Here is a 144,179-nt window from a genome sequence, read left to right on the forward strand (position 1 = left end):
TTGTCAGCTAGGAACTGGACTGAAGTTCTGTAACTTTTTACTGTATTTCACATAAACCACTGGACAAACTCCGAACCGAAAAACCAGTCAGTCACGATGAAGCTGGTCTGGAGCAGCTTGCCTGTATGTGACTTTACAAACCCACTGGCTAAATCAGAGATCCATACAAAATCTAGCAGTAGGGATTTGTGGATTTCTGATACTCCCTGGGGATATCTGGGTCAAGAACCAATGACTAGATTACCCACAGATTAAAAAAAAAACCACCCTTTTGATAGAAATAAAATGGCTAATATATTTAATCTAGTAATTAATACAGGTATAATTCAATGCAAATTACTGATATAAGTAAGTAGCATGTTTTATTTAACTGTTTCATGTATAAAGAATACAACAAAATAAAAATTGCTCATTCAAAATGTGAGAACGACTGCTGCATTTCCTGACATGTGACATGCCGCTCAATGAAGTGTCACATCATTGTTTTTTCAAAGGAGGCATGCTGCCGTGTAGGTGGCATGTCACAACTGGAAAGGCAGCTATTAATATGCTTGCACTTCTCTGAGAAATATGCCTCATGCAATAAAGATTTCACATCCCTCCCTGCAAAACATGGCAACATTTATTGATCAGTTCTGTAGAATTACTAGGGTATACAGTATGGTCCTGATCCTATAAACATTTACTCACATGCATAACTTTACAGGTATGAAGTAGCACCAATGAAGTACTCAGTGGAACTAGTCACTTACTTAAAGATACACTTGTGGTTTTGGTCATTTGTTAATTCAAGTCACAAAGACATGAGAAATTATGGCAAATACTGTATAGATACAGATAGTGCTATACATCAGTAAGATATTAAAACTGATCAACAAATTAAGGTAAGGAGGGAAAATTGTCAAAACATTCATAAGGCTTTGTTGTTTTCTAACCAGCTCTTACAGAAACTTGTATTTTCCTGATTGTAGGCATGCTGGCTCTGTTGTTTGGATTCTACAGTTTCAGATAAAGATGGCTTAGTCCTCATATAATGCTAATCTACATTCATGCTGTTCTATGTCTTAACAGTAAAGAACTTAGTAGGAAGTCTATTCTGGTTTGGACAGCCAGAATACAGTATATGGTAAGTAGACAAAAATGTAAACACAATTGCATTTATTTGTTTTCAGTTAATACAGTGGGCCTATCACAGTCACACTACACACACACAATAATTTAGATATTGCTGTTTGTATTCCTTAATGTTAACAAGGAAAAGCAAAAGAAAAGATCTCCATCTGACCACAACCTTCCTTCTGAACCCACCTTTTCAAAAATTCCCAAGGCTTGCAATGTGGCTGGAAGGATAACAAATTAAGGCACTATTGAATCAAACAGGGAAGAGAAATCCATAGTCAAGGGCCTTCTACTATGAATGCTGTGTCCCAGCCCTCAAGATATACCAGTCTAGGAACCATCAGCTTGAGCATCCCAACCTAACTCAGCTGTTGGGTCAAAGCACAAAGAGAGGTTTCTAAGATACTTGGGACAAGGACAAATTCATAAAATGTTTCAAAGATCCAAACCTTGAATTGGCCCTGCAAACAATTTGGAAGCCAGTGCAATTTCTGGAGCAATGTATTCCCAGCACAAAACACTACTAAGTGAGCACTAAGGAATAGCAGTTTCTATTATACATAGCCATGGATGTGGGTTAAATGATCATTTTTGCTGAAAATATGGATATGAGAACTCTGCCCACAACCAGATCCACATCCACAGATTGGCCCAATCAGAGCAATATACTGGATATATGTCAGTGCATACACACAAAATGCCTATTTTTAAATATACTATTATTCAAGCTAATATCCAATTAGAACTGAGTTCTGTACATGCCCTTTCCTGCTCTGAGCAGGTAAAAACACCTCATGAACATCAGCTGTATGTGGTAGTTTTGCATTAAGCTCACTACAGACGTAGAAGAGTGGTACAGCATGAGCTGTTTTCTGAATGCACAGCACAGATGATGATATCCAATCCATATCTAAGGCAGCTTTGTAATTATTAGCTCAGGAACTCTTGCAGTTATTTTACATTTAACTCAGTGTGCTGAGTATTGGCACATGGTGGCCATATGAAGGGCAGAAAGTGTTTTTGCCTGAAGCATGAGGACATAATCTAAAGAACAGAATCATTTTCATGTGCCAAACAAAGTGCTGCCCAGTCATTGTGCCTGTGACCCAGGGTGCCTGGGTAGCCTTCACTGAAAATGCCAAGGTCAGGGCAGGCTGCAAAAGTAAAACAGATAACCACCAGTTTTGGAAGTAACAATGAAGTTAAAATAATGAGGAGTCCTTGTAAAAAGAAAAGGAATACTTGTGGCACCTTAGAGACTAACAAATTTATTTGGGCATAAGCTTTCGTGGGTTAGAACCCACTTCATCAGATGCATGGAGTGAAATACATGAGCAGGTATAAATACATGAAAGGATGGGGATTGCTTTACCAAGTGTGAGGTCTGTCTAACGAGATAAATCAATTAACAGCAGGATACCAAGGGAGGAAAAATAACTTTTGAAGTGGTAAGAGAGTGGCCCATTACAGACAGTTGACAGAAGGCGTGAGTAACAGTAGGGAGAAATTAGTATTGAGGAAATTAAGTTTAGGTTTTGTAATGACCCAACCACTCCCAGTCTCTATTCAGGCCTAATCTGATGGTATCCAGTTTGCAAATTAATTCCAGTTCTGCAGCTTCACGTTGGAGTCTGTTTTTGAATTTTTTTTGTTGAAGAATTGCCACTTTTAGGTCTGTTATTGAGTGACCAGAGAGATTGAAGTGTTCTCCTACTGGTTTTTGAATGTTATGATTCCTGATGTCAGATTTGTGTCCATTTATTCTTTTGCGTAGAGACTGTCCGGCTTGGCCAATGTACATGCCAGAGGGGCATTGCTGGCACATGATGGGATATATCACATTGGTAGATGCGCAGGTGAACGAGCCCTTGATGGTGTGGCTGATGTGATTAGGTCCTATGATGGTGTCCCTTGAATAGATATGTGGACAGAGTTGGCACTGGGGTTTGTAGCAGGGTTTGGTTCCTGGGTTGGTGTTTTTGTTGTGTGGTGTGTAGTTGCTGGCGAGTATTTGCTTCAGGTTGGGGGGCTGTTTGTAAGCGAGGACTGGCCTGTCTCCCAAGGTCTGTGAGAGTGAGTCTGTGAAGTTAAACTCACCAACCAGTCACAGACTGTATTTCTGATCTCCCACACTGGTTATCAAGAAGTTAAAAAGAGAAATCACACAGCCCCCTTTATTGCATTCCAGTTCTCTGGCTCCCAATCAGCACCTAGGTCCAGTACAGTGAGAAGTTATTTAAAAAACTTTGCTAAATACACAAAATTTTCTTCTGAACCCCAAAGGGCCAGCCACATTACCAGGTCAATATTAGGTTGGTTCTTACCCAAAATACCACGCTGCCACCAATCCTTTAGTGTCTAAAGCTAAAGATTTCTTATAAAGGAAAAAGAAAGAACAAGAAGAGAGTTGTGAAATGGCAAAGCAGTCAGATACATACAGAGACTTCAAAGTCCATATATCAGGTTCTTAGCAGTTTGCTGGCTTGAAAGTCCCCCTGGAACACATTCACAGCTTGGATGAATCCTTCAGTCCTTTATTCAGAGCTTTGTTTGTAGAAAAGTTACTCTAGAAGTAAGAAGCAGAAATGAAGACAAAATGGAGAAGATGCAACTGCCTTTTATAGTCTTTAGACATGTGGTTTGTACTTCTTTTGACCCAAACACAAGCTGCCCAGCACATGTCCAGGAAAAGTCTCTGTCCCCAGGCATACCACATGCCTTGCTGACTCATAAAAGGTGTATTCCCTGGTTCCTTTCAATGGGTTCATTGTACAGTTGATGACCCTTGATGGGCCATTAAACAGAGTGCTGATTCCAACCTGTCTGGGGGTATCACCCAGAAACACAGCACATGTTTGGAAATACAGATATACCATACATATCTATAACTCATAATACAAAGGTGATACAAACATATAAACAAGATCATCGTACTTAGCAAATTATAACATTTTCGCAGATACCTCACACGGCATATCTGGCACGATTCATTGCAATTTTATAATATTGGTATCAACAATATCATAAAGTGTTCCACATATTCCATACAGCATCACAGTTTCAGAAAATCCCATAAATCTTCATGTAGGCAGTATGCACCTTCAAACAGAGACCCTGTGTTTTGTAGCAGCTTGACACACTGGTGCTTAAAAATAATAAATAATAGCTAGGTAGCTGCTGCCTATACGTCCTCTGATTTAATGCTACTGCACAATCTTGGGGAAGATGTTAAAAGGCACACAAGATAATTTCATGCTATGAAAAGAGTTAATTTAATGGGCCAGATGCTCAGCCAGTGCAAATTGGCATAATTCCATTGTAATCTATAGAGGTATATCCATTTATGCCAGATGAGAATCTGCCATGTTTTTGTTTGTTTTTTAACTAGTGTCTCTTCATCAATTCTTGGAGACCCTTTAAGAAATGGCTGGTAAAATAGCTCCTGCAAAATTTTCATATGCACCCTTTGTGTTGTCAAATCTGCATGTACAAAATAGGTAATTGCTTGGACAAAACAGATTGTTGTGAGTATAAGTCCAACTATATGTGTGTGTGTGTGTGTGTTTTGGCAGTGGGGGTTGTGTCCAATGTGTATTCACAAAATTTTCTGGTTTTACAAATGTTTTTCTTTAAAGGGGATTAAAAAGTAGACAAAACCAGCCAATTGGTTTGAAACAAAGTTAGTTCTGTGGTCTCTTGCTGGTCTTGTACTGCGTATTCATAGATGGCAAGGGAACTCAAACACATGGGAGAGTGGGATTTTGTTTGCATTGGCTAAAACAAATATTTTTTTAGTAGTATAAAAATAGGTGAAACAGGAAGACAGGCAGGACTGATGTAGAAGGAAAGCAGGTTTGTGCCTAATTCACTGGAGAAATTGCTAAAGAACATTTTATCATAATGAAAATATTACCCTTGGAACGACAGGAAGGTCAGCATCAATTTAAGTTGCCTGTCTTTTTAGTTCTAGTCACTCAAGTTAGACCTATCCAAACGCTATTGTAATTGAACTAGCTGATTTTATTTTAGAAAGTGTTGTTTCATTCATGAATCAGTGTGTGCTTGCTGGTGCCAGCTCTACTCCTTGTTCTTTACCATGGGCCCTTCCTAAGGGTGAGCCAGATGACTGTCTTGTATTATACTGAGAAAAAAATACACCATTTTTGTGTGTTGTGCAAATGAGGTTCTTTCCGACCTCTCTCTTGCAATGTATGAAATTAGAGCTTATTGGGATGCACGTGGTTCATGATTAGGACCCCAGTGTACTTTGGGAATTAGAGGGGAGATTCCCAGGTTTGTAAAAATAGCAATTTTATTACTTATTAGCAAAATTATTCCTCTAATGCGCCCCTTAGATCTCTTGCATATTCTCCATGCACCACAGCTTCTGTATAAGGACAGGTGCAGCATATGCAAGAAAGAACTGACGGTAAGAGAGCCACAGTGCAAACTAGAGAGCAAATTTTACCCTACAATATTGGACTCAAGGTGACTGGAAACCTTACAAAGAAACTGGAAACTTTACAAAGAAAGTCCTATTACCAGTGATGTTAATGGAAGTTTTGCCAGAGATTTCACTGGGAGAAGGATCAGTCTCACAAATCATAAATCATTAACTTGAACGCAGTTGACCGCATATTATTTCCATAACTATTTTTCAAGTGAACAAACTACTTGTGTCCCACTGGTTCTAGTGGATTTCTCTATTTTAAAGACTGGGAATATCATTGGAACTGGTAGAATCTTTCAAACTAGTAGAATGTCTTGTGTGGGCCCACCATGTTTTAGTTACTCTTCAAAGTTCATAATTAATCATTTAAAATGCACTGATCAGCTATTGAGATTAAAAAAAATTCAGTTGCATAGCAAGTCACATCTTTCTTTGAAATTAACAACATATATACAAAGAACTGTATGAAAGGCAAAGGTAGTCAGCTAGAAAGGCTATACATAACTAGACTTTTTTAAAAAAAAGGAAGACACACACTTTAATTATGGTTCAAAATTCCTAGAAAGTATCACACCACATTTCTGCCAACATTCCAGAAGATGCTGTTCAAAAGTGACTGATACATTACTCAGGCAGCATCTTTTGTAGAAGGGACATGCAAAACCAAAATCAAAGTCTCTTGTTTGGTCATTCAGGAAAAGTAAAAATTTTTGTGTTGTGCATCTATAACTCGGTGATGCATCTGTTAGTGACATATCTCACCAAAAAATCAACTAGAAATACATCAGCATCTACTGTGGCCCCCAAAAAAGCATTCCCCCCAAAATGCTGAGATATTCATTCAAACTTACCAGGACACATATAACTCATCTTGTTGTTCGGGACACGAATAACTCATTTCTGTAATGTCAATTTACACATGATGGCATTCCCTCCAATACATTAAATGAAATGTATATGAGTACTGTTTTACCAGCTGTTGTACCGTGGTTGCACTTGTGTGATATGCACCATCCATATTCCATGCCTTCCACTTACAATGAACATGGTTGCAGGAGACAAAGATTTTTCTTGTCACATGTATTCAATTCAATCCACGTTTCTTGGGTTATAATGAACGTTCAGTGATATAATTAATGTTTTGATGTGCAAAAGCAGAAATGAAATGAAGACACTTAAAAGGACTTGTTTTTTTTTCCCCACAAAATAAATGTTCCCCTGCTGTGTGACAATTCCTAACTTAGGCAAATATTCTTAAAAATCCCTTTTCTGAGACTTGTTAACTTAAAACCTTTCTGTGATCTTATTGCTGAGGAGCCTTAGCAAACAGGTATCAGTTTGATACTTATTACTCTCAGGAGTAAACAGCCTTTAAAACAACAAATTAAACAAACATATGGAACTAAGAATAGACTTTCCAGGCAGGATTTTGAATAATCTTTAATGTCTACAGTATAATCTCATTCACTTTTTAACTGCTTTTCACATTTCCATTTGCTTCTGCAGATTTACAATTTGGGAGAAGGATGGGAAAGACAGCATTACATAATGTAGTCCTGTTCCACCAGGGTATTCTGCTCTCAGATGTTCACTGGACTACCATATGTATCTGAGGAAAAACTTTGAACAAGACCCAAGTAAAATCCACCACTGAGAAGCTGTCTTTGTTAAAAGGGGATTATTTCTCACACACCTACTTCATTTGAGTTTTGCACATGCCTGTCTGTTTGCGAGAGGCTGCCTTATTAGGAGAAGTGGGGTAAACTTTTTGTCCTGCTCTTTCCTCCCAGGTTATCTTTTCTCTGCTCTACATTACTGACATGTATTCATCAAGTTTTGCCACATGGCATTTTTCAGTCAGTTTGAAGGTCATAAATCCTGATTCACTAGGCTTGAGAAAACAAAACTCCAATCAGCTACTGAGTAACTATCGCCCTTTGCAGTGTTGTTGTAGCTGTGTTGGTCCCAAGGTATTGTTAGGATAAAGATATTCAGGCCTGTCTGCAAAGGCCTGTACTTTAAGAATTTAGGTGTATTCTTATCACTTGGCTAGTTCTAGAGGTATAAAAGAAAGAATCAAAATCACTGTCTGCTGGTGTAAGGGCCTTCTCTTACTGTGACAGTCTGAGGCCCTGTTCTTAGGCTAACGCCTTTGGCTAAGCAGCAGAGGCAGCCATAAGCTAGGAAGCGAACAGTCACATCCTCACATTCCAAACTAGTCACATTGAAATAAGGTGCTATTGGGCTGTTAGGCACTATCAGGACAGGATTGTATTCCTATCACCTCCAGAGAAAGGGAAGTGCCTAGAAAATGTAAAAGGAAACTTAGTTTGATAGCATCCTGTCTGGCAAGAACTCACTTATCAATAGCTGGGATGTGAAATCCTCACTTCTGTATTGTCTTGTCATTATAGTTTCCACTTTGCTATTGTTTGTCTGTATAATCTCTGTCTGGTTCTGTGATTGTTCCTGTCTGCTGTATAATTAATTTTGCTGGGTGTAAACTAATTAAAGTGGTAGGATATAATTGGGTACATAATCATGTTACAATATGTTAGGATTGGTTAGTTAAATTTCAGGAAAATGATTGGTTAAGGTATAGCTAAGCAGAACTCAAGTTTTACTATATAATCTGTAGTCAATGAGGAGGTGGGTGGCTGGGGGAGATGGGAACAGGGAATGGGGGTAAGAAAATTGGAATCATGTTTTGCTAAAGGGGGAAATGGGAACAGAGAATGGGAGTAAGGAAGTTGGAATCATGTTTGGCTAAGGGTAGGAATGGGAACAGGGACACAGGTGTAAGGCTCTGTGGTGTCAGAGCTGGGAAGGAGGATACTAAGGAAGGAAACTGAAATCATGCTTGCTGGAAGTTCACCCCAATAAACATCGAATTGTTTGCACCTTTGGACTTCGGGTATTGTTGCTCTCTGTTCATGCGAGAAGGACCAGGGAAGTAAGTGGGTGAAGGAATAAGCCCCCTAACAGGTATTAGAGAGACAAGGTGGGTGAGGTAATATCTTTTATTGGACCAACTTCTGTTGGTGAGAGAGACAAGCTTTGAAGCTTACATCGAACCTGAAGAAGAGCTCTGTGTAAGCTGGAAAGCTTGTCTCCTTTATTGGACCAACTTCTGTCTCTTTCACCAACAGAAGTTGGTTCAATAAAAGCTATTACCTCACCCACCTTGTCTAACTATTGTTCTGTTTATTTGCTTCCTTTAAAAACTGTTGAAGCAAAAGAAGGGCATTTTTAGGGGAAGGTTGAATTCACTGAGACTCACTCATGTAAGTAACTGCTCAAGTAGGTTGCATAACTGTGGCCTAAGTGCAGCATTGAGCCTTTACTGCACAGTGTGGACTAGATCCATTTGACACTGAAGGCAATCGAAAGACTCACATTGATTTCAATGGGAGATGGATCAGGCCACATGTCCATGTAATTGAGAGGTTAGGTGTGCTATTTAATTCTGCTTTATCGTTTGACATTTTCAACTACCATTAAATATGTGGTTGTATTTTGAAAATTACAACTGTTTAATATCTAAGATTATGGTAAAAGGACTCAGCATTGTTTAGAGTTTAGACCAGGTGATTAGGAGTCCAGAGACTGGGGTTCTATTCTGTACTATGTCACTGACTTGCTCAGTGATCCCATCTATAACATAAAGATAAATATATGGAGCCTTTGTAAAGCACTTTAATATCCTCAGATGCAAGATGTTATAAGTGCTAAGTATTAATATAAAAATATAACATTTTAAAAAATACTACACTGCAGCGTTCTTAACCTTAATTTATTCAATGGCAATTTCAGAACTAGTCTATTATAATGAAGTTCTTTTTAAAAATAATATTATAACAAAGTACAGAATTACAGAAATACAATAAAAATCACATTTGATCCAGAGAAAACAATCTCAAATATGATCCTACTAAGAATTACAATGGTGTGTCACTCAGTTCCTATGTATCATTTTCTTTTATCAGTAAGCAGTGCCACAAATTGTCTTAATATAATTGTTTAAATTCATTTTTAAATGTCCTATAATATTGATTGTCTATGGCTGAGTCTTTATTGACATTAATACCCTAAAAGCCATCTCTCTAATGAGAATTAGTTTCTCATCTTGAATAACTTTGATTTTCGAATTACATTTAAATGTTGCATCTTGTAACATGCTAATTGTTTTAAAATTTTAAAAAATAATGTTCCATCTTGCACAGTCATCAGCTTAATGAAGCTCCTTACACAGAAATTCTTGCCTAGTCAGCTTAACTTTTTAAGGTTACATTTAAACCTCATTTCTTCTTCACTTAATCTTAGCTCATGTGTTTTACCTTACAATTAAAATTTGAATATTTTATGGTAGCATCTCATACTCGTGGTTATATTGTTGAAAGAATTCTATAGTTGAACAAAATTATAATGGAGTTTGCATAGTATATTTTTCCATATATATCAAGGTATCATTATTAGTGACCCTATAGCTATGGTATTTTATGACACATAGACACTGTGCACCAAAATATGTTTTTACACCAGAGATTTCACAGGGTCCTAAAAATAGGTCTATTTCAGAAAATAAAAGGGGTACATATTGTACATATAAACTACTGTAGTTTCTTTGAATCAATTTCTGTACAAAATTCAGATACATTTAACTTATCAGCTTTCTATCAGGAAACAATGTCCATATTTGAAAACAGTGGAAACTGCTTTGTTGTAACTTAATGAGATATATGATTGCCCTTGAAACCAATGTTCAGTGCTTTAAGAAAAATGTCTGGGTTTTCAAGGAATTGCAGGGTGGCAAGCATGCATAGGCAACAATATTTTGCATATGGAAACCTGCTATCTGAATTGGAACCAGATAGTTCTCATTGGAAAGGCAATTGCTGCTCCAGACCTAGTTATCTCCTACACAAAAATTGACAGTTGCACCAAATTAGTTATTTTAATGATAGCATGCTAAGCACCCTCAGCTCTTTGGTAAAGCTTTTATATCAGGTCCCCTGTGTCATTTTTATATCATGTCATTCAGTTCCAGAAACTTAAGGAACTAAAGCTGTTCATTTTTTTCAATGACTATTGTATATTAGACATTATTGATATCTAATGAATAGCAGGAAGAAGTGATTAAGCTCTAAGAAATGGATTTTATGCCCAAGGCTTTATTTATTTTTGTCTATATAGCTTGAAAATGTGTGATATTGTTAGACATGACTTTAAAGTCACTACATGACCTGCTGTAAGTTAAACACTGGAATATAACACCTACATTAAATCTGAAACAGACAATAAAATAAGAAAACACATTTCCATTTTCTGACTGACCTCAATCTCTGAATGAAGACCCCTGCATGTAACATTAGCAGGCTGGGCTCCATTACACTGCTGCATGCTCTGCTCAATCTACTGAAATATTGATTTTTTTTTAACAGAGCACACACACTGTAAAATCAATATTCCTGTACACACAGCAGATCGACAACAGCATAGCTAAGGCTGACTGGCCTCACATAGTGGGTCCATGCCTAGAGACGGGGATAGCCTGGGAACGAGAAGGAAAAAAGAAAGAAAGAGCATGGGGAAAGAAACAGCAAAACTAGGCATGGACAAGGAAAAGCAACATGAAGGCAAATATGAAAAGATAGGGGAGGAAGTGTGCCTTATGGATAAAAGAGACAGATGGAAGGAGATGGGATTTCTGGTTTTGATGACTAAGGAGTGGAAGAAAAGGAAATTAGTTATTTAAAGGTAAGACCCCTTTCCTCCCCCAAAATTCTCAAATATATTGTAAACATAATAAAAACAAGCACTTTTGTTTTATTACATAATATAAACTAAAAATTGGAGCACTTTAATTTTTTTCAATTGAATATTTTTCCTCGTGAGCTTTTACAGGCAGTGACAATTTATGTGGATTAACAGCTATGGCCTTGATTCTACAAGTCTTTAGGGGTACAGGCTGCTACCCCTACAATGATCTAATGCAGGACTGAGGCATGAGTACTCACAGGATTGAGGCCTAAACAACCACAGACTTAACCTTCCATTCCTTAGCCAGACAAAACTCCTATTAACTTCATTAGCAGGGTTACCATTTAGCTACCCTACTATTGTTCAACTGACTGAAATGAATCCAGTGTTTCTTTATAATATAAACACTTTATTTCTGTTCTGTTTATGTATCCTTTGCAAACTTGAACATACATTATTTATAGGCTAACATAGGAACCTTATTCATGTACTGAGTTTTCCATACTTTTAACAATCAACAGCTATAGAAGAAGCCTGAGGGCACATCATGTAGAAGAAAAATGTATTTCTAGAGCTTGCTTGTTGATAGTACAAAGGGAAACAAACAGCAGCTTCTGCTGCAGACAGATCCAACATGATCGTCCAGTAGAATAAAGAACCCCATTGCGCTAAGCACCCCAGCCACACACCACTGCACAAGGGAGAGCTCTCCACACCACCCCAATCATGCACTTAATTGGACTAAGAAAAGCCCTGGTGCAGCACTTCAGCCATGCATACCATTGTGCTAAGGGAAAGCCCCCTTGCAGCACCCCAGCCAGGCAGCCCGCTGCAATAAGGGAGAGACCCCCTGGAGCACCCCAGCCAGGCAGCCCGCTGCAATAAGGGAGAGACCCCCTGGAGCGCCCCAGCCAGGCACCCCGCTGCCCTAAGGGAGAGACCCCCTGGAGAGCCCCAGCCAGGCACCCTGCTGCTCTAAGGGAGAGACCCCCCTGGAGCGCCCCAGCCAGGCACCCTGCTGCACTAAGGGAGAGACCCCTCTGGAGCGCCCCAGCCAGGCACCCCGCTGCACTAAGGGAGAGACCCCCAGTCAGGCACCTCGCTGCACTAAGGGAGAGAGCCCCCCTGGAGCGCCCCAGCCAGGCACCCCATTGCACTAAGGGAGAGACCCCCTGGAGCACCCCAGCCAGGCACCCCGCTGCACTAAGGGAGAGACCCCCCTGGAGCGCCCCAGCCAGGCACCCTGCTGCCCTAAGAGAGAGACCCCCTGGAGTGCCCCCGCCAGGCACCCCGCTGCCATTAGGGAGAGACCCCCTGGAGCGCCCCAGCCAGGCACCCAATGCACTAAGGGAGAGACCCTCTGGAGCGCCCCGGCCAGGCACCCCACTGCACTAAGGGAGAGACCCCCAGCCAGGCACCCCGATGCCCTAAGGGAGAGACCCCTCTGGAGCGCCCCAGCCAGGCACCCTGCTGCCCTAAGGGAGAGACCCCCTGGAGTGCCCCCGCCAGGCACCCTGCTGCCCTAAGGGAGAGACCCCCTGGAGCGCCCCAGCCAGGCACCCCGCTGCACTAAGGGAGAGACCCCCTGGAGCGCCCCCACCAGGCACCCCGCTGCCCTAAGGGAGAGACCCCCAGCCAGGCACCCCGCTGCACTAAGGGAGAGACCCCCTGGAGCGCCCCAGCCAGGCACCCCAATGCACTAAGGGAGAGACCCCCTGGAGCTCCCCTGCCAGGCATCCCGCTGCCCTAAGGGAGAGACCCCCTGGAGCGCCCCCGCCAGGCACCCTGCTGCCCTAAGGGAGAGACCCCCTGGAGCGCCCCGGCCAGGCACCCCGCTGCCCTAAGGGAGAGACCCCCTGGAGCGCCCCCGCCAGGCACCCCGCTGCCCTAAGGGAGAGACCCCCTGGAGCGCCCCAGCCAGGCACCCCGCTGCCCTAAGGGAGAGACCCCCTGGAGCGCCCCAGCCAGGCACCCCGCTGCCCTAAGGGAGAGACCCCCTGGAGCGCCCCAGCCAGGCACCCCGCTGCCCTAAGGGAGAGACCCCCTGGAGCGCCCCCGCCAGGCACCCTGCTGCCCTAAGGGAGAGACCCCCTGGAGCGCCCCCGCCAGGCACCCCGCTGCACTAAGAGAGAGACGCACCCCTGCCAGGCACCCCGCTGCCCTAAGGGAGAGACCCCCTGGAGCGCCCCCGCCAGGCACCCCGCTGCACTAAGAGAGAGACGCACCCCCGCCAGGCACCCCGCTGCCCTAAGGGAGAGACCCCCTGGAGCGCCCCAGCCAGGCACCCCGCTGCCCTAAGGGAGAGACCCCCTGGAGCGCCCCGGCCAGGCACCCCACTGCACTAAGGGAGAGAGCCCCAGCCAGGCACCCCGCTGCCCTAAGGGAGAGACCCCCTGGAGCGCCCCCGCCAGGCACCCCGCTGCACTAAGAGAGAGACCCCCTGGAGCGCCCCAGCCAGGCACCCCGCTGCCCTAAGGGAGAGACCCCCTGGAGAGCCCCAGCCAGGCACCCTGCTGCCCTAAGGGAGAGACCCCTCTGGAGCGCCCCCGCCAGGCACCCCACTGCCCTAAGGGAGAGACCCCCTGGAGCGCCCCAGCCAGGCACCCCGCTGCCCTAAGGGAGAGACCCCCTGGAGCGCCCCCGCCAGGCACCCTGCTGCCCTAAGGGAGAGACCCCCTGGAGCGCCCCAGCCAGGCACCCCACTGCACTAAGGGAGAGACCCCCTGGAGCGCCCCCGCCAGGCACCCCACTGCACTAAGGGAGAGACCCCCAGCCAGGCACCCCGCTGCCCTAAGGGAGAGACCCCCTGGAGCGCCCCCGCCAGGCACTGTCAGCCATCAGCGCCCTCCCCCAGCGCCCGGCCAGCACAGCGGCTCCCAGCCGCCTCTGCCCCGAGATGGGCGGGGCCGCAGGGCGGCCCCTCCTCCCCCTCCGCCTGCGAGGCGGCTTGGCGCGGAGCTGCTACAGCAGCCATGACCTCCGACCCCGGCCGCCGCCAGCCAATAAGAGCGCAGCTCGTCTCCGAACCTAAAATTTCCACGTCGGCAAAAGTCAAGATGGAGCAGCGCGGCGCGGGGCTGGGGGCGGCCGGTGCCGGGGCTGGGGCAGCGTCGGGCCGCGGGGACGCAGCTGGCCGCGCAGCGCGGACACGGGCCGCAGCCTCCGCACCCCCCCCCCCCGCCTCGGGGGGACCGCCGCCGGCGCGGCTCCTTCGGCGGCTGCACTGGGGGCTGCTGCGGCCGGAGCGCGAGGCGCTGCGCGGGACCTGTTGCGTTGGGAGCTGCGGCCGCTCCAGGTGCGGGCGGGCGGGCGGGGGAGGGGAAAAGGGTCCTGCGCGGGGAGGCATCGCTTTGCCTTCGTGCAAGGAGGGGGCAGGGGGCATGTTGGGGGGGGGTGCCTCTGGCCCCCGTGCAAGAGGAGGAGGGTGAATGGCCCCCGTGTAAAGGGAGGGGTGCATGGCTGGCTGGGGGGGTGTCTCTGGCCCCCATGCAAGGGGTGTGTGTGTGTGCATGGCTGGGTGGGGGGGGGGGGTGTCTCTGGCCCCCGTGCAAGGGGTGTGTGTGTGCGCATGGCTGGGTGGGGGGGGGTGTCTCTGGCCCCCGTGCAAGGGGTGTGTGTGTGCGCATGGCTGGGTGGGGGGGGGTGTCTCTGGCCCCCGTGCAAGGGGTGTGTGTGTGCGCATGGCTGGGTGGGGGGGGGGTGTCTCTGGCCCCCGTGCAAGGGGTGTGTGTGTGTGCATGGCTGGGTGGGGGGGGGTGTCTCTGGCCCCCGTGCAAGGGGGGGGGTGTGTGTGCATGGCTGGGTGGGGGGGGTGTCTCTGGCCCCCGTGCAAGGGGTGTGTGTGTGTGTGTGTGCATGGCTGGGTGGGGGGTGTCTCTAGCCCCTGTGCAAGGGGTGTGTGTGTGTGTGCGTGTGGCTGGCTGGGGTGAAGGTCCTCTCCCCCTCGTGCAAGGAGGGGGGTGGTGTGCATGGCTGGCTGGGGAGGAGGTTCTCTGACCCCTGTGTATGGCTGCGGGACTGCCCAGGAATTCTTACTGGTGTTATGGGGAGGATAGCTTGCTTATGTTTGTCAGCGCTGGACAGGGCCCCTGCTGCTTCACCCCCAGCCTTTTGTTGAAGGTGCCAACTTGTCCCAAGTCCCCTGGCACGTTTTGTATCTGTGTGCATTGTGGTGTGCTGGCAGCCCCCCGGGTGGTCACCTTTAATGGGACACTAGAGCAGTGGCTCTCCCTAGCGAGCTTGAAAGCACCAGCAGCTGGACTAGTGTAACTCACTGGTGACACAACCAGCTGTTCCTGAATTATTTCAGTCTGTTGTTCAAACTAGCTGCTGGCGGGGGGGGGGGGGGGGGGCACTGCAACTGGCATAGATTGGAGCAGCCATTTAGCTTTGGGGCTGTTCCTTTCCTTAGTTCTGGTGCTTGGATTCTATGCTGAGTTAATTGATTAATCAAAGGGGCTCCCCTCTAACTGTTTGCATTCTCCATTTCCAGAAAGACAGCCTTTCCACTTGAAGAAACTCTTGGTACCTGTAACTCAGGAGGATTTAGTCTCTTGAAGCAAAGTTCTGTGACACTCAGACTCTGATTATGATAGAAGTCAGTGCACTACAGAACTTTGTCTTTGGGGTCTGTAGCAGCGAAGGGGTTAATGCAGCAGTCCTGAAAGACTCAGGTGGACACGTCACTACAATCTCCTTCCAAAAGGAGGTGGGATCAGAGGAGAGAATGAAATGGGAATGGGAGAGCAGACCAGGGTTCACTTCAGTAACTCTGCTTTGGGCTTGAAATAAAAACTTTGCTTTTATAATCTAGTGGCCTCCTAGTTTCTGAAGATTTTAGATTAAAAATAGCACAACATCTGGGTATCAGAAAGTTATTTAAATGAGGCCAATTTGACTGCAAGTATAAATGTCGAACTAAATGTGGTGCTAAGTGCTACCAATTAGTGGTCATATTAACATGTTAGGCACTATTCCTGTTTGCCTAATCTCTGTAGACATTATATAAAAGTTACAGAACACTTGTGCAAAAACCTTAGTTTTGGTTAAATAATTATGACAATAGTTAACTGAAAGCTGTTTTAACTAGAGTTGAAGAAATGACTTGGTACTCTTCATTAGCAAGATCTAGGAAATGTGCCACTCAAACTATTACCACTGTCTGCAGTTTGCATATATTGTGATGTGCTGCATCATAAAACAATGAGTTATCTTCACTTAAAAATGTGAACTGCTATTGGCTACTTGAATACAAGGCAACTTTGTTCCTGTATTTTTAATGTAGTTGGACTACTGTCAACATTTGTATTTAAGTACTTGCAGAAATCTTCCTTTTGAGGAAAGTTTTTGAAGGACAAGCCTAAATCAATGTTTAATAGTAAGAAAGATGTGCTGAAGACACTATAATCTGACACACAGACTACACTGGTGGGTGTTGCAGGTCACAGCAATGGCTGAGTTGATTTTGAATGTGAACAGATGTCCAGTCAGGTCCAGAATGAGGTGACCAAGCTCATCTTCCTTTGACTTAAGCTGAGATCTGAAGCTAGCAACAGTGTAACGTTCACTTCAGAAGTGCTGCACAATATCAAATACAAATGATAAATGTAAAATTTCTTTAAGGTGGGCTTAATCAAAAGATTATTATTCTTATGATAGTCGAGGGAATTGTTTCAATAGCAATCAAAACAAATGAGGTTGTTTTGGACATTGACTGTTTATTACAAATGAAGTAATGACTTCAGCTAGCCCTTCAACAGCAGTAGCCTCTTCAACAAATAGTTGCACTGTAGTAGGGAATGAATTAATATATATATCAGTATTTTTCTGATAGGGGTTTTGTGTTCATTAGTTTCTTTATGATCTTCCACTACCCTAGAAATTTAAATCAACTCTTCCTATCAGTCCATATCTGAAAGGTAAAGCAAGAGTATCAGCTCACTGTGAGTTAGGCTGCAATGTGAAAAGGTGTTATAAATATATATAGTTTCTTTTGGCCAACCTATTTCATCAAAGGGTAAGTAAAATGAAGAGCATTTAGTGTATGGTAGCCTGTGCGGTCACCATTATGGCTATATTTGCTTTTTCCAGACCAGTTTTTGGCAATTGCCTGCTGTTTTAAATTGTACACTATGCAGTTCTTTTAAGAGAAGGCTTGGCTACTACTCTGTGCAGCTGTTTATCAGTATGGCTATGGGGCAACACCTTTTATTGTCAGGGCTAAAGTCCCACTGCTTATTTAACTTAGGAGTGGTTTCTGCCCCTATATAAAATACACACGGAGTTACTATTTTTCCATGTTTTGTACATGCTCAAAAGCACCAGGCCTTAAGCAAAAAGGGCTCCCTAGTTTTAACACCTAAATGTTAGTAGTTTTTTCAATCTTCATTGCTGTGAAACACTTTTTTATATATTTAACACCATTATAAATGCTGGAGGCAAAGCAGGGTTTGGGGTGGAGGCAGACAGCTCATGATCCCCCCCATAATAACCTCACAACCCCTTGAGGGGTCCTGCCCCCCAATTTGAGAACCCCTGCTGTATTAGGAGTTTAGCTTACACCAATCCTGGGTCTGTGCTAGGACCAGATTCTGATGTTTCAAACTAAACCATGAGTCAGTTAATAGTCTTTCTGGATTTACACCAGTGTAATAGATCAGAATCTGGCTTTTAAGTAAAGGGCTGATTCATTCTCACCTCTAAGTTGAATGTGTAAGTTTTGGGGTGAATTTTTTTATTTTACTTACTCACCTGAGGAGTCCCACTGTAGTAAATGTGACTAGATATGTGAGTAAGTTGAGCAAGCTTTGCCCTTAGAGTATCTGTTGGGAGATTTTTTTCATTTGTCCCTGCGACTTTCTCACAATGTGCATTTTAGCTTGGTAGGGCATGTGACACTCAATACATGCCAATTTTCAGATGGGATGTTTTGATAGCAGGTGGTCAGGTGACCTGAGGCAGCTCTGGGAAAAAATAAAACTAACAGTTCAAGAAGTCTAATACTTGTACTAAAGTATGCGGGTTCTGCTGATCATTTAGTATGATAGCTTTCCAGTTCACTTTTACACTTGGTCATTCAAAACGCTGCTTTTTAAAAAGTACATATAACAATTGGCTTATTGTACATTAGATTTTCATAAGTAACATTTTCTAAATCTTCAGAATAGAGTATAATACATCTGATTTAAGAATAAAATTGTAAAAGATACCTGTAGAGCCATGAGGGCCTACCACTGGGTTCAATCTTGAACAGTTTGAGAATAACATTTGAGCAAATAATGGGGATTAATTTGTCTAATAGCTTTTTATTTATTCTGCTTCTGTTTAAGTAATAAAATCTGACTGCTAAACTATATACTTGCATCAAAATAACTTGTTTTGAGAGTGGCTTCTAGGCAGGGCAGTTTCTGCTTTAGGTTGTTGGACAACATAGATTGTAGCGAGAATATTCTAAACCGATACTATTCTTGCATTTCAAAATCAAGTGCCTTAAAAAAAAAGCAGCCATTTAAATATATGGGACTCGTCCTCATAATGGGGAGAACACCCATTCTGCACATTTGTGTAAGTGTCAAAACGGTGGGTTTTTTGTTTTTTTTTTAAACTAGGCAAAATTTTAGTATAGCAAAAGTGAGGGGAAGGGAAAGAACTAAAAATTCTAATATTCTAGAAGCCACAGAATGACTCACAGTGAAAGTCAGACATTTTCTGTGTTTTATAGAACTTTAATGTTAATTTCAATAAGGGATTTGGCATAGTGATTGCTTGATTCATTTTTAATGGCTGGGATAAATCCCCACAGATTAATCTTCAGAAATAATTGGTAATCAAGTTATAAGTGTAAGCAGAAATGGTGTTTAAAATGAGCAAAATAAGCGTTCAATAAACACAACATACCTGACTTTAGAAGGCTCTGTTTAATTCTTGGCATGTTTATATTGATCTGGCTTTGCTACTCAAGTGCGTGAATTCAGGGCAAGGGGCTATTCCTAGTCTCTTTACTGAGGCAGATATCCCATGACAATCACTTCAGCTCAGACTCAAAAGCTGCAGTTACAGATCAGTGAATTTCTGGATCTCATTTGTTTTTGTGGCTCTTAGTGATTGAAACTGTCTGTCCTTTTCCAAATTCTTGGAGAAAGACAATGAGTTTCTTGCATTACTCTCAAGTCAAGTACACTGGGCATCCATTCTGCTAGGGCAGTTGTAGGCCCCTGAAATTACACAACTCAGTAGTGTTACACAGCTAGTCTAATAGAGTGCAAATCTGGCCCTCAGAGTTTGACTGTGGGAGCCAAGATGGTGAAACACGATTTGAATAAGTGAATTATGGAGAGAGAACTATTTTAAAAGTTGCTTTTAATAGTCTATATTTTTGTTTTGGGAGGGGAATAGAAAAGCTACAAAAGATTGATTACAGATGGCTTTCAAATAAGCTCTACCTACTTCATATCATAGAAGATTAGGGTTGGGAGAGACCTCGGAGGTCATCTAGTCCAACCCCTGCTCAAAGCAGGACCAACCCCAACTAAATCATCCCAGCCAGGGCTTTGTCAAGCCAGGCCTTAAAAACCTCTAAAGATGGAGATTCCACCACCTCCCTAGGTAACCCATTCCAGTGCTTCACCACTTGCCTAGTGAAAGTTTTCCCTAATATCCAACCTAGACTTCCCGCACTGCAACTTGAGACCATTGCTTCTTGTTCTATCATCTGCCACCACTGAGAACAGCTTAGCTTCATCCTCTTTGAACCTCCCTTCAGGTAGCTGAAGGATGCTATTAAATTCCCCCTCACTCTTCTGCAGACTAAAGTTCAGTTTCCCTCAGCCTCTTGTAAATGATGTTCCCCAGCCCCCTAATCATTTTCATTTCCCTCCACTGAACTCTCTCCAATTTGTTCACATCCTTTCTGTAGGGGGTGCAAAAAACTGGACGCAATAGTCCAGATGTGGTCTCACCAGTGCTGAATAGAGGGGAATAGTTACACTCCTCGATCTGCTGGCAATGCTTCTACTAGTGCAGCCCAATATACCATTGGCCTTGGCAACAAGGGCACACTGTTGACTCAGCTCCAGCTTCTCATCCACTGTAATCCCTAGGTCTTTTTCTCCAGAACTGTCACTTAGCCAGTCAGTCCCCAGCCTGTAGCAGTGTATGGGATTCTTCTGTCCTAACTGCACTTGTCCTTGTTGAACTGCATCAGATTTCTTTTGGCCCAATCCTCCAATTTGTCTAGGGCACTCTGAAACCTATCCCTAGCCAATGGCTCTGCAATCACATCAGCCAACTACCCTCAGCACTCCTGGATGTATTAGAACCAGATCCATGGACTTGTGCATGTCGTTTTTCTAAGTCGTCCTTAACCTGTTTCACCACTGAGGGCTGCTCACCTCCTCCCCATAATGTGTTGCCCGGTGCAGCAGTCTGGGAGCTGACCTTATCTTTGAAGACCGAGGCAAAAAAAGCATTGAGTACTTCATTTGTCACAAGGTTGCCTCCCCTGTTCAGTAAGGGTCCCACGCTTTTCCCTGACCACCACCTTGTTGCTAACATACCTGTAGGAAAAACCTTGTTACCCTGAACATCCCTTGCTAGCTGCAACTCCAATTGTGCTTTGGCCTTTCTGATTACACCCCTGTATTCTCGAGCAATATTTTTATACTCCTTCCTAGTCATCTGTCCAAGTTTCCACTTCTTGTAAGCTTCCTTTTTGTGTTTAAGCTTGCCGAAGATTGCTCTGTTAAGCCAAGCTGGTCATCTGCCATATTTACTATTTTCTGCACATTGGGATGATTTGTTCCTGTGCACTAAATAAGGCTTCTTTAAAATACAGCTAATTATTATTCTTCCTGCTCTGTCACCTTTTTAAACCATTTCTTAAGACATTTGTGTTAACTTTGGATAGGCATTAAATCTTCAGCACAATAAGTCTGACCTATAGTTCATATTATAACACTGGAGGTGAAGTATTGAAACTTCTAATTCTAACTAGCTTGAATAACTGCACAGTGAGTAGTTAGTGTAAAGTAGGTGAAATTTAGCCTTGGGATTCAGCATTTATTAAGAACTTGCCCGCTCACTACTGCAATATTCCCTGCTGCTGTAACTGTAGCAGAACAAGTTCTGCATATATGAAAAACCAGACTCAATTATTGAGGAATGTTACCTCCATATGTTACTTTGAACAGAGGAAAGTTGTAGTCTGAAGAAAACAGCATTGAGCATAAGGAAATCATGACTGATTCTTTTTAGATACCAAATATATTTTCATTATTTGGCTGAGATTGGCTTACTGCTGGTTTTCCTTCCCCCCCCATATGTAAAATAAGGGGGACACTGTTTAAAGAAATTGTTCTGCACCATTATTTGGTTCACAGCTGCCATACAGGTGAATGTGTTCTATAATTATAGTGGATGAGTCCTATTTATGTATTTTGTTTCTTAAAGAAACACATCTGACTATGTAGTGTTTATCCATGGGTCCTACACATGCCTATCAACCTGTGGTGTGTATCACCCCGTGCATCAAATGCCCCAGAAACTATTAAGTGGGTGAAACCAGACAAGCATTATGCTTTTGAATGAAGTCATACAGAAAGGACAAAACACCCTAGCAGCTGTAGGCAAGTACTTTTCACAAAGCAATCACTCTATGGCTGACCTCACTCCTCCTCAAATGAAACCTGCAACCAGTCCTTTAAAAGATGAGCTTGGAAACAAATTCATAACTCTGCTGGACTCTAAAAAACATGGACTTAACAGATACTAGTTTTTATGGCTCATTCCAACATTTGTAATACACCCTGCTGCCCACTAACCTTCCTTTGTTCTACAACTGCAGAGGTGTTCATTTTAACTGGTGTCCTACACCATGTGTGAACCCATTATGCTGCTTAATCTGACTTTGTATTTAGGCTTTGTCTACACTACCACTTTTGTTGATCAGGGGTGTGGAAAAAACCACACACCTGACGGACACAAGTTTCACCAGTACAAGTGCTGGTGGGGACAGCACTGTCAGCAGGAGAGGCTCTCCTGCCACCATACCTAACTCTGCTGGGTGGGGGGTTTAATTATGCTGGCAGGCTAACTCTCTCTTGCCAGCAAAGAGGACTACATAGGAGATCTTACAGCAGCACAACTGTAGCGGTACCGCTATGCTGCTGTAAGGTCCCGAGCGTAGACGTAGCCTTAGTGTGAACGCTCTGGTTACCTTCCCTAGACCTGAGGAAGAGCTCTGTGAAGCTTGAAGGCTGGGCATTTCTTTCAATTTCTTTCAGGTGGTCTAATAAAGGGTTACCTCCCCCAGCTTGTTTCTAGGACCAACACAGCTCCATCATCACTGCAAATACCTAATGTTGTCAGTTATACACAGTATTTAAAGTAATCTTGCATGTCATAAAATACTAATTCTGGGGATAAAAAAAATCTTTAAACAGTACACACTAAGAGCGCAGACTTGCAAATTTGTTCATAACCTACATAAGTAGTCCTATTAATGTCACTAGGACAGTGGTCCCCAAACTTTTCAGGGTCATGTCCCCCCAAGCCTGGAGAGGGGCCTCAGCTCCTGGGGATCGGGGAGAGATACTGATGGGTAAGGAGCTGAGGGTGATGCTGGGTGCAGAACTGCGGTCAGGGGCTGGGGGCGGGGGCAGGGCCAGAACAGAGCTTCAGAGCAGGGTTGGGTGGTGCTCCCTACCTGTCCCTTGTCGGGGCTGGCCAAGTTGCTGTGCCCCCCTGAACTTTCCTCTGCACCCCTTTAGGGAGACATGCCCCACAGTTTCGGGACCTCTGCACTAGGAGCTTAGTATTTTGAAAGTCAGACCACTTATTTGAGCACCTAAATATGGATTCAGCATGATAGACACCCATATTTGAAAATAGAAAAGGAGGACTTGTGGCACCTTAGAGACTAACCAATTTATTTGAGCATAAGCTTTCGTGAGCTACAGTCTTTTTGTTGTAATATTGCGACTTTTAGGTCTGTAATCGCGTGACCAGAGACATTGAAGTGTTCTCCGATTGGTTTATGAATGTTATAATTCTTGACATCTGATTTGTGTCCATTTGTTCTTTTACATAGGGACTGTCCAGTTTGGCCAATGTACATGGCAGACGGGCATTGCTGGCACATGATGGCATATATCACGTTGGTAGATGTGCAGGTGAACAATCCTCTGATAGTGTGGCTGATGCTATCAAGCATTCTTACAACTACAATACCCACCTGCGGAAGTGAAGAAACAGATTGATAGAGCCAGAAGAGTTCCCAGAAGTCACCTACTACAGGACAGGCCCAACAAAGAAAACAACAGAATGCCACTAGCCATCACCTTCAGCCCCCAACTAAAACCTCTCCAGTGCATCATCAAGGATCTACAACCTGTCCTGAAGGACGACCCATCACTCTCACAGATCTTGGGAGACAGGCCAGTCCTTGCCTACAGACAGCCCCCCAACCTGAAGCAAATACTCACCAGCAACCACACAACAGAACCACTAACCCAGGAACCTATCCTTGCAACAAAGCCTGTTGCCAACTGTGTCCACATATCTATTCAGGGGACACCATCATAGAGCCTAACCACATCAGCCGCACTAGATGCTGCTGGGTCCATGGAGGAATTCTGTCGACCTAGCTACCGCCTCTTGAGAGGCTGGATTTACTACAGCAACGGAAAAACCCTTTCCATCACTGCAGTGCCTACAATACAGCAGCGTAGGTGCCGCTGTGCCACTGTAGTGCCTGAAGGGTAGAAATAACCAGCTTTAAGGCTACATATGCTGAATATAAATAGCCTCTAAGGCAGTGGTTCGCAAACTTTTGTCCTGGTGACCCCTTTCACGCAGCAAGCCTCTGAGTGTGACCCCACTTTATAAATTAAAAACACTTTTATATTGAACATTATAATAAATGCTGGAGGCAAAGTGGGGTTTGGGAGTGGAGGCTGACAGCTCGTGACCCCCCCATGTAAAAAACTCGTAACCCCCTGAAGGGTCACGACCCCCAGTTTGAGAACTCCTGCTCTAAGGGCTTGTCTACACTTTAAAGACTACAGCTGCACTGCTGTAGCGCTTCAATGTAGATACTCCCTATGCCCAACGGCAGTGTAGGTAATCCACCTCCCCCACAGGCGGTAGCTAGGTCTACACGATGGTTCAGTGGTGCTGCTCGGTGTGTGGATTTTTCACACCTTTGACTGACCGTAAAACTGACCTAATTTTCTTGTGTAGATCAGGACTATTGGCTGGTCCACGCTGCAAAGTTAGGTCGGCTTAACTACATCGCTCAGGGCAATGAAAAATTTCACCCCCTGTGCGATGACGTTAAGCTGCCCTAAGCCCCAGTGTAGAAACTGCTGGGATGATAGAAGATCCCTCAGAAGTTCCTGCCTCTCAGAGAAGTGGATTTACTACAGTAATGGAAGAACCCCTGGCATTGCTGTGATGTCTACAGTACAGTACTACAGCTGTGCTGCTTTAGGGCACGTCTACACTGCCAAAGTTACAGCGCCGCTCAGAGAGCGCAGAAGGGAAACCGCTGTTGTGTGTTCACACTGACAGCTGCCGGCGCAATAGAGTGTTCACACTTGCGGCACTTGCAGCTGTATTCGGAGCAGCGCACTCTGGGCAGCTATCCCCCAGAGCACCTCTTCCGCCGCTAAGACTTATGGGAAGGCGGAGGGGGTCGTGGGGCATCCTGGGTCCTATCTCAATGCCCTGTGATGCATTGTTTTGCATCCCAGCATTCCCTGTGCTTCCGTCCAAATTTGGTGCCGTCTTTCAACGGTTTGTGTACTGCACGCCCTGCCTCTTTCGGGCTGCAGGACTGGATCCTGAGCTGGTGACAAGAATACTGCTCGCGCTGACCAACACATCACAAGTGGCAGTGGAGTTATTCCTTAAACTACAAAGTCAAGAGAAGTGCGACGTTGATCTCACCACGCGTAGTAGCTATGACACGAGATTGCTTGTGGCTTTCATGGAGATGCTGACCACAGTGGCACGCTGCTTTTGGACTCTGGAAACAAGCACTGAGAGGTGGAATCACATTGTCATGCACGTCTGGGATGATGAGCAGTGACTGCAGAACTTTTGCATGAGGAAAGCCACATTCATGGGACTGTGTGATGAGCTCGCCCCAGCCCTGTGGCGCAAGGACACTGCCCTGTCGCTGAAGAAGTGCGTGGCAATTGCACTGTGGAAGCTGGCTACTCCAGACTGCTATCGATCTGTCACTAACTAGATGAGGTCCAGCAGCTTGGCATTGCTCAAAGCGGGGGATCACCTGGTGAGTGGAGCAGGCATGGCCATCTGGAAAGATGCGCTGAAACTACTGCCCGCATCACTGAGCAAACAGGAAGGGGACTTTCCAATTTGCAAAGGAATGTACGGGATGGGGATGACGGCTGGTCACCTGAGGGCAGGGCAGCAGAGTTCCAACCAATGACCAGAGAGGTGAGAACAGGCATTGTGGGACACCTCCCGGACATAGGTGCCAACTTCTCCTGGTGCCGGTGCGTGCTCGTGCCCCCACTGCCCCCAGCACTGCCCCGACTCCACCCTTGCCCCTCCCGCTCCTGCCCCTACTCCGCCCCATTCCAACCCCTTCCCCAAATCCCCGCTCTGGCCCCACTTCCTCCCCTGAGCATGCCGCGTTCCCACTCCTCCCCCCTCCCTCCCTCCCTCCCACAGCTTATTTCGCGGAGGCAAGCACTAGTGTTTCCAGTGTGGACAGACCCTACTACAGTCAAATTGCTTGCCTCATGTCTGAAGTCCCATTGGAAGTAGAGATAAATTGAGCTCTAGTGTAAGTGGGTGGAACTCCCATTAATTTTGTACTGTTATTCATTAACCTGACACCTAGAAAAGCAGTCATCACTCCCACCTTCAGCAGCAGGGTCTTCTGCCTGATTTCAACAGTGGCTGCCTTTGCTTCTTGTTTCCAGACCAGCCTCCCTACCATTGACATTATCAAAGGGATTTGCCTCAAGAGCATTTCTACACTTGCCTTTTTTAATCTTGAGTTACTTGATTTCCAACTAACTCAAGCTAGTCAATAAACCTGTACAGGCTAGCATGTACACTCCCCTCATATTTGCTCCAGTAAAGCACAAATATTTGTATCCTATAGTGGGACTCCATCTCCCTCTTGAATTGGAAAAACCAGAAGTAAATATTTATAGTATGGTATCACCCTAATTGAGATTGGAGCCCCATTGTATGGGTGCTGTACAAACAAAGAAAAAAGACACATGCTGCCCTGAACCTTAGTTCTAAGGAACTAAGCTGATTACGTGTGTCAGTGACTAATTAGGGTGGGAACAGAAACTCTAATCAGAAGACCCTGAGAACTGTGTGTTCTTTAAGGTCAGATTCATATTAGGAGCATGTTGTTAGTGTAGCTAACCTGGTGTATTATACCAGCAGAGTGCTCCTAGTGAGGATACAGTTTATACAGGCAGAGCTGAGTTTTTGCCAGCATCATTTATTCCAGCTCCTCCTCCCCCAGCCCCAGCAAAATAAGCTATATCAGCAAAAGCACAGTTTTGCCAGTATAACTATAGCCTGGTCTACACACACTACAGAGTTAGGTTGACATAAGGCAGCTTATATCGACCTAATTATGTCAGTGTCTACACTACAGCCTTGCTCCTGCGGATGTAAGTGCCCTACTACACTGACATAATACTCCACCTCCATGAGAGGCATAGGGCTTATGTCAGTGTAGTTAGGGTGATGCAGTGTTCCTTTAGACACTAGGTTACTTACATTGGCTGTTGGCTGTCATTCTTGTCAATTTCACAGTTCTGCCCTGGAGTTGTGAAATTGACAAGAAAGGCTGGTAGGTTCCCTGCTGTGAACCCCATGTGACTCTCAATGGGGGCTATCTCCCTGGCATGGGTGGGGAGCTCCTGCTGCTGCCCAGGTGGGCAACCGGGCGAGGAGCTGGGGGCTCCACCAGGAGCTGAGAGCCATTGCTGTCAGCCCCCCATACTGCCCCTCTTAAATCGGTGCAAGCACTCCTGGTGAGGACATGCATGACAGGGCAGTGTGGACATGAAAAAATGCAGTAATTACTGCAGTAGCTGTATATTGACTTAAGTTTGTAGTGTAGACATGCCCTTAGCTGCTTGAAGTAAATCTTAGGCTTCTCACTAGAATTTACCTCATCCAGCAAAGATGTGTTAAAACTACAATTGCCTAACTTCACTAGGATTTTAATATATGTCTGTTAACCTATGTTAAAGAAACCTTCCTCCTAGTGAAGTCATGGCTTGAGAGACTGGAGGGAAAAAGATGAGGAGGAGGGGAACCCAGATACAAAGGTGAGATGAGAGAACTGGGGGAGGCACAATGCACAGAGATGGTGGTATAAGCAGTTTCAGGTGCCTAGAAGGAACATGTTAAACTCTGTTCTTGAATTTTGAATTCAGTATTTACTTGAGCTTAAAATTTGGCAAATCTTATTTAGATATTTTCATTTAACTACTAGAAAATGATTTAAGGATTTACACTGGTGTAACAGAGGAATTTAATCCAGAAGCTTTATACTTAAAGTTATACTTTATGAAAGAAGCCTCTGCCTGTAGAAATGTTTAAGAGCTATGAAATACTTGAAATACTTTAATGTTTAAAAATATTGTACTTGTCTAGCAATGCATTTTTCCTTTTGCACTGTATATTAGATTATTTACATTTATCTATATGTATGTTTATCTATAACTCTAGAATATCCCTGTAGGAAAACAAATGTGCATTTGAATTTCTGTTGTATCAATAAGAAAACCAAAAAACACAAGAATCTAGCATTTAACTGTTGAAAAATGTGCTTAGCTAAGCTAAACCAATGAGGTCCCACAAAAATTAAATTCTTCTTGTAACACAAACTCTGTAATTAAATGAATATCTTCTTCAGTGGGAAAGTGGAAAAGTATGAGAAACAATGCCAAGAAAACAAAGATTCTTAACCAGCACATGCAATCAATACCAGTAAAAGAAACACTAAACAAAATGGAAAATTTCACAGAAGTCCAAGGTTGAGATGAGAATAAAACACTACAGGAAATTGTAAAAGGAAATATCTTGCTGATAAGAAAAGGTTCTGGTTCCTAACCAGAGGCATGCTCCACTAGTCAAGTTCCAGAGAGCATTGATGAATAGGCAATAGAAGCCTGATCCAAAGTCCACTGAAGTCAATGGAATCTTCAGTGGGCTTTGGACCAGGTTCTAGAAGAATAATGGATTTGGATTCAAGTGCAAGGATATTTCCTCACCTACAAAAGATAATAATTGAACAGTAGTAGTATAAATCAGCTGATACACATCATGAAAGGATATTCAACCAACATACTTAATTGGCAAATTTAAAGGTAAGAACAGGCAAGTCTCCAATATTTTTCAAACCCTTACTCTAATTGCAAAGTGATCACAGTGTCTTTCACCAGTATTTAATTAAGAAAAGGGGCAAGAAAATAAAAACTGAATCCTGCTATGACCGGATTCCAAAGGGAGTCAGCTGAGGTCGCTCAATTAGGGTGAACTGCAAAGAATGGGGCAGACAATCGCCAAAGTTGTTGGATATTCCAATACTTAGATATACCAAGCCAGCATAAAACAGCTTCTTTATTACCTCACTGGTTGCCCAGAAGCCAACAACACAGTTCCCTTAAAGTAACCCTGCCTCAGGCCTCCATCCAGACACCCAAGTCAGATATGATGAGGATTAATGAAAATCTTATTCATCATATAAAAAAATTCTACCAATCCCAAAGGATCAGACACAATACCTCCCAGGTTAATGACTATTCCAGATCTTACCCAAATACACGTGTACAACCAATTCTTATTTACTTTTTAAATAAATTTTAGTTTAGTTAAGAGAGAGAATGGTTAAAAGATCAATATATATACAGGCATGAGTGCAATTCTTGAGGTTCAGATTCATAACAGAGATGGTGAGCTTTGTAGTTGCAAAGAGTTCTTTTAGAATTTAGTCCATAGGTTATAGTCCAATGTCCAATATCATATTCAGGGTATTCCAATTTAGGAGTGGGATCTCAATCTTGCAACTCAAACTTCCCCTGATGAAGTTTAAGCAGATCTGAGGTAAAAAGGATTGGAACCCAAACATATTTTATACAATTCAGGCCGCCTTTGATGGGTTGGAGTCCCTAGGGCAACAATAGGCCCTCATTTCCTAAGCATCAATGTGATAAATGAAGCGGGGGGTGGGGGGGGGGGAGGAAGGAGTAGCTCCCTTTTATGGACACCCAGCCAGCCAGTAGCTATAAAATCCCTCTTAGTAGTTGTTCTCTAATTGCTCTACCTCTAAAGGGTTAACAAGTCTCACTGGTATGCTTAGGTAAAAGGAAGTGAGTGGGCACCTGGCCAAAAGAGTCAATGGTAAGGCTAGAACTTTTTAAAATTGGAAAAAGACTCCCCTTTTGTCTGTTGTTCTCCCAGAGAGAGGTGGACTGGGCTGGAGCCATGCTGTAAGAAGCTTGGGCCAGGTATAAAAAATCATCAGTATCATACCTAGAAACTACTCATTTAAAACCCCGGATATGTAAGTAGATCAGGAAATGTCTAGGAAAAAGTGATTTAAGTTTATCTTTTTTATTTCATTATGGCTTGTGTGCTAACTCCAGGAGCTTTTGTTTTGCTTGTAACCTTTAAGGTGGACCTCAAGAAAGCTACTCTTGGTGCTTAATTCTTGTTGTTGTTCTTTTAAAATCTAGCAATAGCCTGAGTTCCCAGAGGTATTTTCTTTTTTTTATTATTAATAACATTTACCTTTTTTAAGAACAGAATTGAATTTTTGTGCCTTAAGAGGTTTGTGCACATGTTGTTTAATCAGCTGTTGCCCCCCTCTTCATTTATCACAATCACCCAGTAATTATTCACACACATTAACATAAGGCAATTGCCTGTTTTTCCACCATTCACAGATGATTTGCTATACATTTCAAAGAGAAATTAATACAGCAATATTCTATGTTTACAGTACATTTATGTCCCTTTGATCTCTGAATTAACAGAATACAGCACAGACAGGGACTGTTTGATTACATTTCAGAGTAACAGCCGTGTTAGTCTGTATTCACAAAAAGAAAAGGAGTACTTGTGGCACCTTAGAGACTAACCAATTTATTTGAGCATAAGCTTTCGTGAGCTACAGCTCACTTCTGAGCTGTAGCTCACGAAAGCTTATGCTCAAATAAATTGGTTAGTCTCTAAGGTGCCACAAGTACTCCTTTTCTTTTTGATTACATTGTTGACCACTACCAATGTATATGTAAATACACAAAAACACAAATATTATCTCCCCATATGTCTTTAAGGGTTGCATTTGAGTCATTCATCCTACAGGATACTTAACCCTTTCTGGTCATGCCTCACACCTGCCTATAGAAAGATGTAACCATTGTGCTCATTTCAAATGGTGTGTTTTTATTTGGCTCTTGGGCTTGGTCTCTGATTAATGAGACTACCACTTGCTTAACTTTAAGCATGTGAGTAAAGTGCTTTACCGATCAAGGTGTTGCTCAGTATAGAAGTTCACTCACTACAAAATTTACCATGTTTGAACAAAATTGTGAACAATCAAGTTAGATGACAAGATATTGACCATACTTAGCAGTTGGGCCATGTAGACAAAAAAGTCGTGGTCAGCATTGTCTCAACACAGATTAAACTGTGAGGTTTAATAATGCTGAACACAATTTGTCCTGGTCCCTGAAGACACCTAAACCATGAGCAGCAACATAACAAGTAGCAGGATAGTTCACTAACATCCTAAATACGTGAAAGTTTGTACTGTAGACAAAGCTCTAATTTCTTAGCCAAATCTCCAACCTTTTTGAAATCCACACGTTTCCAGACGATATGTTAAAATGCAGTCTGTTCAACAGAGTGGTGCTCAAAATGTGTTGTACAAACACATAACACACACAGTCCTTGACACAAAGAGCTATACATGTTGGTTTTAGATAAGAGTACCCCAAACTTTATTTCAGTTTCTAAAACAAAATAGGTGCCTATCCAAAGTTTAAGTTTAGGCAATCTGCCATTACTTAAAATCACATACAAAATTACTGAATACAAAAAAGAGCCTCAATCAACTTAAGTCCTTAACAAAATCCCAATTATAATCAAGTCTTCAGATTGTTTCCCTTTCCATCAAACAATTGCTACCTTGATTCCACAGACCATCTCTTTCCTTTCTTAACCAAAGAGCTTCTTTCATAATGTGATTTATTTGCGTGAAATCTCTTAGGTAATGGCTGGACATAATCCAGTGGGAAAAAAATGATTTGGTGAGAAACTTGTTGCTATTTGAACATACTTGGTATCAAAATGCTGGTGCTCATTCCAGGTTAGAAGGCTCTATTACAAAAAATACTCTAGCATCTGGTACTTAAGTTGTTATATGGAAATATTGCTGTAGGAAGGAGCTGCAAAATATAATTGTGGCATCTTTATAATACAATGTTTGTATTTTTCCCAATATTTCCAATACTGTAGGCGTGTTTCTCCTGGCTTGATTTTATCTAGTAAGAGAAAATATATTATTGTCATTTTTCCATAGATTTCATAGAGTTCACATTAATATTTGCCACCTGTATTTCATCAATAAGGTTACAATGCAGCTTATATTTAACTATGAAGCTCCAATACACAGCAGCTGTAAAAGAGGTAGCTTTACTGTTGTTTCTGGTGATTAGGTCAAGCTTAGAAATGCCTCCAGAAGGGAAAATTATTGAAAGATGATGATGGTGTATACAGGGACAAAGTTGACATTATAGACTCCTGGATTCTGACTGCCATCCCGTACTCCAGAATTAACCTTTTTAAAAAAAATAAGGCTAGCTCAGCAATATCCAACGCACAGCTTGCAGACTGGATCTGGCCCACATTTTAAAAAAGGTTTGAAAAAAAATCTCCCAAATATGAAGAGGCTGGACACAGAGGCAGTATTGTCTGCTGACTGCTTGAAATACTGATAGAACGATGAAGTGAGCTGTAGCTCACGAAAGCTTATACTCAAATAAATTGGTTAGTCTCTAAGGTGCCACAAGTACTCCTTTTCTTTTTGCGGATACAGACTAACACGACTGCTACTCTGAAACCTGATAGAACTATGAGTCTCTTTTGCTAACCACTTAATTGCTTATTTGAACAGTAAAAGTAGGTATCAAGTCCACAGATGAGCAGGGGAATTGGTAGTTGGCTTCCCTGCAGCAAGACAATACACAAACACAGGGAATAGGGAAGGATACAGAGAATGGGCAGAAACATCTCGTTACTCTTATATTTATTACTCTTTATATTTATCATCATAGTCCCATCAAAGGGAGTTTTGCTATGGATTGACTAATCACATAGTCCTAAACTTTTACCTTGCACCATAATTACAAATGGGATTCAGCTTTCTCTCCATAGAGTAGTCTATTTTATAGTCTACTGTAGGCTACTTTATGGCCCCAAAGGTTTGCCTTTTGGACAGTAGTAGTTTTTCATTGAACCTTGAAAACCTTCAAAGCATAGCCTGTTTGAAGGAGAAAAATGAACAGGAAATCTAGAAACAAACATGCTCTAGGGAATCAAGGTACTTACAGCTAGAGGAATGGAAAGTTCATCAAGCAGCAGTCAAATGCAAAATGACTACTTTAGGGCTGCAGCTGCTTGTCTCTGCTCAATTTAAAGGGCCACACCCAGAAAGGCATGCTGGGAAAATAGTGACTATAAGAGTGCAAGCTTGGCATTAGGGGGGTATCATAGGGCTAAGCTGGGATAAGGGAAGGGTGAGCTGAGTCTTAGGCACTGTTTTGTAGGTCTTCTCTTCCACGTAGTACTGATATGTAAATATCTTTGTGTGCTAGAAGCATTTACTCCTAGTACTTCTCCTAGGTTTCCTGGGATCAGTTACCACCAGCACATTCTTTAGGATAGAGGAAAAATGAACTGCAACCCACACTCTTTCAGCTATCCTTAAATACCCCCTTTTAAAACAGCAGGGTCTATGTACTTGATTTCAACTCTTTGTCATCCAAGAGATGTGACACATACAAATTTAAACACAGGAATTAAATGACTAGTAGGGGAAAAGGCAGCTCATCTGAGGAGAGAAGAGTTATTTATGGGACAAAGTACTATGAAGGGCAGATTTAAGATCATGTGCCCCTACATTAAGGGAGATGCTAAATTGTAAGCAGGGAATGCAGCAGTATTTCAATAGTCTCCACTAACCACAATCATACTAAAGAGGAATTTTAAGATCTCCAATCCAGAGTGTGGCTTTTGGGGTCTACAACTGCAGGTGTTTCTCAATTAAGATGTTATGCAGAAAAAAAAGGTGTTATTTGGATGAGGCCACTTAAAAATATAAATACTGGATATACTACTAATGCTCTGTTTATTGGGGCTTATGGTTACAGACTCTCTCCTTTCTGCAGTGATGTTTAATGCTGTGTTAGAAGTCTCTCCTCCACTCATATTTCCAGATAAACAAAAAAATCTAAAACCTTCATTTCTTGTCTCAGAGAACAATACTTAGTTGATGTCTGGAGGAAGCTAAGTCCAAGTAGTAACTTTACTTTCCTCTCCAAAGTTCATGACTGCTCATTTTGAAATATATAGCTTCTAAGACCAGTGTAATACTCATCACATATAATGCACTGCTCTGCCCTTGATTAAGAGCATGAGATGTCAAGGACCAGATACCCAGATGAAAATTTCCTTCTTATATGCTCAATAACATTACTGGAGAGGTCCAGAGGAGAGCATGATAAGAGGTTTAGAAAACATGACCTATAAGGAAAGGTTGAAAGAACTGAGCATGTTTAGTCTATAGAAGAGAAAACTGAGAGGGGAACATGATAAACAGTCTTCAGATAGGTAAAAGATTGTTATAAAGAAGACAGGTGATCAATTGTTTTCCATGTCTACTGAGGGCAGGACAAGACGTAATTAGTTTAGTTTGCGGCGAGGGAGTTTTAGGTTGGCTATGAGGAAAAAATTTCAAATTCTAAGGAGAGTTAAGCTATCAAGGGAGATTGTGGAATAACTGTCACTGGTGGTTTTTAAGAACAGGGTTAGACAAACACCGGTCAGGGATGGTCTAGGCATACTTAATACTACCTCAGCATGGGAAGATGGACTAAATGACCTCTTGAGGTTCCTTCCAGTCCTATGATCCTATGATTAGACAGAAATATTTTGAAATAAATCACAACAGGGCAGTCTCCTTAATAGGCTTTGTGCAATGCAGCTAAGGCCTACATCAGAATAATGCCCATTAATAAATGACACAAATCAAAACAGTCTTTTTACCAAAGCAATTGGACTTTGAGAGGGGAAAAAAATAAAATCTAACAGCTGCTGCTTCTTCTCAGGGAACAGAAGCTCAAGCTGAAGAAATTCCATTCCATGCTGATATCATCATAGCAAGGACATAAGCAGCTCTCCCATATGCCTAAAAATCGTTGTGTAAATTTGAAGATAAAACCAGTCCTATGCTTTAAAAATATGCTGTCCCATTCATGCTGACTTATACTCATACTTGCAATGGAAGAAAATTTAAAAAAACCCAAACTGATAGCAAAGTCATGACAATATTATCTGAGTTCTATGGGGGAAAAAAGTATTTACCCACATAAGCTCCTAATACAATACAATTACATAGTTGTTTTGAAAACCTCAAAAAATTGCACAGATCGCTGAAGAACAAAACGTATAGTTTGAAGAATAGAGATCAGATGAAGTTCAACACATTATAAGGGACCTTTTAAATGGCAATTTCCAAGGGCTTTTTAGGAGCTTTTAGTGCCTAAAATACATCATTTGTTCTTTCACTGCCTTGAACAGGGAAACTGCCCTGTTCCTGTTTGAAAGCCTGTGTTTATAATAATGACTCCTAAAAATATATAAATCCAGAAGATTGTAAATCACACTGGCTAATATTCTAACATTGCAAACTCTTTGGGGCAGGGAAAAATTGTGTGTTAGACACTGTACAAACACATATCAAAATGATCTATTACTGGAGCTCTTAGGTTCTACCATAATACAGATAATAACAATATCATTAATTATCTTAGGCAATAAAATATGGCAAAAATTTTTAGCAAACAAATTACCTCTAGCCCTAGTACTAATTATTACTAATCTGTCTATATTCCTGGGGGAATACAAATAATGATAATAGGTGAATATTAAGCATTAATAATCCCACAACACAAATGAATAAAAGCAATTTCTCCTAGAGGTAGTTTCAGAGAAGGGTCTTTGAAAGAGTTCTTTGGGTTGATCTTTTTGTCGTCCTGGAGAAGTTTATAAAAGACATCACTTTTATAACCATCATCACACTGTTACTGTTCTCCAGTTGCATTTCTTTTTTTAAATTGAGTCACATCAGAGACATTCTCCTTAAAGAGTGGCACAAGATAAATGTGTTCTTAGTCATCTCTTCTATTTGCTCTAGCCACTGAATGACTTATCACAGAATCATAGAATATCAGGGTTGGAAGGGACCTCAGGAGGTCATCTAGTCCAGCCCCCTGCTCAAAGCAGGACCAATCCCCAATGAAATCATCCCAGCCAGGGCTTTGTCAAGCCTGACCTTAAAAACCTCAAAGGAAGGAGGTTCCACCACCTCCCTAGGTAATGCATTCCAGTGCTTCACCACCCTCCTAGTGAAAAAGTTTTTCCTAATATCCAACCTAAACCTCCCCCACTGCAACTTGAGACCATTACTCCTTGTTTTGTCATCTGCTACCACTGAGAACAGTCTAGATCAGTGGTTCCCAAACTTGTTCTGCCGCTTGTGCAGGGAAAGCCCCTGGCAGGCCGGGCCGATTTGTTTACCTGCTGCATCCGCAGGTTCGGCCGATCGCGGCTCCCGCTGGCCGCAGTTCACTGCTCCAGGCCAATGGGAGCTGCTGGAAGTGGTGGTCAGTATGTCCCTCGGCCCGCACCGCTTCCAGCAGCTTCCATTGGCCTGGAGCAGCGAACCGCAGCCACTGGGAGCCACAATCGGCCAAACTTGCGGATGTGGCAGGTAAACAAACTGGCCCAGCCCGCCAGGGGCTTTCCCCCTCACAAGCGGCAGAACATGTCTGGGAACCACTGGTCTAGATCCATCCTCTTTGGAACCCCCTTTCAGGTAGTTGAAAGCAGCTATCAAATCCCACCTTATTCTTCTCTTCTGCAGACTAAACAATCCCAGTTTCCTCAGCCTCTCCTCATAAGTCATGTGTTCCAGTCCCCTAATCATTTTTGTTGCCCTCCACTGGATGCTTTCCAATTTTTCCACATTCTTCTTGTAGTGTGGGGCCCAAAACTGGACACAGTACTCCAGATGAGGCCTCACCAATGTCGAATAGAGGGGAACGATCACATCCCTTGATCTGCTGGCAATGCCCCTACTTATACAGCCCAAAATACCGTTAGCCTTCTTGGCAACAAGGGCATACTGTTGATTCATATCCAGACTTGCAACAACAATCACAGATTCTCCAGTCATTCAGGTCATCACAATCCACAATAAATAACATAAAATTGCTCTTTTTGAAGAAGAATCCTGCTTTATCCCAATGGAACACATACCTCCATTCTTCTCCGAGGCCTTAAAGAAATCTTAGAGGCCTTTGGAATGATATTTTATGTTTGTGAAAACATGACAAAGTCAGAGTTGATACCCATATCTACCCACTCAGTGAGAGTCTCTTTAATTATGTACCTTGAGTCAAGAGATTTAGAGATGGCATCGTTTCTCATTCTTTCTACTTGGTTGAATCAACCTAATTAAAAAAAAAAAAGAATTTTCTTGTACAGTACAAGTCCTCCCAGTATTTCTATCTATTTCGTATTAAAAAAGCTCTTGGAGAGAATATGCAGCAATTTATATGGCAAGAGACTGAGCTTCAATCAGCTTCTTGAAGCTCCGAAGCCAGAAAACAAAAGGAGGTACTGACTTCCCCAGCTGGAAATTCTGGAACTGGACAACTGTAGTTTGATATGTTTGACACTGGTACCATTTTACAGAAATTCAAATTAACCCTCCACTTTAAAAGCACTGAAGTAACATATTGTTCCCCTTTTATTCTTTTCAACCTGATTTGTGGTGAAGATACTTTTCTCCCTCAGGAGGTCAGACAGCATCTTATCCAAGGCACTTCTCTGTAAATAAGCAGTTGTGTGCATTGGTATAAATTCCATTATTTCAATATACAGGATACCAGGTTTTCCTTCAGGACAGGAAAGTGCTGACTAAAAGATGTGATTCTCTGGCACAGTGGTTCCCAAACTTGTTCCACCGTTTGTGCAGGGAAAGCCCCTTGTGGGTCGGGCTGGTTTGTTTACCTGCCGCGTCCGCAGGTTCGGCCGATCACGACTCCCAGTGGCCGCAGTTCGCTGCTCCAGGCCAATGGGGGCTGCGGGAAGCGGCGGCCAGTACGTCCCTCGGCCAGCGCCGCTTCCTGCAGCTCCCCTTGACTTGGAGCAGCGAACCGTGGCCAGTGGGAGCCGCGATCGGCCGAACCTGCGGACGCGGCAGGTAAACAAACTGGCCCGGCTCACCAGGGGCTTTCTTCGCACAAGTAGCAGAACAAGTTTGGGAAACACTGCTCTAGCACTATGGTCTATTGGAAACTTTTTCTAGGGTATAATACTACTGAAGAACTATTTGAAGAACCTAATTAAATGTAATAATCAACCTTGTAGGGATTTCTATATGTACCCATAAGATAGGTACTTCTTCAATGTGATTAATAAAAGGAGAAGCTTCAGAATTGGGGAAAAACTTATTGGAAGAAACACTCAGACAATGACCTCACTAAATAAGCTCTTTCTTTTTTATACAACTTCTTAGTTGAGAAACTTGCAAGTGAAAACCCCAAGCTTCACACTTTGGACTTGAAATCTTAAAATTTCTCTGAAGGATAATCAATGGCAAAAGCATATGAATAGTCTTTTGAAGCCTCTTGAATACCCGTTTGCAACACTTACAAGCAAAAGCAATACCTTATACTGCATAAACGTTACTACTTAGCTTCTGTTTGGAACAAAACGAACTCAGGTTTACATTTCAGGTGCTCTAAATGGAATCATCAAATGCCCTCACTCATACATGGCTTATGTGGTTGCTATCACGTACACCGATTTGGGGTATCGAGCCACTATTTCATATGTTCCAAGTGTTTAACTCTTTATTATGCATTCCAGGAAATGACCCACAAGACCAACTCTGGCACTGACTTCAGAGTACAGAACACAATGCCTCTGAGCAAAAAGCTTGTCCTAAATCTACTCACCGTATCAACAGAGCCCACATTGTAAATATGACAATGTGAAATCTAAACTACCTTATCCTACTGAAAACACACAGGATTAACATTACCAAAAAAGCCTCCTATAAACTTTGGACAAAATATATACCAATAATATCACGGGACTTTACTGAAGGATCAGTCAACTGACTATCACTTAAGATGCTAAAAATCCTGATGTATGTTCAAGTCAATCAGTCTGTTGCTCAAGATATTAATTATTAGTATGGTATTGAGATTTATAATGAAGATTAGATGGATGTCAGAGAAAGTTTGTTGATTAGACCTTTTAGTTACTATACAAAAATATCATTAATTTGTACAACGGTAAAAATAAGCATTCATATACATAAGGTCAGCTCCACAGCTGTAGTAAGATTTGCAACAGCTGAAGGTGTGGACTTGAGTACATTATGGTGTAATACAGTTTTCCTTTTATATCTATTTGATATAATATTTGGAATTCTCAGATGCTCTTGTTTCTTTAGAGCCAATATGCAATAATTAGTTTTACATGACCTATGAAGATTATGACATGATACAAGTTACTGCTAGGTTGGGGGGAGAGAAATATCCACAGTGGGCACTTTGGAAAAAGGGGCAGAGCATGAGAATGAACAATTCTAATTATAACAAAATCTAGTACAGATCTATCCAAACTAGAGTTTATTGAACCCATAGGGATTAGAAAACATGAACAGTAGCCCAGAAGCTGTTAATCAATTGCAGCAAGTACACAAAGTCCACTGGGAGGAAAATTACTTTGATGAGTAAAGCAAATATTACCAAATTAATTACCAAAATTTATGCCTTCTACACAGGGCTTTTGGAAGAAAATGAAAAGTTAGGATACGAGAAGGCAGGCACTGGTTAGCCACTGTGAAGAGAGAAATATGGGAAGTCTTTTATATTTCATTCATTCATACCGAGCCATATTAGAGGTAATTTGGAGACAGTGAAGTCTAGATTTGAGGGCCTTCTATTGAGAAGACTTTGCCCCTCCTATCCACACCTTCAAAACTAGAGAACGTGACTAAAAGAGCTACAGTTTATCTTTGTTGACATAAGAATGCATATAAAGAAAAAGTCTCTTTGGTAACCAGCATCCAAAGCTAATAGAGCTTCATAGATCAAATCAACCCTTTTAATCGCATATTAGAAACTAGTGCAGACTTCATAGAATAGCTGTGATACATATGTTCCCTCTGGCTAGCTCCTCTAAGTAAGTGGGTAGCTGAATTTGACAGTAGCTATTTCTCCCAACCGTCTTCAAAGACACACTCATGTACAGCTCATTGCAGTAATCCAATCTGGAAGTCAAACAAGCTGTGAAAAGATCTGGTTTAGTGAGAAATGGTCGCAGTCATTTAACTAGACACAGATGGGGTATGGAGATGCACAGATGGAGGATGATTTTCACCTCCAATTTGGCCTGGGATTCAGGGAGCAAATGGGGCTCCTGAAGCATCATGTGTGATCCTCATTGGCGGAAGGTGGACATACCTATTTCATCACAAGCGGCAAACAACATCTCTCTCTCTAGAAACGTTGATAGATCAGCATCACTCCAATTTATTTGGGTTACACCTCAGTCAGCTCACTCTTACCCATGCCTCTATCTCAAACACTGGGGAAATTGAGCAATTGCTCTGATGAAAAAAATGTAGACTGAAGACACTGCAGTTCAAATAATTTCACAGGCTGAGCAGGAGGGGTGACCGAATAGAACCTGTGAAACCTTGCAAGGGGGGACTCTCACAGTGCATGGGCTGCTCATCAGAAACTCTCTTGGAGCTGTAGAAGAGGAAAGAGAAGGTTCATGAACACACAGCCTTTCTTACCCCTATCAGGATCAGCAGGGGGCTAAACAGAACCTTGCAGTCAATAGTATGAAAGACTTTTGACAGAGCTAAAAGAATCGGAAGAGACATTTGTCTTCCTTCCATTGCTTGGAGTTCACCCAGCAAATCTAGTGTGGTCACTTGCTATATTCAGGTTAAAAGACAGCTGGATGGGGTCAAGGAATTTCACAGGGCAAAGGTTTTGTTTAAATGTATTTTGAGTTGATTAAATTCAGTGATGCTGGTTTTAGATCTGGAACTTGCAAGGTTTAACAATAGCTTGGACCTTCCCTGTTAGGCAAAAATTGTCCTTAGTGACTCTAGTAATATGGAAAACCTTCCTCTAGCTGTGATTGGTTTTATAATCTAGTTATATTTTTGAGGCAAGCATCTAAAAGCGACTCTGCTAATAATACCTATCAAAATTTATGTACAGTTAAGCTCAGATTGACATAGTTAACACAGTATCTTTTGTAGGTTCCTTTATGGGGTGAACCTGCTTCTTTGGTCTAAAAGTACTGTTTGAGAATTCCCTCATGCAGAAAAGTATTGGCAACGAATAAAATATCATTTCTCCTTATGGCTCCAACATCAAGAGTAACTTGGCATGCAGTGATACAAATTATACAGCTGTATGATACCAACATTTTGTCTAAAGAAAAATTTTGCTATTGCCCTTTCTTACTGCAACTGCATATGCCTCTGTGCTGCTTTTCTGTGGATCTTTTTTATTCATTCATTCAGTATTCATGTATCTTACTTCTAATGGCATAGTACTGCTACCTCTTCAGAGGCAGAATAACAGTAACAATAATATCCCACCATTCCCTTTGAACTGAGCATTAAGAGAAATCAATTATTGACATCAGTCAGTTTGATTTGATAAGTACTAGAAGAAATGTATTATTGACAAATTTGGTGAACTATACCCTTCCACTCAATGTTCCACATTGAGTTCAGGCTGCTTTGTGAGGCTTTGCTGGTGCGAAACAGCCCAGAAACTTGAATAACCAGCCACAGGAGTATTAGCCCATTGTAGGAGGATGTTCCAATAGTTTTTATTCCAGCTCATCCTTGTAGCTGACATAGGGGCATGATCAGGGAAGGGATTGTGGTCAAGGCCTCTCTGCACCCTGATAATCCTCCAATGCCATAATGGCTGTCAGTAATTTAGAGGTTGCTCTGGGGGGCAGGGATGGCCAGCATGAAGCTGGCCCTAGATTGTGGAAATACAGTGTTGTCTGATAGCCACTTTTGCACTTCTTTTGTGTTGCACTATGTGCTCCTCAGCTGCTACAGAGGATCTGGATCAATATGTATAGAAATGGAATCATGCTTTTGGAGAAGAATTCATGCAGAAATGGCCCAGAAAGGGTGGAATGCTAATACCCTAGGGTATACATTTAAGATCTCGATTATTAGTGCCCACTGAGATATTTTTATTTGGTCAACCAACTTCCTTTTTCCCCACTGGCTCAATTGCTGAGTAGACAGGACTGGACAGAGAGAGGAGAAGAAGTCTTTTAAATTAAAACACCTCAAGCATCAGAAAGGGGTGGTAAAAGAGCTTTAGGGAGGGATTTTTCAAAAGCTCTCAGCTTCGGCCGGAGTGCTCCTATCGAAATGAATGAAAATAGAGGCAGCCCAGCCCTGAATCCTTTGGAAAAACCCACCTTGTATCCCTACTCTGCCTTCCTCTACATTATGGACACTGGCAACATTGGACAAGATGCTGTCTCTTTTGTGGAATTAAATATTCAGCCTCTACAGATACTAAAACCTTCAACTGAACGCCAGTGCTGGCGAGAGACATCATGGGTAACTTTTACTTTAAACAAGGGGAATGCTCTGAAATGTAGTTTTTTCTCTTAAAATACAATTCAGATAAACTATCTCGGGTTGTGGAGATACAAAGCTAATGTCATTGTGCCAAGTTTCCCTTACTTTAAGGCAGTCACTATCCTAATTTGGAGGACTCTGGGTTGGATGTATGTAATTGGATCTTGTTTTCTAAGATAAGACCAATCTGATTAATACCTCCAGTCCACAAAAAAAAGAGCAGACTTCTAAACCATCCTTATTTCAGTCATCCATCAGCTCTTGACATCTACAGTATTACATACTGTAGCTGTCATGGAAAATATCTCACAGAAAGTCATTGCTTAACTTTCCACAATAATATTAAGCAAAATTATTTGATCTTATCTAATATGGTTGGCATAGGGCTTCCATATTAAAGTATTCTTTAAAAATTATAGATTTATAACTTAAAAGCTCAGCATTAGCAAACTTTCTGCTAAGTGACATTCATTTAAAATCAGGAAGTCATTCTGTAATAGTGACTTCCAAAAAGCAAGCCACCCTACAAACTAACGAGGCTAGGCCAATAGTATGATCAATTGCACTTCTGTCTTCTTTCCATCTTGTTAGACGCAGGAGTATTGGATGGTGTATTGCTGTAGAGTGATTGCTATACCAATTTTGTTGACATGGTACTTTTAATCTCAGATCCAATGAGAAATACTAGTCAGGTTTACTTTGAGTCCCCTTAATGGTTCTACAAAATCAGCAATGAAGAACAATCCTTATGTTTCTTGCATGAGACTGAATGAGAAATTATTATATGTTGTTGTTTTTTTTTATGAGGGAGGATAACTCTTTATAAACTGAGTTATCTGAGCCACATAGTTACAGACACCTAGCCTCTTATTCCCAGAATTCAAGTCTTTGAGCCAGTTTCTTACTTACTGGAGCAACTGGGTCTGGGAAGGCTGTGGAGATGACTTGATTGTTTTAGGGGTGGTTTTAATCTAATTGGACTCCTTTCCAGCATCTAGTCCATGGAGGCCCATAATGACATCAAAGTTTAAATGGGAAGAACATCTGAGAAGGATCCTCAACTCGCCTCAGGATCAAAACATACTGAGTTTTCAATTCTTTCCATATGTGTGAGAATATTGTTAAATTCAAACCCATGTTGTCTTGTGTTCCTTTACTACTACCCCCTCTCCTAGCATACTGCTGCTCAGTAATATTCTATGACACAAATGAGAACAAAAGACAAAAAGTTTTGCAGAATTTTAAAAAGTCCTCCCTGAAAGCTCTCAAAAGAGCACTGAATCTACTTCCTAAGGGAAATCTAAAAACTAATTGATTAAATCCCCAGTCCTGTATACTAGTTTTCATCTCATAACTTTGGGAGTAGAGATGATGAGGGACCAGTAAGTACAGTACATCCTGACCATTAGAACAGGAATAGAAGAATGTTACGTCCCAGAGGAACACTACTGTTATAATCAAACTTGCAGAGCTTGATAAAGGGGCTGAATGTGACTGGCAGGATGATATTTTACTTCTTTTCTGACAATTTATGACACTCCCCAGGGTTTGCAAGAATGTAAATACCAACCTCAGACTGTCAAAAACCAGGTCACAAACCTCAAATTGGGTGTGAGATCTGAAGATTTCACCAACCAACTGCACTAAGTGCAAATTCTCCTCGTAATTCTAATACCTATTTTAATAATATGAACACAGGTGAGTCAGACTGATTCCACCTATGTATCTGTCAGTGCCCAGTTGAGATATGGGGACCTTGGCATGAGCTGGCACTTGGTCTGCCAGCATGACACAATTGATTGCCAAGAGGTTTTCATATCTCCAGAATAAAGCACTGTAAACTGATTTCAAAGCTTTGTGGGTCATTGATGGTAATTCTATTCTTGGCAAGTTCAAGAGTTTGTCACTCTACGTGAACAATTTTGCTTAGATTCTCTTCTGTCAGGCCCCAAATGCACTCTTTCCTGATCTCAGTTCCAGTTATTTTAATTTCTGATCTTTGAGGTAAAAAAAAAAGTGCCATTGCTAAATATAGGTCTGTATAAATGAACAACACTCCTCTCCATGCTTCTGAAATATGATTATGAGGGGATTTGATAATCAATTTAAGAACAATCAATAAGGCTGTTACCTAACACAATTATCCTCTGCTTAACTCAGAAGAGCTAGATGTTAAACTTTAGGTTTTTAGAGATAACTACGCTTGAGAAAAAAAAATCTCAAACTCTGCCATGAAAGAGGTAGAAGCGTCTTGCAAAACTCATGGTCCATTAGGTGCCTTTTCAATTTTTAAATCACTATTTTGTGAGAGACAGGGTAGCAATCTTCTTGGCTAATACTGTATATGAGCCCAAAGCAAAGATAACAATAACTATCATGTTCCTGATCAGCCATGAATTCAAGTCTCAGTCTGGAATATCTGTCTCTGAGCTTGCTTACTTTAGGATTTCAGATCTCTTCCATCTAATATCAATATCATATGTCTTCTACTGGTAGCTTGTTTGTCTTAAAATATGCCTCCACTGGAATCCATGTAAAAGATAACAGCTTTTCAATTTTTATTCAAAACTAGCTGTATGTCCTAAATTTGTCTTTTGCAGTTTCTGAACTTGAAATATGGAAATGGAATCCTAAATCTTAGTAGAAGCTAGAGCTGGATGTGTAATGACAAAGTAGATAGGCAAATATAATCACAAATAAATGACTTGGATTTAATTTGCTGCTATTTATGGGATTGTTCTGTTTGTTATTTGTGAATATTCAGATGATTGCTGGTATTCATAAAACTATCTGGGAAGCCAGAATTCACACCAGAAGGGTTATTAATTATCCACTATTCATCACTTTTCTGTTGCAAAGTGTCAAATATTCAATCAGGGAACAGAAACAATAACCATGTGGTCAGTCATCCATCACAAATTGTACAATATCTAATAGTTGTAGTGAACAATTTGTGAGCCACACAGAGTCTGAAAATCATTCATCCAAATTACTCATAAATATCTGTAAATAATACCAACACATTTTCAGGTATCAGGAATGATTTGCAAACCAGGGAAGACCAGAATTTGCCAGCTATTCAGCTCAGTGAATACTCTTTCACCAGCTCTAATAGAAACCCTGAAAGGTTATTGACTTTTTTAGTTCTTATAAATTTGTACTGATTTGGTAACTGTACAAGAAATCCGATTGGCCTTACTGGAGAATGAAGTCCTCTGGCTAGCCACAGAAGAGGTTGAACATGGGTCACAGCATTGCAAACTTCGTCATACTGCCTTGATAATGTACCTCATCCCTGAGCTAGAGGGACATTTGCTAGGGGTAAGGAAGTAGTTCAGAGGAATGCTTATCCAGTCTTTGCCCTCTGTGCTGCTGAAACTGTCATTTAGGGCCTGATCCAACACCTGTTGGAAAGACTCCAAATGACTTCAATGGGAATTGGATTGTGCCCCTATTGTCAATGGTCGAGATGATTTGGTGATCTGTACCTCTTCACTATTAACTGGGCTAGAATCACCAAATCTTTTCATACCAGCCACCAAACAGCTGCCTCACAGTAACAAGTTTTAGTTACACTGACATGAGTTACCTAGAGACGAAAGATCAAATTCCTTTTCCAGGGCCCTGAGTCAGCCAGTGGCCCCTCCTCCCATGTCCTACATACTATACTTCAAATTACAGTCTGGAGAGTGGGTAAACTGGTTTCTAAAAGACAAGGGACAAGCTGATGCCTCCAGCCAGGTGCCACCAAAGTTGGTTTGGCAATCCCCTGCCAAGTGGTCGTTCTTTGGCAACAAAGTGGGGGCAGGAACAGATCGATCTGCATTTCAGCAAACAACAACATGGAACATCTTCCACCATGAGACTCCAGGTCTCCATCTTCATGGCTGGAAGGAATGTTATCTAGGGGTGCCCCTCAGAAAAATGCATTTCAAAGGGAGACTGGACTGTAAAAGTTAGGGGCAAAAACAACCCCAATCTCACGCATCCTATCTCTCTACCTCTCTTTTTCACCTAAGACAAAGAAACCAGTCCTTTGACTTTGGGGGTATCCTGACTTAAGAATTTGGTTAGCAATTTTGCTGGGAACAGATGGTAAGTATTTTACCTTGAACCAAGACTAGCTTGTTAAGTTTTAACTACTAGGAAGCATTTTATCTTTATTTTTCTTGTAACTATTTCTGACTTTAATACTTTATACCTGGACTCACTTAAAACTTCTCTCTTTGTAGTTAAATAAACTTGTTTTATTTTTAATCTAAACTAATCCAGGGTTGTATTTCAACTGAGCTGTTTGGTAACTCCAGTTACAGTAGCAAACTGTTGGATATTGACCCTTTACAGGGGCAACAGACCTTTAATACCTGAACTGCCCAGAACAGGGGTAGACAGTGCAGAACACACATTTTTGGGAAAATTCGGGACTGGGAGTGTTTTGAGGTCACCCTGCAAGTGGTAACCAAGGCTGGTGGAAGCCAGAGTGTGCCTGGAGTTTTGCTGACAGGCTGCTGGGGTCAGAGTTGCTGGATCAGGACTGTAGCTATACACAGACACACAGGGTGTGACCTGCACGCTGTTAGGCTGTTTGAGTGGCCCAGGGTGGGAGCTACAGCAGCAAAGCATTGTGAAGCACCCAAGATTGCAGGGCAGATTGTGACACAGCCCCTCATTAGTCTGGATTGCACCCCGGAATGTGACAAGCCCCCTTGTTGGCAGCCTTAACAAGTGAGGGGAAAGACTGAATGGGCACGGGGGGGGGAGAGGATGGGGGAATTACTTTCTAAGTAGTTGCTGATCCTGCAAAGACTTATGCAGGAAAGAGGCTCCCCTCAGAGTTTCCTGCTCAGTGTTTCCATCGGGGGAGGCATTTGGGGGGCTATGGGTTTAGAAGGGGGAAGGCCTCCAGCTCCATGAGGGAGGAACCTTTCATGACTGTGGAGGCAGGAGCCACCTGCACGGATGCTGTCCTCCTCGCCACCCTGGCAGCATGTCTGCAGCAGGGTTCCTAGAAGCAACAACAGAGAGGAAGCAGGGAGCACTGATGCAATGAAAATACTGCATGAGAACGGCAGAGAACTGCCACTCCCCTGTTCTGCTCTCCAAAACTGAGCCCTGAAACCAGGAGCTCCAACAGGGGGGCTTCCATTGGGTTTTTTGGGGGAGAGGATAGGGCTTTGGAGCCGGCCGTTATGTATTTCCATACACAATGAGCAGCCATATGCTGTCAGTCCCAGTTAGTTTGTTAGATTAAGTGGGACAGAACAAGAAAGAACAAAAATAGGGTCTCCATCTGAGAGCATGGTGTGTGTCTCCGCCCTGGAACAAGCTGCAGCGGCTCTGCCTTAGAAAAGTAAAGGTGTAGCAGAGAGGAAATCAATTCAGAATGATTACTAATGCTACAAACACCACACCAGCATTCCCAAGCCTCCTTCCAGGGAGGGGAGAACCGACCACAGAGGAGATGCTCTGGACTGAAGTGAGTTGCTCCATGCCAGCGTGCTTATGCCAGTTAACAGAGCAGAAATCTGGCTCTGACTATTCAGTCAAAGGTCTAACTGAATAAAAACACCCTTGCCCTGTAGCTCTCCAAACTCTGGCACTGGCAGACAGCAAGGGGAGTGAGTTCCAAAGGTTTATGTATTAAATTCCCTAGCTGGCTGCTGTACAGCCAGTCCCACTGCCAATCAGACAGCTCTGATAGATAGTGTTCATGGAGAGTAGTAGACTGATCAGAAGGATGCTGCCAGCCCCCGACTAGCTAGGTATTTCTCATTCATTGCTCTTCTTGATTAGAGGGAATGAAGTGCTTGCAGGAACCACAAGCCAAGTAATTTACGGTTAACAGATTTCTCTATACATTTCTGAGGCATACACAGTAGTTGGAAGGCTTCCAATATTAGCCTGGGGAATTTATCAGCTTGAAAACAAGCAACTGGCACATTTTCTGTTTATTTTGTATTTCTCAGGGTTACAACACAAATTTCTCAACTTCATGAACTCTCCAGAAGAACTAAAAGTTCAGTGGAGTTGGCCTTTTCCTTCCTTCCTTTCCTAACCATCCTTTTCTCCTCCTCTAATTCTGAAATGTCTGAGCATACCCAGAACCTCACCTAGAGGACTCTGCCATTGGCATAAGCAGGATCTGGAAAAGTCAGGCCTATACCCTTCAGTTCTCAAACTGGGAGTTGCAATCCAACCGCTAGGAAATATTTCACACTTGAAATATTAGTGCTTTCTCCATTTGTCTGTCTGTCTAATGTGCCCATATCTTCGCTAACTCTTGTGGGGAACTGCATAGGCTGGGGGATTGTCGAAGGAGTCTATAGGAATTAAGGCCCCCAAACCGCCAAGATAAATACGATTTGGGTGTCTAAATCCTTTGGAAACACTGGCCCGAGAACATCTGATTATGTAAAATTTCTATTGTGCTCTTGTGCCTGTATCAGAAAGGGAGTTTAGATGTTTTATGTTAAGGTACAGCTGAAAGTGTTTTACCTGTTAGGATTTGCGGTCATGTCTCCTTCCCAAATGTCTTCATTTATCCTGTAAGCATTGCTGACATCAGTAACCCCTAAAATATGTAAGCAGCTACAGTCTGTATGCTGCTGTGTTAATAATGTAACCTTCCATAGCATGAAATATACAGAACACTAATGGTCTGAGCTCAGGTTTTGGCAGGTAGATGAAGGAGGAATTAATTGTAAGCAGCATTTAAAAAGTTAGATGTCTCTCTGTGATGCTGTGTATAAGAAAGATGACCATTTGTATCATTGTTACCATTGTTACACAATTATCATAAATCTTGTACAAAGTATGACATGTAAGGTATCAATAGAAACGTTATGATTTGCTAAGTATGATTATCAGCCCACACCACTTCCTGCAGCTCCCACTGGCCGGGAACGGCAAACCACGGCCACTGGGAGCTGTGGGCGGCCGTGCCTGCGGACGGTCAATGTAAACAATGTAAACAAACTGTCTTGCAGCCCACCAGTGGATTACCGTGACTGGCTGTGTGTGGCCCATGAGCTGCAGCTTGCCCACCACTGCCTCAGACAGTGTGGAGCCAATGCTCACCCCCTGTGATTCAGCAAAACACATATGGACATGTGATATGCTCATGTGACCCTAGATTCCATCTTGGGCCAGTAACTTTCCATTCACCAGGAGTGTGAGCTTTATTTTGGACAGTAAATTTCCAGGCACATGGCAAAGGATCTAAAAGACACCCAAGACACCTCCATTTTGCCTCTTTCTGATGCTCTAACTTCTCTGGACTGTGGACTTACAACAAAAAAGGATTATTTTGAATTATGGACTGAGGACCTTCCAATCTTTTGGAAGTTACCAGAGAGACTTTTTGCAATCCAGCAGACTATTCCATCACTGCTACAATCCTGAGCTAAGGACTTTTCAATCATTTGTATGTGTATGATCTATTAAACATGTATAACTCTTCTTTTCTTTTTTAATAAATCTTTAGTTTGTTTACTAAGGATTGGCTGACAGCATGATATTTGAGTCAGATCTGAAATGTATATTGACCTGGGGGTAAGTGTCTGATCTCTTGGGACTTGTAGAACCTCGTATATGATGAATTAGGTTTTCAGTAACCCCTCACTATATTAGACCTGTTTGTCTCGCTGGGAGCCAACGGCTGGAATGCCTAAAAGGGACTGTGTTTGGCTTCTGGTTATCCAGTGTGGTACTTCAGAAGCTCTTTTGTTACTGGTTTGGTGAATTTAATTATAGAATAAACCCTCAGTTGTGGGGATTGTCTGCCCTGATTCTTGCAGTCTGTCCTGATTGTGGCATTCTCAGTGTGGTCCATTCCAGGCACCCAGTCACATTCTCCCTATCATCAATCAAAGTAACAGCATACAGAAATAAAGTTATTTGGCTCCTTCTATCATATGCAGCAGAATCTCAAAGGATGTAGAAAGGAAACACAAAGCCCACCTTGATATTTAATTAGTTATAAATGACTGGCGATTTGCAGGTGGTCAGACTCAGGTGATATATTTTATTAATGACGACAAACACTTAGGCATACATTTTCAAAAATGACTAGTGATGTTGAGTGTCTTGGTTCTTGGGTACCCAAACAGAGACACTGTCACAGAGCGGTCTGCTCCTTTAAGGGCCGGGGGAGCAGCCAGCCCTCGTCTGGGAGAGCAGCTGAACAGGCAGGTGCTGGGACTCATCTGACCTAGCTGGACAACATCAAGGAATTGGGGCTGATGAGTCTCAGCTGGAGGATATAAATGAGGGAGCCTGGGAGTAGACAGGAGAGGCCTGGGAGTAGACTGTCCTGGGACTGCAGTAGAGGTCTGTGAGAGGGTGAGTAGTCTCCCCTTCTCATCTCCCCCAACTGGAAAGGGTCTTGCTGCTGACAGTGAGAGAGCCCCACAAGATAGGTGGGGAACAGGGTCATTACTTTTTGTTGTTCTTCCATGTTTCCTTTTTTTTTAATGTGAGAATAAATAGGGCATTGAAGTAAGGGCTACACACTGAACTGGGCATGGTGGCTTGATTTCCCCATGCTGATGATTAAGCCCACCAGCCTATGGACAGCTTAAAGGGGGCCAATGAAAACCTCCCTGATAGGTTGCAAATTGGGCATTCAAAACCACTAGTTACCTTTGACAATGTAGGCCTTGATTTTTAGGGCTGACCTTTAGCAGAAATGGGTTGAGAGCAATTTAGAACATGCAGTTACATTCATAAGGAGCTGCTTGAGTATGCATCTGATGAAGTGAGCTGTAAGGTGCCACAAGTACTCCTTTTCTTTTTGTGCATACAGACTAACACGGCTGTTACTCTGGAACCATTCATAAGTTGTTCATCCCAAAGTATGATCTTACCCTAGGTTTGTTTTACATTCCTAGTGTACTTAGCTGGGGCTGCTATTTGTGTTTGCTTATTTAATTTTTATTCCAATTTTTTTCCATAAATACTAAAACCCAAATGCTGATGAAGGTTATTTGTTTAATTCAATAAGCTTTCTTTATCTGTATGGTAACTGGAGGTGAGGGCTCTGTACATCTGTGTTCTTGTTAGTACATCGTGAAGTAAATTAACTACCATATTTTATATAGCAAATTCCCTAAGAGTTTTTAAATCTTCATCTTAGTAGCCTATTATGAAAATGCAATAAATAAAGTAATTCACCATGACACAATTTTTGCTGTGTACTACCGAGAGATGTCTCGTGTGCCCCAGGGGTATGCGTACCACAGTTTGTACTAGAGTAAAATACTTATAATGGGGCAGATTGTGTCAGTTTACAGATGTATATTCAAGAACTTGCCATCAGAGGCAACAGAGAGTTCTGTTTAAAAACTGGTTGCACATTATGGCTCCATGTTACTACATGTACTAGCAACAGCAGAGGGCCTGATCGGTCTACTGCAGGGTATGAGTAACTCCTCATCGCCTTCCCTTTAGCAGGTCAGCACTCACACAAAGATATGAAATGGAAGATAAAAGAAGTGGCAAGAGTCAAGGGGCCAAATTCTACTCTTAATCACACCAGTATAATATTGGAATAAGTCAATAGTTTTTAATTTACAGCAGCATTTGGCCCAATGAATATGCAACGATTTTTATTTTAATGTGACCAAAGTGCTGTAATGGCTTAATCCTGCTCTACTGACTTCAGGTATTAGGTCAATGATGAGGGCTTGTGAAACTCTCAACCTACATATCCAGACTTGAAAAAGTTTTCTATGTACAGAACTTCCTTTGTCTCTGAGAGGAACTCCACACTTGGAGGGCTTGCAGGTGCGGCCCCTAATTTTCTGTACTGAATTATTTGTTTCACCAGACCTAAAACAGGAAGCAGCAATGGTTTACCGCATGGTTTCATTGTATCTTCTGTGAGTGCCTCTATGTATTTTGCTGAAATGCAGTTTCCTACAGCAGTGCTGCTCAGTGGATCTTAACAGCTGTCAGCAGCAACTCGAGGAGTAGCTGAGTGGGATTGCTTTGCCCAGTAGCAGCAGAACACACTTTCAAAAAAGATTAATAATGTTTAAGGCCAGAAGGGACCATTGTGATCATCTACCCTGATCTCCTGTATAACACAGGCCAAGGGGACTTTCCTGCATCACTTCATGTTTGCACAAGCTCATAGAAAGACTATGCTAAAGCAATGCACTGGTCTCCATAAACTGATACCAACCCGTGGATCTGATGCATGGAATACAAATCTAAACACAGCTCAGGAAGGAGGGAGACTGCCACTGAAATAGTACAAAAATGTATAATTTCATAAGTGAAGTGAAAATCCTTCCCTGGGGCTTCACCTTGAGGCAGTGGGAAGGCTTTTGTGAGCTATGCAGGTGTGAGTTTTAACTCTTGCTATGGCCACCCAAGCCAGACAGGTCAAAGAGAAGGGATCAGACAAAAAGCAGTCCACTGATCCCCACAGGGTGTGGGTTGAGCAACTGGCCAACAGCCTAAGCTCGTAAGTTATGGAATCTCAACAAGGTGACTGTTCTGGCAAACAGCCTGATCCATAGGGATGGCAGAGCTTCTTTATGTCCTCAAAAAGAAAAGGAGTACTTGTGGCACCTTAGAGACTAACCAATTTATTTGAGCATGAGCTTTCATGAGCTACAGCTCACTTCATCGGATGCATACAGTGGAAACTGCAGTCTGCTGCAGTTTCCACGGTATGCATCCGATGAAGTGAGCTGTAGCTCACGAAAGCTCATGCTCAAATAAATTGGTTAGTCTCTAAGGTGCCACAAGTACTCCTTTTCTTTTTGCGAATACAGACTAACACGGCTGTTACTCTGAAACCTGTCTTTATGTCCTCAGTGATGTCTGACAGCGCACGGAGGATTCAGACTCAGAAAGCAAAAATATCCCCAAAGAACGCAACTTACTTTCTTCGTCTCTCTTAATACAGCCAAGAAAAAAGAACAGGAATATAAATAGGTGTATATAAAAACCATTGGTGTGCAGGTGCTTTATCAACACATATAAGAAGGAAAAGTCTCTTTCACAAGGAGATTGCCAGCTGTTAGACAGCTAGTGCACAAAACCAATAGCAAGACTGGGGCAGCTTTCCCTTCTTTGCATGACACAGTGTAAAAGAATTTCTTTGGGGAAATTGTCATTGCATAGCTGTGTGTGACTGGATTTGTGTCCTTTTGAAAGGGTAACTTTTTTTTTTGTAGCTCACTTTGTGTTTCGTTTCTTCTAAAATAGATGCACAGTAACAAAAGATGCAATATATGGTAGTATGGTGCCCTCTGGTGGATATTCGAGTTATAAGCACCTACGGTTTTATCACCACTGCCCAGTGATGCCACAACATTGCCAGATGTCCTGTATTGCTTAGAACCGTAAGTTAACAATGTAGCATTTCACTGATTTTAAAAAAAACTAAAAATCTTGTAATGTGCTATACAGTGCCTGTAAAGATTGTGTCACAGACTATAGAATAACCATTAAGCTCCTATAGATCTTTCTAGAGCAGCGAGTTTGGATTAATGTTAATGCTTTTAAGTGTGCGGGGCCATAGGCAGCACTGATGTAACTTCAAGGACTTCCATGTTTAGTTCAACTTAGCAATTTGAACTATAACATATGTGCTGAAACCCTAATTTTAGGCACCCAAAGTTGAAAATCTGGATGTCTGTTTTAATTAACCCACCAGAGAAGGAAAAAAAAAAAAGAAAAAGGGGGTGGGGGGAGGGAGGCATAAATTCTCAGGACATTGAGAGTCATAATGAATGTTTGCAAAGTGCTGCAAGATCCATAAATAGAAGACCTAAGGGCCAGATTTTTAAAGGTATTTAGGCACCTAAAGATGAAGCTAGGTACAAAAAGGGGATTTTCAGAAGTTGATAGGCATATTACTCCTATTAAAATCAATGAGCGTTAGGCACCTGGGTGCTTTTGAAAAACTCACTAGATGCACCTGCAGGCATCTTTAAACATTTAGCTTTAAGCGTAAAGTATTATTAATTACTAAGAGCCTATTCCACCATCCTGCCTCATGCTCACTAGTACCGATGGGCACCCAAGCCTGAAAATTGTGGACCTATGTGGTTTTTTCTTAAGTTTGCATTCAGCAGCAGCAGCCCTCCGGAGTCATGCCTCCCAGTCCCCTGCTTTTATCGCTAGACCATGCTCCCTCTCTCACTTGAAGTGTTTCATGAATATGGCCAATGAGCATCTTTCAGGAATAACAGTGCATTTTATAATAAAATAAATACAGGCAAGCTAAGGAGGTTTCCTCAGAGGCTCAGGAAGTTTCTTGTCACTTCCTCCCATTAATGGTTGAGTTTTGTAATCGATGAGAGGGATTTCCAGTTATGTGCCAGTAGCCTGATGGCACCCTTTAAGAGCGGAGAAGAAAGAGCAGCCTGCAGCTGAAGATGTGCTCTTTGCAGGATTAGGCCGTAAAATCCTTGTCTTTAAAACCTGACATACCAGCAGACCTAAATATCACAGGGGTTGGGAACCAGTGAGCTCCTCAGTTTGAATGTAATTCATATCAAACCAATGAGCAAATTGTTGTCTGGCTTGTGCCATCTTGCCATATCATGGCTAGCAGTGTGAGGAGGGAAGCAGACTCCACAGAGCCCACTCCCAACACTCACACTGATGATGGGGGGGGGGGGATACAGGAGGGGAGGTATATATCAACTTGGCTCTGTCACCAAGTCCAACCTATGGCATAGCTGTACCAGCACATTGGACAGTGTAAGCTGTTTATAGCTGGTGCACATTAACCTTTCCCAGAGCAGTGGGGAAATGTAGGTTTAAACTAGTGTAAATGGCAGATTCTCTATAACTTGACATCTTTAAATCCTGATTTGAGGGCTTCAGTACCTCAGCCAGAGGTTAGAGGTCTATTACAGGAGTGGGTGGGTGAGATTCTATGGCTTGCAATGTGCAGGAGGAGGTCAGACTAGATGATTACGATGGTCCCTTGTGACCATAGAGTCTGAGTCTAAGAGGAGAGGTTGCAAATCTCCCAGTTCTGGTCTTCCTCCTGGGTTCTTCCATGATCAGTGCAGCAACATGCTGCCCCTTGCTCTGGGTGGGTCATATAGTCACTATCTAGCCCTAAGCCATATCTCTCCACCTAGTCCTAGTGTACATGAAGTCCCCACAGTCCCTTCTTGGACATAGCTCATGTTTTGTATTTCTTCATTGTGGGGCACACTGAAGATTTAAATAACATTTAAGCCTCATTGGTAATATTTCTTGTGCTCATTAATATCCTGAGGGGCCAAACTATTGTTCAAATCTTCAATTAAAGTAACCATGATTTAAAACCAAGTAATCTGAGATGTTTTTCCTTTACTGGAGATGCCCTCATGCATCAGGATTAGACTCTAGTTTTCTATAGTGAGACTTCACGTATAACACATGTTGTACTCAGTAAACAAGATATAAAAAGTAGATATTATAGTTGCTGAGTAGAGATCTATAAAGGGACCGTTTCATTCTTCATGAAATGGTTGCTTCTGAAATTGTGCTTTCAAATCCAATGCATAATTCAGTAACCACGTATGCCCCCCTCCACACCCGCAAAACCCAAAGGTTTTGGAGCACACTTTCCATGTGAAGCACCCTAGCAGATCTGACTGAAGTGTTATAAACGGAGGCCTACATTTTTCCAAAATGGACACCCAAACATGGGGCATCAAAAATCACATTTTAAAATTAAATAAATAAATTGTCTCAGTCAGATTTTCTGATATATAACACAAATTTTATAATTAGATCTGGTCAGAAAAAAAATGTCCACCAAAACTTTTCAATTTTTGCATTTTCAATGGAAACATTTCCCACAGAAAGCAGATCCTTCTTGTAACTGAAATCCCAATTTGGAAAGTTTTTTTGACCAGTTCTATTTATAATCCCAGGAAATCTAAAGTTAAGGTTAATCTTAAAAGAAACATAACTATGCTAAGATGTGGAAATGCAGGTAGATCACCCAAACAAGCTTAACTCTGTCCTATACTAACCATGTAATTATGGTTAGGACACTTTAGTGTTTGTAGTCCCAGCTTACATGAAACTGACTTTTAAAGAATTTTAGATTTTTTTTTTCTTCTGTTTTTTCCCTCATGGTGTCACTATGGGGCAGAGATAGCTGGAGTTCCACATGAGTATGGCATGCATGATTGGACCCTCACATCTCTACAATCAGAGACAGATTAAGATTTATTAGGGTCCTGTACACACAGAATATTTGGCCCCCCCAAAACCCCAGTGGCCCCAGACCTGGTGGGGGATGCAGCAAGAGGGTCATGCCCACCCACTTTTCAACATGGGCATAATAGCCTTGGCAGGTGTGGAGGAGCAGCAGGGGCTGCAGTTTGCGGTAGTGGGCTGAGATGGGCCTTAGCCCTCACCTTGCCACAGTGCTCCACCCCTGCTCCTCCTCTTCCCCCAAGACTCTGCCCCCTAGCTAGGCTGGAAGCCCAGGCTGCTGTGCGGGGCCCCAGACTACTTGTTTATAAAAGGTAGTGTTGATTGAATCTGAGTTCAACCAGCTGCCAGGATAGAAACTCCTGGGAAAGATTAATGGACGAGAAGAAGAGAAAGATCTGTGGCCTAATTTTCTGCTGGCGCAAACTGAGTCTCCATTGACCTCAATATAACTGTGCCAATTTAAACCAACAGAGAGTTTGTCCCTTGGCTTTTAAAAGGTGTACTTTCATTTTGCTTCTGGTTCATCTCTGAAAAAGAGATCCTGATGCTGCATTGTTATTGGTACATAAAACATGAGGTGATTTAACAATAACAATTGTGTCACGAGTTTATTTGCTGAAAAGCGGTTTTCATGGATGCCAGCACAAAGATCTCATATGGTTTCAAAATGATCATTCTTTCTTCTGTTGATCCTGGCTGGAAATAAAGCAAAAACTTAAACAAAAAAAAACAAAGTAGCTTAGAAATCACTTTTGCATTCTCATTTGCTGAGAGTATTGATTAGTCAGGGCTGATTTGACTCTAAAGGTCTCACAGCCTCCCCACATTGACATGCTAAACTGGCAGACTGGTTAAAAACAGATAGGAAAAAATTAATTCTGTATATATTAAAAAAAAAAAATCATTCTAGCAATCAATCACAATCTTTCTTTTGGTCCCTTTCATCATCTAAATGGCCCTTATGACCAGGCCACAAATCTTACAGGGATTGGGTGGGGGGGGGGGGGGGAACAGCTGCGTATTTAATTTGAATACAGGGGTCGATTCACAAAGGCTGTGAGTTGTTACAACCCCAGCTATAGTGCCATGGCTCTTAATTTCAAGTTGTAAATAGCTCACACTTTTTGCTCTGGAGGTCCCCAGTTCAATCTCTGATGTGCCAGCCAAAAGGACAGTCATCATAAGTACTTATGGATACCTACATACTGCCGCAGCTGTTTAACGGCACAAATTCCCTGGATCTTGGGGACTCTCCAATGAGAGAGGCCTTGTTCCTAAAGATGAGAGAAATCTTTCACTGGATAATGATGATGATAATGGAGATATGAACAAATTTGGAATCATAAATGTCAGGATATATTAATTGGTTTTGAATCAGTGCAGGTAGAAATGGGACAGAAGGAAGGGGGAGAAGAAAAGAGAAGGCAGCCAAAAAGGCAATAATGCCTAGCTCCTATTTTACACTTTTCACAGAGAGATCTGAAAATACTTTACAAAGAAATGCAATGTCTCCATTAGTGCCCTTTTATAGATGGGGGAAGCTGAGGCACTACAGAGGTGAAGTGACTGGTTCAGGGTCATGTATCACCTCATCATCAGAACTGAGACTAGAACCCTAGGGTGAAATCTTACCCTGGTTAAAGTCAATAGGCATTTTACTATAGACTTCCAGGCAGCCAGGATTTCAATCCATGTCTGCTGATTCTCAGTCTAGACTGCCAGATCATACTGCCTTAGGCCCCAGTCCTGCGATCAACTGTGCACAAGCATAGAGATAAAAGTCAATTCTGTTTAAGCTAATTCAGAATGGTCAAAAGACGTTCTAAAAAGGCACTATAATAAGGAGGAAGAATCCCCAGGTTTTAACCTCATTGGCTTAAAAGCTAACCTTCAGACAAGTGAGTCCCAGTTCTACTTACAGTTACACCAATGTAATTTGCAACAGAATTTGTAAAGTAAATTGAAGATCTAGGGCCAAATTCTGCATTTGAGTTATACCCATGCAGTCCCATTGCTTCTAGCTGGGTTGCATGAGGTATAAATCGGCACAGAATTTGTCCCAGAAAAGAGAAATGTTTTCCATAAATAGTCTGTTCAAAGCACGCTATGATATCTCCATAGATAATAGCAAAGAAAGGAATTTTGTTCTGAGCAAAGGGAACAGTGATGAGAAGAAATCTCATTCCAAGTAGAAAGCTTTCTACTTGGTTACCACGCAATCTAATCCTGACAGTGCACCAGACTTGAAAAATGACATCCCCATCTCCAAGAATTGAAAGGTGTCAGAAACAGCAGCCATTCTGTTCTTTGGTCTAAAGCAATTATGAGCTCCTCACAAACTCTAAAACAAGAATTGATTTTCATTTCTAGATTATCAAGATGTGGGAGCAAGTAGGTCAGGAAATCTGACCCTCTCATAACCTTGTGGATTGGATTGTTCTCAAACCTGTTCAATACTGAAAAGAATTGTTTAGGGGGAAAAATCCTTCTGTCATACTATGTGCCCCCTTGAAATCTCAGGGCCTCTTGCTGTCATACCTCTTTCTGCTTCATAATGTCCTGAAATAAAGATATATAGTTTAAGGTGTTTCTTTAAGAGGGAGCCAAATGCTAATGCATGACTATCAGATAGAGGGGGCTAAAACTACAGCAGCAGGGAGGAATTCTGGGTCAGGAAAGGGGGTGGCCCAGAAGCTGTGAGGACAGAAACAAAACCTGGCTTTTCAGGGAACCCCAGACTTGCTCATATCAGACCTGTGCTGCTGACTTTCACTGGCACCATATGTCTCATCTACCCAGTAGTACTATACTGTGTTACAATAATGCTACATTTATACAGCATCTTTAATTGCAAAGAAGATCCCAAAACACAGTGCAAACTTATGCCCTGATTCTGCTCCCATTTAATTCAATGGAAGTTTTACCATTGATTCCCATGGGAGCAGGATCTAGCCCTTAAACTGAAATACAAACTATTTTAGTTACCCACCACTGAAATTCAGCCACTTCTGGGTGAAATGACACAGATTTTTAGTAGCACTCATTAACACAAATATTTAATGACCGGTTTCAGAGTAGCAGCTGTGTTAGTCTGTATCCGCAAAAAGAAAAGGAGGACTTGTGGCACCTAGAGACTAACAAATGTATTTGAGCATAAGCTTTCGTGAGCTACAGCTCACTTCATCGGATCCATCCGATGAAGTGAGCTGTAGCTCACGAAAGCTTATGCTCAAATACGTTTGTTAGTCTCTAGGTGCCACAAGTCCTCCTTTTCTTTTTACAAATATTTAAAGGGCAGGATTAAAAAAATATCTTATCCAAACTATAACTACAGGCTGGTTTAGTTAGGGCAGAATACAATTGTTCAGTTTGAATTGGGCCAACACAATCTATTTGTGTTCCACATCTGCAAGAAAAGTAAGTGAGGATATATGGAGAGCTAATGGGAAGAGACATAAGAACACCTATATGCATATAGGTTCAGTGTAGTCATGCAGAGAGCAAAGGAACAACAAAACATACAGATGGTTTACAAGTTCAGAAAGAATGTAGCCGATAACCAGAATTTCAGACCATAGCACAAACAATTGCTTTATTTTAGCTTCATTTTTAAAACTAATGTGCTTCCCTGAAATTAGAACCAAGAAAAGGCCATTTTACCTTTGTCGTGTTCTACTGGTGAGTTAAATCAGGAAAGATTCAAAATAAAAACAGCACCTAACAGGAGATCCCTGCTGATGATTTTCAATCTGTTTAGCGCTAGCCTTCGAATTTAGAAAGCTAAAGTGAAATCGTCTAAGAACAGACCACATTCAAGCTAATAAATAAATGCAAATTTTTTTTTTTTAGGGTAAAGAACTCCAAAACAGGAAGCTAAAGCACAATGGCTCTGCATGAATAAATGCTATAAAATTAGGGCAGGCAGCTGGCAAATCATTAATTAACAGTAGTAATGGTCTCAAACTAGTGCTCTGGGGACTCCACAGGAAATAGGAAGTACAAGTATGCTGGCCTGGTTTCAGTTATGCATGTGACCTGGTTTCTTTTTCATAAATGATAAGAAAAAAATGCATGCCTGATCCACAGTATCACACCAAATATCACCAGCAGCTTTTGAGATAACACATAATGAATGAGTCACAGCACAGAAAGCTTTCTGTAAGCATTCCCCCCAACCAGGCAAATGCAAAATGTATTCTAGGATACTAAGCATACCGTGCTGGATAATTAAAGTCATCATAAGGACCATTATAGAGAAAACCAATCTTAACAAAAATTGTAGTACTGGGACTTTTATTTACATTTCAGCCTAATTTTTACCTACCAGATGATTCATATTGTTTTCCAAAATGTCTCCAGATATGTCAAGTGAATAGCACCATGCTTAAGTGCTCAGCTACTATGCAAATGAGAAATACTCTCAAGATTTATATGTGAATTACAGCCTCTTTTAGTAAATTAATTCAATGACAGCAGAAGGCGTACTGTCTCTGTGAAACATATGGAGAAAATATTGGTTCATAACAAATTTATTGCTGTAACCGACTTAACATGTCCAATAATTATTATACTTCTCCATGTTGCTGATAAGTTTATATTGTGTATTGAAGATTTGATTCACTATTAACACAAGCTATATCTGCAGGGAAAAGCCAATAATCACTGTAGTTTAAAATCTGTACTCTCATACTTCTAAGAGTGAGAGCTGTTGAAATACAGAATATTCTCCATACTGAATGATGGAAGTACCAATATTTGAGTCATGGGTAAAGCACGGAAAAATATACAAGAGGGACCAACCTTTGTTGGTAAGGGATGGACTAAATGACTTAAAGTCTTACATTTTTCTCTTTCTTCCTTATGGGAAAATCCTACCCTGACAATCTGGAGCTGTAAAGGCTGAAGGAGCAGAGTGTGGTGGATCCCAGAGTCATCCTGCTGGTGAATGGCACCATGACTCAAGGCAAGCAGGGAGGGAAGTGTGCTGTGAGGAAAGAGGCTCACTTTGCTACTGTCCTTCTTAAGAGAAGCATGGACCTCCACCTATATGGGCTGCAAAATACTGCATACAAGCATAGCAGGAGTGGACTATGTTGCCAAACAGTTTGAGCACATCCCCTTGGGGCCATGATGTACCAATCAGAGTGGTAGCTGATCTCTCAACTCAGTACTTATTTTAGTTCAAGGTTAAAAACATATCCTGTTACTGCTTGAAGGGAAAGACTCCCTGTGCTCTCTTCCCCCATGCCCTTGTCCCCCAGTAGAGGACCTGCCTAGCAGAAAGCAGGTTTTTGCCTTATGATTCTGTAGGCCAAATCCTTAGCCAGGCTCACTGCTGAGTAGTTCTAGGGAATTTCATGGGAGCTACTGTTGGAGTGGAAAGAATTCTCTCCCTTGGCCACTGAGGGAGAGATTTTTTTTAAAGGTATTTAGGTGCCTAAAGGTGCAGATAGGCACCTCATGGAATTCTCAGAAGTGCCTAGACACCTAATTCTCATTAATTTCAATACAGCCCATGGCTGCTACTGCAACCCGCTGTACATGAGAATGTATGAAGGAGGAAAGTAGCCAGTGGATTCATGTTAGTAGTAAAACCACCAGCCCTGCTGCCCTCACTCTTTTCTGACCCCCAAAGACCCTTGCAGGGAGACTACATGGAGCACAGCTCAATGAGCTGCAGGAGGTCAGGATCCTTGCCTCCCCTTCTGCAACCAAAAGACACTGGTTCCATTGGGCCTTGGCCCTCTGCAGATGTTGAGTGTGTGTTTTGGGTTAGCAGAGGGGGCTGGGGTTTGCCCTTTTGTCTTCACTTACATCTATTTCTCTGTAATTGTAAGTAGGTTCTATTTGATACAGCTTCCCACATGGATGTTGATACACTGTGGAGCTGTTCTGTAACCAAGAAAAATGACTCATGACCAGGTTAAGGTCACCTCCTGTTCATATGGGGGGAGATGCTGGAATGAAATAATGTAGTTAGTGTATCTCTAAGGCAAAGTTCCACTTGCTTCCTCTGCACCGGTTTCTTATTTCTCCTTCTGTTGCCATGCGATTTAAGTGGACCAGCCCTCAGGAGCTGCATTCCAGCATTGGTGTAGTCACTAAAGACACCTGTTTCATGGCATACAAACAGAGAAGCTAGATAAAAACATGTAATACTTCTCCTGGAAGGCTGAAATGTAAAACTACTTTATTTCTTAGAATTCCAGATAAAACATAGGAACCCCAAATCAGAGAGGAACAAAGTAGGCTGCTTCCTAAAATAGAGACACAGCTCACCCCCACCTTATTATAGGCTGTTTGTAGGCTGACTGGCCCAGATCCCATGGTTCTGTAGATAACTGCCTAGCCTGCAAGTAGTACACGGAAAACCCCCAAGTATTTACAGTGCTTACAATTTCAATACATTACACATATTAAATAATTAAGGGACTGCATGCCATGCTTCACTCCTTCTGCACCAAGTAGCAATAAAACTCTATTGCTCTTGAAGGCAGAATCACCTGAAAACCAGCATTCAAGCCTCAAAACAGTCTCAGGAAGTTAGATGGGATGTCTACAAAAAATATACAGAAGCTAACCCTGCCATATGAACTACTTCTAGTTTTATGCTTTAACACAGAGGGCTACTGACTATCTTAAACACTTTATCATATATCACCCCAAGCCTTTTTCTGGAATACATCACAATGCAAAGATCTTACTAAGTATTTTATTCATAAGGAAGATAATGCTTGTGAAGGAAGTTTTGGTGTATTTCATTTATGAATCTGGAAAGGTATAAGGACAATCAGTATTATGAAAGAGTTACTCACCCCTACCATGAGAGGTAATGTGGTGGGGGTTCCCAGACAACAGTCAGCTCATTGTCTGATACATATTGTAGCATTATGTGGATGCATCATAATCAAATATGCATTGTCTATTGAGGAGTGCTATGTCAGCCACAATGCCACAGTTGATGGCGTAACACTAGGCATCATGTAGTGACGTTCCCAGATCTGACTTAATCCTACGAATCCTGGAATCTTTTGGATGTCCCTGTGGGTAGTGTTAAGATGTACACCACTTCACATGTTGATGGGGAGTTTGAAAGCAGTGTGTGCTGGAGTGTTTTTTTTTCCACCCATGAAACATGGCCAAAGAGCATGCAATGCCACTTTTGGATATAATGACCGATTGGAAGGAAGGCCAGATCTCTGCGAGACTGACATTCTGCACAAAGTCAAATCACGTTATGCTAAAAATTTGATGCTGACAGTACACATGGAATGCCTCTAGCCATTCCAAGTCTGCCTGTAAAGAGGGTCCAGGTTTCTGACCCATATAGCAATGCAGGTAGCAAACAGGTTTGATAGATCCTGAACTTTGTCTCAGCACAAAGATACTTTTGCCTCCATAAGCAAGACATGGACTTCGATGAATATGTCTTGCCACCTCTTGCATGAAGAACATCTGGATGGATGAGCAACTCCAAAAGGGAATAGAAAATAAGGAAGACAAAAGAGAGTGGAATGGCACAAAGTAAGGGAAATCAATTTGTAAACTTGATGTAAGTGGGTGCAATTCCATTGTCAATAGAATTATAACAGAATTCTACCCTGATTTATGCCTTCATTAATGGAGAATAAAACAGGTCTAATCTGGCCCCTAAAGTTTTGAAATAGCTTTGAAAAATCACATTCACAGATAAGATCCCAGTGCATCTAGCTTATTCAGCTGATTTGAATAGAAGGACCTTTTGTTGCCCTTAAAAAGTACTTCAAAATGAAAAAGAAAACTTGTTGAACAATTTCTACAATGTGTTTTGCACAAACCTATTATACTTCAGGTTTTCTGCACTTTATCTCTTCACACTAGATCTTCTGTGGTTAATACTAGGAAAAATCAGCATCCTTTTGTAAGTTTGAGTTTGTCTATGATTCTCTCATGTAACATACATGGTTAATCAATAGCATATGCATAGGGTTTCTGAGTTTAGGTTTCAATCAATAAGCACGAATAAAGCACCATGATTTTAAAAAAAAGAAAACAGTGTTTATCCAATAACCTTTGGAAATGGTTATTTGTATCTAAGGGCTTATTTACATAGAGCAGAAATGTGGACTCTGGGGCTCCGATTTCTAACTGATTGGGCAATAATTGTTCTGTGTAGACACTGCTTGTGTGCACTAAAGGTTCCCTAGTGTGCTTGAATGTAATGTTATTTGAGAAGTACTACATTAAAACATCCTAGGGAACTTATGAAGAGTTTATACTACTCTACTGAGTAATATATATAATACACATTACTCATGATAGTACTTATAAAGAAAAACCCTTAAAAACCCCTGATTTTTGGGCACCTATACAAAACTCAAATTGCTAAAAAATAAACCCTGAAAAATGAAATTAATAAACCCCTCAAAACAGAATCCCTATGTATGCAGGACCACTTTTCCTTATGTCTGTCCTTTAGTAACAGTTCCCCATTCAAGAGTCCAGTGTTGTTTAATAATACTGTGTACTTCTCTAGCATCTTTCAGCGATGGATCTCAGAATGGTTCATATAAATCTGTTAACCAGTTAACACCTGTGGGGTAAGTATTAGTGTACCCACTTTACAAGCTTATAAACTGAGACAGAGGTAATGAGTTGTTTCAGGCCACAAGCGGTTACACTTTTCTCATGCCCTAACCATTAGGTGATATTGTCTCCTGGAACAAGTGGTAGTTTCAAGTGGACTGTACAAATGGTTTTTAATCTTCATTCTTTCTAGATTTGTATTTTGGGGTTTGCAACTAATATTCTCTAAAGCTGGCAGTATTTTGATCAATGTTCTGTGCTGTCATGCAGGAAGTGATGTTATTCTCTGGAAGCTAATGAGGCAAGCATATTTTTTGTGCTTTCCCTTACACACGGTACATAGTAGTACTGTAGCCTTACAAGAGACTGCCCATCCTTGTGGTTACAGAATGACTCTTGCAACTGCAGGTGGTGCTGAAGGTGGAAATGGAAATAGACATGTGTGGATGGGATGGGATAGGATTATTAGGTATTATTATTATTATTATTTATTTGTATTACCATAGAACCTGGGAGCCCCAGTCATGATCCAGGATACCGTTGTGCTAAATACTGTACAAATATAGAATAAAAAGACAATCCCTGCCCCAAAGAGCTTACAGTTATACTGAGTTGTGGGAGGAAAATGGCCCAAAATGAGAGAAGTGTGAAAGATCTAATACCTAAGTTAGTAAATCCTCATTGCTGAAGCAGGTGATCTAGGGAAATCCATTCTTGGAACTCTGAAATCTCTGTCATAAATTATAATTAATAGTATATGAGAAAACCATAAGTGATCTCCTTTTTCCTTCCAAGTGAGGAGCTATTTTACATACTGTAATTTGTCAAATAAAAATGAGAATTAAAATCTACTTTTCAAATACACATATAATCACTGAACCTCAGTCAGGAAGATTCAGTATATTCAGCATTTGGGCAAATTGCAATAACTGTAATATGGAGGCAAAAAACCTCAATGGTTGATATGCTTGATTACGCTCTGGTATTACTTTAAGTATAATGCATAATTCTTTTAGGGTCTGATCAGATACCCATTGGAGTCGGTGGAAAGATTCCCATTATCTTCAGTGGGCTTTGCATCAGACTCTGAATGAACCATGGAATGCAGTGATTTATGATATTCTAGACTGAAATTGTAGTCCTAGGAACATAAGAATTGCCATAACAAATCATAACAGTGATTTATGTAGCCCAGTGTTCTGTCTTGGACAGGGGCTGGTTCCAGATACTTCAGAGAAAGGGGCAAGTAACTTTACAATTATGGAATAATCTGCTTATAAGGCACATTTCTTTCTAACCATATGCATCTTGTATATGTCCTATGGCTTGCACTCTGAAGTATGAATGTTTATATCCCTTATAAATTCTTTTACTACCCATTTTAACTGTTGATGTTTTTAATATCCATATATATGTCTAAACCTTTTTAAAATCCTACCAAACTTGGTCTCAAGAATACCTTGTGTCAGTGAGTTCTGCGGGTTAATCATTCTGTGTGTAAAAATGTAATCTAGGCAGCAAAACTAAAACAAGATATGATGAGATTAGGATTACACATCAGTTGGCCAGTAGTAGAATTGTAGTTGTTCTTTGGTGGGCCTGATGTTATAATTCTGAATAGTAACAAACAACAATTAAGGTATATTTGGCTATCATCAAAAATTGTACATAATATCAATATTTAAGGTGTTTGCTAATTTATTGGGACAGATATTCAACTGGTAAAAATGTCTTGTCTTGACTGAAGTCAAAGGAGCTAGCAGCTAATAAACTGCATTTTTATGGTTCACATTTCTTTACATCTTTTAACATATCCAATGGAAAACTGCAAAATATCTTCATCTCTACAAGTGGTCACTAAATTGTTTGCACATCTGCTAATAGCTCTAATGTGCAGAACCATTAGAAGCAGATACTGTCGAGAGAAAAAACAATGAAGCTAAAAAGCAACCCAGTAATTTGTAATCTAGCCAGGTAGTTTGTCTCTGGTTTCAATGGCTTTCCATGCCATGTGAGTAATCTAGCAACGACTATAACAGGCATACACAAATCTTACACAAGACACAGGAATAATCAAATCACAAGGAAATACTATGCACGATTTAAAATAGACACTGAAAGGAGTTTTTACCTACTCTAAAGTAAACTAAAATTCAGATTTTAAATTTAGCATTCAGAAAACTGAATACATACTATACAAGGGTAACTAGCTGGAGGAAAAAATATGAATAAGGGCCTGATCCTGTCAACACTTAGGCACCACAAGTAACTTTCCTCTTGTGTAGTAAACTTAATCACGTGCCTCGCTGTTTGCATCATTAGGTTCAAAGTGTTCCATCCTGCAAACAGCTATTGAGGTATAGTGCTTACTATTTATGGGCCCAGTTCTGCCATTCAGAAGTTCAGTAGCATCTTACTCCATGAGTAGCTCCCTTAATTTTTAATGTCTAAATAAATTCTAGAAATTATAGGGTCATTGTCAGGATAAAAAAATTTTGTTGGGGACTACCTGTGGGATAAGGTACCAAATATGAAAAGTGGTCTTAAATTCTAAGCGGTAAGGCCCAGATTCATAAAGGTAATTAGGCTCCTCACTTACATTGATTTCACTGGAAGTGAGGAATCTAAATATTTTTGTAGCTCTTGGCCTAGGTCTGATGATGTGTGGTGAGAGGATCAGAGCCAAAACACTTCACCCTGACTTACACACAACAAGAAAAACAATAAATATATGAATACCTGTTTTAAAGTGTCAAATTGCTGTTTATTTGCTTAGTTTTTATAACTGAGATTTCTAATAGCCTATAAGAATAGAGACAAGTGTAACACGAACCACCACAATGTACAAATCTTGTGCATTATAGTAATGTACAGTCACAAAAATGTTTACTAGTATGATTGTGATTTTAAAAGATCAATATATCTTGGTATAATTTGTGTGCTTAGTTTTGATTCTAGTTTTTCAGGATCAAATATTTTAGTACATTTTATTTTCTAAGATATGGGCCAAATGATTACCTAGTAATGTTCCTCAATGGAGCTACCCCAGGGATCCAGTCAATCCTATGCATCCAGTTTACTAACAGCAATTTGTAAAAACCCCAAAGCAGAGAACGTTTTTCTCCCCACAACAAGGAAAATAAACTAAAATATACTTTTAAAATGGAGCTATATTAATCTGTTAATTTATTTCAGACTCCGGTTCCACAAACATTTATGCATATCTTTAGCTTTATGCACTTTGAGTAGTCCCCAATCAATGTAACTATTCATAGTAAGGAAAGTTAAACACACTTGTAAGTCTTTGCAGGATTAAGACCTAAACTACTTGAACAAAAATACTGAAAACCTGTATCTAAGACAGATGAACTTTGAGGATTTAAAAAGTCCAGTAATGTGCTGAGCATAGTTTAATACTATGTTTTGTCATTCAAGTTACTGCAATGAGAAAGTTGTTGGAATGTGTAAATTAGTCCTTAAACAACAGCTTAGTGTTATTTTGAGGCTCTCCTTTCCATTAAACATCTGATTTTATTCAAGAAAGGGAGACATGCTAAAGCTATTTATGGTGTACTTGTGAAATTTTCAGCAGTATGTAAGGTGAATGATGCAAATAGTGGCATAACACACACACAAAATACTAAAAATGTATTTCCCAGTGTACTGAGGTTTGAGTATGTATGTATATTAAAGCAAGAAGGGGTGTCCTTGCTGCCTAAACTTTAAAATTGTTTCTTCTCGCTTGATCTCTTTCCTCAAGCAATTCCTTACTAATTCTCATCCAATTTCAACTGATGTGTAGGTTATTTGGTCTCTTACAAGTACTTTGACTAGAGTCATTCGTACACATCTCAACTCCCTCTGAATTTATAGTTCTAAATATTTCTCTCTTTCCAGTGTCTCGTTAGAAGAAAACAAAGTAAGACAAAATACAACAACCAAAACAGGCATTTTCATGTTTCTAAAATGTGTGCACGTCAAATAGTTTAGATTCAGATGTTAAATTTTATTTTAAAAAACAGACCTTTTAAACAATGTATTATTTTATTCAAAATAAACTTTTTTCCAATTAAAATTGTGTAAAATATTAACCAGTTCCTGAATTGCAAATACATGAGAACCAGAATATGAAACTAACTAGCTTATTGTTATTGACCAAACTGAGTAAAATGCAAAAGATTTTTTTAAAAAAGCATTTTAAATTCAATTAGATTTTTTCTTTTAATAAATCAAAGGTACTGGCAGTAATACAGAGATAAAACACATTTTAAACCATTTCTATCTTGACAGTATTTCTATAATTCCTAGCCCTAATGATACTTATATGTATTATATAGTTTACATGTCTCATTAATATTCCTTTATCTCTTTCAACATAGCACTATTTCCAACGTTTTCAACTAGGACTAGGGAGATTACAGTTTATTACTTAAAATGATGAGCATGGTTGAAACTGCTAACAAAAAGGTCTCTTGCAATGGCAGTTAGAAATTTGCCTCTATCCACACATCAAGATAAAGATTACACAGATCCATACCCACATTATTTGACAGTATTTTAGGACTCAAGATTTTTTCTAGTCTACCTAATTGGGCTATTAGGGTAACAGGAACACTGCTAATAAAACAAACCATAACAAATCCTGCATAGCATAATAAACTGCACAAATTATATCTGATACAATGCTAATTTTATAAGTGTCAAACATTCTGGTGTAATTTTATTATACTCCAAGTATTCAGAGTTTTTTCTAAAAAGATAATTTTGGTTTAACACAGTGTTGTTTTTACAAAATTGGTAATTATGTTGTTTGCTAAATTTAAGAGTTTAAGGCAAATATAATTAAGGATGCCAAAGCAGGCATGATGATGTGAAAAAGAAAAGATTGTGTGTTTTCTCCAAATATTTTAATAGTTTCCCTTTTATAGTACTTCAATATTACTTTCTAAACTGCTAAAACATACATTGAGAAGCAGTGTAACTATACGGCTATGTTTTAGGAAATGAATATCGTAATCTTTGGGGAATATGTATGTACTCTGCCCTCTATCTCATATGGCTAGAGTGATCTTTAGGAATGTACGTACAGCTTGTGATATCTATACCTCTATTATGTAATAATATCTAATTAATATACAAGATAAAGCCGTGACTAGGGTTAGACCGTTTATAATGCCAGCTCCGATGAGCCATAGGGTCTGTGCCTGACTGTCTCCTCTGCAGTCTCCTCCCACCCCTGCTAATGCTCCTCCCTGGGGAGGAGAGAGAGGAGTGTGATCTCCCTTTCCTGCGTGGAGAGACTTTGCCTTTAAAAAGCCCTTTACACAAGATTTAAAGGCCACGTGCGAACCCTGCGAGCGGCTGTATCCGGCACTCCATGCAGGGTAGCAATCACGTGAGCCAATTGCCACGCACCATTGCAAAGGCTGCTGCGACCGGCCCATGTAAAACATTGGGGCAAGGCACTTTGTAATCCAATCTGGCGCGCTCCTCCCCCTGCTTGATTTGCATGGGGCCTTGTGATTGGCTCCAGCTTCTGGGTGAGGAGGGGCGCCATTGCAAGGGCGGATATGTCAGAGTAACCCGAGTCCCCAGCCGCCTTGATTGGTAAACTGCGCAATTGGCTCCGGGAGGAGGTGGGATTAGGGAAAACAGGGGGCGGGAGGAGGCCCCGCCCCCTGCGCGGAATCTCCAATCCGGCCCCGGTGAGTCACCAGGGCGATTTACATACGGCTGAGATCGGATTGTATATTCATCAATGGGCTGGGCGTGGGCAGGTCACTGCCGCGTGACTGCGGGAGGCGCCTACCATTGGCTGCGTATCTCTCCCCCTTTCGCCCCCCCGCCCACCATACATTTCTCGGTTAGAACAAACAGGAGGGGGGCGCCATAAATGTCCTTCCATTTGTTTTACAGCGGCCCATTCCCCCCCCCCCGGCCCCCGCGCCCAGACCTTTTCCTTCCCTATTCGCCACGTTAATTGATTTGTTGTGTGGTCCGAACCGCTCGGCTCTCAGCTTTCACCCTCGGCTGTGTAGTCACAACCCCCTTCCTCATCAGGTCTAATCATGCAAAAATCGGGCGCACATGGAAACAATTACCGACCCCCACCCCTTTTGCTGAGCTTTATAATCTTATTAGTTTAATGGGTCACGCAGTGCAGGACCTATTTCCTATGGATCAAAGAGAAAACAAAACAGGATAATATCCCATTGGGTTTCCTGCGCTCTATCCCCTGACTGGTTCGTGTGAAGCTATTGTGTGAAATTGTTAGCGCTTTGAACATACTCTGCTTATTAAAATATATTATTCCGTGTTTTTAAAGGGGACTCTCACCGTTGCTGTGGTTCCATCAGGATGCTGCTGTAACATCAGCAATACATATTGACATGCCTCACATCAATGCCCTGACCGCTCTTTGCCCAGACATAATAAAAATGATCGGATGCAAAGGTATAAAAGGTGCAATGAACATATAGTCGTTTCCAATTGTTGGCATGATCATCACACGATTTGGAAAGAATGTTAACGTTCTCTCCATGTGGTCTATTTAATTTCAAACGACTTCCTTTCCAGATCAAGTATAAAGCATTGCAATTTATCAGATACTTGAATCTTAAACATGCATTCGAGGTATTGACTTGCATCTTATCAGCGTATCCCGTTCCATTATCCTGTGTTTTTACTAAAAACATGAAAGCGATATTAAATAGGATCAATGATTGTCTTCAGCGCCTAGAACTGGATATTACAATCGCTATGAAAGGTTGACCTCGGGCTGCTTTTTTAGTTTAGTGGCAAAACACTTATTTGTAGCCTTGAAAATCCCCCCCCCCCCCCGTTTTAGCCCCCGCCATAACTTCCACCACAATAAATTAAAGGTACATGCACTGTGGTCCATTACAGAGGAGTGTTATGTGACGGCTCCTGTCAAAGGTTACTGGCCTCCATATAGCTACATAAAGTATTTATAGAGATGGTAAATATTTGTCCAAATTAAACGGATATAAATATTACATTTGGATACACTTTGAAAGTTGTGAGTTACAGTAATGAATAAATGTGGCACCGTGTCTTGATTGATGCCTCAGTTACTTCGACAACGTTTTCTCTTGCACTAGGGTTCGAAAGAAGTAAGCAAAAGAGTATTGATCGCTGCTGGCATTTCCACATAGCTGTGCACACGTTACATTATAGGAATATATGTAAATACATTTTGTTTTCTGGCAAGTTCCTCCTGCGGTGAAACCGTGACTTGTAGCAAATCTGAACAGATCTGTTTATTAAAAACATTTCTTATGACAACTTTTCAATTTTATGAGATGATTGTCCCTTTGCATTTTGAGGAATTAGCAGCAATACATAATTCTAAAGCGTGATGACAGGTTTTTGGCTAACAGCATCTGGTTGTTTTCCACTGATATGTCAATGGACGTTCTTTTGTTCCATGTGACTAAACTGGAACTCATTTTCCAAGTTTTCAGACTAGAATAACCTCTGCCGATAAAAGCCCCCATTTCAGATCAGTTAACACAGATCGCTAAAATTTCATGTGATTGTAATCCATGCCAAACAGGGAACACGCGTATGTATTTTTGTGCGAAATGCACCTATTTAATACCCACATATGTATCCAAGGGCTTTTTTTTTTTTTTTTTTTTTTAAATTCGTTTAGTCTCAGAGAGATTTCTTTTTGCGAAAAACATGTGGAGGGACTTTTTATCTACTACATAATCCATTATTTCCACCGGTTTAGTCCTGGAGCACTTAATACCTTCTAGAATTTGTAAGACATAAACATATCCACTTGCTGAAATTTCGGGAGTTATGCATTACGTTCCCAACCCGGAAACTGAAGTTCAATTTATAAAATCTGGAGTATATTAATACAGATTATAAAAAACATGCCCAAGTGCAAACCTTGACTCGACCACTTATTACACAGCAAATACTAGTGTCTCCTGCGCTTATTTCTCTCCACTGCCGGAGGCTGCTACACATTGGCTTATAATATTTTCTGCTGAAAACATGTGTTTTTTATTTCAAGAGATATTTCTGCCCCCCTCCCCAATTTATTAATTCCTTTAGTTTATTCTTGCCATAGACAATAAAACCATGAAGCTGACTGCGCAGAAATTTGTTAGGCATAACGACGTGTTATTTGAGCCACGGATGTCAGCGCACTGACAATTTATCAGATCAAAGAGTCCCTTTGGTACACCAGTTCCATGGCGATTTCCCTCTTAAAACGTCGTGTGATCCGATTTGTGTGCGTGCAGAACCTAATGAATCAAACACAGAGAAGCAAAACAAAGCGATGCGACCATCGGGTATCAGTGGAGCGAAAGAGTCTTGCAAAATTACAATCCTGAAAAAAATATACTTTGCCTGCATTCAGTGCCACTTTGATATTCTGCATCCTAGTCGCTAAAGAAAAAAAAAAGTCATTTCCAGTCAAGCAAGCAATATGAGCGCTCTAAAGATATCGAAGGAGGGAACTATTTTTGGAGTAATGCCAGTTTGGGGCCCGATCCTGTATCCCCATCTCAGATGAACTCCCATTATGTTAAGTTTCAGAGTAGCAGCCGTGTTAGTCTGTATTCGCAAAAAGAAAAGGAGTACTTGTGGCACCTTAGAGACTAACCAATTTAGGAGAGTTTTGCCTGAGCCACGAATGCAGAATCAGGCCCCAAATCCATTCTGGGCGTGCAAACCTCTTATTGTAAATGAATTCCTTTTCTTACTGAGCACCCTGTTCTTTGTTTTCCTTTCCTAACGATAAATGTAATGCACGACAGCCTCGAAAACTAAGTACTTGGATTTATAAAACATTTCCTGTCTCTCCACAACCCTAATCTCCAAATCCAAGTTCACGTTATAGTCCCTCCCCGCCCCCAACTGCGTTCACCTCGATGGTTTTAAAAGACCATGTCTAATTCCATAGCATTAGTTTTACTACCAGATATTTACTCCTGGAAAGTAGATTTAAATTACGTGTTACAGAAGTGACACTATAAACCACCAGAAAACAGAATCCCTCTTCAAACACACTTTATGGGCAAAGGCCGCAAAGATCACAGACGTCAGGTTTTGCCTTCAGTTTAAAGGGGGCGCCCGCACGGGAAGTCATTCGATAAACTTTAAACTGCACTTCATAATCTTTACGGCTTTCATGGAGCTTTTCAAATCTTTAACACACTGTAACCTTTTCACGCCAGATTGCCGGACAACATTTCGGTGTTAGGTTTACTCACTGAGGTTATTGTTCGGAAGTATATTTCCACAGTGCCTAAAAGCATTGCGAGCACTGTTCTTGCCTTAGGCATAGCCGTCTCCTGTAAAGATTTATTAAACCTGTTGATTTATAATATTATATACGTGAATACTGATCTGTCAGAGATTATAACCCTACCCGGTTTCTTAAACTGCCACCAAAATAGTGAAGGGCACCTTTCCCACCTATTAAGGAGATGAGGGCCTAGAAGGGGGCATTTACGATTAATTATCATGTTCAGTCATTTAGGAAACAAAATTAACACCAGAATGCCTCTTGTTTCTTTGCTTTGAAGTTCACGGTTTGTTTTCCTTACTGTACAGATCGGCGATCAAACGCTTAAAACGCCCTCTTGTGTTTGTTTTATTTGAAAAGATCTATAAGGCAATTAAAGTATCAGCAAGCAAGGCTGCCGAAACCAAATATTCAGTGGGAGATAAAATCCATTAGATGACCTTTGAAAAGCTTTCGGATATCGACGTTTGTTTGTTTGTGAGATGCTATCTGCGTTTTGTTTCTGAGTGCTGAATCTGCATTTCCCCCACTTCGATTAGGAAAGTCGGGAAGATTTATTAAAGAGCGGGACCGGGAACTCCTTCCCCGAACCCCCCTCCCCCAACCAAAATAGACTGGTGCATTTTTTTCAATGAGGCGTTTTTCTCATTTGTGCTGTTGGTAAAAGGATCAAAGTATCCCCTTTTTATTATATGAACGTCCACTGATCGCACCTATTTTATAGTGAGTTCTATACCCAGCTGTCAAATAGCAACACCAGGAGCTTTCCTTAATTAGCTGCTCTGCCCAACCCGCCCCAGACGCAGACAAAACAGATTTTTGAAGGGAGCTGTAATTCTCTATGCCTGTGGGTGGCCTTCGGATTTCTGCCGAAAAGTTATTTCCTGGGGAGAGGACGGGGGCTGGAACAATCTGTATAGTGGGGATGCTGAGAGCCACTGAACCAAACTGTAAACCTTGTCTATAAAGGAAACCACTTCATGCCAGGGGGGTGCGGTACCACCCCCAGCACCCATGGGAGAGGAAGCCAGATTTTTTTAAAAAAATATTTAAACCATCAAAACTGTTTCTGACCGCAGACAGCATGGGAACTGCGCCGCCAGTCTTACGCTGTGGTGATGTTTACAACAATCCCTCGCTCATAGTTTTTGCCCAGTGCTAGCGCTGAAGCTAGGCGGACTAGACTGCTGGGTCCTGTCTCGTCGCGAAACACGATCACGCCTGTATGAACCGGGAGAAAATCAGATCCAGCCTGTTTTATACATGTGTGTGCAAACGCTTGGTACAATCGCCTCCGTCGCTTGGCCCAGCGAGGAAGGCTCACAGGCAATTCCACCTAAGGAAAGGAAGCTGTAGATCTTTCTCTTAATAACTTCCCAAAGTGTTACAAATAATAAAACAAGCGCATGAATCACCCCAGGCTGCGGCACTCGCAAGATGGATTTACTCCCCTCTGCAAGGCTCCCCAGCCCGCTTCCACCCAAACACACCTCCCGCGCGTCCTCCCTGGCCCGCCCGGCCATTGGTCGCTGGGCCCCGATGACGTGGCCAAGCCGTCAGGGCGGGGAGGAATGATTGACATTTCCGAGTTGGAGCCGCCGCCGGGCTCGCGGGGCGGGGGGAGGGTGTGCAGGCCTTTCCCGCTGAGTCAGAAGGGCGGGGGGAGCCTTGGCGGCGGCCCAGCAACCGGAAGAGGCGCGCGGGGAGATCTCGCAGCACGAAGGCACACCTTAGCCAGCACACCGGCGCGGCACGCAACCCTGCGGGGATGCACGGCTTGGGGGAGGATCTGCGTTTTTAGCATGTGAAACCAGAGGGAGTGGGGGAACAAAAGGTCTTGGTGCAAGAGGGGAAACCATGTCTTAGCCCCCCACGCCCGCAAAGACAGCTAGGAGAGCCCCCCGGGGAAAATAAACACCCCGCAGTCTGTTATAGGGTATGGAATGAGGGTTGCACAATGATCGTCTGGTGAGCGCTTGCTTTCTTCCCGAGTAACTGTCCCCAGGAAACTCAGGTTTCCAGCAAACGTTACAACCACGATCGTCTGAGTGCTCCCGACAGACAAATATCGCAACCTGAGGATAGCTATTGGTTACTAGAGGGGTTGGTTGTGTTTCCCTGTTCTTAAACTCGCTGTGGAAAGCGGTTGAGGCCAGACAGGGAGGGACTGTCGCTCAGTCCCCGTGTGTGTAAAGGCCCCTAACAATAATCTTTTAACTGAAGGAGACAGAAGAAAAATGGTCAAATACATTAAAGAACCACTTTCGTGACTGATCTGAGATCAAGCATTACAATTTCCTCCTGGCTTTGTATATACATTTGAAATCTAAGCAGTATCAAGAATGGTAGAGGAAGGATCTACATGTAACTATAACCATACATTTTATATTAATTATTAGACCGCCTGTGACTTTAGTTTATCTGTAAAGACTGTAGATATTATGTATATGCTTATATAGGTTGCACATAATTTATGCCGATGTACATACACCTAACTGTAATATACAAATATGTAATATTTATATGTGTAACCCTATATTTTAATGAGGAAGGGGTTCTTATTCGTTGCGCTGGGGCTGTTAGGTGAGTTGTCAACGCAGCTTCATGCCGAGGGGCTATTCGCTGTTATTTATCAGGCAAGACCATGGCTATTTTATTATTCTTCCAGCTCTTTCCCCCAAGCATTTTTGCCTCTCCTCTGGGGCACTGACTTGGGTGCCAGCGATTTTTGCTTCTCTCCGTCCCTTGCTCTCGGCTCCGGCGGCAGCTACAAACTGGAACTCTGCAGGCTCCTGAGGGTCCAGTATGCAAATTATGGCTGATTGATGTCCGTCAAGGAAACCAATCACAGGGGACCTGACTAGCCATTGGTTGACAAATAGTTAGACGTCACAAATGACGTTGCTCAAGTAAGCAAGCAATCACTGCCGAGCATGCAAAAAAGGGAGGGGCTCTTGTTTCTTGGGAAAAGCGAGTCTCCTCGCGGGCGCCGCGCTGTGCTCAGTGGAGAGTGATGCATCGCTCGCTGCCCCTGCGCCGAATAAAGGGGCTGATCGGCTGTAAATGTGCTTTCACCTCGCACAGTCCAAGGCTAACGCTCAGGGTGCTTCCTTCACAGTTCCCATTGCTCGTTCATGAAGTTAAGATTTGCACTGCAAGGGTTCATTAGTGTTATCACAAGGTGCTGGTCAAGATGAGTGAGAATAAAGAGTTAACAAAGACCCATGAGATTTTAAATGTCTCGGTGAAACAAAACCAATCTCCCCACCCTCTCCCATCGCCGGTGGGAGAGATTTTTGAGGCTGCCTTGCCATTGTCCAAATGGGGGAGTCTCCCTCTAACAAGAAGGACTCGGGAGGGCTGTACACACACACACACACTTTGAGGTATGTAACAGACTGTCATTTGTTTCCTGAGGAGATCCTGCGAGGGCTTACACAAGGCAAATGAAAATACTGGCCTTTTGGTAATATGGGGCACATATGCGCTGATTATTTATTGGGTGGGTGCCAGTGTGTTTGCTGGGTATTAAAGGCTTGACATTAGCTAGCCACTCTGTCCGTTTGTTCAAGGGCTATGTTTCCTTGGATGAGATTGCACGGAAGTTCAATTCTGCACCGCTAGATGGTGCACCATTTAAGGGCCCGATTCTTCACCATTTAAGTCAAAAGGAGTTTTCCCAATGAAGTCAGTGGGAGCAGAATCTAACCCTAAAAATAAGAACCAGTTTGTAAAACATAAATATATTATCATACACACAGAGACTCCCTTACTTGTGTAACTGCTACCCATCTCTGATTAAAACTACCAGACTTTTAAAAATCCAATTCATTTTTCATAATTCACGCTGTATACTTCTGTGTTTCTTTCTCCCTGGGCAATGAAAATAGCCTAGTCTATTTCACTTTCTGATTCTTATACACTAGCACAATACTGTTTATGTGAGTTTCAAGCTCTAGTTAAATAAAGGCAATCTTAAAATTTTCACTCTTTTTAATTGCATGAAAATATTTCTGTTGATACTGTTTTAAAAAAGATTTAAAAACATAAATGTATAAGCTACTTCACAATTGTCCTTTTAAATTCATTGTGGTTGATAAACGTTTTAAAAATTAATTAATTGATTAGATGTGATGTACACGTATTATCGAGGGTCTCCTAACAAACAAACAAAAACAATTCCCCCAAAACAAACACTCTCCACTTCTATGTTTACATTGTTACCACGCCATGGTAGGTATAGGTTAATTTCTGCTCTGGATTTTGCATATAAACTTTTCTGTTGCCAGTGGGAGTTAGCTGAACAAAGGAAAATTTCAAATAAACTAGTTTCCACACTGACATTATTTATATTTTTTCAAAAGGAAATAGATTTGAAACCATCAGTCTCCAAAAACGTTGATTTTAGTTAATCCAATGATCCCTGACGACACACTGATATTCAGGGTGGATTTTAACAACCTCCTTGTGGAAAAAATAGGTAAAAATAAAACCTGAGTGTCCTGAGCCTTTGTTTGACTAGAACACTCAGAGTTTCTTTCTTTCTTTCTTTCTTTCTTTCTTTCTTTCTTTCTTTCTTTCTTTCTTTCTTTCTTTCTTTCTTTCTTTCTTTCTTTCTTTCTTTCTTTCTTTTCTTTCTTTTCTTTCTTTTCTTTTAGGGGTGGGAGTGGAGGTGATCCTTGCAGTGGGAGATTTGGAGCTGACCCACAGCTCCTCTTCTTCACGTTAGATCTCTTACAAATGGGATTTGTGCTGTCAAGCCTGATAAGTCCAAACCTCACAATAAATATCTGGTAGTTAAGGGACTGTGGATTCAAAAATTTACACACTGGGAAAAACCACACAAGGCAGCACAGCCTCCTGCTGTTGCTCCCACTGAATTCATTACCAATGTTGCTGTTGATTTCAGTGGAAGCAAGACCAGCCCCTCAGTATATGGCTTGTCTCCCACAAAACCGTGGGCCTGAGCTGAGTGAGGTTCTTATGCAACCGCTAAGGGCCAGATACTGTAATCCTTACCCAGGCAAAACACCCTTTGCTTTCCATCTGTGCCAGACCTACAAGGAAAACCAGCTGAACTGCAGAGCTGAATCCCACCCCTGCCCAGGAATTCGGGTGCTTTAGTCACAGAGGTTCAGAACACCCCACTTTTATTTATTTTTGCACAAAGAGCAGTGTTAATATGGCCTGAATGAGGATTTATTGCCTGGGCCCTAGGGTTGTACTCCCAGTGCCCCAGGGTGGCCCTGAGGAGAACAGATACTTCAGCAGTTATTGCTGGGAACCCAAAGGCAGCAGGAGATTATGTGCAGGAAGGGAGCTAACTCCATAATGTACTTGCATTACTGAGGCACCAACAAGTCAGAATCGACCTGCTCCAAACAGTGAGTCCAAGGGAACTTTTCAGCCAAACCAGAAGAGATGGAAGAATCTCGACCAGTTTAAAAGAATTATCACCATCGCTGCATAGAGATTCAAACCTTTATTCCCATCGCTTTCCTTAGCAAACTGAGTGTGACCCTCTCCGTTTCACGTTGAATCTAGCAGTGTTTTATTCTCCCTTTCCCTGTGTTTGCATTTTTTCCCCATGGGATTTTACTCTCTTCCTTCGTTTGTTGAAGTTTGTTTAGCAGACCAGGCGCTGTAGGCTAAGGCAAATATTTCCCAAGTTAAACAACCTTAAGTGGACCAAGAAACACCCGCTGTCTCTATCCGCGGTATAAATAATACACAAATATATAAAAATAGTATATAAATCTGTAAAACAAATAGTATACACGATGTAATCTATACATGCACCGAAAAACATTTAGAAATGTTTGCCTGAAAAAAAAAGTAACCCTTGGCACTCCTGTCGAGTGGGTAAGAGGATGGGGACGTTTGGATGCTAGCTCTGTTACCGAGACCAAGTTAAGTCAACACTATTTATTTTAGCGGAGCAAAACATCAGCTTATCATACGATCTGCCATTCTTCAAAGCGCTGAAATGAGCCAATACAGGGAAAAGACACATGTTTCTTTTCACAAGAAAGGACAGAGAGCCGCCCGTGCAACAACCACGAGCCTGCTTCACCAAAAGTCAGTTGCGGGGTGTGTGTCTGCGTGCGTGTGACGGGGCGCGGGGATCTGGAAACCAGGGGGAGTTTTTCCCCTTTTAAATCATAAGCAGACTTTCCAAGAAGAAAAACAATCCGGAGCTGTTTTCACTGGAGGTTGTAAAGCAAGACTAAAACAGAGCTGGAAATATAAACCAACTGACAGATCTCCCAGCTGTTTCGCTGCCTGCCTCCAAACAAGCCTGATCTCTCTCCTTCTCTCTGTTTCTCCCAGATCTCCCAGGTCCGGGTCTGTGTCGTTTCGATCTAAATAAAGAAGGTTCCCTAGAGAATAAATCGGTGGCCGGCATTCCCTCTCCCCCAAAATTACTGAGTCAGATAGCTTTGTGGGATTTGAAACAGGCGGGGTGCCTATGGATAAGTATAATCTATAACTGCACTGGAAGGTTTCAGAGTAGCCGCTGTGTTAGTCTGTATTCACATAAAGAAAAAGGAGGACTTGTGGCACCTTAGAGACTAACAAACGTATTTGAGCATAAGCTTTGGTGAGCTACAGCTCACTTCATCGGATGCACTGAATGCATCTGATGAAGTGAGTTGTAGCTCACGAAAGCTTATGCTCAAATACGTTTGTTAGTCTCTAAGGTGCCACAAGTCCTCCTTTTCTTTTTGCACTGGAAGGTATCTGCTATATTGACAAAGAGAAGCAAACTTTTTATGCCTCAGCACTCAAGCTTGATTTACCCGGGGGGCTTGGGAAAAAATCTTCCCACTCCAAATAATGTTAATCAATTGATCTATGCAAAACTGGTTTTGTCTTCATCTTCCTTGTGTATTGGAGTGTATCCACTCCTTGTGTATCCACTCCGACAGACAGCATGTGGATTCAGACAGACTCTGGGGTGGTTCCCAGCATTCTTTTGGTTCACAATCCCCAGTGCCCCAGCTCTTCTAATCAATTTCAAATCTTTCTTAGCTGACCCCTTGTTTCTGGGGCCTTCCCAGTTAGTCTCCAGTATCCCAGCCTTTCCCAACTAAGTACTGGTTTTGGTGATACTTTCTGATCTTGCTACGGACCCAGTCACACCTTCCCCCAATCTTTTTGGCCTTCTTTTCCACCAGATCCCAACACAAGGTTGTTGACTACCACATCTGTGCCTCTCTGCCTGCCTCTCCTTCTCCTTTCTGGTTGTATCTGAGTACAGAATGATTGTTTCAACCTGTTAATGTCCTTATTTTGTTGGTACAGTATGAACTTGTCTGTCTGATATGGGGAAAGCCTGAAACCGATGCACCTGGATTTTCATTTTCTAGGAGGTTTTATATAATGTCAGACACATGTTGTAAATAACTCAACTCCTCTTGTTGAAGGAGGCAAAACAACAGAAAAGAATCAGAATCTTTCCCACAAATGTAAATGCTACAAAATGGGGAGGAATCAGGTTCTTCTGAGTTTAAAATGCGAAGTTTTTAAAACCAATTTTCAGTTGCTGCTTCTGCTCTTCAGAGCATTTACCATCTAAGTCCTTATGAGAAGAGCTTGTTTGTTTGGCTGGGGATATGGGTTAATGCTTGGCTCTGCTTCTAGAGCATTATGTAGGGTCATTAAAGTTAAACACTGTTTACAAAACCTGGGACGTGAGCAAGTATCATTTTCACAGATACATGCTGGTTTATGGTGGTCAATGATTTCTGTTCGGTCAGGTCAAGGGAAACAGTCTGTACCATTTGCTTTTCATAGCTGCCTGAACTTCGGCTTCCACCCATTTTAAAATGTCTCGCTTTATATCAATCACTTTCTTGCCATGTGAAATGATTCACAAGTTGCATGGGTGAGGAGAGGGAGAGGCGTCGATGCATGCCAGGTACCTGTCCTGTTGTTTAATATCTGTTCAACTCTTCTACTCAACCCCTTCAAAATCACTGCCTGCCTCCAGGGGACCGCTAGGGGGCAACAAACACCGCAGTAGAAGGCAAAGGGAAAACGTGTCTGCAAAAGGCTTCATTCTGCACAAAAGCAGCTAAGCTTACAAGTAATGTTGATTCATTTCTGCAGTTTGTGTGACTTGTAAATGGCCCGTAGAAGTATTTCTTTAAAAAGGTCCATTTTATTATCAACAGAAAGGCAGCTCGATTTGGTCAGCAGCTCAAGAAATGGACTTAATGACCTATTCATGAGAACCAGGCAAATTCACTCATGAATTTGATGTTCTTACATTTTCACCCTGTAAACGTGCACATTTTCTGTCGAAACAGGCTTATGCCATTAAATCCCAGCCTCTTACAGGTACTAACTGTATTTAGATTAAAAAAAGAGAGGCAATGTTTCTTGATTGCTCTATTTGGATAAGGGGAAGACTCTCTGCTCAGTCCAGAATTGCCCAGACCTGAAACAGAACAAAGAAAGGTTTCCAGAGATTGAGCACTAGAGGGTAGTGTGTTAGAGTGAGGCTTGCAAGGATATCAGGAAAATATTTTCATCATATAAACTGGAGATAAAAAATTAGATACATGGTGCCACACCGATGTAACTCTCTACGGGTTTCACTTGTCCTACTGGGTCTTGAGAAGAAAAAGCCTCTATTTCTTTCCCTTTTCAGTAGAGTGAGAGCAAACCATATTTGTTCAGTGCAAAAAGCCTAACTAGCTTGAAAAGGAAAAACATGAAATATCAACTTTCTTTGCAAGTGTGATCCTTCTGGAGTAGGTTTGCTTTCAAAATCGAGAATAGTTATTAAACTCTATCCGTGGGAAGGCACACAGACACACAAGGGCACAACTTAGGGTCTGTCAGCATTTCCACGTATAGATCCTTATTACTTAGTACTAAATATTTGCCCTGGGCTTAAAGTTGCCAAACAAACTTTCAGCTTTCAAACTATTAGGGAGCAGGCTTTACTTTTGCAGTTTATAGACCCATTACACTTTCATAGAGTCTCCCTAATTCCAGGATTATAGAGTGTAATCATGTCAGCTGTTTAATAAAATATTTCTTCCCACAAGCTATTTATTAAAAAGTGCATGCCTGAAAAGTAAACTCCTCATAAAAATTACATTATTTTTCCATGTGGACTGGAATTGTTTAAACCTTAATTTTGCATCAGTTGGAAATCCTAAGTAACATTTTATTTTCCTACATTTTCTGGTTTTGGGGTTAAAATGAAACTCTGAGACCACAGCTGATTAGGAATTTTTTTTTCCTTATGAAAAATATTGACAAAAATGAAAATCTTTTATTTTAGTCAAAAAGCTTTCGACAACTGACACCACAAATTGTTCAGTTTAAACTAAAACAAAAAATATTGGTTCCACGTTTTCAGTTTTTCACTGAAAAATGGGAAATTTTTGGGAAAAAATCCATTTAGTTGAACATCCATTTTTGTGGAAACAAAGTTTCAGCAAAAAAATTTCAAGCAGCGCCAGAGAGAACATTCTTTTCCAATATATTCCTACATCTTGCAAGATAGTGGGGCAAGCTTTAGAATTGATTTTAGGTAACTGCAGAAGTATGTACAGTAGTTCACTTGAAGGAAATTTTGAAAGAATTGTAGAAAAGCAGAGGGCTGTTTTAATATATAAGTGCAAAAAGGATTGGGGTACTGCTACTGGGGAAAATGTCTGTTTTTAATTCACAAGATCAGTCAGGATACAAAGCAGGAATTAGCTACATACAAATTAGACCTGGATGAATAGTACAAAATATTTTCCATGGATATCCTTTTGAATGTTTAAAGAAATTTGCATCAGCCAATTTGATGTCTCTTTTGTTTGCATTCCACAAACATCTATGTGATTGAGTTTTGCGACCCAAAATACTTGTGAAAAAGCAAATTTTAAGCTTAAAATCTCATAAAAGATTAATTTTTAAAATTGCTTTCTGTGAGCACTCACATGAGAAACCTGACAATGAATCATGCTTATCCAGTCAAGACACACAGACAATACCAGGTGACTTATGTACCCAATTACAATGAAGTAACACAGCTCTATTAGCTAGCTGTAGATAAAACATAACGACTAAATCTGAGAATGGATAAAACAGACCAAGTTCATCAAATCAGTTGTTCATTACAAGTCATTCACTGGACTCTAATAAAAATATAGGTTCATAAACATGCGCACAAAAGAAACAATAGTGGATACTTAACTTGTTTCTTCTAATATGTAGAAAGAAGGCCAAGTATCTGGATTTCATTCAATTTGTATAATTCAAATACGACAATGTATAATTAAATCCATGCACACTGTTACACTCTATAGTATTAGTAAGCCCAGAATTAGGAGGACTCTATGAATGTGTAGGGAGGCTATAACCTGCTAGTTTAGGGCCTGATTCCTAACAGTCTGAGATAGCTGGCAGTGACATGGTAACTGCAGTCTCTATCACGTCAATGATCAGGAGATAAAAGGCTACTGAGACTGGAGATGCTTGGATTTGAAGAGAAGGACGGCAGCAGTTTCAGAGCCAGTGTCTCTAATAAATGATATTCAAGACAGATTGTCTTTTTCTTTCTGAAAACAAAGAAATTAATGAAACAGGAAATCCAAGGCAAAGAAATTCCAGTGTTTCCCCATCATCCTGTTGTGGCTATTAGTATGGCAGTGGTCTGAGATCATATACTAAGGAGCCTAGTGTAACACAGCATGGACATGATTCTACCATGAGAGTCATAGGAGAGCTTTTAGCAAAGTGTCTGATCACATGTATCATGTGATGTAAGAGCCGAGAGCTGCCTCTGCACCAAACAGAACAGACGAAAAACAATATTTGTGATGTGATTTCCCTCAAAGGGAACATATTTTAGGCAAAACATATGGGGCTAAATTTTCAACTGGCCAACTAAACATAACCAGACATTTTGCACACTGATTTTATACACAGAACATGTATATTCACACATAAAGCAAGCAGTTAGATGTACAAGTACCCAACTGGTACCCGGATGCTCAAGTGTACAAGCAAATACGAGAGTGGCATGCAAAAATGGGGAAGTGCAAAATTGGAAGTGCAAGTTTATAGGCATGTTTAACAGCATGGCTTATAGTATTTACAAATATTATTCCTTAAAAAGCACTGTTCTGCAGACCTTCCACCAAACAGAGATGACAGTAATATTGGAAGGAATTACAGGCTCTGAGTTCTCTTCTGATTACCGTGCAGATGGCTTAGATATATTGAGCCAGATGCTCAACTGGTCTAAATGAAATCAAGGTAGGTTCACTGATTTAGACAAAGCGAGGAGCTGCCTGTTTTTATTTTTTCACCAATCTGCTAATGTAAAGGCTTCAATGGAAACACTAGCACAAAAACTGTGTGGATTTGGGGATCATCTCTGGGAAATTTAACATTTTTTTCATCATTTGGAACAAATATAATCCTGCTCCTATATTTTTCCTGCTTGTTAAATGGAAACACAGATCAACATGCTGATACTTTCTTCAGAAGGTAAGAAGCACCTTCTAACATGAATAAACCCAGAGTTTTGTAAGAGAATTAATTTGGCATATACTTTTGAAATGTCAGACTTGTGCACAGTTAATAGACACCCTGTGTGAATGTTTTGAACCATGTCCGTACTTTGAACTGTGCATAAGGGCTTAACTACACAGTGTGACAATGCGCAGCAGAGGGGTGTGAATTCTAAGGTGCACCGATGTGTTGCTCACTAACTGGTCTGTGCGGACCCTGCTGCTGTGCACTAAAAGTTCCCTAATGCACATTAACACACCTATACTATGCTACGTGTACTATGTTAACATACATATGGATAGAGTAAGGGTCTTGTGGATGAGCTCAAAGGCAGGGAGCACTTACTTGTAGGGGACTGTGTGGAAGAAGGCCTGGATGCGATTGTGAAGAATAGGCTTGTGCTTGCAACAGGCAGGCACAAGGGGGCAGGCTAAGGGCAGAAGGAGATGCTCTGAAGTGAAACCAGGCTTTATGGTGGGTTTTGAAAGGTGTGTTTAATTCCTATTTTAAAGGTGTCTCCTAAATGCTAGGGAGCTGGTAAAGTGTCTGTTCATCTGTGGCCCCAAGCTACTCCTGGTTAAATAACAGTTAAAGTTGTTCGAGCATTTTTGGTGTGTGTGCATTTTCCCACCATTTGTCATTTTCACAGGCTTTAAAGACATAAATCTCATGGAATGCTGGCTATGTATATACAGCATGAGAGATGCAATCTCTCCCACCATGGGCACAGTGCCCAATGCAAGCGATGGAGCATGTGTTGGGGGAGGGGAGAAGGGCTGTAGAAAAGAAAGAGTGATTTATGAAAATGACAGTCTGGAGATTGCTCCAATTCCGGAAGTTGGGCTAAGTGTGAATGTAATTGACAGATAAGCAAGAAGTCTATTGGAACTTTGCACAGACACAGGCAATGTTTTCCATGGACTAGGAAAATGCCTGCATACTAACTACCTTCTGCAGGAAATCTTGCTTTTTTTCTTCCAGCCCCATGTCTGATGAATCCCCCAAATATGATCTATTCCTCACCTTAGTGCCCAGAGCCCTGGTGCTTCTGGAAAATGAGAGGACAGCATCCCTGCAGGAGGAAATGCCACTCACTGAAAGACACCAACCTGCACAGCCTCCAAAGGCTGCCGGGGCTGTTCATCAGTGAAACCCCACACCTCTCGCCGCAGGAGAGTCATTTGTCAGACACACAGTCTTCACCATTGCCATAGTCAAAGGCACATTCTGTGGGAACGTTAGTAAGTCTGAAAATGTTAACAAAAGTTCCTTTAACCTCTGGCTCACTCCCCTCCTCCTTCCCCTTGCCTTGAAAACTTCATGCTGGTTTTTTTTTTTTTAATCAATTTGATCACTGAGTGCACAGATCCCTTGAAGGGTGTTTTATTTCTGAAGTGGGCAATCTTAAACGTGGTTGGACTTTAACTTCTCACTGACAAACTTGCAATTCTAATATAGTGATATATTCATGGGCCTGCAGGCAAAGTAGTTCTCCAACTAGGAGGAACCTCCTCCCCCACACCTTCTTCTCCTTTCTTTTCCACCTAAGAACTGACCAATTTGCGGTTTGGATGCCTCCCCCAGATATTAAACAGAGTGGATGGAAAAGGTCTGTTCGGCTTGAGTTTGACTTTCCCCCATCTTGCAATTCTTGGCTTGGAGTCAAATTCTTGTCCATTCCCCTGAACTGCCTGGTCCCCAGCCAGCCCCACTGACTTGCTCTCTCCAAGGTGTTGACAGAATGTTTTTCAGCTGTACCAAAGGCCACAGATTTTATGTCAGACTTCAAGATACACAGCTTGATAAACATGTCTGCCTCTAGCGATTGGCAGCGTGCTTTCTGGAAAAGAAAACAAAAAGTGTTTTATATAAACAAGCGAAGTGGTATGAATAGCACAGAATAACAAGACTTTGAAGGTGTGCCTGAGCCCTTAGCTTTTGCAGTTAAGTTTCTCTCTGCAAAATACTCTCCCCTCCTCCACCCACCATCCCTGGAATTGCTCTCGATTCCCATTCCCCTCTGGGAGGAACAAACACACACAACAGTGGAATTGCTGTCCACAGAGAGATCTTGAAAAGACTCCAAATAGTAAATATCTTTGGAAAAGTGCAAATTCTGTTTGAATAATGAGCTGGCTGTAGATCCTATGAGAAATTAAGAAAGCATTGAGAGTGAAACGATTGGCCATACACTGTGTATACCCCGGTACACACTTCCATGTAATTTTGTGGGCTCAGAACCATTGACTAGATAGGAAAAGACTGCACAGCTATTCCAGACATAGAGACAACTTTCTAAGTGGATGGATGTAATGTTTGAAGAGTAGGATTGGTCATTTGTTTTAAAGAAATATTATTTAGCACAACGCTGGGCGAGCACGATTCCCATTTTGGGTGGTATCTATATGTGTTTTTTAACATGGTGTGACCTGGCAGGGCTTCCACTCCAGCTTTCAAGCATACACTGACATGCCCAGTCTCCTTTAAGTAGGTTTATTGGCCAAACATAAGCAAATAAACCAAACAAAACAGTCTGTCAGCTCACCCTTTGTCCCAGGGTTTCAGAGCCTCCCTTCCCAGGAGACTGGTAATCGTGCTTCCTTCACCTTCTCAGCCAGTCCTTATTTAGCCAGCTCTGCTCTCAGCCAGCTCTGTTACTTTTCTGGAACAGGGCAATCTTCCTGGACACCCGGCCTCTTATTCCAGGGGCCCATCTCAGGAGCTGTCGATCCTCTCCCCAGGCACAGCCTGTCCCAATCACTTCTCCTCTTCCTGCCCCTGACAGGCCTTTATTCCCACAGATGTATCCCTGCCCCCTTTCCATGGCTCAGCGGGCCCACCTGCTCTGACACCGGGGAGCTGGGCCTGGCCTACTCACAGGGACCAGCTACCTTGTGACATGGATTCTGGTGATTTACAATCCAATAGATGGATAATGTTTTCCATTCTGGTTATTATTCTTTGTTGGGCAGTAGTACCCAGAGGTCCCTAGAGAGGCGCTGTACAATCACATGGTCCGAGACAGCCCTGCCCTAAAAAGCTTACAAACAAAATACTGTTCTTCTCGTTCTACAGAGGGGGACCTAGGGCACAGAGAGGTTAAGTGACTTGCCCAAAGTCAAACATGAAGTCCATGACAAAGCCAGAAATCTCCCATCCAGTGTCTCAGCTACAAGACCATCCTTTCTCTCAGATAACACAATAGCTCAAGAATGCTTTTCATTCTTGCAGGAATTTGATCTACTCTCTGGGAAGCCCAGCTAAGAGTCTCTGGGGAGAGCCCCTAGATATACAACCCACCTGCTTATGTAGAGCCCCCTATCTGCTACTGCAGCAACTGCAATGAAAATCCAACAGATTCCCAGGAAAGCTGATTAAAAGGCTGCCTTCTTGAGGTTTTCCAGGAGTTCCCTGGAAGATTAATGGGATGTTGATCTTCTCTATACTTACCTTGTGTAGTTCATATTATACAGCAGCCAGACTTGGGAATTTGTGAAGCGACATTCTTGTTTGCTAATCAACCTGCCTTCACCCAGGCTGCCAATTGATCAAGGACTTTTGCTCTTTGCAGTCTTTCTGCAACTTGTTTAGTGAGTCTTGAGTGACACTTAAGTACCCACTTCCCCCAGTAAGACACAGCCTTTCAGGTTGTTTGACTTGATGTACCATTGATTAAACTTTGGTTAAGAAATCACTGTGACATGTAGAAAGCTGTAGGTAAAGTATACAAGAGTGCTCTTGGGGTAGTTTAACAGAGAGTCTTATTGTAAGACCTTTGGGGCAGTGAGTGCTCTGTGAATAGCCCCATTGATTTTACCATGTGGTAAGGGAGGCAAGCTCTGGCCTTAAATGTTTGGTAATGCTGGGGCTACTCTGAGCCCGGATGGATTTGGCAGGATGAGGCTGATCATTATGAATTGATTACATTATTCCTGACTGTGTGATGCTCTCCATTAGCCACTATACTTTGCATTCAGAGCCATTGCTGTAATCACCCATAGGAAAGTCCTCATGCTATGTCAAGTGTTCAGTTGCAGAGTTTGCGTCTCAGGATATACATCATGCCTGTCAATAACACAAAGCTCACACATCACTTAGAGAAACAAATACAATAATGATCTTCATCTGACATCAATTCAATCATAATATTCAAAATATGCCAGGTACTTGGGCAAGGTACTTCACTTTCTTGTGCATCTCTTTCCTTCCCACCTTTCACCTGCCAGGTCTATATAGAGAGTCAGGTCTTTACAAGACAGTCCCTGCCCCCACTGTGTGTACAGTGCCTGACACAATGGGGCCCCAGTCTCAACTGGGGCTTCTAGGCATTACCAGTAATATCAAGAATAATGTGAACCCAGTGATCCCGGCACCCTGTGCAACTGACATGGGAGGAAGTTGCCCAGTAGCCCTGCTCACTGGTCTCATGTGGGGGATGTCTGATTTCACCTCTGCAACCCCCCTGCTCGCCACCCGCATCCAGCCAGATTATGCAGGCTTGATGGGGGCAGAGTGGTTTCCTTTCAAAACCCCCACTTAATTATGCTCACCAGAACCCCTGAACTTGCAAGTTCCCACATGTGTTCCTTGACATGGCCACAAATGTCACTGGATTGTTTTTAGAGGGCCACTGAAAGTGTGGTCCTCTAAGTCAGAGGTTTGCAAATTTGGGCTTGAAAACAGGCATCAGGGGGCCATGACTTGTTGCTAAATGGGAGAGTGGGTCCTGGCTAGATAGAAATGGTTCCTGAGCCATTTTGATATGGACAAAATTGAGAATACCTGCTTGAAGTATGGTAAATGGCCTCCAAAAAGCTTGTCATTCAATCATTACAGGCAGTGAGGAGTTGGGAGTCTTTGAAAAACGAACCCAATGAACTATTATTATCACCAGATTTTTCTGTCTCCCGAAATGTTCACTGTTAAGGTTTGTCTGCTTGGCAATACCATTCCGACATGGAGTTAAATGGTTTCTCCTGCCACTTACCAGGTCTTACATCTCGTGAACTTCGGTACACTGGTGTTTGGAACAAATCTAGATGAAAAAACATGGAACTACACATATGGAAGCCCCGAGAGCATCTACACTGTACAAACAACACACAATCTTATACTACATAGTCTCATGAAAATCCTGCCTGATTAGGCGACAAGAACTGCATGTGTGTTATAAGAGCTGTATGTGCATCTTGAAAAAAACCCAGTAGGCTCGTAAGGCAAACGCCAAACTGCAGCAGATGGTGACAGTGGCCTCTTTTCATAGTTCATCCACCATTGGGGGAAGACGAAAAAAATCCTTTACCACAAAGGCAATTTACAGAAGGAAATGGCTCCCTGGCAGGGAATTTTCTGTGTATTTTTGAACTCCCTGGCTGAGAGCTGCTGCCCAGTTTCTCAGAGGGAGGAGCCATAGTGGAGCAAACCTTCTGCAAACACAATACCACTCGGTATTAAATCAACATGCAGATGAGCTTTTCCCGCCCAAAGACACATGCCAACTACACTCTGCAAACTCCTGATCCTTTTTTTCTGTGAAGTCAAAGGCAAACTTTTAATAGGGGCAGGACTGGGCTAAGAGTTGCCTGTGCTTATTTTTTTCTGTGCGCTCTTTTTCTTTAGTGTCTCCCTGCAGTTTAAAAAAAAACAGAAATAAACTTAAAATGCTGCCCTTTGAGCAATGAACTGTAAAGGAAAAGTAATACAGTGTGGTGTTTTTAAAAGGATAAAAAGCCTGATTCCCATTCACACAAAGACTGTTTTATTTCCTTCTGGTGGAATCCAGGAGGGTTAATTGGGTGTAAATGTAATTTACACCAGAGCAGTGTAAAAGGACTTCAGTGTAAATGAGAATCAGTCCCTAAATCTATAGGGCCCAATCCTGCAAATACTTTTGCACATCACTTTACTCCACATTGCTTCAGTGGTACTACTTGTGTGAGCAAAGTCCCTTGTAAATAGTTACAGTCTTTTCCCATGGTTTAGAGTAGCAGACCATGTGATGATCCAGGCAATGTTGATGCACTGGAGTGTGATGAGTATCTTTCCTCACATCTATACAATTAGTTGGGTCACTGTGCCGTGTAAATTTAACCTTAAAAGTGGAAAAAAACATGTCAAATGTATCCAAACGTTTCATTTAGCAGGAGCTGATGGGATTGTCGTGTGTTGGTACCTATTTATGAAAGGAACCACCCTGGAGTCAAACAATAGCCCTGCTGCACATGGGAGGAAGGATGCACTTCCTGGTTCTGTCAATGGAAACTTTGTGTTTGCTTGTGACCTCCTTTTCCTCAGCTGATTGTGGATCATAAGGATTGCTGCCGTTGGGGCAGGAATAATTAATGGGCTAAGTGTAGGTTAGTGGCTTGTGAGCAGCCAAGGAGAAGGCTGGCTGTCCATTTCAGCTTCAGTCTAAACCACAGGGGCACTCACTTCCTGTGTCAATGGTGATCCTGCAATGCTAACAAAAGACCTGCATTGATCATTGCCCTCTGGTAATTACTACCAGTGTGGGGCTGGCCCTCACAACTTGTTGACATCTTTTGACAATTTAAATATGGCCATTTAAAGAGTGCTCCAAAAAGGAAGTGGGCTTAGCTCTGTAATAAGGTGGGTTAGGAACCGAATGACAAATAGTAGCTTTGAAGCTGGCTCTAGTGTAAGGTACGCACAGAATCTCAAGTACTGATATTTTAATCCTATATTCCAGAGTCTCCTGGTCAGCCTCAGAGCTTTTTTTCTGATGATTTACCTTACTAGATATTTGAACCCATCTGTTTCTTTGCAAAGTATACTATCCCGAAACTAAAAATCTCTCTTTGTGTGTGTAGCAATGTTAAAAGGCCATGGAGTTTGCAAAGTAAAAGCCTTCAAAGATCAGAAAATACCAATCTCAAAGTTGTTTGTGCTAACTTCACTCTACCCCCAGATACCTCTCCATTATGACAAGAGCTAGCAACATTTTCCCACCAAAATATTTTTTGCAGATTCTGTTGACTGAAACATTTCACAAATTCACGTTGAATTCACCAGATTGTTGTGGTTGAAACCCCCCCCCCCCCATAACAATAACAACAACAATAAAAATTCCGAAAAAATCAAAACATTTTTTTTGATGCTTTGAAAACAAGATTCAAAAGGACTTTTTGTTTTGACATGAAAAAAACAGAAAACATTAAAAAAAAAAAAAGCTTGAAATCAAAACGCAATCTTTTGTTTCAGGTCAAACGTAACATTTCATTTGACCTTTGAAATGATTTTTTATTTGATTTTTTGATTCACTGCCAAATTAGAAAAAATTAGTTTTCAGCTTGATCTGCAATGAATTTTTTTTTTTTGGATTTTTTGGAAATGCCAGCAAAACAAAAAGTCAATTATTCACACTGCTCTAATTATAACCCAGTCATTATTACACGCTATTATTTCTGAGGGATCCCTGGCCCATTCAGTGCTCAAGCAGGAGCCCTCTCCTACAGATACATTTTTGTGACCCCCGCCTTTGCTGACACATGTGATTGCAGCCCTTATGTGGTGGCCTTTACGTGCTGTTAGTTGATGGGAGATACATCGGGTGTATAGAGCAGTTCTGACCATGCATCTTTCTGAAAGAGACCTGTGGATCTGGTTTCTCACCCAACATTTCCCTTCCCTCCAGATATACTAGGCAGGGCTGTCATGCTTACGAGGTCTGAAGTGTACCACAAGCCAACCTGCCACATGATTTCCAAACGTGCTAATTGAGTTTGTTTTTTAATAATGTGTCAATTCTTTGCCCACAGAAGTTACAGAAAAAAATAGCAAAGCATTTGAATGTACTATATGTCCCATCAAACAGATACACCTGAAGAGCAGACTGATTCCATATCTCCAAGTATCATTCAGTTACCTGCAGTTTGCCCAGATTGGGCCTTCTTTAGAGACCTTACAATGTAGAACATACATATAGGGTAAAATTCACCCAGAATTGCAGAAGGCACCCAAATGAAGTGGAACTATAACAGCTTCACTGCACAGGAAGGAAAGGAGAATGAGGAGTAGGTATATAGAGGACTCCACAAACTCTGCTCATGGCAGTGCTGGATTCCATCCCCCTTCCAAGCATTTAGTGAACAAATGTGGAGGATAGGCCAGGCTATGGCCACTGGTTCCACAATTAGGTAAATCCATTGGCCATAACTCAACACAGGGAGAGCCTCTTCCAGCCCAGGGTGTGGAAGACTGGCCAAATAGAGGCTGCACCTCCCTTGTCCTGCTCACGGTTTGGTGGGATTCCATTCCCACATAATGCCCCACACAAATTCCATGACTCATTTTTCTTCTCAGTTGATGTGAGGAGGAGATAATTTTCATCCATGAGTTTTCTCTCATGAGCGTAGGCACTCAGTGTAGAATGTACTTGCATATCAATCATCATTATTTGTAGCAGTGGGACTGAAAATCTTTTCAGATGAATGGCAGTTGTCTTATGTCTCAGCTACATACATTTTTAACGTGCCACACCAGATGATGCATTACTTTTATAATATTGTTGAATCTGTATATAAGGGCCCCGTTTATTAACTGCCGCTAACATTGGCTTGTCAAGTGCTCATGTAAAACAGAGCTTGGTAATGCTGGGATTCAGTAATGATGATTTGCAATAAAAGCCAAGCGTAAGGCTGAAGCTTTACCACAGGATATTGGTTTTCCACCCTCCTTTCAAATTCCAGCAGGGTCAGATCAGAGTTTCCTCCAGCCAAGGTGGCTAAACTGAACTGTCACATGCCAGTTACTGTGAGGAGATCTTTTGGATGAGACCTTGCAAAACAAATGGGCCTGTCTGCTTTGCATGGCTTCTGTGGCAACTTTGGTAAGAACAATGGCTTGCCTAGTGTCATAGAAAAAATTCCCCTCCCCTCCATCCCACACTGTTACATAGTCTGCTGTGCATGAGGTGGTTGCATTTCAGTGGTGTTTTATGTATTTTGTTTGAGAAGCACTTTTGGGATTATTCAGGGTATAATGTGCAGCATTAAATCATCATCATTATCCAACTAGTTAATGTAAAGATTTTCAGTACAGCAATTAGAGTTATGAGATATGGAGTAAAATGACTTGTAAATTAAGCTGGTTTAAAGAATGAATACTTGCTATACTTATTGGTGCAAGGAAGTAAACCCAGAGATGGAATAGGCCATGTTATGTTCTTCTGTACCAGATATGGATTGGTCACAGAACTTGTTTATACATACCCCCAGAACTAGTTAGAATTGTGTCAGGTGACTTCAGTTCTGGTAGGAGTTTAAGGTGATTGTAAGTCCCTTCTGAGATGACTGTGGTGTCGCCCGCTGATCCTTGATGCAGGTAACCTACACAGGGGAATAAGGGGGCTCCTTGTGTCCCATCATTGACTGACGTAGTTAAGCTGGCCTATGGAGACAGTGCTAAATTGATGGAAGAATTCTTCCATCAACCTAGCTACCTTCTCCCGCGGATGTGGATTTATTCCAGTGATGCTCCCTCCCATCGCTGTAGTAAGTGTCTATGCTGTAGTGTTTTAAGTGTGGACGTAGCCTCAGTCTCTCTCTGGTTTCAGGACTTTTATGTAACAAATGAGGGTGAAATCCTGGCTGCACTGAAGTCAATGAGAGTTTTGCCACTGACTCCAATGGAACCAGGCTTGAATCTGAAGCTTCAGCTTGAATCTGAAGATGTATGTCTCAGGCTTGCTTTTCCTCTGGAGACCAGTGGGGGACCAGCAGGGAGGTTGCCTACTAAAGCTTCTCAGCTGGGTGAGCAGCTCAGTACAATCCTTGAAGCCCTGGTGCTCTGTCCACCATCAGCCTTGTTCTGCTGGCTGTCTCCCTGATTCTGTGACCATTATCTCACTCCTAGGATGATATAGCCAACTTCACAAGGCTGAACCACATTATTTATTTCCATTATTACAGCAGCTGGTAGGGCTGATGAAATGATTATGCTGGGTATATGACCTACACCCTCAACAGATTAGCTCAGGCACAGCCCAGGTGATCTCTCTTTTTGAGAGCAGCAGGAAAAATGCTACCCTCAGATGCATATGCATGACTTCCGTTGACATCAGTGGAAGCCTGAGGGGCAGTATTTACCCCAGAGAAGTGTGGAGGTTTACTCACAGTCACAGTGGTACACAAATGAAGTACTTCAGAATGGGAGGCAGATATAATTGGGACAAAAGTTTGCTGAAAGAGTTAGTTGACTAAAGGAAAAGCACAGAGCTCAAAATAAGTTCTGCTGTTGACTTTATTGTATGAACAATTGGGGCTGCCAAGTATCCACTGACCAAGGGCGTGAAGCAAGATTTTCTGACGTGACTAGTTCTCACAGATCCTAATGAGTGCCCCTTCCTGGCCACCCACCAGGACTGCTATGAGGGAACCCAAACCTCTGTGCTCTGCATCCCCAAGAATGTGTTAAGTTTCTGGAGCTTGAGCAGCGTCCAGCCACTGCCCCAAACTCAGGGTCCTAATGCTCACTCTCAGGGCACAGACCTGCTGTCTGTCACCCCCTCTCTGAGGGTTGGAACACATTGTCTAGTTGCCTAGCTCCTCTGGCCACAGTGCTGTCCCTTCAGACTCCCTGGCACTTAAACACCCCTCTCTCCTAGAATTCCATCCCAAAGGTGCAAAGCTTCTGGTTTACAGTTTAATGCTCTCAGGGCCACACAGTAGTTATGAAGCAGTGACAAGAGAGAAAGAGAGACTTTGCTTAGAGTCTAATGCATTAATGCTTTTTTATACTTTATCATGTAAAGCACAGGAATGTATGGATCATACAAAATAATAAACATTAAACACATGTCCCTGCCTCAGTTTCCTCACCAGTCCAGGGCATTCATTGGGCTAGGGTCCAAGTCCCTTGGGTTGTCCAGCGTCACTGGGCCATCTGGAATCAGGAAAGTGGGCAGGGCTCCCCCAACCCTACGAGCAGTGGTTCTCAAATGTCGTTGCAGCGGCAGACAAGTTGGTGTGTTAGGGAATTGGCACACAGCTTAGCAGCAGCAAAGCTTGCTCCTGGTGAAGCAGAGCAGTGACACAGTGGCTCGCGGTTCTGCATATCCTGAGCAAGATGTCACAGTTCTCATTAAAGAGAACTGGGACTGTGGTCTGAGATTTCATGAACAGGAGAGGCAGCAGGGAAAAGGGAGATTCTGCATTGACCAGAGTTTGTGCTGAAAGAGGAGTTAAAAGGTAAATTAGGACCAAGGTTTCCAAACATGGGGGCGTAAAGTGAAGCTTCCAAGTCTGTAATTAGTCTCCCAAATAAGTGGCCTATTTACAAATGTGCTAAGCACTCGGCAGCTCCTGTTGAGGAGCCTAAATATGGATTTAGGAGTTTATCTTTTGCAATCCATTGATGAAAATCTTGGCCTTACTCCCTAAATATAGTGTTATGTGCTGGGTGAAACCTTGTTATGGGATTGAGACTAATAGGCGTGAACTTGCCCTTCAATTAATATAACAGTAAACATAAACTCCAACTAAGACAGAAAGAGTGTGTGAGGTCATCCAGGAGTTTCTGCTCAGTATTGTTTTGGGGGAGGGGTGTATGTGAAGGCAGAACTCAAAGAAGCTGAGAATAGTTCAGAAAGAGACAGACAGAAGGAGCAGCTGAAAACATGGTGGCTGACCCTACGAGACACCTGGGGAGAGGTTTTTGGGTGAAGGATGCACACTGAAAATAGTGCTCTTGGTACTGGAAGCAAAAGAAGCTGTTTCCTGCTATTTGATATTGTCTGCGTTCAGAAGCACAGGACTTTGCACATTCTTTGTAAATAAACAAAACTGCATCAGAGAAATACCTGAGTGCTGCCAATTTCTACTCCCAGCTGGGCCCTAGAACACTCACAGGGCCCTAAACTTTGACTAGCCACTCAGGTCAAAAGGGGAACAATATATTACTGTAAGTAGCAGTGAATAAAGCAGATGGAAAAGGGGATGGAGTTACAGTTTTAATAACAAATGAGATTTTGTGTTCCTGTTAACAGACTTTTAAAAGAAGACCCCACTCCCCTCAAAAAGACCTTGAGTGTCTTATATTAATGATGGGGGGAAAATAGCAATACAAATGCTGCAGATTTCTAGGAGCTCCACTGGGTATTTCAGGAAACTCCTTCTGTCTAGTGACTGGATTTTGAAACAAAAAGGAAGGGAGAGAAAGAGAGAAAAAGCCTAAGCAGAATTCCCAGGCTCTGCAAATGAGGCTTTTGTTTCCCAACGTCAGAAGAGTGCTTAATAAGGGAGAATTTCAAGTTCTAAATAAGGAGATTTACTAGCTGGACCAATGATCTGAGTGGAAAGTTCCTGGTGAGGGGGATATCTGCTGACCTCATTCTTTAATCTTACGTTGCCTGAGGATATTACCTCCACTGGACCCCAAATATTGGCTTTGGTTCTTCCCAGTTCAGCTGTCTGCTGGAAGTTTGGCACAGCCATTTCAGAAGCCAATTTAAAGAACCCACCGAACACACGATGTTGGTTATTTTGTTGTTTTGGATGTGCAGATGATATCATAGTATCTTAATTTACTTGTGTGCTTAAGTGTTTTGCTGAATCAGGGTCTAGTTGACTAAGGGTTGTCTGGTGGTTTCCAAGCTACCCTTGAATTGTTTGCTGAGATATTGAGTAAAGCAAGGAGGTGCTGGTTGGCTTGTTGCACTGCGGACAGTGAGCCTTTGTAGGGGTCTGCTCTTCAATGGGGTTTGAATATCTTTCTCTAGTCCATCATTTACGTAGGGAGATTAGATGGAGAGTTTTGTTGCAGGTGATGAGGTGTGATTCAAGAGTATTAATGGCTGCTACTTACTTGAAACAAATAATAAGACTGGCTGGTTTCTTGTGTTGGCATTTGGGAGTGACTGAATAGAGAGGATCTCTTGGATGTCAATCCTAAGCACCTAAGCTGTCAGCTAGACAGTGATTGACATGCTGTTGTTTTTTTTCTTATAGTAAGATGCCAGTGACAGAATATCAGAATATTAACAAATATGGCAACTGGCAGCTGAATCCTTCTGTGACTGTGTGACAGAATGTACCCTGGTATTCACACTTGACTCACTGTTGTAACAATCTTTGTACAAAATATGCCTTGTAAGGTATCACTTGAAAACTAATAACTTGCTGGTCAATAATATCATGATAGAATGTATGTAGCAACATTATGTGTAAAGCTATGAATTCCCCCCGAAGGATGTTGGTGGCACATGTTCAAAGCCACATAGTCCTGATTAGACAGAACTGGTCAAGCAGAACATAAAGAAAGGAATGTGTGTCCACCTAAATTTACATATACAGTGTAAACAGGATCCTCAGACAGCAAGAGGAGGAAGACAGGAGACAAGGAAAATCTGCATCTCAGCAATCAGAGGTGGGAAGAAATAGCATGGAACCTTCTTTACTGTTTGAATAAACTTTGCTTTGAGGGGTAACCTTCAGGAATATCCATCTTAAAGGGGGGCTGAAGTATAAAAGTGAGGGGCAAAACCCCTCCATTTTATCTCACCTTGTCCAGCTCTCTCTCTTTTACTTAAGAAGACAAAAGAAACAGCCTATAACCCTAGGGGGGCAGATCCTGGCCTGAAACTTGGTCAGCAATGTTACAGGAAACCTGTGGTAAGAATTTCACCTTGTACCAAGTCTAGTTTGTTAAGTTTAGAATGTGTTTTATCTTTATTTCTCTTGTGACCATTTCTGGCTTTCATGTCTTACGCTTATACTCACTTAAAACCTATCTCCTTGTAGTTAAATGAACTTGTTCCACTCTTTAATTAAAACTAATGCAGTGTTGTGAATTGTCTGAGTAACCTCATTTAAGGTAGCAGATTGTAGCATGTTGATCCCCTTAGAGGGGCAATGGACCTAATATATCTGGAGAGGGCTGGAACACATTCTTTTGAGGAAAATCTAGGACTGGGAGTGTGTTGGGGTCATCCTGAAAGTAGTAACCAAGGCTGCTGGAAGCCAGAGTGTGGCTGGAGTGTTGCTGACAGGCTGCTGGGGTCAGAGTTGCTGAACCAGGGTTGCAGCTATACACAGACACTCAGGGTGTGACCTGCATGGTGTTAGGCTGTTTGTGAGGAGCTCAGGTGGGGAGCTACAGCAGCAAAGCATTGTGAAGCACCTCAGCTTGTGAGGAAAGTGGTGACATGGCCTCTCACTGGTCTGGATTGCACCCTGGGATGTCATAGATTGCAACATCCCAGAAACAGGAGCTCTGCACACGTCCAGTAGGTTTCAGATTGCACAGTGGTGTGTATCTTTATGTGTACACTTATAATTTTGGGAGGCTCCAAGATACCATGGTGAAGGGTGCTACATAAAATATAGATGGATAAATAGAAGCGTCTTCCTCTAGCCACCCTGGTTCAAATCTAGGGATATTTAGATCTGTCAGAGCCACTGATCTAAGCCATCAGGATGTGTAGAGGAAGAGAACTTGAAATCTTGGGTATCTAGAAATCCATTCAAATAGGATACTAAAGATCAGCATCAACACCTTGAAGTGCACCCTGAAACAGATGTAGAGCTGGGTGTTATCTGTCCACTGCTGCCACTTCAGGCTGTGCTGTCTCTCCAGCTGTCAGGGACATGACTGGGATGTGGGCAGTCAGGTATAATGGTTGGAGCCATGAGGGTGGCTAGCCTTGGAGTTAGAGCAGAACCGAGCTGAGTCAAGAATCAGGACCACAGGACAGCAAGGGACAAGGTAAGAAGAACCAAGAGTCAGAGTCTGGGATCAGAAGCTGAATGCCAGAGCGAATGAGTGAGCCAGAGATGTGGTCAGGAAGTGGAGCCAGGGGTTCGAGCTGGGGTGTTAAGCATGGAGAGGGCAGGGGCTGAAGAGGACACAAGAGCAGACTGGGCGGAAGCCGGCACGGGAAGCGGGACAAAATGCAGCTACAGGGAGGGAACGTGCTGAGCAGCCAGCAAGCTCTGGCTGTTGTTGGGTCAACAGTAGCTAGCTCCATCCCTCCATCAACTAGGAAGTGCAATCACTCAGGCAGCCACTGCCAGGATCATAGAGTCACAGACTTTAAGGTCAGAAGGGCCCATTGTGATCATCTAGTTTGACTTCCTGCACATTGCAGGCCACAGAACCTCATCCACCCACTGCCATAATAGACCCCTGACCTCTGGCTGAGGTTCTGAAGTCCTCAAATCATGATTTAAAGACGTCAGATTACAGAGAATCCACCATTTACTCTAGTTTAAATCTTGAAGTGACCCATGCTGCAGGGGAAAGTGAAGGTCTTTCCCAATCTGAACCGGGGGAAAATTCCTTCCTGACTCCAAATATGGTGATCAACTCTGAGTATGACCCAGTAGCCAGACATCTGGGAAAGACTTCTCCATAGTAACTCAGAGCCTTTCCCATCTATTGTCCCATCACCGGGACCCTCTTGGCACAATATAAAGATAAAGTTTCATAAGTGTGATTTTAATGGGGGCAGCAGTGGCCTTATAAATGAAAGGGAGAATGAGGTTTCTTTTTTTAAACCAACAACATACAGGCCATAACAATTGATCCTAGCAACATGCCCAGAGAAAAGTATGTGTGTTGGATTTTGAAAACTCACAAGACTGCATCTTCTTGTGAGACTGGAATGATTTGGAGATGCCAGTGTTGTGAAATATCCTGGACTGGGAACTCAAGGCTTAACTTTATTTTCAGTCTGAAACAGCCTTTAGTTTTTGCCACGTCTGCCAAATGGTCAGACACCCTGAATGGACTTAGCCAATAAATGGAGCACTTGAGCCGATGCTCTGAATTCTTGAGTAGCATGCATGTGCCTGGGGTGTCCACACCACCGCAGCTAAGGCTGAAGCTGGAACATGTAGAGTCTGTGTGTAGTTACTCTGGGAGCTCAGGAGGAGCCTAGCAATGGCCAAGCCAATGAGAACTGTGCTCAGCTGTTCTTGTCTGGAAGCTGATCTCCAAATACTTTTCCTCATTTGGTGGCACCTTTACAATGGCTAATTTTACAAGAGGCAAAAGCTGACTGCTCATGAGTCATCAGCTCATATTGGGGAATAAAATCCACACTTTACCCACAGGTACTGTCAGCCAACAAAACTCCCTGCTTACGGCTGCATAAAAGGAAACCACGCAGCTTGGCACAGCTGTACATGGGGGAATTTCATTTAAATTCCCTCATGATGGAGCCATTACTTTGCAGCAGCATTAATTTATGAGTGTTACATTTTTATGTAAATATAATTCCTACTATGCATTGGGCTGAAGAATGCAGCAGCTTGCAGAGTAAAAGAGATAAGCTCAGTCTTTGATGGTTTAAAAAGCATTTCTCTTTTCTAAAGTCTTCTGTAAAAACTTTGAAACTTTTTTTTTTACCTGCATAGACTTAGTATTAACTGTGTTTACTCAGTGGCTAACGGGCGATCCTCCAGATCCATGCTTTCATGGCACTGGAAAATGTTTATGATACCAGATCACGTTCGTGTTTTTTTTTTTCTCTGACATGACACAGACATTGCTCCCTACCTACATTTTCAAAGCACATTAACAACTAGATGAGAAGGGATACCAGTTTGCTAACACTACACAATGGATTGTCTCAAAACCCATCCTCTTTTAGGCGCTTGCAAACCCCTGGATGAGGCCAAAAGACAAAGTAATTGTATTGCAGGAAGTGGAAATGTGACTATTTATACTGTTCTCTATCTTAAGCAGAACCCGCCTAACAGTAACATTCTGTCTTTGGGGATGTGAGGTGTGTCAGGGGGGTGCATTGGTGGAGGAGTACACTGGGAAGCCCGTGAACAGGAATGCTCAGCTATTCTGTCTGTGCAGGACAGACTGGGCCCCGGATGGCGACAGAGCAATGTGATCTGCTGTCTCTCTCATTGCTGGTTCAGAAAGGCACAACATGCAGCTCCATGCTGCTTGCTCCCAGTGGGCCCCAAGGTCCTGGTCATGCCCCCAACTTGGGGGGCTGCTCAAATATTTCCATTGAAATTGGTTTTGGACAGAAGAATTTTGTTTTCAACTTAAGGAACTGGTCATGAAGTGTATGCTTTTTGCGGAAAAAAATCTCAACTTTTCATTGAAACCCTCAAAACCAACCCTTTTGGCTAAACCAAAAGTGTTCAGTTTTTGCTTTTTGATGCAAAGTCAAAATTCTCCATGAGAATTTATTTATTTATTTTTTTATTGGTTTTCATCAAAAATGTCAGTGGGGGGGGGGAAGCCCCCTGGCAATAGCCCCTTTTTGCTGTGATGTGCTGATGGATGCATTCAACTGGATCCCTAACTTGTGCTTGTGGAAATACAGTACTAGGTGTATATCCTGCCCTGCTCCTGGGCAGAGGTGAAAAGGGTAGTAGGAACAAGAAAGACACCCCTTTCCCCTTTCCCAGCATCTACTGAAGAGAGGGCAGAATTTGCTTCAAAGTCTGTGTCAGTTGCTGCACTTGTTCGCCAGTTACACTGCTTTGCTGTGAACTGAAGAACATTTCTAGTGGGCCCAAACGTATTGTATCACATTAGTTTAATTCATCCTGAATAGCTTTGCTAATAGTTGAATACGCACACAGTACTTCCTCTCAGGTGCTTTAATATTCATGGCACAATGTCAATGCCTGTGTCATTGCTGGTAGCTTTGGGTCAAAAATGCTGCAGGCCTCGTCAATATACAACAGCTGATGATACAGTAACAACAATATTTTTTTCTTTGTTTCAGCAACTGGTGCCTGCAGGCTTCTTGGTGCCTTAACGGAAAACAATGAAACCGAGTATTTAATAAAATAATAACAACATGTCCCAAATAAACTGCATAGCTACTGTTGTGGAACGTGAAGGAGAAAGAGAAATAATACGTGGTTTATAAGCACTGGTTTCTTTTCATTTTTTTATTTATAACTTTTTATTATTTTTTCCAACTACAACAAATATACCAAAATATCAAATGCATCGTAACACACAGAATAAGTAAAGAGGGGTAGGAAAAAGGGACAGAAGGTGACATGTCTATTCTTAGGGTCTACATTAATCATGGACCTCTGAAAAGTCAGCCCAAATTGCTTTGCGTTTTTTTGGTGTTCCCATTCTGTTTAATGCCAGTTGTTTGTTAGCTGTGAGGTCAGCCATATCACTGAGCCAGACATCAATGATTGGTGGGGATTGACTTTCCCATTCTTGCAGATTAATTTTTTATCAACCAAAGCTTCATACTGGAACCAGGCCGCTCCGTTACCAGGTAACCTCCAGGTATCAGGAATATATCCAAGAATTAAATTTTAAGGAGTAGGGCTCCAACTTAGCATCCAATATCAAACAGGTCCTTTGATCTGTTTTATACAAGAAATTCTTGATGCGGGGCACTCCCAAAACTTATGAGCTGATGTAGCATCAAGGGAGTTACATTTCTAACAGTATTCAGCATTTATGAGACCCATTATCATTAGCTTATGTGGGGACCAGTATATTTTAAAACATGCATTTCAGTGAATAAGCGAGAGTCTTAGGTCTATAGTTGCTTTTTTAACATTAGATATAATTATATTCCATTGGGTAGGAGATATTTGTGTATCCAAATCTCCATTCCAAACAACTCTCAAATTATCAGTAGAGTTTTTTTGGGCCAGAAAATCATAAAAGGATACCACTGGCCTAGTAAAATCCATGAAATTTCCTCCAAAATAATGAAAGTTCTGTAGGCTCTGGAGCTTCCAGTGCAAATGCATTCATAGTAAATGTTTGAATTGGAGATAATTCCATGCACTGGAGCAGGGCAAGCCATATTGTTCCTGAAGATCCACAAGTGGTTTAAATTTATCATTGTCAATTAGCTGCGACAGTCATAATTCCTCTCTCCATCCAACCCCTCCACATCCAGGTTTTGCCACTGCTTGTTAAGGATAGGATTGCTCCATACAACTGCCTCTACACAGAAGAAGGAAGGGAAGCAGAACTTTTTAGCCAAGTTTGACCAAGCTTGCCTCACAGCTACTATTGTGGGACCTCTGGAGCCATCAAATCTATAACAATTTGATCCTACAGTGCCTGAAAGGTGGGAGATGGTATACCAATTTTTGTTTAATCTGAACCTAAGGTGGGGTCTGTGCAGTCATATCTGACAGCCACTAAAATGCCTGGATTAGCTAAAAGGAAAGACAATAATTTTCCAAGTTGTGGAAATGAATTCCCCTCCCCGCCGGAGACAGGCAGAGCTATCATTTTTTCAAAGCCTATCTAGGTTTCTTACATGCCCCCCCAAGGAACATTCTGAAAATATTATTGAATTTCTTAAAATAAGTTTGAGGAATAGAAATAGGGAGATCCCCTGAGGACATCCAAAATTCTGGGAAGGACATTCATTTCCAATATATTAATTTTACCCTAGTATGTCTACACTGCGCAGTTGTTGCCAAAACTTTTGTCTTTCGCAGGTACTTAAAAAAGCCCCCCCCCCCGGCAAAAGACAAAAGTTTTGCTGAGGCAAGCAGCAGTGTGAACGTGGCTTTGGCGGCAGGAGTGCTCTCTTGCTGACAAAGCTTATGCCGCTCATGGGGCTGGAAGTATTTTGTTGGCAAAAGTGCAGACAAAATACCGCAGAAGAGCATTCACACTCGCTGACTTTTAATGTCAAGGCTGTGTCGACTTAAAAAGCGGCGTAACAAATTCCATCTCTCCAAATTGGTAGCCACTTGTCAATAATTGGTTCTATGTGTGTCTTAAGGATGTCCTGAATGTTCTTAGGAATTAGTATTCCTAAATATTTTATGTAAGAGGATTGCCATTGAAAATCCCAATTTGAGAAAAGGCCTTTGTGGGCATATTTGTTAATGCCTAAGATTTCTGATTTACCTCAACTAATTTTATACCCTGAGAGATGTCCAAATGTATTAGTGGCTAGAAGGTTAGGGACGGTAACCTCAGGCTTAGATACAAATACCAGAGCATCATCTGTATACAGCAGAATTTTGTGCTCTGTTTGGTGATACCATGGATCTGTTGATTTGCTCGGATGGCAATGACTAAAGGTTCTAGAGCTAAATCAAACCGAAGAGGAGAAAGGGGGCAGCCCTGCCTCGTACTTCTCTGTAACGGAAATGGGGTGGAAATTATACCATTGGTAACTGCTCTGAAACCTGGTTTAGAGTATAAAAGCTTAATGCAAGCAACACATTGGCTACCAAATCTGAATTTTGCTAACACATGAAAAAGATCATCCCAGGCTACGTGTTCTTTGGCATCGAAAGAAATGACAACTAGGGGTTCTTTCAAATCTCTCAAAGCGGTAATAATTTCAATCAATGGATGCAAATTATTTGAGTCATGTCTATTATAAAGGAAGCCTATCTGATTTATGCATATAATGCGTGAGAGAACTTTGTTCAATTGCATAGCAAGAGCTGTAGCTACAATCATATCATCACAAATGACGAAGGAAATTGGTCTGTAATTACTACAGAGTCCAAGATATTTCCCAAATTTATGAATAACAGAAATTACAGCTTTTGTTAGAGTAGGCTGGAGAGTTTGTTCATTCTTGACCTCACTGAATATATTCAATAATCTAGGCATTAAAGTTTCAGAGAAATTTTTGGTAAAATTCAACAGGGAACCTGTCTGTGCTAGGAGTTTTTCCGAACTTCATTTATTTTATAGACAGAGCCAGTTCCACGATTTCTAGAGGGGCAGCTAGAAGTTCCTTCTGAGAGTCAGAGATGTGTGGCAGAGACAATACACTAAAAAGTTACCGAGGATGTCTTTATTGATTCCCTCTTCAGCTAAATAAGTTTTGAATAAAACTGTTGAAATTGTTTATTAATATCTGACTGTGTTGTATACAATTTATTGCTACAATTGTGAATAGCAGTGATCTTATTTCTGTTAGCTTTTTGCTTAAGGCTATATGGCAACAGCTTGCCAGCTCTCTCGCCAAATTCCCAATAGTTTTGTTTCAAACTGAATAAAGCAAAGGCAGCCGTTTGGAACAGAAGTTTGTTGGTTTCATACCTTAGATTCATGAAGGTTCTGAGTGTGTGTGGGGAGGGGCCAGAAGCATAGTCTACATCCAAGGTCTTAATTTCCTTTGCTGGGGTATCAATTTCATGTTCTCCCCATTTCTTTTTAAAGGTGGCATAAGAGATGATACGGCCTGTGATGTATAGGAATATGATCAGATATAGCAATAGTACCAATGTCACAGTCAGGGACAGAATTTATCAAGTTTTATGAACCTAAGAAATAGTCCATGCTTGAATATGTTAAATGAGCTGAAGAATAAACCTATAGTCTCTGGCCATAGGATTTCCAAGTCTCCACACACCTTGTAAGCCTAAATCAGCCATGTATGTATGAAGTATCTGATGAACATTAGTGTTCTAATGAGGAGATGGAGAAGATTTATCAAGAACTGGGTCTAGAGTTTTGTTAAAGACTCCAGCTATGGTAATGGTTATGTCATTACATGGTAATGGCCCATGTCATTTGCACTCATAACAATTTTTTGAAAAAACTTGGGATCATCCTAGTTTGGCCCATATAGATTGGCATAGGTCAGGAGTCGGCAACCTATGGCACGTGTGCCAAAGACGGCATGCAAGCCAATTTTTAATGGCACGTTGCTATCTGCCAGTGTGCTGGGTTCCTGCCCCTCCTTCTCTCCCTCTCTGCTGCAGATCAGCTGACGGCCCTTGCTACGGAGGGGGAGAGGGAAAAGTGGAGCCACAGCGAGCTGGACCTTGGGGAAGGGAGTGGAATCGGCATATCCCCTCCAGCCCCCTGCAGTGAGCCACTCAGGGCAGGGGGCTGGGAGCACCCCCACAACCCCAGCCCAGACCCCCAGCCCTCTGCCTTGACCCCTGCACCCTCCCAGCCCTCTGCCCTGACCCTGAAGTCAGTGGAGTTATTCCAGAATAACACCAGTGTAGCTGAGATCAGAATCTGGTCCACGGTTCATAATATTTACAGTGGTGGTATATCTTCTTAAACAAACTGCATTTTCTGTCTGATTTTGTGGGTTCCCTCCAGTACTCTGACTCAATATCCCTTTCATCTCTGGTTTCATTGCAGTTATTCCCATCAAGAAAATATAATGGATGTGCTGAAAAAGTGATGAAGTGAAGAAATAGTTAAAGTATTGCAAATACTTCTAGTGCCTTCAAGAAGATTAATTCGAGCGAGGTACCTGAAAAGCTGGAAAAGCCTCAATATATTTCTGAATACACATATTCATTTTGAGCTGATTTCTGCTTCTCCTGTGCCCTGTAAATCCTCGAGGAATGCAGCTGTGGTCTGGGATCTTCTGAAAAGAGATTTAGAGAGGCTGTGAACAGAAAAGTGGTGGATTTGTATAACTTCTATACAGCTGACATTTTTAGTATATATTTTTATTGAGAAAATATTCAGCCATGCATATATTAATAAAATCATACAGCCTGAGAGAATCCACCACGAACTAGTCACATTAGCTGAGGATGTATTCATAAGTATTCACCAGGGAATTTGGATCAATAATTTTCAGACTTATGGGGTTTGCCCATGAAGTCTTTACAATTTGTTGTTTGTGGACTGTGATTGGTCACATATATGTCTTCTCTCTCTGGATGGTTGACTGAAACCTTTAACAAGGGAATAAAGACTGGGGAATGGTAAATAATGAACAATGCATTTCCATACTCTTTTAGATTCATTAGCCTCAAACCTCTACATAAAGGGTACAGACAGGATATACTGCAGGTTGGGGGAAATGTATTTGTTCCCACAGCCCCATCTCAATTCCCTACACATAATCCACTTACCTTGGTTTTGTGGGAGAAAGAGTAAATTCCATCCTTATTAGTCTAGGCATAATAGTGGATGTGAATCACAATCTCTAGAAATAATTAACATACCAGCACTCTCAACAGGAATGAAATATTTGTATAGTCTTATTTTAAACTGTGAAAGCAAGTAATTAAGTTCAAATTACTGGATTTTCAATAAAGCAGAACTAATAACAATACACATTAAGGCCATAATTTTGATTTTCACTGTAGAACCATCTAATTATTAAAAATTGAAACCAACTGTGGGTGACAAAAAACAGACTGGTAAGTAGAGCTGCTTGGATAGTGATTTACAAATACTTTTGTGAATAAACATGTAAAGTTCTCTCTGCTTTTATTTCTCAGGTCACATTATTTGTTGCTCACATGTATTCAGACAACTGCAGATGCAGCTGTGAGGATGTTTGCATGTCCTCAGCCAAAACTTCCCATTGACAGTGCATTATTCATCATTCACTGTTTAAAAAGTTCTAATTGGGATGCAGAAAGAAAACAAAGTGATACAGGTGACCGATCACATGCCAGGAATAACGAAGAATAAATAGTCAATTCAAACAACTCATTAGCTAAAATTTGTGTGGGTAAACCACTTGCCGAATACTTAAGACTAACAAATACATTTGTAGAAATCCAAGTTCTTTTGATGAGTGATCCAAACTTCCTAGCCACTCCGTTGTGTAGCCCCTGTGCCCATGTGCTGGGGAGTGATGGAGGGAGTAAGGAGCACCCTCCACTCTTTGTTTTGACCTGTATCAGGACTGGCCAGACCTGGATGCATGCATTTTGTATAACAAACCCAGGGAAGCCCATGAACTAGTCCCATGTTACTCGGGGGGGGGGGGGGTGCATCAGACCTTGAAGGCATGGGAAGGAGTGGCAAGTCGGTGGAACCATGACTCAGCCTCATTGGCAAGTAGTGGGACAATCTGTCTGTGCTGGACCCCTTGATGGTGGCTCTTTCTGGGTACATGGGTGCTCTGGGAGCTGTTTTGTCTTTCTGAGCTAGAATGCCTCTAGTTTTCCCATGGGGCAGTGCAGCTCTGCATCTCCTCAGGGCAGAATGAGTCTAAAGGCAGAACTAGCCCTTGGGCTTTATGTACATTTGATTCTGCTAAGCACACAAGTTGCTTTTCTTTTCCTCATTAAGAAATAGGTTATTGCATCTTATTTCTCTTAGCAGTTTGTATAGGATGAAATGAGATGAAACTTTGGGGCTTTGTTATTTATTTCCTTTTAGTGTTTCGGCCCAGGTTTAAAGATTTGCTTTTAACTTAACAATGAATATTTTAAAAGAGAGTTTGACTAACTACCTTGGAAAAAAAACTAGACCATTTGTCATCATGAGTGAGAGAATGTCATGATTTTTAGTCAATATTCTTTAGAGATGTTTGCTTCTGGGGTGCTCATGGCAGGAAAGTTGCAGCCAATTTGTGTGAGCCTCACCCCCTTTAGGAAAAGGATAAACATAGTTTTGATCATTTAGCAGGTGTATAACTTTTGAGATTCAGGCACTCATCCTTCTGATACATATCTTGCACATGAATTTGCCTGTTTCCTTTGATGAAATGGCATTTACTTACTATATTAACTATTCCCCCTCATACTCTCAAGAAGTAGTTTAAGATTTATTACAGAAAATCATTTGTGGGAATGTTTTCTTTTCTACAAATATATCCTGGACATTTTTCTTCTAGTTCTTACTGTTGTTGATTGTTTCCACAATAATTGTTCAGCTATCACCTCTGATAAATCATAATGCACATGATTTTGTGTGTGGTTTGTATGACTGAAAGAGGTGAACCAGCAGACAGTAACGTTCAGTGGAACATTAATGCTGTTACACAAACATCATGTGACTTCATGACTGTGTTTCTTTAGAAAAGAGCCATTGAGGCTCACTAGGTAGAGGATAAAGACCTAGTTTTTCTTTTTGGTAATTTTATTAGAAACTTGGATCCTGGTTAAAGTCAAAACTGGAGACCTACATGAAATGAGCCTGTGTTTGCATCTGCGTACCCCAATGGACAATAATCCAGATAATAAAATATACACTTAAACTTTGGCAGTCTTCTGTTCTCAGGAAGCTTTATTGCTAAGTATTACCTTAACTCAAAGATAGTCCTTCCAGGACTGGGTTCAAGCTGAGGTCACTGGAAGAACAAAGTTTGTATTTCTTACCAAAGCTGGTTTGGGGATAACTAGGGGCTCTAGTAAGGTCATAGAGTAAACTCACAGACCTATCTGCTGTATCCTCATGAAACAGCTATCTGGCAGGAACATGTGTTAAACCCTTCCCTATGACTCCCACAGAGAGCCAAAAGGAGGTGGGGAGACCTCAACAATTATCTTTCTAATCCAGTGAGCCAGAAATCCTCCTATACCACCCCGGTGGTTCATTTATTTAAAATGAATCCAGCTCTGACCTCAATCAACTCATGCAAAAGATCAGTCCTGACACTCCAGCTTGTGCTCTTTATAACCAGTTTTATTTTACTTATGCCTCGTGCTTGTCACATATCCCTGTATGCCCATCAGGCAAGACATGGTACTTTGTCTTCTGCTTGGCCAACAATATCTGAAGGGTGATCTGCTGCAATCTGTGTCTGTCAATCATATTGTGTTAATGTAATAGGGTGACTATGTCGGTGGGAGATAAATTTAGGTGTGGATGGATGTAAAACTAGTTTGAAACATGTCAGCTTAAGTCAACATAACTTTTTAATTTATACCAGGTCGCAATCTCTCGGAGTCTTTCCTCTGTGTGTCAACAGTGTATACACCAAGAGACAGATTCTGATTCCACTTGCAGCAGAATAAATTTGGAATAACTCAGTGCAAATTTTTAGTGCTACTGTGGATTTACATGATGAAACTGAGGTCACAGTTTGACCCCAATTGTATACATGTGATGTCATGAGCATAAGCCATTTTTCATGTGTTGATAATTAGAGTCATGAATGGTTTCAGCAGAAATCTGGCTAGGAATGTGTTGTAGAATCTCAATGGCAAATGTGTAATAAACACAGATACCTCGTAGTAATGACTGATTTTTCTATCTGATGCATAGTAGTCTTTTCAAAACAAAATGTATTTGCCCATTGTAAATTAATATCTGATATCATCCACTGGAAGCCTAAGGCAGGAAAAAAAGTTCATGTAATGCCATGGACTGTGAATGTATTTCATCCAGGTGAAATTAGATCTGGTTATTTTAAATGTAATAACAACTGACATTAGTAATATTTTTCACCCTGGAGGTGAAACACTTTTCAGACTGTGTCTTAAATAAAACTTGCAGTTACCCAAGTGCAAATTCATTTCTAATAACTCTCCAGTGAGGTCAATGGAGTTATTCTGGATTTACACTGGTGTAATTCTGAGCAGAATTTGGTCCTGTGTGTGCTCGATTTATTATGCTATTACACTGTAAGCTGGTGTGCAGATTTATACACTGGAGAAGGAAAAATGTAAGTTTCAGCTACAGGTCACTTCACATCTCTTTCCTCTGAGCTTGCTTTATTTCCAAAACAAAACTCAAAACCAGAACAAATCAACTCAAACTACTCGATAATAACCACTCAAGGCATTTCCAGGTTCAGTCATCAGGGAGGGGAGAGGAGACACCTTTCCCCCTGTGGTAGCCTCTGTCACACTTATTGGACAAACTCCACCTCTGACCCTGCTTGGTCTCTCTGAATGCATCCCCTCTTGGCCTCAGGGCTTGGGCCATCACCTCTACCCCTTAGGATGGAATGCTGGGTTGTAGTTTCCTGGGTATCAGCTGTGATCACCTCTGACATAGGTTCAGACCCTGCAGGTTTGTTCCCTCTGGGGCTATGAAAGTGGTATTTAGTAACCAAACAGCCTTAAAGCAAAGTATTTATTTAGAACAAAAGCAGTTCAGAGAAAACACATCCTAAAAAACAGTACAGCAGCCTAAACACAGAATGCTAGCTTTCTCCTAATACTTACGTTCCCTGGCTCTTGGAAGGCCCAGGTCCTTCAGACTCCCTCTCAGAGCCTGTTTCTCTGTCTCCTCCTGCTCCCCCAGACAGCTTCTGACAAGTGGCCCCTGGACAGCCCAGGGTGACTGAGAACCCCTCTCCCCCCAGAGGACTTTTAACTGTTTTAGCATACTTTTGATCCCCCAGCTCCCATCCTGGCAAAACAAGGCTTGAGAGAGAAGACAGGATTCTTGAAGCCAACAGCTTGGCCCATTGTCCCCTAGGAATGTATCTAGATCAGGGGTTCCCAAACTTGGTTGGCGGCTTGTTCAGGATAAGCCCCTGGCGGGCCGCGAGATGCTTTGTTTACCTGTGCGTTTTCAGGTACAGCTGCTCGCAGCTCCCAGTGGCTGCAGTTCACCGTTCGTGGCCAATGGGAGCTGCGGGAAGCGGCGCGGGCCATGCCACTGCTTCCCGCAGCTCCCATTGGCCAGGAACGGTGAACTGTGGCCACTGGGAGCTGCGAGCGGCAGTACCTGCAGATGCTCAGGTAAACAAAGTGTCTCGCGCTTATCCTGAACAAGCCGCGAACCAAGTTTGGGAACCCCTGACCTAGATGATCTTATCTGGGAAGCCATTGTGTTGCTCCTTATTTGTTCTCACTACCGCCCTTATTGACTTCAAACGTTCTGGTGTATAATAAACATTCCCCTGCCCCAATATAGGTTTATAGTCTCTCAATAACTAAGCTACAGATCAATATTTTAGAAAGTGGCAGCTATTGTCCCATGGTAGCCACCTGCATAGCTCCATTTTGGGGCCTCTACCGGTATTGCTACCCATCACAATGGGCAGGGTTCGTGTCCCCGCCTCACCACATGGGGTGGGGTTTGTGTTTCACTTTGCATTCATATTTCTCTGCCTCAGCCCTCCCACAATTGCATGGGTTGCAGGTGTTAACACAAGTACTGATTTTAGATTCTTACATAGCAGCTCCTACAGTTTTCATAACATTACCACCCATCAGCTCCCTTGTGTCACAGCTTCCTTTGCACTGGCATACCTTTTCCTTGTGTAACCCCACTTACATCAGCCATATGATAGGTTGGAACCTGGTAACTCTTTACATGTTGGAGTGCTTTTAGCACTTTGTCACATACCCATTTGTCATTGAGGGAAAAGAGACTGAGCTACTAGGGCTGACTGGAAAACAAGAATTCTGTGTCATGAAAAATATTGAGGCTTTGACATTTGATTTTGTTCCAAGAAAACCAAGACCTTTTGAACATTTTCACACAAAAATGGAATTTCTGGTCAAAATCAGAACCCAATTACAACCTAGCTGAGAGCCCAGTGGTCAGAGTACTCAGCTGATCTATGGGAAATATAGGTTCCAATCCTTACTCGGCCTGTTGGAGACCAAGACTTGAACTGGGTCTTCTACATCCCAGCTAACTGCCCTAACCCATTGAGTACAGTGTGGTGTCTGCTTTTCACCAAAAATGCCACCCTAGACCCAGGGCCGGCTCCAGGCACCAGCGTTCTAAGCAGGTGCTTGGGGCGGCAGTTTGAAAGGGGCGGCAGCGTCTCTCCCTTTTGCCGTCCGCGGCCGCACTTTTTTTCACTGCTTGGGGGGGCAAAAACGGTCGAGCCGGCCCTGCCTCGACCTGCAGAACCTTCCTGATGAAAAAATGTTCCATCAAAAAGTTCCCAAACAGCTCGATTATATACATACACAGGGCCAAATTCTGCTCAGAATTATACCACTGAAAATCCAAAATAATGTATACAGGTGCAGATATATGTAATGCAGCCAAATCCGTAAAGCAAGCCGCAAGACTATTTGTTGCTTATTATTTATTTAATTGATTTTTTTAGAGTGCCTATTGCCATTGTAACTACACAACAGTATTTCTAGGGGAAATAAACCTCTAAATGTAACTGTGTGGGGAAATTCTAGGGAGGCAAAATGTAGCTACCCAAGTTGGAGTTTGGTCAGGATTCACAAGTTAACATTCCTAAGGTATTTTTGTAAAAAGTGCCATGGAATCTTCAACGAACCACAAGTTGTACAGGCTGTGTTTTTATGCTTCCTTTAAAACAGTGGCTCTCAACCTTTCCGACTACTGTACTCTTTTCAGGAGTCTGATTTGTCTTGTGTACCCCTAAGTTTCACCTCACTTAAAAACTACTTGCTTAAAAAATCAGACATAGACATAAGAAAAGTGTCACAGCACATTATGACTGAAAAATTGCTTACTTTCTCATTTTTACTATATAATTATAAAATAGATCAGTTGGAATAGAAATATTGTACTTACATTTCAGTGTATAGTATATAAAGCAGTATAACCAAGTAATTGTCTGTATGATATTTTAGATTGTAATGACTTTGCTAGTGCTTTTTTATGTAGCCTGGTGTAAGACCAGGCAAATATCTAGACAAGTTGATGTGCCCCCTGGAAGACCTCTGCATACCCCCAGGAGTATGTGTACTTCTGGTTGAGAACTACTGCTTTAAAAGATGGCATTTCCCCTAACACCATGCAGGATCATTGGTTTAGTACTGAGTTAGAGGGAAGAGTTACACCTGCTGACTCAATAACACATACAATGTGAAGTATCGTTATAATTTATGTAGTGCTGTAGACAGGCATGGCTGAGTGCAAAACTCTGAAAAGATAGGTTCCTGCCCCAAAAAGCTGGCAACCTAAGAAAGACATAACAGCGCAAGTGATGACAACAGTGCAGAGACTGTTTTACACCAAACAAAGGAGGAACAGGTTTACAATAAATAAGGATCTTGTGATTTGTTTTGTAAATTTGTTAGTTCAGTTGTCAGGGTCAGATGAGGTGTGAAAAGGGAGATTTGCAAGACATTGGCATAAAAACAGTCGTTGAAGCCATTGAACGGATGATCAACCAAGGCAAGAGTGTAACGGGATGAGAGCAAGGGACCAAGCTTGGAGGTCTGTGGGACTCAAAGAGAGCAGGGATGAGGAAAAGGGCTCACTGAAAGAGATAATGACAGTGTGACATTGCACCCCATAATGCTTTATAGAAATATGTTTATGAATGTAAATATGACATAACTGGAATATGTTATATGCTACATATGCCATGTAACGTATCTTTGAAAAGGTTATGTTCTACTGAATGTATTCATCCTATTTCTATTCATGTATCATTTTTATATCTGAAGTTATGAGCGTTGGCGCTATGCTTGTATTTAAAGTGTTTACTGTAGCAAGCACCTAAGGCGGATTTGGTCAACATAGTGTGAAAGGGTTATTTAAGTAATTGGGAGTACTTGGCCAACAATGGACCTTGATAGATGCCAATTCACTTCTGAGCTTTCCTGGGGTTCAGACTAACATGGCATCGGCCTGTAAAGAACTGAGTCATGCATGGACATGTGACTTGCCCACATGACTCCAAAACTCCATCTTGTAGCTGTAATTCTACACAGGGGGAGAGAGGGGTTTCTACCCACAAGAGTGAGATTATATAAGCCCCTGGGAAACCCCTCCATTTTGTCTTCAGCTTGCTCAAGAGATAGCCTCTCCACCCCAAAGAATGCCTGAAAGAAACTGGAACAAAGGCCAGTAACTACAGGGTGTGAGTGATTGCTGGACCCAGACTAGAAGGAGGCTAGTCTGTCAAAGAAGCTTATTGGAACATCTCCTCCGAGGGTGAGACTTACCTGCACTTAGTTTCCTACTGTATTAGGCTTAGACTTGAGTGTTTATTTTGTTCGGTAATTTACTTTGTTCTGTCTGTTATTTGGAACTACTTAAATCCTACATTTTTGTATTTAATACAATCACTTTTTACTTATTAATTAACCCAGAGTAAGTATTATTACTTGGGGGACGAAGGCAAACAGCAGTGCCTATCTCTCTATCAGTGTTATAGAGGGTGGACAATTTATGAATTTACCCTGTATAAGCTTTATATAGGGTAAAACAGATTTATTTTGGGTTTGCACCCCAATGGGAGCTGGGTATCTGAGTGCTGGAGACAGGAGCACTTCTTAAGCTGTTTTCAGTTAAGTCTGCAGCTTGTGGGAGACGTGGTTCAGACTTGGATCTATGTTTGTTGTAGGCAAGCGTGTCTGGCTCAAACAAGGCAAGGTACTGAAGTCCCAAGCTGGCAGGGAAAATAGGCTCAGAGGTAGTCTAGGCACATCAGGTGGCAGTCCCAAAGGGGTTTATGTGATCCAACCTGTCACAGACAGAATGATCAGAGAAGTAGGGGGAGAATCAGGAGAGGACACTCATGAAATTTCAGTGAGACCAATATGTCAAGAAGGGTGGGCATGATCAAAAGTGATCGCATGATGTTGCCTGGATTCAGTGACCCGGAGGTCCCTTCCAGTTCTAAGTTCTTATGAAATTGTCCATTCCCTCATTTAGGCACAAATGATAGTGTTAAAAAACTATATAGGCTAGACAGGTGCACAGACTGAGACTGGCTTTGAAACTTTGGCCCTTGATGGTCACAAGTGGTCAAGACCTCCCTCTTCCTGGCTCAAAGGGGAGTGCAACCTTAATGCATCATCAGCACTGTTTTCCATCAGACACAGATTCTTTTGGGCAGAACCAGCTATGCTCAATAGAATCTCAATGGTTATGAGATCACAGCACAGTGTGGCATGGCATCAGGCCTGATATCTCAAGCTGGAAACCAAAAGCCAAAATGAAATTCCAGGGAAACGCCAAGAAAAAAAAAAACAAAAAAAAACTAAGGAGATTCCTTACTAGTGAAAGAAAGTCTTGTTACTTTAAATAGGCTTTTCTTTGTAACAGCCACTTTGGTAAAACAAAACAAACTCCCCACCCCTGAAATTGACACAATGTGAATTAATATCCTTATCACTGAGTCCACAAAAGAGTTACAGATAACAATTTGTTGGTGTTGCAAATTACCCTCAGGTTAACTATCTTCAGAGCTTCATCCGCCGAGATGAGTGACTGGCAGATACAAGCATGAACTATGGGGGTCTTCACTTTGAATTGATTGTACAATGCTAAATAGGCTCTTTATTTAAATGTGTAAAACACAAACAAACCTAGAGTTGGCTGAAAATTTTCAAAAGTCTTTATGTCAAAAAATAACCCGTTTTCCTAAATAAAATATTTTGGCAAAAATTGTCCATTAAAATTTTTTTTTTTTACAAAACCTTGTATTTTCCCCCAGCATGTCCCCCAATTTTCTAAATAGTTGTTCCATTTTCATCATTTTGTATTCCTTTCCTCCCTTCTTTACTTTCCTTCTTCTTTACTTATTCACCTGGTTATTTTTGGTTATATTTGAAAATAAATGGGGAGGGGAAAGAAAAGAAGAAAGAAAAGAGGGTGGGAGGGTAGAAGGAAAGGACAAGAAAAGAAATGATGGAAAAAACAGAACAATTTACAAAGTTTTAATTTTGCAAAAATAACTCAACAAAATGAAACAAACAAACAAACATAGGTCAGTTTTCAACCCTGTAAAATGAAAACAACTTTGAAATTTTGAAATGTCCTTCCCCCACTCAAGAGAAAAAGAGCTGAAGGAAACTCAGTCATCACAGATGAAGTTACTCAGCTTTAAAAATTTGCTACAAAAAGTTTATTTGAAAATGTCTTGCCAACATTGAACGACATCATCCCAGCATCTTCCTGGTGTACCAGGCAGAAGGGCAAGGCTGATGAGGCAATGACATGTATTAACTCAGAGCCTCATCTGACTTCATGTGTTTGGTTTAAAAGTTTTACTACAGCTTTTATTAGAGTATGATTCAAGTCCCAACCCTTCTATGGCTGCCAGGTTGTCCAGATGTTTACAAATAATAATAAATTAGAAATACTTAATGCTAAAGTTATGTAACATCTTGTGAGGCTAGAGACCTCCTGCCTAGAACTCTGTGGCCTGTGTACTTTTACCATTGCAGTTTCATTGTTTCTATGTGTCCCCTGTACTCTTGTTCTCCTTGGCCCTTTTAGTGTGTTTCACACATGTGGACCAAGCTGTATGGGAGTAGAGGAGTGTTACAGGCTACATTTGACTGTTCCATGCAGTGTCCATTGCTTGAGACAAGGACTAGTTTACCCCACAATTGTCCAAAGGCTGCATATGCTGCAAGACATGATAGTGTGGTGGGGACTCAGCACGTGGAGATAGAGCAGGTGCTGGAGCTGGAGTCCGCAGTATGGTGGCCGTGAGAGCAAGTAACCTCTTGAAAAGCTCCTGGTGCTGTGTGCTGTCTTCTCTTCCTCCCTCAACCTGTGGGCCATGCTTCAGGAACTGTGCCACCAATCTCTCTTCAAGCTGGGCAACCTTTCCTCTTTCCAAACTTTCTGTTGTCTTCATCCTCTGATACGCAATCTGCTGATTGGTTTTGGCCAACATGTCTGCTGTCATTTCATCCCTCACTCTTTTCCTTTCTGTGCATTAGTTGAAAGTCCATTTCCCTGGGTTCTTGTCTCTGCCCAGCAGGGGTGGAGGTGCCTCTGAAGAAAAATGAAAGAGAAGGGTAATTGTCTGACCATGAGAAAAATAAACAAATATTTCTATTGTTTTCCAGGGGTTGTGTCACTTCAGGGTCAAAAGATGTTTCTTTCTATCATTCAGTTTTATTTTATTCACACAAAAATCACTGCCGAGCTCCAAAAGTCCTGCAAGTTATCCTTCATGCCAATGCATCTCATGATAAGATTCACATTGCAAATTAAATCCTCACAATTTTTCCTGGGTGGGTGTGTGGGTGGAAGGTTTCCTCTCCGGTAGGGCAAGCTCGGGAGGACATTATGGTTCCTGAGGTGCCTGAGTGGAAGAATCAACTTCTGTTCCAGGTGAGCAGAGGAAAGCCATCTGTCTATGCTAAGGAGATTTTTAGGCAGTTGGTGACTGACACATCTACAAATGAAGGGGGCTTGTGAGCGGTCCTAATATGTATGCCTTGCCCCAGAATTGAACCAACCATCTCAAGTTCCTACTCCGTGAGAAGTTCGCATGAATCACCAGCGAGGAATGGGTGAAAATATTTGGCAAAATCAATAAGATGCTAATATGGGATGGAGATGCATTACAGCCTCCTTACAAGCACCCTGAATTCCAGCACAGACTCGACTGGCAGCCTGGGACTAAATACATCTTCTGCTACCATGTAAACTCATAATCCAGGCAGCTATGGACTAAATACATTCTCAGCTACTATTTGAATTCATAATACAGATAGCCCAGGACAGTCCAGCACGGCTAATTTCTAAATTGTGTTGTATTTGCAGAAAGGGTCTGTTAGACTCTTAAGTGTGATGCCACAATTTATCTGTCTAACAGTAAGCATGTAGCTAGTAAAAATGTCATGTTAACTGCTTGTTTAATTTTTTCCCCACTTCCCATAAACCATGTGGTGTTGGGTGATTGGGGCACTGGAGAAATGGCATGGGTTTTGCCCTCAGGAAAAGCACACTACTTCTTCCTGCTTAGAATAATAATGTAATTGCACATAACCCAGAAATACCACCCATTCTTATATTAATAATGACAAATATGGCAGCAGAAACATATCAGGCTGCTGCTCTGGTTTGGCACTTCTGTTGTCTTTTCAGCTATGGGCTACTTCCCAGCACCGTTCCCAAATAGGTCCTTAAAATATAGCCCCAAGCTGGGATTGCAGCTGCTTTGATGGCATAGCCTGATCCAGGACTGGTGTCGGCACCAGGATTACTCCAGGCGCTTGATCTGGTGGCTGTAGGCTGTCTTCTGGTGGTACCTGTGAATGTGGCGTTATAAAGGTGCCCTCCCTGCTCAGCAAATTGTCATGCACCACTGTGGGCTCAGTGCTTTGGGCAATTCCCCTTGTAGATGAGGCAGGTAGATGAGGAATTCCCTGAGGTCCAGTTATCATCTCTGGTTTTGTGGTAGTTGGTCTTGAGGCACTTGGTTTGTTCCCAGCACTGACTGGTGATCTGGTGGATCCTCAGCTGCTCAGAGACACTTTTGCATACATGCTCATTTCTTGTGCTCTTGCTGAAGTCAAATGTCTTGCTTGCCTCAGACCATGGATTTACCAGAATCCAGCTATGTTCCTTTAGCCAGCAAGCAGCATACTTGGTGTAGGGCTGCTTCGTAGTTCTGCCCATAACTAACATATGACAGGGTTAGCTGTGTTTGCAGTTGAGCAGTCCATGTGGAAAGGAATGGTTAAACCTCAAGCAGCTGTCTTTGAACCAGGAGGTTGCTTTTGGTTCCTGGGAACTGAGTCAGAAGTTTGTGGATAGAAGGGCTGAGACATATAGGCCTAGGGCATTGTGGGTTAATCTTGGTGGACTCTCCCAATATAAGCCTGGTGACCTGGGCTTCAGGTGCATCTATACTGCAAAATGATTGGCCTTGGACCCCATGCCACAGCATGACTTGGGCTCAGACCCACAACTTCAGGCAAATCCACAAGCCCAAGTCCCGAGATGTTTCTGGTACAAGTCAGAAGGTTTTGTGTGTTGACTCCAGGCTTAAACTTGAGTCTGAGTCCAGGTTTACTACACAGTGTAGACATACCCAAAGATTGGTTCAATGGAGTATTATATTTTTCTAGAACACAGAATCCTTCCAGTATTAAGCATGGATGTAGAGAAATGTTTTAAAGCTATTTCAGGACACCAAGGAAAATATGTTACCTATTTACAGTTTATGGTTAAAAAGATGATAAACCAAAATCAACTGAATGTATAGATGAGAAATGTAATAATATTGAGCAAAACAATATTTGGTAAGGACTTGATTCTACCATTATTGTTGGGCACTACAGTGTCTTACTCCATGGACTAGTCAAGGAGTAAGATGATGCAAGGGTAATAGAATCTGGCCCTAAATGGCCAGTTTTGAGTATGTAAGAATTACAAACGCCACCCACCGCCCCCAATGGGTGGGGGAACTTGATGGGGCTCATGGTGAAGGGGGACAATCCCAGCAATAAGGGACAGAGACATTTATTAAGGGACCCTAGGGAGCTCCCCTCCACCCCCAAGGAATGTCTGGCACCCACTTGCCAGCTGATACGGGGAGGAGTGCTGATTGACCAGCATTCTCAGCTCCCAGGATTTAACCTGGCTTGGGTGCCATGTGGTGCTCCATTCCAGCAGCCCCATCCTACCCATGCTGTTCTAGGAATGGGAATCTGGCCTGACAGATGCTGTGGGTCTAGGTGATCACCTGTTTCAGGGTCAGGAAGGAATTTTTCTCCCATGGACCAGTTTTCTGCCTTCCTCACAGCACCTTCAAGCCACAGTGGATTAAGTAGGAATGTGCTTAGTACTTAACTGAGGTACTTGGGTTGAGTTGTTTGTTCATTTCAACTTGCAACCAGTTTTCAGTGTGGTTAAGAGAATAAAATGAATGGTTGGCAGAGATCAAAGACCCGGGATTTTGGTGATGGGCTGTGGGTTCATGGGATAGATCTTGTGGTCTTTGTGGGCTGAGGTCCCAACCCTTCTGCACCCTTTGTTCACCTTGTGGAGGGAGGGTGGTAGGACTCAGAGAGAGCTGAGTCCTGGGAAGTAGGCTGAGGAGAGCCTACCGGAGTTATGCAAAGGAGCTCTGTAACCCTTGCACTGGAACCAATTAAATGCCTGGTATAGGAGAGATTGGGTGATGGGTGGGTAGTGCCCCTCCCCTTTGTTCAAGTTTAATAAAAGTTGCGGCCTGCCGCTTAATTCAGTGTGTCTGTCCTCTTTCTGCCACTGTGTTCACATCAAATCACTCACCTGGACTTCCTTAATAAAGTGCTTGAATTAAATCAAAGACTACTTTTCAAGGAGTTTAGAGAGCAGAGTCTGTTCCAAACTTCCAGCACTGTTCCCCACACAACTGCATCTAGAACACCAGGTGCAGGGATTCAGTAATTATAAACAAGTGTCACCTTTTAACCTCAGGCATTCCTGACCAATAGGAAAACAGCAGACACATAGTCAAATCTTCAGCCCATGTGTATATGCCATGAGATAATTCAGACTTCCCTGTCAGGATTAAAATATTATTAGTAACTGGTGTTTATAATAGTTTATAACCGATTATAATAACATTAGTAAGTGGTGTTGGAGAAGATGTTAGTTTGCATCATTTTGAAATATGTCTATTTCCCAATGTTCTGTTACGAAGGAGAATGGAAGAACAAGCACATGTTTATATAAAGCCTTCCTCTGAATTAAGAGATGTCATGCTTAAGTTTTCATTGTTTATATCTACAAACATGGAAGGAAATAGTCCTGAATTTAAATTTTCAGCGGGCCAGATTATACAATCTGTCCTGCATAAGGGCTGACCTGCAGTTCTGCTGCCTCCGAAACAGAGCCAGGAAGTCAAGAGGACAGAGAGGAACCTTACTGAGGCAGGATTCCTTCCTGGCTCCCCTTTGGCTTCTGAGGAGTGGTAATACTGGTTCTGGTCAGTAGCAGACTGCTAAATCCTCACTCTTTGTTCTGTCATAGCTGTGCTGGCCAGGGCATTGGCAGGCATAGACCATGGATTCGCCCACTCCCCACCACTCAGACAGTGTGATTAGTGGGTACACAGCTCCAGTTTACCCATACACACAAGGACACAACGTCCAGGGAGGCCACACAGAGGTAATAGGAAGGGGAGAATTTAAGTCACCCCTACTCTCCGCGTGGTTGCATAGGCTAGGCCATAGTGTGGGCCTTATTAAAGGAAAATTGACTGTCCTGGATTACTCTTATAAAAATAGATGTAGTAAAGCTAGGGAAATAATGCAGATTCATTTACAATACTGACTTACATGCTAAAACAGTACATGTGGATTGTTAGCTTATTAACTTTCAATTGAATTATTGGCCATTTAAAGCCTGATTTTGAAAAATAGGTGCCTAAATTCTGCTTATAAAATATGTATGCCCAAAATACACATAAAATATGCATGTGCTCATGGAAATAGCCTCCTTTGTGTAGAGAGCAAGCAGGTATGTGTTTGCAAATACTTCTTTCCAGGTTCAATGACCCTTTGTGTGCAAACAGTTACCTGGTCTGCAGACAGCTCCTATTTTACATCCCTGTTTACATTTGAGTTATAATTTGTTCCATGCTATATGAAAGGTATAAAACCCAGTCTCTGCTATGGATAATGCATGTTTTTAATCCAATTTCTTTCTTTCTTTCTTTCTTTCTTTCTTTCTTCATCCAACACTGAAACTTTCAAATGAGTTAGAGATTACAGCAAGTCAAAAAATGTTGGCGGGGGGGGACAGGACGGGGGGACGGACTAGGGAAATATCCATCCTTGCATTCTCTTTTCTATTTTGCCACAGACAAAAGGTGGAAAAAGAGAAAAGGCACTTGAGTTAAAAAAAATGAACAAAAAGGCTGGGGAAAAAAAACCAGGTAAAGTTTTCATCTTACAATTTCATAATCCCCCCCCCCCCCCAGATAATTTTGACAAAATCCAAAATGTTCATGAAAAATGGGGTTTTTTTGTTCAAAATATTTCAACCAGTTCTGCTGGATGCTCGTTCTCTGTGAATGTGTCAGAACATCATGAGCCTTCCAATATGGAATAGCATTAAAGTGGTGCAATGAAATGCTTTAAGAAAAGGTGAGATGGCAGAATATTTGTAAGAAAATGCCATTTAAGATTTCTCTCATCAAAGAATGAAAAATTGACCAACAAAATCATCAACTTTTTTGGACAAATTGGTTAGAAAAGTCTAGCACTTGGCTCACACCCAACACCAACAATACTATCAAGAGCAGACATGGAACTGATGCCAAATTAAAAGGAGAACAGAGTGAGCTTTGAGTGACAGAAATGGCCTTCTGCCAGGAAAGGTAAATATGAATGAATGAGGAATGTTTTCCTCTTGTTTTTGTATTTACTTTTAGCATTCAGAAGTCACCCGAGGGCTGTGAACCTCTGAGGCAGTATGCATCGAAACAGGTAAAGGACAGGACAGAATTTAAAGGTATTTCCCAGAAATTCATCTTGAACAGAGCTACTAACTATTCTCACTCTTAGTGAGTACAGTATCACAAAATAAATTACTGCTCAACATTTTTATTAGCAGCATTTCATTAAAAAAAACGCACCCCAAAGTATTTGACAAATGATATTTTTAAAAGTTTTCTGAGGGCAAGTTTCTGGCTAGAAAAGGATTCATTTAGTTTATTAAAAGCCTAGGCACGGAGAACGCTAAAGTATTCACATTTTAGCACTTGAGATTCTGCGGCCCTCATGCTGAGCAGTATTTTATTTCACAAATCCCATTGTTTTCAGTGGGGCTTCTCCTTGAGCAAGGTACTGCTACTCATGAATAAGGGAGGCAGAATCATCGCAGTGGGCCACCCTTCTGGCTTTATAATCCATGAATCTAGCCTTGAAGAAATATTTGATTAGAGATTGGGAAAGAGGTGAATGAAATTTGATCACCTTCCTTAACACGGAGGACCAGATCCTGAGCTGATGTAAACTAAGCTACATGGATCTACTTCTATATGCCTGACTTAATAACTAGTTTTGTCCTCTATGGGAGCAAATTGTGTTGTGTATTGAATGGCTCGTTTCCAGCACTACCAGGCCCAGTTCAACAACAGAGGCCCAGACTGTCTGCCATCTCACTTGTTCAACTCAAGCCTGTGAAATCAGTCAGACAATACTGTTGTGGTTTATGTACATATATTTTAATCTCTAATAATTTCTGCTTGTCATTTCATTACAAAAATGTGTGATATGAAAGAAACATTCTCATATGGAGCTGTCAGAATCAAATTCCTGATTTTGTCTTTGGGTATTATTATTTTTGATTTCTTTTTTCAGGGAAAGAGTATTTGTTACTCTTAAAGTATTTGTTACTCTTTGTTAAAGAGTACTGTTTCATGACTTCACTGCAATGTATAGAATGAAAATAAAATGAAAAATCTTGCGAGAGATTCATTTCAAGAAGTATTTGAACTAAATCTCGTTCTTCAGTAGAGTGGAATAAGCACATAGCTAGCTATTTTATTCCTTTCTAGAGTGCCTGTCACCCTGGTATCTGGGCACTAGCTCTATAGTGGGCAGTAGAGCCTGTATTTAATAAGGAAATTTTTTAAAATGATTTTTTTGTGGATTCAGGACTTTTGTATATATGCTTTCATATATGTACGTATATGTACACACACATAGCCATTAATAGGTATAATGAGATAAATACGCGTTAGGGATGGGTGAACCAGGACTAGTTCAGGTAAAAACCAGACTTTAGGGTACGATATTGAAAAAATAAGGTCCAAGATCAAAAACTTTCAAAACATGGCCCTGATTCTGCAAAGGCTTCTGTATGAGCTTCATTTTATGCATGGGTGTAGTCTCAGTGACATTAATGGGACTAAAGCTCAATACATCCTGAAGTCTTCGCAGAATCAGAGCTTATATGTGACTACATTTACATTATCATACACCAAGTGGACCAGAAGTCTGGGCATTTGCAAGAAGAAGCTGTGTTTAGACATCTGAATGACCAAATGTATGTGGAAAAATATGACCTGTGAGCACAGTTATGGTACAAGTAGTTGCACATATAAATTCAGGTATGTAAATGCATAGTAATTTTGGAGTATGGAATTTAGGCTTGTCTTAAAAAATGTAATCTATCCCTAAGGGACTGATTCAAAGCTCATTGTAGTCAATTAATAGTATTTCACTGACTTCAATGGACTTTGGATCAGGCCTCTAGTCCTTATGTGCCTTGGGACAGAAATCTATTACTTGTTGCCACTATTTAATAATTCAAACTTCAACAACATGAAACAAACAGGAATTTATTTTTGTGAAAACGATGCAACGTCTTTCACCCCATTTTTCAAGCAGCTGTATTTACCTTCTGCAGAACACCAGGGACACTGATGGGATATAGTAATAATAATAAATCATCAGAACCAATTCGAACCTTAACCCAAGAATCAAGGCAAACTTATCCTCAACTATTTCAGAGGTTAGCTAATGTTCTTTTAACTATGTCCCCATCTAGTAGTTTACGTCCCCCTGCACCTCAGTACTTCCTGATTCCAAACAGGATTAGAAGTGGTAATGCCAAAAATTAAAACACCAGGAGGAAGTCTGTTTTTGTGGTATTTCAGGCAGAAAGCAGGAAGTACCTGAACTCGTACAAGACAGCCTTTGCGTGAGTTTCCCAGTCTGATTGCATATTACCCTCAGAAAGTCTGGGTAGGATTTGGGTAAACAACAAAACTTTTGAATGCTTATCCAAACCAAATCCAACTTCCAAGCCATTTGAGGTTTGCCTATCGCTTAATATATTTAATCTGATCTAATCTGTTTTTTATTTAACAAGGGATTAATTGCAGTTCTTTGTTCGTTGGTGAGTTAATGCTAATCACATGTGGCACACTCCCAGGGATCAGTTTCATGAATGCATGAACTGCTACCTTAGCAGATTGGAAACATCTGGGGAAGGAGGTGCAGGAGAAGGAGAAAGGGAAAAGGGAGGAGGACCATTGCCCCCAGGGATTTTATCCATTGTGGGAGGAATACTTGTAAAGATCGTTCCCTCCTATATTTAGGTGTTTGTGGGTGTTCTTCTGTCTTGCTCCTGTAATGCCTGTGATGGGAGGTTTCTGAAAATGAAAATAACCCCAAGTATTGCTTACTTGGAGCGAAATCTGGATAGCTGGCAGCTTTACATTAGATCTAAAACCTTACTATTTTTGTTATAGGAGATTTCATTAATCTCTTAACACTGATTCAGCTCACAAACCTCTGCGGTGGAGAGGGATTTCAGAAGGTTTTGGGCATGCATGCTGTAACGACAAATGTAAAAAAATGTATGATCTTATGGAGAAACTTCCGAGTTGATAAAAGGAGTGAGTACAAGTTCACAGCTGAAGTGTGTCCTGAATCTTGCCTCTCAGCCTAGAACATGCTGTTCAACACACAGGCAAAGTGTAAAACAAGTCAGAATGATCCGGAATGGTACTGTAATTCTGACTTGCAGGGAAAGGATTCTTAATATTACGAATAGACCCAATATAGGTCTTAAATCAGCAAAGCTTTTGCTAGTCAGGGCCATAATTTCAATGATTTCTTTCTTGTTTTATTTTATTTGTCAGAGATCCAAGCTCCCTAGATGAACTCCTGGCCCCACTGAAATCTATGGCAAAACTCCCATTGTTTCAATGGGGTCAGAATTTCATTTTCATTGTTTTTGATGCTGTATGTACAAAAAGATGATAGAAAACATTTCCTTTGGTGGTTGGAAGTGAAGCTCAGCAATGTAGCTTTATTGTGCTGCGATAATCAGGAAAGTATTGCCTCAGTGTTACAGGTGCTCTTTAATGACCTGAAAATCAGAAAGGAGGCCTACAAAAAGTGGAAACGTAGGCAAATTACAAAAGAATAGCACAAGCATGTAGGGAAAAAATCAGAAAGGCTAGTTGCATAAAATGAGTTAGATCTAGCAAAGAACATAAAAGGCTTTAAGAAGAGGTTCTATAAATATATTAGGAGCAAGAGAAAGATGAAGGAAAGCATAGGACCTCTGCTTAGTGAAGCAGGAGATCTAATAATGGACAACACCAAGAAGGCTGAGGTGTTTAATGCCTGTTTTGCTTATCTTCTCTAAAAATGTTAATTGTGATCAGATGATTAACAAAATTAATATTAATAACAAGAGGGAAGGAACACAAAAGGGAAAGAAAAGGTTAAAGAATATTTAGATAAGGTGGATGCATTCAAGCTGGCAGGGCCTGATGAAATTCATCCTAAGGTAGCTAAAGATCTAGCTGCAGCAATCTTGGAATTATTACTGATTATCTTCAGGAAAGACAATGGATGCTGGGTGAGATCCCAGAAGACTGGAGAAGGGCAAATGTAGTACTTATGTTTAATAGGGGAACAAAGAGGACACAGGAGATTATAGACCAGTTTGCTTAACTTTGTTTCCTGGAAAGATACTGGAACAAATTATTAAACAAATCAGTTTGTAAGCACCTGGAGGCTAATAGGGTTATAAGTAATAGCCAACATGGATTTGTCAAGAGGAAATCATGCCAAACAACCTAATTTCCTTCTTTGACAGGGTTAGTGGCCTACGGTATAGGAGGATAGCAGTAGACTTGATATAGCTTGATTTTAGTAAGGCTTTTGACACACTCCTACATTATATCCTCCTGTGCAAACTAGGCAAATATGGTTTAGATGAAATTACTATAAATTGGGTGCACACCTGATTGAAAAAACTTACTCAAAGAATAGTTATCAATGGTTCTCTGTCAAACTGGGAGGTCATATCTAATGGGGTCCTGCAGGGGTCTATGCTGGGTCTGATACTATGCAATATTTTCATTAATGACTTGGAAATGGAGTGGAGAGTATGTTTATAAAATCTGCAGATGATGCCAAGCTGGGAGGGTTTGCAAGCACTCTGGAGGACGGGATTAGAATTCAAAATGATGCTGGTAAATTGGAGAAGGAAGGAAAAAATCAAATGCATAATTACAAAATGGGGAATAACTAACTAGGCTGAAGTATTGCAGAAAAGGATCTGGGGGGTTATAGTGGCTCACAGATTGAATATGAGACAACAATGTTATAGAGTTGCAAAAAAGACAAATATAATTCTGGGGTGTATTAACAGGAGTGTCATATGTAAGACACAAAAAGTAATTGTTTCACTGTACTCACCACTAGTGAGGCCCCAGCTGGAGTAATGTTTACTCTTGGGAGCCACACTTTAGAAAAGATGGGAACAAATTGGAGAGAGTCCAGAGGAGAGCATAAAAGGTTTAGAAAACCTGACCTCTGAGGCATGGTTAAATAAAACTGGGCACGTTCAGTCTTGAGAAAAGAAGACTCGGGGGGGGGGAGACCTGATAACAGTCTGAAAATATGTTAAGGACTCCTATAAAGAGGGCTGTGATCAATTGTTCTCCATGTCCACGGAAGGTAGGACAAGAAATAATGGGCTTAATCTGCAGCAAGGGAGATTTAGGTTAGATATTAGGAAAAAACTTTCTAAGTATGAAGATAGTGAAGTGCTGGAATAGGTTAATAAGGGCGGTTGTGCAATCTCCATCACTGGACGTTTTTAAGAATGGGTTAGACAAACATCTGTCAGGGATGGTCTAGGTTTACTTGGTCCTGCCTCAGTGCAGGGGGCTGGACTAGACCACGTCTCGAGGTCCCGTACAGGCCCTCCATATCTATGATTTGATACAAGAACCACAGCATACCCAGCTATTAAGAACGGAGACTTTAGAGCCAGGAATCAAACCTAGATCTCCTTCGGGTTAGTGCACAGCACTAGCCCACCTGGTTGGACAGGGATGGTTTCTGAAATATGCTTTTCCATGTGGAAAACAAAATATATTTTCTATGCATCGGCTAAAAGTCTAATGAAATGTAGTCCATGTCTATCTAAAATATTACAGCGCTGACCAGTTTGCATGCTATTTAAAACATATGTTATGACCAAATATATTTTAAATATACCACACGTGCTAGTATATCACCTCTTTTTTATATTGCCTGAAAATGGGTCAGTTGTGCCATATTTCATATACATATACGTGCACACAATATATTTAAATCAAACTGTACATGGAAGATATATATTTTTCCATATGCTACCTTAACAGAAAACTTAACTCAATCTTACATGCAAGAAACAACATTTCAAGATATCAGTATATTTATACCAACTGTTGCTCTTACATAGGTCAGCAGGAACAAGCCTTTCAGCAAAACTTCCTTAACATAAGGCTTGGTGTAAAGTGGGCATAATAATATTTACTTAACTCATACAGGAGTTGGAGGGCTTGCAAAATGCTTTGAGATCCCCGACTGAAAGATGATACAGCAATGCATGTGATGAGGACGATGATGGTTATTGCTAGTGATTCACAACCAAATGCTCTCTTGAGTCTTTATGATATCTCCAGCCTTGTGCCTGATCCTGCATATGAGGCAGAATGCCCACTGGCTTGAAAAGGATTATTCACGGTAGTAATCACTGTGCCTGTTAATAAGTGTTTGCAGGACTGAGTCCATGGATATGAATATACATTGTGAAAGAGACAGTAAATAGTTATGAGCCGGGTTCTGCTTGGCCCAGTGGCGGATTTAGAGTGGCCCTGTGCTCAGCTTCATTTTTGCCCCCTCCCCTCCCCACGGGACCCAGCCAAGAAAAAGAACATTCTCTCTTATCTCCCCCGCCCCCTGTTTTTCATTCTTTTTTTCTTCATCCTCCTCCTATATTATAAGTAATAGGAAGTAAATGAAAATAAAGTGAGGGACCTTACTTGTTTTTGTAGTCTAACTTTTTTTCACAGACCACTTGAAAAATGCTGAGGGTCTTAGCGGACCACTTAATGATCTTTCCCAATATTGTTTGTGCCATTAGCTCACTATTGTAAAGTGCTTTGGATAAGAGCGCTTTATAAAAAAAAATCATAACCTTTCCTCGGTCCACCTAAATGGAGTTCTCAGACCACAATTTGAGAACTTCTGGTCTAGATGAAAGCTTGTATTTGCATTATGCTAATGTGAAAAATGTGTAAAAATAAAAAGTATAGATGATGCATGAATGGAAAAATGAAAGTTAACTTCCTCTGAAGAAGCTTACTCAATTTGAAAAAAAATATTTATTCAGATAGCTTTTTTTCTACACTTTTTCTTTACAAAATCGTCAATTAAGTATTCATAAGTAATATTTTGTAAAGAGGCACTTTCAATTGTCAATATTGCTGAACTTGTTAAATGTTCCTGCCTCATCGTATATCGCAAATAATTTTTAACTCGTTTCAATACAGAAAAAGAACGTTCACCAGAAGCATTTCTGACAGGTATTGTTGAAAATATTTTCAGAATGGTTTCTACATTTGGAAAGGTTGCCTGCAAATCGTCACGTACAAGTCTATAGAAATTAACTGGTGATCTCGAAGCACAGACCTCATCATTTTTGATAAAATGAATGAAATGTTTCACTTCATCTTCAAAAAGATTTATGTCTATGTCCTCTCGGTAGAATTCACTTAATTTCTTACTGTAGTGGCTTTTAGCACTTTCGTCTATATTTCTGTCAAAAAACATGCAAAATAAACCAACAGTTTTCTTTAGAGATTCACCTCTACGCTGCAATTGCACTATTATTGTGTCACAAATAACACTGACTGTCTCAGTGATGATCTTCTCTTTCCTTTTTAAATTGATTTCATTGTTTCTAGTTTCATCAAAAAATAACGTCCTGGTTTTTTTTAAGCTTCTCATCAGATATATCAGAGGAACCTATATTTTCTGTTAATATTAGTGCCTCTTCTTCCACCGAGCTATAGTCATTTCAAACTTCCATGACAAAACTTGTAACTCAGGCTAACAACTGTGCAGCATTCAATAAATTTGAATCAACCTTTTGCAGCAATTTGCTGACAGCTTTAATTCTTTGATGTAAACGGTTCCACAAAAGAGTAAAACCAGCAATATCGTACTTTTCAAACTTTTCTGCTGAGGATTTTGCTTCAGTTTTTGCATGTGGATTTTCAGAATTTGACGTGGCCCCACACTGGCTGGCCCGGAGAAACGGGCAGAGATCTGCATGGGCTGAACACCCACCTGAAGGGGTGGTGGAACGGTTCCATCAGCGGCCACCTGAGCACCTGGCTGCCTCCTCACACTCATCTGTGCTTGCCTCCCCCAGCCGCCCCCCCCACCTGCGCCGGTTCCAGCAGCCAGCCCCATCCCCCGGCCACCCCATCCCCCCCATCCCCCCCATCCCCCCCATGGGCTGCACCCAGCCTCCACTCACCAGGTAGCAGCAAGCAGCGCGAACGCAGGCCAGAGGACTCAGGAGGAGTCAGCCACTCAGCCACGCAGCTGATGGCCGGAGATATTTACCCCCGGTAAATATCATATATAATACATTAGCATGAAATTAGTAGAGCTGGCTGGGAATTTGTTGATACAATGCTTTTTCATTGGAAAATGCAGATCTATCAAACTGAAACTTTTCACGGGAAGTCGAAAAAATTCAAGGATTTTGTTGACTCAAGATCATTTTGAAAAAGAATGTTTTGAAATTGTCAGTGTTTATTTCCTGATATTTTCAAAATAAAAATGTCCAGTTTACAGTTTGAAACAACTTTTCATCTAGAAATGTAAACTAATTACAGGAAAAAATTAAAAATGGTAGAAATTGAAATTAAACATTTGAAAATTATCAAAACAAACACCCAAACCATTTCTTTCAGCTTATGAAAATGTTTGAGATTTTGATTTTGCACCCTGATTTTGGAGGTGGGAAGGGAGGGGGAGAAATTTTGAAATCTCAGAAGTGTTCATGGGATGGGAAAACCATTTCCCACCCAGCTGTAGAAATTAGGATACGTGGGTGAGGTTCTGTGGCCTGCAATGTGTAGGAGGTCAGATTAGATGATCACAATGGTCCCTTCTGACCTTAAAGTCTATGAGACTATGAGTCTATCACCTTAAATTGAATGCAACATCCCTGTGGTTAGTCAAAGATAAATGGCAAACAAAGATACCAAGTAATGGGTACCAATCAAAAGTGATAGAAGCAAATACTCACAAATTTAAAGCAATAAAAAACATTTTTAGTATGACCTATTTTTAGTTCAAAACTCTTCAGCTAAATCCCTATGTCCTTTTATATTAAGGCAAAATGCCCATTTATATCAAGGAAAGATTTGCCTGAGCAAAGATTTGGCCTACACAGAGATTAAAGCCTGATCAGATGCTTGTAACAGCCAGAATTTGTAGCAGATATAAAAAGGAATTAACACATAGATTTTCTTTTAAATAATCCATTGCCAACAACTCTGCATGTGTTAAATGACTGAGAAATTAGGCATGCACAATAAGCTTGTTTAACTGGCATTTCTAACCCTCATAAATAACAAGTAGGGAGGTGAAATTCAGCTCTCTGATCAGTGTCTCGACTTGGAATGTGCACAGATGGCGCAGTGTGTTAGCTTCACGATCACAGAACTAATTAAGGAATTTTATTCGGCTCACACTTGTCAGTGCTGCCTGTGTTTAGAGTAGATACATTCAAGACACTTTGCCCGAAGATGCCTCCAAAAGCTGACACAGTAGTACAGAACTGGGTTCAAGCAGGCCACAAAGCTTCATTGAATTTCCATTAAAATAAATGACACATAACCTAACAAATCAATAACATACACCATGGAAACATTTTGACTGCTGTAGTCAAAATTCAGGGTCACTGAAAGACTGGACTGAAACAAGCCCTTTAAATGTGCCCATGGGTTTGATTCTGATGTTTAACAAAAATAAGACCCTAATGGTAGCTGAAGGTTATCTTCTTGCAGTAGCTACAGACAGTACAATATTGGAGACAGAACTGAGGGCTGTTCCTTGTTCATATGGATAAGCACCCAAAGTCCAGAGAGCTCTTTCTTTCCACTGATGTAAGAGAAATTTTACCTCAGAGGCTTCTAGTAACTTGCCTCATCCAGATAATAACCTGCATTTCTACAGAACAAATTGTTAGCTGTAGGTTAATGATCAGTAATTTCTCTTACCAGGAGGTAAACAGGAAAGGTCCCTCAATTATGGGTAGTGTAGAAATTTTGCTACCTACCAAAGTTTCCAGAGCCTCAGACTGATACGTGATAAATTCCAATAGATTTCAAATTTTGGATTTACAGTATAGTCTGCAGTTTAGTAAAAGCTTGTAAATAGGTTGACAGCACTACAGGGAACATGAAAAGGAACATGGTTATAAATATTTAAGTTACATTCTAGAACTATTCACTGGAGAGAAGAAAGCTGTAACTCCCCAGTTGTAGGGGAAACCAGTGAGGCTGAAGTATGCAAATAGAGTAGTCATGTGATATCAGACTGGGTCCTCCCCGGCTGTACTCCCCGGCTGAATAAAATGTAAATTGCTTTCAAAGGTCCATTCAAAATAATCATCTTTTTAATTCCACCTCCCATTTTAAAGATTTACAGAGATGAAGAAATTAATATTGTTAATTTTAAACGCACAAGTTTTATTTTTTTATTTTTGCTGATTTATTAAGTTTCGAGGTTCACCCCAGCCTAATTTCCCCAGATTCAGATGTTGTTCTCATAATTTGTGCATGTTAAGTACTACCTGTTTTCTATTATCAAAAATGAATATTTATACCTTTGTGAATGTTATATATATATATTTATATTTTTCTAGGATAAAAAAGCCTTTTGGCAGTGAGAAATGATGTTGCACTAGACAATGAAAATCACAACTTGGGGCACTCTGATAGTTAAAGGCCAAAATCCAGACACTGGTTTACATTGTTCAAAAGCTGTGGGTGAAATCCTGATCCCATTGAAGTCAATGGGAATTTTGCCATTTACTTTGGCGGGCCGGGATTTCACCTTATGCATTCAAAGAAAGGTTATTTTGGAGTTGTCTCAGGAATCTATTCTAGATTTGTTAATTCCTGTTCCATCAAATCTAAGGGCCTGCTCTAACTCCCCGTAAAGTAAATGGAAAGATTTCCATTAGCTTTAATGGAAGTTGGATCAAATCCTAGCAGCTCAAAGAAGCTTGTGTGAAAGATGACAGGGCACACACTGGCAAATGGAATAAGTAAAATATATCACAGAAGCTAGGAAAATAGCACATTATTTATCCAACCTTTCTACATTGGGTCTATTTTCCTTTATAGTGTTGTTGATAAACACTTGGTGTAGAACTTTGCCTATTTGTGTGGTATTATATTCTGAACAAACAGTATGGTGTGCTTAGAGATGACATACTTTGCCTTTCTAGCTAGTGCATGTTTGTAAGTCATTTATGGATTTTTTTTGAAGGTTGACATGTTTCTCTATTAATGTGAAGTTGCTGTTCACCTCCATATTTTCAGTCCACTCAGAGCTGGGATTTTTCAGGCCACACACAGGCATACTTCTTACGTTTGGCAAGAAGCAGACAACCAAGCTCATAAATTACTTTTATAAATATTTAGTGCAGTCATATGTGTGGTTTTCTAAATAAAAAAGAGGAAAACCCAGGCCTGAGAAAACTCAGTAATTCTGGGGGGGAAATCATTTATTTTGTCAGGAAGAAAAACCCTCAACACGTCTGCAAAAATAATTTACTTCTGACATTTCAAATAAATCATATTCTGCACACGTACAGTATGAATTAACATATCTGAAATTCAGTATGGGCTTTGGAACAGACACCCAAGAGAGGTAGCTGAGATATTGCCACTGGAAGGATTCAATAGACCTAGATACTCAAAATATCAGAATTACCATTGCCAGGATTAGAACACTGGTCTACCTATCCATGGATCCTGTTTCTAACTGTGGCTATTAATGCCTAATGCTTCAGAGGAATGCTGATTCAGACTGACCTCTTTCGGTGTATGGCCCCACTGTTACTATAGCACATGGACATCAGGCTGGTGTACATGGTATGGGGCATCTCCACAATCAGGACTCCAAATGAGCAAGAAAACAGTCCAAAGCTCCTCCTAAAATACTTTCCCAAGCTCTGCCCACAAGCCCCTCAAAGCAGATTGTGTATAGGTTCAAAATGCAGTCATGCATGCTCTGTTGGGCTTGGTTTCTCACAGAAAACTGAACAACTTTAATTACTTTAGGTTTCTTCTTCTTCTTTGTTTTGTTCTGTTCTTTATATTTTTCAGTGTTGTCAACTGATACGATTTTTCTGATAGGTGCACTTCAAATTTCAGAACCATAGACACACTAAACCAGCATTTCTCAAATGAGGCCACTGTGGATGCATGCAGCCACCAGGGGATTTTTTTACGGCCATCACAGCCTCCACAGCCTGGGGGGAGATCGGCGATGGGGGGGAAGGGGGCAAATCAGCAGCCCCTCCCTGCAGCGGACAGCTGTTGCTCCTGAATAGCTCTTACCAGTGAGATGCACCTCTATAGTGTTTGCCTTGGTGCTGCCAGCAGGGATCGATGCCCTGCACCACGCAGCCTCCTTGGGGCTCTGAGCAGTGCCTCTGGAGACTCGTGGGCCTGGAGTGCATGGCACCAGAGGTGGCTCTTGTCAGTGGAGGTGGCTGCAGCATTTGGTAGCCGGGTTACTTCCCTGGGCAACTCCCTCGCTCCCACCTGACCAGGGCGGTTCTCGCTGAAGGGCCACGGGAGGCATGGACAGAGAAACAGGTTTGTCAGAGTCACCACCAGCAAGAGTTGGTGGCCACACTATGAGGCTACCAAAAATGTATTGTGAGAACCCCTGCATTAGACCATTAGCTTACCCAGTGCTTTCCAAAGGGAAGCCTTGCAGGGTTTCCTGGCTTGTTCAAGGGAGAGCCACGTGTGATTTGATTTAGCAGTTTCTGTAGTGTGGATAACAGAATTACAGAACTGGAGAGTAATCGAAAAGTACTGCAGCAAGCAGAAATTGTTGATGAATCATTTACTATGCATGGGCCAGCCAGATTATGAAAAGTTCTGATCTCTTGTGAGGTGCAGAATGCCCTCATGTACCACTGATGACAAATCTGGCCTCAGTTTGATGTCTGAGGAAACTAAGGGCATTCACCACCTTTTCAGAAGATGCTAAGCATCATGCAAAATTTGGCCCTGTATCTGCAGCTCACAAGATGCCTTCGGGCCATTCCTCACAAATGTTTAGATTGTGACATACATGAATCCCAGACTCATAGAAGTTAGAGATGGAAGAACCTATTGGGTTCAAGGAAGGATTGTTTCCTATGATATGTACATTTACTAGTGTTTTTTGCAGTCTAGTTTTTGCTATGTTCCTGAGAAGACTACTTCAGGTCATAATAGAACTCCCTTTTGGGATGTCTTCTCTCATATTCTCGTTAAACTTTCCTTTTTCTTAATGTCATCCCATTACTCCTACTTATGCCCCTTGTATGAAACTATCCTAAATGGTTCAATTATCCTTTTTTATTCATGTTGAAAATGTTTGTGAAAGGAACTGAAAAGGTTTGAGGGAGATGTTTGCATGGGGAAACCTGTCAAATCACAGCAGTGGAAGAGTCAGACATATGTGACCAATTTTCATGGTTAGCTGATAGGAGCACAGTTGCCTGGGGTAAGAGCTGAAACTCATGCATCAATGAAAATTATCAACCCTCCATCTCTGGCCAGATGTGCACCCTGTTTATAATCCTGTATTATTTTCAGGTGTCTATGTCTTTTCTGAGGTATTTGGAATGGAAGCTTTGATGCATGCTTTAGGAATATATTTCAAACTCAGACATTTGATAGGGCTATAGGAAACCCTTTTCCTTCATTCTTGCCACAGCGCAGATCATGAGTGAAATGTATTCAGAACATGCAAAAAGTTTGTCATTTAATTTATAGCAGTGTAAACAGGAATAGGGCAGCGTATTCTGAAACTACAAAGCCCAGGATTAATCTAAGAGAACCATGCATAATACAATTAACATAAAATCATCCCAGTCCACATAAATCACTGTGGCTGCTTGTTGTGTAAATGTAGCCATTAGAAACATGTTTCTTCTGTAGTAGATTGACAAAATCTTCAGGCACACCTCTCCAATCCCCCCATCTCCATTATAGATATGCATACATCCATTTATATTGCAGTGGGGAGAATACTGTGAAAATTCTTGTGTTTGGGCTGCGTTCAGGGATTACAGTGTACATACTCCCAGGACCCAGCTCTGGCCTGCCCCTCACACCCGCTCTCCATTTACTATAATAGTAGCCACCGGAGTCAATGGCTACGAACTCCTGTCATGCAATTGGGGTAGTAATTAATCCTGCTGAGGTCTAAGGAAAAGTTAGTCTCTTACCAGCACTCCTGCATGACACACATTTACTGAAAAGTGTAAGAAAAAAACTAAAATCTGTGGGGCAACTGAAGCCACCTTAATTCCTCAGTTTGGAAGGGAACCTGGGAGAGAACTTGAAGAGGGAGTTGCAAAGTTTCCAAAATTCCCTCGAAGCAAGTGCCATTGCATTAAAATCAGAGAAAGAGTGTAACCCCACCTCACTAAATACATGTTGTGGATCTACAGGACATTCCAGAGGGAGTATGATGGGGATTTCAAACTCATTCAGAAATGTGGTGAATAGTATGGTCCATGCAAGAATGTCACTTGGGAAAGGCACCTAGGCCCAAATCCTCAAAGGTATTTAGGTGCTTAACTCCCAATGAAATCAATGGAAGTTAGGAGTCAAAATACCATTGAGGATCTGGGCCCTAGTGTAAATGTAATAAATGTAAATAAATGTAAATGTAATGTAATAAATGAAGCCTGTCTTAAATGACTGTGCACAGGAACAACAAGAATCTCTTGTCTAGTAGAGGAACTGCCTTGTCTAGTAGAGGAACTGGAACTGCCTTCCAGTAGAGTTACTGGAAATTGTACTGGAAACCTAGGGATCACTTGAAAGTTGCCTTGTAAGACAAGGAACTGTCTATTGGCCTTTTTAGTGAAGTTTTCATTGTAAGTATTTGTCAAACTCTTGGTGTCCGAATCTGCATTCCTTACATAGACAACACTCAAATGGATTATTAGTCATAGCAGTGATTTGTATTGCAGTAGCGCCTACTGACCCAATCAGGGACTAGGGCTTCATTCTTCTAGGATCTGTACAAACATTTAATGGGATACAGTTCCTGCCCTAAATAACTTGCTATTGCACAAAGTTTAGGTGAGGGCAGAATTTGGCTCTTGGTTGGCAGGTTTGTCTCGTTCATTTTTTCTGCTGGTTATTTGTGAATATCTCTACATAATACAACTCATAATTGACTACAGTCAAGTCTGTTTAATCACTGCTCAGCTCAGTTTTGTCCCTTTCATACCAATATTAATGGAAATGAACATCAGAACTGATATGTGTTTAGTCTGGAAATTGAATCCACAGAGTAAATACCATGAGACTAACAGGTATTTCAAGCATGTGCACCCTCAAAATACTTCAGAAAAGGCAACCTGGCAATATTTCATAATTTGAGATGGCATGACCACTCAGACTTATTTATGTTAGCAGCTGCACAATGTATGGGTGAGAGAGAGAGGAGAGAACCAAAACAGGAGAGTTTTATTGTGTATAGCGAAGAAGAAAATACCCAGAAAAAAGAGAAAGAGATCCAGGGAAGCTGAATTACTTTAAGAAACTGTGGGCCAGATTCAGTTCTCACTATACTGGGATAAATCTTGAATAACTTAAGTGAAGTTGTTCTGGGTTTACCCCAGTGTAACTGAAGTCAGAGGGCAAGATTTTCAGTCAGTGTAAATAAGCAAAGTTTCACTGAAGTCAACAGCAGAATATCTGCTTGATATTCACATTTATTCCTACTTGGCTATGAATATTAAAGCAAAAGCACAAAGAAGCAAACAGCCTCTGTATTTAGCCTCACTGTGCAGTCTGAATGTCATCTGTTCCTCATTCAATGGCTAATGTAAGATGTTCAGGAGAAGATTCTAAGAAGGCAGCTCATCTGTTTTACTGCAGTGATCAGAATGTAGACTAAGCAACATGCTCTCATCAGGTTTTTTACCTTCCCTGCTGCTATGGTTGCAATGTGCTCCAGATATTGTTAACATAAGGTTACCTGATGTGACATGCTGTGATATGACATGGATCACAGTGTATCAAGAAGGGAAAGAAGTGGGTTTCAGAAGGAGTCCAATTCATCTGGAGCACAACCTTCCCTCACCTCAATACAACAGCAAGATTCCCACTGCTGTCAATGAGGAATAGAATGCATGACACTCAGTATGTGGCAGGAGTTACTCAGGATCTGGTGGAATGAGGCCCTAAATGGGAGGGAATGGTGTTGGCAGGTAGTCAAGTTCTCAGGTATCAGCTGTAAAGCAGATGGCTCAGCATGTCTCTCTTCTGGCATGTGGTAAGTTTCAGACAAGATGAATTCCATTCACTGCTGCTGGAGTACTCATTTCAGTTATATTCTCCCAGGTGGGACTTCAAATAACAAGAGGTTGGAATACTTTGAGGCCAAAACTTGGGTGTCATGGGGGATTACAGGTGGTTACCGACTGATCTGGTGAACTCATTCAATACCACTAGGATGATATGATAACATAATAATGTAATTCAATTTAAAAACAAAGAATATAAACAATGTTGATAGCCATATTTACTTATCATCTTCACTAGTCCCTGAGATCATATGATTTCGTCCCACTGTGTTGGTTGGTGCACATATGCATATACCTACCTATCATCCTTGCCTGACCATGAATTTGGTAGCTTTGCCCTGATTGCTAATTACAATGGTAAAACGTTGGGAACAGTTGTGCATGTCAAATTCCTTAAATACTAAAATAGTCTAAATGGTTTGCTTTATATAAAGATGCTTGTCAAGTCTCAACAGCAGGCAACATATGTGATTAATTTTATAAGACTGAAATCTAAGGATTTACCTAAGGACACAGGAATTTTGTGAGGTGATATTTATAAATGCCGCAGGTGTTGTGGTAACTGTAAATTGGCAGCCTTACATCATGCTTCTTTAATTGGCTTTGGGTTCTGGTCTCTGTACAGTCATCTCAATGTTAATAATTTTATATCACACTAGAAGGTAGACAGAAACGAACCTTGTGACCAGAGAAAACAACCTGGCCGACTATCCCTGCACGGGTTCCCCACTGATTTGCAGACACACACTCAGAGTGCAGCGTTAGGATATTAATTCACTGAATGTGCAACAGTGGGCAGTAGTGCACTACAGCTTGTTTCCATTGGTAATGAAATGATCTGAACGCTTGCAGGAAGAGGAACTTCAAGGAATGTATGAAAGCCATTCTCTTAAGCGAGTAAATAAATTGTGGAATACGACATCCAGCTGTTATATACACAGTGGGGAAAAAATAATCCCCATATTAATTAAAGGTTGAGATTTAAAAATTTGCAATGTCATGAAATGCAAAAGTAAGGCTCCCAAGAAGTTAATCATGACTTTGCCCTTTATACATATGTGTTATGAAAGGACAAAGAGAAAGCAAACAAAAAAGGGGAGGGAGGAACAAAACTACAGTATGAATAGAAATGCCAATAAAAGCTATTATCTGACACACCTTGTCTTTCTAATATCCTGGGACCAACATGGCTACAACAACACTGCCTACAACAATGGAAGATATTGAATTTTGCCATCTGAAATGGAAAGTCCACCACATGAAGAAAAAGGAAGCAAAACTTAACAGTGACATCTACTTCCTGAGCAAATGCTAGAAACAAAACGTAATCTCCCGATGTCTCACCATCTTTAACCCTATGACCACTACATACAAGTCCAAACATGCTGAATAGCTCTGCAGAAGCACTTCAGAAAAACTGAACTGCACCTCACCTATTCCAGAAGGGACCAAGAAATCATCCCATACTCCCATACACCAAAAGAAAAAAATCAGGAAACTTACCTGAAAATTATGCAAGAAAACTAAAACAACTATAAAAACAAAAACACCCAATGACAATCATCCAACTCAAAACCAAAAAGTGGAACCAACTATAACAACTCCACAACACACAGAACATCACCTTCGGGAAAACCTTGTCACCAGGACCCACCACATTGATACTACATGACACCACAACATCATCAATTTATCAAGATTATCCCTAACCGGAGCTGAATTATCTGTACTCTCCAAGGGACTGAACTTCTGGCCCACCACAGAACCTGATACCATGCTAACCTGCAGAGAACTAGAATAATTCTTCTGCTGACTTACCTTCAAAGAATTCTTTCACAACAATGATGACATCACCCACAATTACCATGTCCCCATCAACAGTCATAAGAAAAAAAGAATCATCTGACTGGACACCCCACAGCGAATGAAACCACACTCTTGTTCATTACATCAATTGCTTCAGGAAAAAAATTGATTGTGAAATCCTTAACAAACATCACATCCACCACAATCTCTCCACTGATGAGAGGACACCTATAGAGTCCCTAAAATCCAGCCCACCAAATAGTGATCAAATCAGCAGACAAAGGGGGTGTCATCACAGTCCTCAACCATGATGACGATGTTAACGAGACCAACCGATAACTCTCCAATAACACTTACTATAAAGAAATCAAAGAAGACCTCATACCACAATTTATCCAGGGAATTTAAGGATATCATCAAAAATCCTTTCCCAAAGAACTCCAAGAGAAATTCTAAAACCTCATTCCCCACAAACCAACCCTAGGGACCTTCTACATGCTTCCCAAAATACATAAACAAGGGAATTCAGGCAGACTCATCATATCTTGCCATGACACTCTTACTGAGGGAATATTGGGACTCAGAGAAACCATCCTCAAACCACTCACCACACAAAGGGCCAGCTTCCTCAAGAAGACAATTGACTTCCTCCAGAAATGCAACAACATTAACAACCTCCCTCAAAACCAATCCTTGCCACCATGGGTATCACCTTTCTATTCACCAACATCCCTCACAATGACGGCATTGCTGTCTGCCTCAGATATTTATAAGATACTGGACAACCCCCAGATATCCAACCCAAACACATTGCGAAACTCATCCACTTCGTGCTCATCCATAATAATTTTACATTCGACAACAAACACTTTGTCCAAACCCTGGGAACAGCTATGGCTACCAGGATGGCTCCCCAATATGCCAACCTCTTCATGGGCCACCTTGAAAAAGAATTTCTGGACAAACACACCATGAAACCAATGATATATCTGAGATACATCAATGATATTTTCAAGCTCTGGACAGATGGCTTAAACTCCCTCGTAGATTTCCACCACAACTTCAACAACACCCACCACTCATACATTGAGCTCTCTCTAGCACACTCCCACACTAGCATCCACTTCTTGGACATCATGATCAGCTTCAACAATGGAACACTATAGACAACTAGATACAAGAAACCCCTGGATCACCACACCTACCTTCACAGTAACCACCCCAAACACGCCAAGAAATTTGCTATCTATATCCAGGCATTCAGATACCTTAGAATATGCTCCAAGGAGAAAGTCCAGGGTACACACCTTAACACACTTAAAACCACCTTCACCAAGCAAGGACAGTCCACCAGAGAAGTAGATCACATCATGGAACGGGCCGCCCAAATACCCCAAGAGAACCTGCTTCTGTACAGAAATAAACCCCTTCTAACTGCAGACCTCTAGTCGTCACATTACACCCCACTGAAACGCATACAGGGTATCATCAAACAATTAAAACCCGTACTTGATGGGGACCACATCCTGAAAGAAATCTTTTCTGCGCCCCCTGTTCTGGCCTTCAAACAACTCCCCAACCTTGCCAAGTTCATAATCAGAACCAAGATCCCCACAGACCAGGATAAACCAACTGAAAGTGGCATCAGATCCCCACAGCAAAAGAGATTTAAAACCTGTAGACATATCTCCACTGCTATGATGATCAACATCCCCCACAATACACCTTTCAAGATCCATGGGTCCTACACATGCCTATCACATGTGGTGTACCTCACCCAGTGCATTAAATGCCCCAGTACCACAGCTATTCAGATGAAACCAGACAATCAC

This window comes from Eretmochelys imbricata, chromosome 2 (genome assembly GCF_965152235.1).
Source record: "Eretmochelys imbricata isolate rEreImb1 chromosome 2, rEreImb1.hap1, whole genome shotgun sequence".
In the NCBI taxonomy this organism is placed as follows: Eukaryota; Metazoa; Chordata; order Testudines; family Cheloniidae; genus Eretmochelys; species Eretmochelys imbricata.